Source organism: Miniopterus natalensis, chromosome 1 (assembly GCF_054644295.1).
Source record: "Miniopterus natalensis isolate mMinNat1 chromosome 1, mMinNat1.hap1, whole genome shotgun sequence".
Taxonomy (NCBI): domain Eukaryota; kingdom Metazoa; phylum Chordata; class Mammalia; order Chiroptera; family Miniopteridae; genus Miniopterus; species Miniopterus natalensis.
The window spans coordinates 171,403,368-171,530,243 of NC_142081.1; the positions used below are offsets into that span (position 1 = coordinate 171,403,368).

General features: G+C 40.3%; 2 protein-coding genes across 3 annotated transcripts; one reads left to right on the plus strand and one right to left on the minus strand.

The window, feature by feature from the left end:
- Window positions 1-12,938: 12,938 nt before the first annotated feature.
- Window positions 12,939-25,228, minus strand: EXOC1L (exocyst complex component 1 like). The gene is made up of 3 exons (XM_016207387.2): window positions 25,090-25,228; window positions 18,899-19,029; window positions 12,939-13,267 (listed from the first exon to the last, which is right to left on the minus strand). The coding sequence occupies exons 1-3, from the start codon at window positions 25,208-25,210 to the stop codon at window positions 13,001-13,003; spliced, it is 519 nt and encodes a 172-aa protein (XP_016062873.1). The 5' UTR covers window positions 25,211-25,228; the 3' UTR covers window positions 12,939-13,000.
- Window positions 25,229-42,732: 17,504 nt separating this feature from the next.
- Window positions 42,733-100,597, plus strand: LOC107532856 (cyclic nucleotide-binding domain-containing protein 2-like). 2 transcript variants are annotated; one of them, XM_016207376.2, is made up of 13 exons: window positions 42,733-42,835; window positions 45,700-45,774; window positions 51,271-51,359; window positions 55,617-55,776; window positions 57,997-58,080; window positions 72,475-72,539; window positions 83,954-84,031; window positions 87,382-87,442; window positions 87,717-87,864; window positions 88,161-88,237; window positions 95,956-96,015; window positions 98,651-98,698; window positions 100,088-100,597. In XM_016207376.2, exons 1-13 carry the CDS (start codon window positions 42,809-42,811, stop codon window positions 100,316-100,318), a joined length of 1,203 nt encoding a protein of 400 aa, XP_016062862.2. In that variant the 5' UTR covers window positions 42,733-42,808; the 3' UTR covers window positions 100,319-100,597. The 2 variants fall into 2 exon arrangements, with proteins under 2 accessions (XP_016062862.2, XP_016062866.2); XM_016207380.2 differs by lacking the exon at window positions 95,956-96,015.
- The last annotated feature ends 26,279 nt before the right edge of the window (window positions 100,598-126,876 follow it).

Below are 126,876 nucleotides of genomic sequence, written 5' to 3' on the forward strand. Positions count from 1 at the left end.
TTTTCCGCAGTTTATTTGAGAAGAAATCCGATTGAGTGTTAAGGAGATGACGCCCATGCCCAGTGAAGTTTGAGAGGCACAGCCAATGCAGCTGGTTGCGAGGCAAGTGGTTCTTTTACTCCATAGTCTTGGCACCTGTTTCCTGCCAGGCACTTGACTGGAGGTGCAGAGGTGATTCAGACACGAATCCGGCCTGAAGAAGTTCACGGTGTGGTAGGGCTAAACAAGATAGACACACAAGTGCATATAAAGTAAAACAAAATAAGTGACCAAAATGAGTTACAGGACAGGTAAGTGTGCTGGGAATTCAAAGGAGTGAGTTCTTTGCTCCTGCACAAAGCAGTTCTTTGCAGGGGTTCTGCAGAGATCCACTCATGCATGCATTCACTTATTTGACCGACAGTGCCACCTCTGTGCCAGGCACTGTGTTAGGTGCTGGAGATACAAAGACAGGGATCCCACTCAGAATAGGGCACACCCTGATTGGGGAGACAATTAAATAAGTGGATAAATTACAGTTTAGTAAGGTAAACCCAACCATAGAGGTAGAAAAAAAGAGACTAAATTCCATGGGAATGCACAAGAGGTGGTAACTCACTTTGTCAGGGATGGATTCACAGAAAAAGAGACAAATGAGCTGTGCAGTGTCTCAGTGTTTAAAGATACAATTTGGTGGAAAAATCAGCAACAATAGGGACATGTTTGCTACTGATATCAATATACTCTAGTCAGCGCTACTCGGAATGCTTTTAAATTTCATTGAGTAACTTCCCTTTTAAGAGCAGAATCTGTATCTAGTCTTATCTTTACAAAAACCCCTAGCTCCTTCCTGCTTGGTCCCAAAACAGTTACTGCGGAAACTCTCTATGTAACAATTGCATGTGCTATTGTCTCCCCTCTTTTTTTTTTTTAACCTTTATGTTTACATCCCTCCTCAGCATTGGAAAGTGAGTTCATTTCAGCAGCCTGGACTTCTTCCCTGGACTCCAGATTTGTGTATCTGTTGCCTCCGCAACATTTCCACTTGGATGTCTGTTAAGCATCTCAGACTTATGTGTCCAAAAATTAAATTCTCCTCTTTCCCCTCCCCTCCTGGATCCCCCCAAAAGTAGAGGCTGAAACAAAGGCTATGTGCAGTAGTTTACTTTGGGAAATGCATTCTAATGGTGACTCTTTAGTCTCACAGAATAAATTCATTCTCACATTCCTTCTTCCTTGAATCTTTTGCTTTCTGTCTCAGTGTTCATTCAGAATTATTTTAACATCTCATTTAGAACATGCTTTAAGGAGATACCAAGGCTGTGTATTACGACTGACTCCAAATGTTCTTGCCAAAACATTAAACCTAGAATTACAGGTAAATGATCCCACGTCATAAGTTCACCCCTGTCCAGCCTTATAGCCGGATTCCTCTGGTTAACGTTCTAAATATTCGCTCTCACACGTGTTCCCCTAGTTCCTCTGATATGTGTTAGCCAGTCCTGTAATTCCTCTTGGGTTAGACTCACTCAGCGATTCTCAGCTAGGGGTGATTTTGACCCCCAGGGGACACTTGGTAATGTCCAGAGACACTTTTTATTCTCATTACTGGGAGAGTTCTACAAGCATGTGGTTAGATGACAGGGATGCTGCTAAACAAACTATAATACACAGGACAACCCTCCACAACAAAGAATTATCCAGCCCAAAATATCACTAGTGCTGAGACTGAGGAACACGGGTCTAGTTCTTGTTAGAGCAGGGACTACAATCCCCCACGTGGGTTGTGCTGAGATCTGACCCTGCTTATAGGCTCAAGTCAGTGAGGGTAATGGGGGTGGATATTAAAGAAAATGAGGTTATATTAGGAGGCACTTGCCTCAGATATATTCTTTGCAGCATTTCCAGACAAGGAGAGGCTGCTTTTCCTTTATCAAGACAAAGGAGAAATCAAACCCTCAGTATGGGATTTTGGAAGCTGAGCCTACAAACTGATCACAAGATCATGAAGACCTCCTGTTGGCACAGAAAATGACTAGAGCCTGGGGGTTTGAGATTATCGGGCATTCAACACAAATGTCCACATTCTAGGTCTCAAGTTCCTATCATTTTGACAATGGGTGATGTTTCAAGGCGGTGCATTCAGGCTCCTTTGCAGCTCTGCCACCCTTAGGATTATATATTGGGGCTGATTTTTTGCACGGTCTTCTCAGTGGCTACACTGCCCTAGAAGTATGCTTTCACAATGTGCCATGATTTGACTGTTGGTTGAACTGAGACTCATTTTCTTTTAAGATCTCCAAAGCAGGTAACAGAAGTCAGCCTACCTAATAATTATCATTGCCTTCATAATGCTCAATATAATCCAGTGAATCATCTTCTGTCTGCACCTCATTCCAATCTGCTACAATTGAGTAATTGTGATGCTACTGTATGTCAGGGATAATCACCACTTGCAATTTACCACCAAACCAGCAGGAGGTCCTTACTGTTTTGTGATGTTTGTTGGCTCATCTTCCAAAATCCCATACTGAGGGTTTGATTTCTAGAGCCACGTTTGGTGCCCATGATTCCCTTGAAAGCAGAGCCCAAGACAAAGGTAGTTTATTTGAGAATATGAACTCAGGGAACAGAATAAGGCACTCAGGGTAAACAAAATAGACAAGAATGAAAAACCAATATAAGAATGCATTATTCAGTTGACCCCATGCCATGAACTGGTGGATTGATCCTGTGGTACCTTCTGAGAAGCCTTATGAAATGTATCTCACAAATCTGTACTGGAGTGAAGAAGAAAGAAGAGGAAAGCATTTATCCATCAGCTCTTGTCTACCATTGGTCAGGGTTGCACCATATGCTTCTAGTTGCACATGTGCTAGGAGGGCTGGTTTCTGCAGGTATCCCACGTATTAGGCAGGGAGTGAGAGAGGCAAGGTGACATTATGTGCTCTTGAGAGAAGCTGTTGATGTCTGCACAGGGCTGATCATTGCACAATACCTGGAATAAGAGGTGAGGCTGGAAGGATATAAGAAGATGCACAAAAGATTTCTAAACACTGTTTCTCCTAGTTTTCTCTGTTTGAGTTAATGGAATCTCTCTTCTCAGCTGCTCAGGTCAGTCCCTGACTCCTCTCTTTCTCTCACATTCCACATACAATCTTTCCAGAAATCTTATTGGTTCTGCCTCCAAAGTACATCCAGAATCTGATCACTTCTCACCATCGTCATTGCTACTCTTTGATTATTGCCAATATTATGTCTCTCCTGAATTACTGCGGTACAAATGGTCTCTCATAGCTTCCTATAACTGTTTTGCTACCCTTCCTACAGCCTATATATATTTTTTCACATGTCTTTATTGATTTCAGAGAGGAAGGGAGGGAGAGAGAGAGAGAAACATCAATGATGAGAGAGTCATCATTCATCGGCTGCCTCCTGCACGCCCCCCACTGGGGATCAAGCCTGCAACCCGGCATGTGCCCTGACCGGGAATTGAACTGCAATCTCCTGGATCCTAGGTTGACACTCAACCACTGAGCCAGGCTCAGCCGGGCCTACAGCCTATTTTTAACATAGCTGCCAGAGGGATGCTTTTAAAAACATGAATCTAGTCATGTTACCCTTTGCTCAAAACCATCCACTAGTTTCAGAATAAAAACTGAAGCTCTTACAATGACCTACAAGACCCTATATAATCAGCCCCTTCCCCACCCACCAGGACTTCATCTCCTATGACCCCCCTTGGTCACTCTACTCTAGTTCCTTAGACCTTTTTGTTGTCCCTTGAAAGACTAGGCAAACTGGATCTCTGCACTTGCTTTTCCCTCTGCTTGGAATGACTTTTTATTAAATATCTGCATGGTACACAACTGCATCCCTCTTAAGTCTTTGATCATGTGTTACCTCAACAAGGTCTCCCATGATGGCCCTACTTAAAATAGTGTCCCAACCTAGCATTCTTGATCTTCTGGTTGCTCTTTGATTTTCTTACATGGTTCTTACTATATCCTGACATTACTATGACTTTACATACTGACATATATTTGTTTGTTGGTTTATTTGCTCTTTCCTTTTCCCTAGAAGGAAGCTTTATGAAAGCAAGGGCGTTTTATCTCTTTTGTTCACTGATGTATTCCCATTTCTTAGAACTCATAAAAATGCACTTGTGTTCTTTCCATGTATTAACTATTTAGCCCTCACAACAACTCTATGAGCAGGAATCTTTATTATCCTCATTTTAAAGACCAGAAAATGGAGGCACAAATTAATGAACTATTTAGCTCAAGGACACCTAATAGGCACATAGTAGTGTTTCAATGAATACCCCTTTCTTTTACCACAGTCATTTGCATAAATTAGACTTGGAATGCAACATAAACTAGTGTAAAGTACATGGTCACAGGGGTCATGCAGACCTGGATTCAAGCGTGGTCTTTACTGGTTCAATGATCACAGGGCAAGTTACTTAACTCTTCTGAACCTCTATAAATTCAAAATAATAATCCCCATCTTTTGGGACCTTGTGCAATTTGCTATTCCCTGTAAAGCACTTGGAACATTGCTTAACACATAGCAAGCATTCAGTAAATGGTAAATACTGTTACATGCAGGTTAGTTTACAAGATTAAATTGGGTAGATGTCTGTTCTTAAACAATGTACAAAAGTCACTCAGACCCTGAGGTCCTGCTTCCCTTTCATAGACAGAAGGTTGCATATATTAACATAGATCATGTAAGAGGCAATCTCACATTTGGATAAGCTGAAATAATTTTCCCATCTTTAATAGGCTCTTAGGGAAAAGTCTCCTCTAAATGGTCAAAAGTAGTGAATATTGATGATTTAACAATATTGGCAAGATTACTGAAGTTAATTGTTTCCTTAGAGAAATCACTTGATCCTGTGCACTGATAAAGCAGAGGCATGAAGTTTGTAGAGACTTGATGATTCTAGAGCACTCAAGGTAACCTGTACTCATTTCATTCCTTTTGGAGATGAAGGGGAGTCCCTTTTCCTTAGCTTGGAAGCCCTGAGGGAGGAAGGACAGAAGTGTCCTACTACCTCCAGGACTCTGCCTCATGAAGCCCCAATGGGTGTGTAGTGCAACTGATATCATGGGTTTTGTTTATTGAGAAACTCCATAGAGCTCACAAAGGAAGACTTCTGTAGAGTCTACTTTACTGGGCCCCTAATTTAAGTCTGATTGATTTTAATTTGAGTATGAAGCCAAGGGGTCTTTATGTGTTTGAGAAAATTATATGAGTTCACATGATTTCATTTTTCCCTTGTTCCTAATATGGGGAACTTTTATTATGTAAGTTACTTTGATTTTTCTCTTTTTCATTTCTTAGCATTGTTTTCTTGTAATTCAGTGATGCACATTCCTATCTAAGGAATGGACAATTTTTCAGACATGTCAGACCATTAGTATGGACACAAAGAACACCAAGCAATTTTTTTGGAACAGTAAGTATCACAGTGCCCCACTTTCCAAAAACTTTCTTTGTAAATGTCTTTAACAGTCACAGAATGATAGAAGAGATTCTGCTGTTATGCACATAGAGCAATTGGTATGTGTTTTAGGCTTTATTAGAAAGGATGTAAATATCTCCACGTAATACTTTCCATCTATTTTCAGCTTTAAGAAGGAAGTCAAGGAGTCACTAAATGAGGATGATAATTACCCATGTCACTATTAATTAAATAAATATTTTCAGTAAGTATTAACTATATAATAGATAATAAATGCACATCCAACATAGAGAAGCAATACAATAAGATGTACAGATACAAGGAAGGCAAAGGTTGGTTTGCAAATAACATTGCACCTCAAAGCTTTTTATTTATTTTTATTTTTGTGCAGCTGTCTCAGTCAATGTACATATTGTGGGGGTGATATCACAACCGGTACAGTGCTAAGCTCCCTATTAACATTTGGAGAGATTCTCTCATAAGTACAGAGATCATCTCTCACCTAATTCTGAATCTCTCCTGGGAATTGGCCACTATGGACAAAAGTCTACATATTTTGGCTTGAAGTAGAGGTTAATGATTCTCAGCATGACTTTGTTCATACACTCAGGTCAAGCACTGGCCATAGGATTTTTTACTCTCTGCACTTGGGGAATTCATAAGCAATGCCACCAACAAGCCTAGACCTGAGCCCTAGAAGTGTAAACAAACCAAGATAAATATGACCACACAGGCTTGACCATTTCATTTTTGCTGAAAAATAGATCTAATGTTGAATACTCTGCTTTCAACTTATATTTTTCCTTTATCCCAAAGAGTTATAAAGTTTTTACCATTTGTATGGATAAAATTCAGTGGGAAGATACAGTTTCACATATACTAATAAGTGTTTAAATAACTGTGAGTAACTTTCTGATAAGTAGCACTTAAACTGTACAAAGATAAGGCTGTTGTTACTGCTATCATTACTTAGTGACAGGGAATGTAGGTGATTCATTTTTGCCCTTAATAAAAGCCCTTGAGGATCAGGGACTTCCTAGGAGAGGCATGGAATGAGTCCCGAGATTGTTGTTCCCTTAGAAATGTCTATAAAATCTGGTACTTCGGTAATAGATTGTTACCTCTCTTCCCACAGAATCTTTAGTCTTTCAGGCAACGTATTTAATGTCAGTAGTAAGCACAACAGGGATAGTCAAATCACAAAATAGAAAAGCACCATTGTTAGGAGAATTCAGTAAATGTGGTCTAAGTAAGTTGTCCAGCCTGGAATGGTTTATATTAGAAAGATGTACAAAAACTTGATATTAGGACTAGCCATCAATAAAAAGTTAGTTTACCTGGAAAAAATTTCCATCAACATGGTTGAAATAAAAGATTTGTTCCTGAAATCTATGAATGTCTATAAAATTTACTTTGTTCTCTTGACAGTGAAACGTAAATGGGGCTAGTCAATATCAGCATTGGTGGAAAATTACAAGTGTTTTTACCTGGCTTAATAATCTCGTCAGTGTTAATTTTCAGGACAGCTGTGGCTGTTATCCTCTGGTTATTTGTTTAAAGGTGGGAAAAAATTTGAAAGTATAATAGAGTATTCATTTTTCTTAACAATTTCAGTTATTTTTCTCATTTTTTAAATTATTGCAAAATACACAGAACAAAATTTGTCATCTTAACTATTTTCAAGCATACAACCCAGGGATATTAAGCACATTTATGCTGTGCAACCATCACCACCATCTCTCGTCATAACTCGTTTCATCTTGCAAAGCTGGAACTGGAACCATTAAACAGCAACTCCCATCCCCCCTCCTCCAGGTCCTGGCACTCACCTTTATGCTAAGTGACTTTTTTTTCTTTTAATAGGATTTTTTGGTAGAGAATTAGATGATTAAAAATATTACATAAGATAAAAAAAGTTTGTCTTTTTAAGAACCCCTATAGTATCTGGGAGATAATTATGTTAAATCACAATTTCCTGGCTCAAACTTCCCTAAGAAGGGAAGAATCGCTGCTCTCACATCAAGAATAAGCTGCTCTCGGAGGCTGGGGAAACAAGTGACTGAAGCGTCCATCAGTTCTCTTTTATCAGGACTTGGCTCCACTTACCCAAGAAATGAAAGTTTTCAAGTTTCTCCCAAAACCAATCTTCAAAGGTAATAAGTCAGTGGACTTGCAGGATTATGCACTAATTTGCTACTTGCTTTAGGATTAAAAAAAAAAAGTGTATCATTTGCAAATGGGAACTATGGCAACTATCAATCAAAGAAATATTGTTAAATTTTTGGTCTCCTTGTTACAAAAACTAAATCTAGTCTTCCAAATAAAGTCTTACTTTTGTATTTATAAAACATCTACTGGGGCAGGCATTGTTATATGTGCCACGAGGAACCCAAAGATAAACCAGCTTTCACCATGACTTTAAGGACCTTGGGATGAACACTGATGACATTGGGCATATCCACCCAGTGGGCTACCACTTCCTTGCCCATGTAATGCCTTGGTATGAGTTTGAATGAAGCATGCCTTTTAATTTTTTTTAAGTAAAATAAATAGAATTTTAGGTAGCATATTACTGCACAACCTGAATAACTCCCCCTAAGGGAGATTTCCAGAGCTCAGGCATGCAGAATGCTTTCCTTGCTACCAGCCACCCTCCCAACCCCCATCTAGAGAAGACAAGTCAGGAGGGCTCGGGCTTCTGAGAGTAGCAGGTGAGCAAGAGAAGCAACACGAGGAGTTTGTTAGGACGAGTTATTGGCCCCTCTTGCTCCTCTATATTCCTATTGTACATTCTTGACATGACCTCGTGACATAGAGAATACCTCCCTGCCCTTTGACCTCGGGCTTGGCCTAGTGACTTGCTTTGACCAATGGGTTGCTAGTGGACATGATGTGAGCAGAAGTTTGAAATGTGCTTGCAAAATTGGGCTTGCCCTTTGCTTCCTTCCCTGTCTTTGGCCATGAGAAGAAATCGTTCTGATAGTTGTTGGTCTCAGGAGGAAGAGATCTGTGAAACAGACTCGAACTCAACCTGAAGCTTAGAATCCAGCCCAGCCAGTCCCAGCCTAGTGCAGCCGTATTCTAGTAAACCTAAACATGCACGAGCGAGAGCTTAATGCCTGCTTTGAAAGCACTCAGACTTACAGTTGTTTGTTATATGGCATTATTGTGAAAACAGCTGACGTAAAGACATGCTCAGGATGTTGTTAAGAGGGAGTGTGGACAATGCTAGAGTGAGAATGTTCACAAGTATTTTCCATGAGTGCTGATGAGGGTTGTGAGGGAGGAAGCTGCCCCCACCGTCCCAGAAATCAGCTGGGTGGCCTGCACTTATAAGTTTCACCTGTAAATCATCATCTATGAAGAAATGATTCTCTTTTAGAGGTGGTCCTCGGGTGTGGTGTACAACCTGAATGCCTGTATGGGTGACTCTGACAGTTTTAGCAACTAGGCCTTAGGAATTTCAAACTGCTTGCAGTAGCTAAGGTAAAAGAGGAGTAAAAGAAAAAGAGAGCCTGGCCGGCGTGGCTCAGTGGTTGAGAATCAACCTATGATCCAGGAGATCGAGGTTCGATTCCTGGTCAGGGCACATGCCCGGGTTGTGGGCTTGATCCCCAGTAGGGGGCGAGCAGGAGGCAGCCAACCAATGACTCTCCCATCATTGATGTTTCTCTCTCTCTCTCCTTCTCATCTTCGTCTCTCAAATCAATAAAAAAAAATATTAAAAAAAAAAAAAAGAAGAAGAAGAAAATATAGCCCATCCGGTGTGGCTCAGTGGTTGAGTGTCAACCCATTCACCAGGAGGGTGCCGGTTCAATTGGTCAGGGCACGTGCCTGGGTTTTGGGCTCTGTCCCCAGTGGGGGATGCCGAACGGAGGCAGCCAATCCATGTCTCTCTCTCATCGATGTTTTTCTCTTTCCTTCTCCTTTCCTCTCTCTCTAAAAATCAATAAAAACATATTTTTTTAAAAAGAAAAAAATATATATGGAAAGAATATAGAGAAAGAAAGACATTTTGGCTTGCAGAGGAATAAAATTTAAAAAGGGGAAGAACACAGAAGGCAAAGGGAAAAAGAAAAAACATAAATTAAGGCAAATGTGACCTGGTTTTCAGTAAGTACCTAAAAAGTCAGATTTCCTTTATAAGAATTACATGTCAAGAAAATAAATACACATATCTTGTATGCCTCCTGCATATAATTCACAGGTGAGTAAGATACTGTCTTTACTCTATGAAAACACCGCTTCAGCATAGGAAGTTGTCACTTTTGTTAACCACAATCTGAACTTTTTACCTTCAACACATGAGCTAGATGGATAGGTTTTTATTAGTTGGAGAGGGCAATGCAAGACTTGGCATAAGCTTTATGAGATTTTTTTAGCCTACTATCATTTGAACTATCTGCTTTGACAAAAAGGTGCTTTTGCTTGTGCTCAAAGAGAGGGCATTTCTTTTTTTCTTTTTTTAAATGTATTTTTATTGATTTCAGAGAGAGGAAGGGGAAGGGAGAGGGAGAGAGAGAGAAACATCAATGATGAGAGTCATTGATCGGCTGCCTCCTGCACGCCTCCCTCTGGGGATCGAGCCACAACCTGGGGGATGTGCCCTGACCGGGAATCGAACCCAGATCTCCTGGATCCTAGGTCAATGCTCAACCCCTGAGCCACACCGGCCGGGCGGAGGGCATTTTCATTTTCAACACAACTAGATAACTAAATCATTAACTTGCTTTCAGGGAGTGAGATGCAGCTAACTCGTCTTCCCACGTTTTGATGTTGTGTGTATAGGATAACCTTCATCTTTTCACTACTACATAGCTACTCCTCGCCCAGCTTCCCCCAATGCTTACATCTTACATAACCATGCTACAATGATTAAAGCCAAAAAATTAACCTTAGTATAATATCATTAACTAAATTCTAGATTTTACTCAGATTTTTCCAGTTTTGGGACGAATATTTTTTTTCTGTTTCAGAATCCAGTCCAGGATCCCACATTGAGTTTAGTTGTCCTGTCTCCTTCAGCCCCTTCCAGCTTGTCCCTCAGTGTTATGGGTTGAATTGTGATCCCCAAAATTCATGTGTGGAAGACCTAACCACAACTGTTTCAGAGTGTGACTATTTGGAGTTAGGGTCTTTATAGAGGTAATCAAGTGAAAATAAGGTTAGTAGAGTGGGCTCTACTTCAATACAACCGCTGTCCTCATAAAAACAGGAAATGTGGACACAGATACATACGCAGAGGGGAGGCGATGTGAAGATACCAGGAGACGATGGCCATCTCCAAGCCAAGGAGAGATGCCTGGAACAGATTCTTCCCTCTCAGCGCTCACAGAACCAATATTGCTGACAGCTTGATCCGGGACTTCTAGCCTCCTGAACCGTGAGACCATCAATTTCTGTTGTTTAAGCCTCTCAGTTTATGGTACTTGATTGGCAGCCCTAGCAAACTAATACACTCAGTCTTTCTTTATCTTTCATGATGTTGACACTCTTTTTTAAAAATGACTTGATGGATGTCCCACTAGTTTAATGATAGAATCAAACTGCTATTACACTTAGTAACTTTAAGAACTAAACATTTATTGTGTGCTTATTGAGGTCACTCTCTTGGAGCTGCTATTGCCTTTCTCACTGTTAATATGCTCTAGACAGGACTTACTATGTGCCTAGCATTAGCCCTGGCCTTACTATTTAATTCTCTCCATATCCTTTTGAGGTAGGTACAGGAGAAATACTCTTATCTAGGCTGAGTCTCTGGCTATATAATTGAAAAAGTCAATTAAGGCAGGAAATCATATAAAATATACACACCTTAAACATTTTTCTTGTTTCCCTTCCCTTTGCCAGGCTCAGAAAACTGATCTCATTTTATTATTTTTTAATTTTTATCTCCTTTCCCCTCTGGTAACCACCAATCTGTTCTCTGTTTCTATGAGCTTGTTTTTGTTTTTTGGGTTTGTTTTTTTTTAATTCCACACATAAGAGATCATATTTATCTTTCTCTATCTGACTTATTTCACTTAGAATAATGCCTTCAAGTTCCATTCATGTTGTTTCAGATGAAAAGATTTCATTCTTTTTTATGGCTGAATAATATTTCATTATATATATGTGTATATATATATATGTAATTGTATCATTTGTTTTTCTGCTATTGAGTTGCATATATGTAATGGAACGTTATATATAATGTAATTTCATTATCCATTTTTCCATTGATGGACACTTAGGTTGTTTCCCTGTCTTTACTATTATAAATAACGCCGCAGTAGACGTGGGGATGCATAGTGTTTTTATTTTCTTCAGAAAAATGCTGAGACGTAGAATTGCTGGATCATATGGTAGTTCTATATTTAAGTTTTTGAGGAACCTCCATGTTTTCCATATTGGCTGCACCAATTTACATTCCTACCAGCAGCGCACAAGGGTCCCCTTTACTCCATACTGTTTCCAACAATTGTTATCTCTTGTCTTTTTGGTAACAGCCATTTTAACAGGTGTGAGGTAATAGCTCATTGTGGTTTTGATTTGCATTTTCCTGATGATTAATGATGTTGAGCATCTTTTCATGTACCTGTTGGCTACCTGTATGTCTTCTTTGTCTTCAGCTATTTTGCCCATTTTTAAGTAGGATTGTTTGGTTTTCTGCTACTGAGTTGCACAAGTTCTTTATATATTTTGGATATTAGCCCCTTTTTCAGATATATGATGTTTTTTCAAATGATAAAAGTAGAAATAATGAGGGTAATAGAAAATCACCATTAAAAACATCAAAGTAATAATTGCTGCAGGTGAAATCTTCTAGGAGTTTTATAGTTTCTGATCTTATATTAAAGTCTTTTAGTTTATTTTTGTGTATGGTGTAAGATAAGGGTCCAGTTTCATTCTTTTGTGCGTGGATATCTAGTTGTACTAGAACCATTGTGGAATGGATTATTCCTTCCCCCTCGTCAAAAAATCAGTTGACCATAGGTGATGGATTTATTTCTGAACTCTCAATTCTATCCCATTGGCCTATATGTCTATCCTTATGCCAGTACCACACTGTTTTGATTATTGTAGCTTGGCAGTAAGTTTAAAAATTGGAGATTTTTCAAGATTGTTTGGCCATTGGGGCCCTAACATATGAAATTGAGGATTAGCTTTTCCATTTGTGCCACACAAAAAAAAGCATTGGAATTTTGATAGGGGTTGCAATGAATCTGTGGGTGGCTTTGTGTAGCACTGACATCCTGACGATATAAAGTCTTCCTATCTATGAATACGGGATGTCTTTTCATACATTTAAGCCTTTTAAGATACTTCTTGATACTCTTTAGTAAAATACTAATTTAGGCAAAACCATCCGATTCCTTCCAAAGTTACCAAGGAACACCTAGGCAAAATCCCAAATGTTGAATGATTGCGTTAAAACACATTTCACTGCAATTCACAAAGCATCACTTTATTTTCATATAAAGAACAGTCACTGATGAAGGGGGGAAAAATCTACCAATATTTACTTAGCCATTTTCATAGAATACTGATGAAAGAAAATGGTATGCATCTTCAGAGTGGCAGGGGGCACAGGGACAGACACAGCAGATTGAAGGCATAAAAGCATATTCTCATAAGAACCAAGCAATCCTTGTTGTTGGAGGACCAAAAGGAATCGTCATCAATGTAAGTAGAGTCAAAGTTCACGATCTGTAAGTCCTTCTTAAGGTACGCATGGTTCAGCTTATTTACAGTTCGAGCAAAGGCATATTTAGAAGCACAACTATATGCTTCCAATCTGTACACTTTCTTGAAGTGCAGATCAAAAAATGGGTTGTCCTACAAGAGAAAGAGACATGATTTTGTTTGTAGTCAGGAAAGTAAATTTCCTGGATTCTCTCATATTCTTTTGTATACGCTTATTCATTATAAAGTGTTAACACCAAACATATTTCCAAAAGCTGCACATGAGCTTTCCAAAGCTATTTGCTTCAAACATACTGCTTCTAAAAGGAACCATAAGGATTATTTTTGAAGCATCTGTGATTTTTCAGTCATACGAGTAAAACATGCCTCAGAATGTACAGTTATCAACTCTTCCCGGGGTCGTGAATTTGAGAGGGTGGGTAGGGATGGAGAAAGACTCGGACTTCTGGAGCAGAGAAAAGGCTTCTCCTTTTCTCCACTAGGAGGCTGGTTCCTGTGCTAGTCCAAAGGCAGAAGGGGAGACGCAGGAGGGCCAGTTAGCTGCGGCAGACTACAGATCCCCCACCTGCTGACTTAATAGCAAAGAATTATCTTGAAAGTTAATAACAAGGGTCATTAAATCATTGGACTGAAACGGAAAATATTACTAAAGACTGTCTCTTATTGGATTGCTCTAGGCTTTTGTTACACTTCCAGTGGAGATGTTTTGAGAAGAAGCAGACATCACATGTGATATAAGAAGTCCTTTATGTTAACATAATACTTGTTACTGTTACTAATAACAGTAACAACAACGCCTTGCATTTCTAAAGCTCTTTTCAGTTTACAAAATGCTTTCACATTCATTATCTGCTGAACTCCTCACTTTCCTTGAGGGCAGAAGGTTTGAATTATTTACCTTTGTGTTCATGGCAACCACTAGGTTCTCAACAAGTGTGTGTTGAACTGATCTGAAGTAGTCCTATAAAAAAGAAGTGGCCGTAAACATTGCCCTTTAACTGACAAGGGGGCAGAGAGACCAAACAAGAGTGTGAGGAACTTGTTGCCATGTAGTGTGTAAACATTACATACAACTTAGGTATTCGCAATTTCTTTTTTAAATGGAAAGATTCTTGCACAAGGCAGGAAAAAGAAGATGGCTTTTGAAGTTAAACAACCCTTTTGAGTTTCTGATGTAACCGAGGACAAAGTATTTACATGTTCTGACCCTCTTTTTTGATAGTGTTGCTGTGAGGCTTACAAGAGATTAATCATATAATTGCACAGTATGGAGCTTAATAAATGATAGTTCCCTTTCCCAAATATGCCCCCAAAGATTGTGATGCTGGTGAAAATACCACCTTGCTTTATACCATTAACAAAATTTTAAAACAAAACAACACTTTTTAAAAAGAATGTCCAAGGGTGATGTGATTTTAAGTGCAGTGATCCCTTAGTCACACCTTGTGAATTTTTCCCTAGGTGTCATAATTGCAGCTTGAAAGACACTTGTGCAGAGAATCTTAATAAAAGGAAATCATGCCCATTCTATCACCAAACACTAATCACACGCCTTATGTAGTTTCCTCATTGAAACATTTGATTCCTATCATGTAGAAAATATCCTTCATGCTTTTGAGATACTTGGAGAGGATTTTTTCCTTTAGCCTAATAATTGAAGCCATAGCAGTCACGCCCAGAGAATGAATCCTTCCTTCCTTCCTTCCTTCCTTCCTTCCTTCCTTCCTTCCTTCCTTCCTTCCTTCCTTCCTTCCTTCCTTCCTTCCTTCCTTCCTTCCTCCCTCCCTCCCTCCCTCCCTCCCTCCCTCCCTCCCTAGGGTAATGAGTTTGAGAGGATTGGCAGGGATGAAAGAAGAGAATAAACCTACTTACAGAATTCTGCAGGGGAGAAAATGTTTCTCCTTTACTCCTTGGTGCCAAACACACCAAAATTTTAAAATAGGATTCCTCCCCCCTCCCTTACTCCCTCTCTCCCTCCCCCTCTCTCCCCCTCTTCCCCCCTCCCTCTCTCTTGGTAGAATTCTAGAACTAAAAGGGGATCTCACACAGCATTCAGCAATCTCTTGTTTATAGCTGGATAATAGTTTCCAGAGAGGTGAAGCCCAGCTCACACATGGTTATTGGCAGAGCCAGGGCAAGAACCAAGAGCTTAGTCAGCCTAACCCCATTTTCTGTTACATCGTTCTCCCCTGTTGCACCATGTCAGTCTCCAAATCCCCAAACATTTTGATTCTGCTTTATAAATTGACTTCCATTTTAATTCCTTTCCTTTTTAAAGTTGACAACTTTCTGGCTCGAATTGCTCTGTTTAAAACTGTATCACTGCGCCTGGCCGGGCGTGGCTCAGCGGTTGAGCATCGACCTAGGATCCAGGAGGTGGGGGCTCAGTTCCCGGTCAGGGTACAGGCCCGGGCTGTGGGCTCAATCCCCAGTGGGGGGCATGCAGGAGGCAGCCGATCAATGACTCTCTCATCATTGACGTTTCTCTCTCTCTCTCTCTCCCTCTCCCTTCCTCTCTCTGCAATCAATAAAGACATATTTAAAATAATAAAATTAAAATAAAACTGTATCACTCCTATTGAAAAAATATATATAAATGCTGACTTCTGAGGATTCAATTCCAAGAGGAAGGAGAGGTGGAAATTCCCAGAACAACTGGGGTATTTTTACTTTATCCATAGAAAAGAAATCTTTAAAAGAACTACTCTTTGGCTATTATAGGTTTTCTTCCGGCAATTTAATATTTTAGGCCCTAAAGTGATGAGAAAAATAGAAATAGTCAACTTTTTTGTATCTAGTTCACCATCAAAGATAATGATCTTCAAGGAGGAAAAATCAACATTGCCGGTGGAGGTAAAGGCCAGGAAGGCGAGGGCAAGGCAGAGTACAGCCGTTAGCTGTCAACAGCTCTGAACTGACAGGCTTGCTGAATACATCCTCAGACACCGAACAAACTTGTAGAAATAATTATGACATCATTAATATTTGAGAACTTGAGAAAAAAAATAAGGAAATGGTCAAAAAGAGGTGGGGATGGTTAATTCCTGAAACTACAGATAAGTGAACTAAATATTGATTTCTGATAAAATTTAATGCAGTAAAGAAAATTTGGCAAGTATATAAAAGTATAAAGAAAATAATTTTTAAAAATTTGTAATCCTATCACACAGAGATAATTGTTGTTAAAGTACTGGTTTGTTTCATACATACATAAATATATACATACATACCTATGTTATTTTAACCTTTATTAAAGTTTAAGGTTCAGATTTCAGTTTTAATAATATGACAGACTAAATATACAAAATGAGACTATTATAGAAAAATTTTATATTTAGCTGACTTTTTAAAAACGTGTTAAATGGTGAATAATTGTGTTCTGAGGTATTCTTTTGGAAACATGATTTGTGTGGGTGTGTAAAATATTCCAGCATATTGATATGCAATAATATATATTTAACTATTTCCTAAATATTTCCTAACATTTATGTAGGATGTATTGTCAGAAAAATGCTACATGAGTACCTTGGAAAGAGGGCAATGAAATCCTGCATGCTTTTATAAGAAGTGATGCTAAACACACCAAATTTTGAAAATAAGATTCCAAGGTGATAAGTCAAGATAATAGCAGGTAGCATATATTGATTTCAGTAAAGATCTTAAGGACAAAATTTAGGTATTCGGACTGAATAATTAATTAAATAGGGCAGAATTAAGGGCTTATGTGTGTCTAATTCTCCATTGCAGCCTCAGAGCCTGGCAGGGCCTTATATATACCATAAATTCTCAATAAATGAATGAATGAATATATGTGAATTTGTAGAGATGTTAAACAAGCAGTCTACACAAGGCAAATTAATAGATTTCTGGGTAAAGTCTAGCTCTACTACTTAATAGCTATGTGACCTTGGTAAGTCAACTAATCTCTTTAAGGCTCCTTTTCCTCATCTGTAATAGAATTTAACTCATGTGGGTTTTGTGATGATTATGTGGAATTCTACTGGAAGGATCTTCCTGTGGTTCCAGGAACCTAACCAGAGTTTACTAAGTATGAGATGGTAGCAGGTAGTGGAACTACTACTAGTAATAATAGTAGTAGTAATGATAACCTATCAATTACCTAGAGGTATGCACTTAGCCCTGCCTGCTTCATCATTTTTATTACTGACTGGGATGAAGTCCTAAATGTTGTGCTCATTAAATATGCATCATATTACAGTGAATATTTAAAAAACATAGTATTAGAAGATTTGATAGGTGGAAAGAATAAGCCAGACTAAGAATATGGTATTTAGTAAGATTAAGAACAAATGAGTTTAATTTCTAATTCATCCAACAATAACACAGATATTTACTGAGTGCCTAACATATGTCTGGTTGAAGGTGACAGTAAAAGATGAAAAGTCATGGTCCTAGTTTTTTAGAAGTTTTCCATTCAGAGAAGAGACAGAAAAAACCAACAATTGCAGTTTGTAGGATTATGGCTATAACACATTTGTATCCATAATTCAATGGGGGGTTGGGGGAGGGAGACATGAGTATGACTTTACCCAATGGAGAACCTGGGAATGGGGTGAGAGATAGAGGCGACTGGGCTTTCTAAGCTTGAAGAGTCAGTAGTTAAGGGCTGTGGGTATTTAAAATTTCAAATGGGATTACCAGAGATAAAGAAGCCAGATCGCCAAGGACCTTTATTTAGACTTTATTCTATGTAAGTAGAGGGGATGGCAGGTCAGAGTAAGTGGCAATTCATGCACAAAAGACTTAAATTTCAATTAAGTGTTTAATAGTATAGGGAACCCAGACCAAAGGAAATACAAACTAGTCACCTAAGTCTAAAGTATTGCATTTTATTCTGGACTAACAGGAGCATTCCAGAAGAGAGAAAATAGTGGAGGACGTTGAAGCAATGTCATGGCAACAGATAACACCCGTGCTACTATCTCTTAGTGTTTGTATTGTCCTGCATATTATCTAATGTGACCTTCATATGAGAGTTATTTAAAGAATGAAATGGCTATATTTAACCTAGAAAAGAGAAAACTTTCGGGGACATTATAATCATCCTCAAGTATAGGAAAGGCTGCTATATGAGAGGAGGATTGGATTTATTCTGAATTGGTCCAAATGGCAAAACTAGGACAGATGGGTGGAACTTTTGGTTAAGCACACATAGGAAATTTAAACATAAAGCATGGCAATTCAGAAACAGAATGGACTTCCTCATGTGGTAATGAGTTCTCCTTCAGCAGAAGAATGCAAGGAGACTAGGAAAACCACTTGTCTCATGGTCAAGTGGAGAGATTGGAGTATATATCCTTTCCCTGCCTTTCAATGTTAAGGTTGTAGGATTTCCAAGAATTATTGATCCCTCTGGAGGGCCAAGTGGTTAACTGACAGTAAAGTTTGAAGGAGAAAAGGGAAGGCATCCCCAAAACTTATGGAGGAAGTCGAGGTGGGGAGAGAGTGGCGGTGGAAGCATCATATATATTTAAAGTTTCTGAATTGACTGATTGTGTTTAACCTGTTAAGAAGCCCTTGGGAAAGATGCTTTTAAATATAATAGACAAAATTCAAATTTAAACTTATCAGAACAAAACAAAAACCCCAGTACATCATCCCAGTAGATTAAACTTTACCACTTAAGAAAAATATGTCATCTTAACACTTAATTGCATGCCAAGAATACGTGAAGTAGGATATTGAACATAAAGATCTCCAACTTATCGATCCCACATCTCCCTTACAAAGTGTAACACTCACAGTATCTGCTTCTTTTCCATCAATCATCTGCAGATCATTCAAAGACCACTTTTTTGTTACTTCGTATTTTTCATCTAAACCTGTTCTGTAGTGTTTCACCATAATTATTTTCACTTCTTCATTTTTGGTCACTGTAGGACAGAAAAACACATAGTTTACATAAACTCTTAGTAGATAATAAATTATTCATCATCATACTTTTCAGTATTTATGAACCCCTTTTTCATATAATGAGCTTGAACCTACATTATATCTGCACCCCATTTATGAACCCTGATGCATCTGAACCTTCACAAGTATGCCCCCAAATTGACTCAATGTGTTAACTTTATTTTTGCTACATTGTGGTTACCTACTGCCACAGTGCCTGCCAGGTGGAACCCTGAGCTGTGTGCTTTCAGCTGTGAGCTCCGTGGTGGGGGATGGGGTTCGACTCAGGGCAGGACTAAGAGGCTTAGCGTTAGCATGTAGCCAGTGCCAATGTTTACCAGAACAAGTTGGAATTTTAATTTATGGCAATATAAGTAAGTGAAGTCAGGAAAGTAAACAATTCTGCTTACACAGCAACACAGTGTTAAAGAGTGACCATGAAAATACTACTGTGTACACTTTCTTCTAAAGTCATTGTGAGATTTTAAAAAATTTATTGTTTTTAGGGAGGGAGGGAGACAGGGTAGTACCTGGTTTATAGTAATTGTTAAAGTGTTTCGTTTTGTTTCTTTTAAGAGACTATTGTAACCCAGGCATAGGATGTGGGTTATGGAAATAGAAGGGGCAGATCCAGGTAAGACTTCAAATGAGGCGTTGATGAAACTGGACGAAAATCATAGAAGATGGAAATCAAAATAAGAAAGCATGAAGGGGGAAATGGTTGGGTGGAATAGTGATCTATCTCAGAAGAGAAGGAGATGGAAGTTTATAGCTTAAGAATGGAGCTATGGACTTGGGATTTTTCTGTGTGGACAGGTTTGCAAGACTAGGTGTGCAGGGAAAAGAGCAGAGGAAAGAGGTGAGACAGAGTGCAGAAGAAAACCTGCCAGCAGAGTGGTCCGAGAAGGGGCCACTGGAAAAGAGACAAGCCTAGCACTGCAATGCTATGGAAATCGAGAGGATGGGAATTTCAGAGATTTGGAGACAATAGCGTGAGGTCACTTCGTTAGGTAAAGCAAAAGTTCAGTCCAGGCTCTGAGTCTGACTTGGGGAAGATCACTGATTTCTTCTCTGAGGACAGTTTCTCTAGAACAGTGAAGGCAGAAGACAGCTTGCAGAGGGCTCCTTCATGCACTAACACTGGGTGCATCCTGTCTGCCAGTTCCTGGGCTAGGTAGGATTAAAAGGAGAAATAAGAAGACACTAAAGCTATGACTTAGATCACAGATGCCAAGAGTTCGGAAGAGGAGGGATTGTATATTTGGGGGACCAAGGGAGTGATTGAGGGCCATGTCATGGAAGGGACCTAGAGCAGAAGACCTTAACCAAGCGTCAAGAAATGGCTCAGAGTTTAGAAATTGTGTGCAAAAGTTGGTGGGTGCGTACAGAAGGCTCGCCTGTGGACAAACAAGGCAGTTGTGTCTGTGGACAAACAAGGTGGTTGTGTCTGTCCAGACAAAGGCTCTACTTCAGAACCAGAGGACGAGGCTCTTGTTCTGCCTGCTGCCTCACTCACTACTTAGGGGGTGAGAGAGAATGGGGATGGGAGCAATAACAGGAGACTGTATGAAAATGTAATTTGGAGCAAATTCCACTGCCTCATCTACATGTTATGATAACCAGCTATTTAATTATAGGCCCACCGATTCATTAGTTTGATAAACGTTTGGGTGCCCTTTTGAATAAAGACTTGTGCTAAGTATTAAAATAATGATTTCCCATAAGGCGCTGTTCCTGCTCTCCCCAAGATTACAGGGAGTGGGGGCTTCACGAACAAAACACATGATCTCTGTAAATTATATAAATGTCTAACCACTATGCTGTACACCTGAAACTAATATAAAAGCTTTACAAACTTGAATAGGGCTAGTGGATTAGTTGATAGTGATGGGTCAGTGTTAACTTCCCGATTGTGATGGTTGTACTGTGATTGTATAGGACAGTGATTTTCAACCGGTGTGCTGTAAGAATTTTTAAAACATGCAGTACCTGACTATTTAATCAGGGGCACTGACCTCTTTTCCTTAGATTGTCAAATAAAAAAAATGAAAACAACCAATACAATAGCCATCCAGTGTGAATGAATAAAAATTATACCTTGTTTTTTGTCAAATCAGAAAAAAATGTATTTTTTGGTGAGCTGCAGAATTTTAGTAATTAGTTTATGTGTGCCATGAGATGAAAAAGGTTGAAAGTCACTGATGTAGGAGAATGTCCTTGCCTGTAGCAATTAAACACTAAAGTTTTAATGTGGGCATTGGGGCAACATGTTGCCAATTTGCTCTCAACTGTTTCAAGAGTAATGTTATTTGTACTATTATTGTTACAACTCTTTAGTAAGTTTGGGATTATTTCAAAAGAAAAAGAAAAAAATTACGTTTTAAAAAAAACACATGATCACAGTGCTGTGAGTGAGGCAAGGACAGGGCAATTAGGGACATGGAGAAGGGACGCCTTCCCCCACCTGGCGGTTGGGGAGAGCTTCTTGAAGGAGGTCATCTGAGTTGTAAAGGACAGTGGGAGTTAGAATGAAGGAAGGGGTAGAGGGAGTTCTGGAACAGCATGTGTAAAAGCATGAAATACTTGACACTTTTGGGTCATTATAGATATTTAGTATTGTTGGCTTGAAGTGTGAGGGTGACTAGGTGGTATGAAGGAAGGTAGGAAAGAGCGAGTTAGTCTAGAATGTTAGATGAAAAAGTTCAGATGTTATCCTGAAGGCTATGTGTAGGGGGGACTGAAGGGGGGACTGTCACCAAAGGATTTTAAGTAAATAGATAGGAGGAGCTTTAAATTTTAGGAAGTTTTTTTTTTTTTTTTATAGCAGTTTTGTAAAGGATGGGTTGGAGGGATGGAATGGAGAAAGCAATGTTAAGAAGGTAGGATCTACCAGTTACCAAGTTTTTTTTTTACATTAAAGGTCACTGTCCAGCTAACACCAAACTAAGAAAATTAGAACATGCTTTAAGTGTTAAGCTTTTGGTTCAATGATGCAGCACAGAGACAGTCCAGCCTCCTTAATTTGGCAAAATAGCCTCCTCTGGAGCCAATGAGGCTCCAAGATTGTCTTTAGCCAAGAGTCAAAGAAACCTACTCAGGCTGGACTGGGCCCAATCCCTAATTCCCACACTTGAGCTGTGCTGCCAGCCAAAATTAAATGGCCATATTCACATTAATGGAGTGGGAAAGTGGAAACTTATCACATTGTCTTAAAAAAGAAATGTGTTTAGATAGTCAAAATGTTCGAGAGCTGGTTTCAGTCATATCCGAGGTGACATTGAATAATTATTATTTAGTGCGTAATATCTACAGACCTAGGGAAATTCAGAATGAACCTGCTCCAGTTTTAATATTTTAGTTAGCATTTTCAGAATTACAATCTTAAATCATGCCCACCATTTGTTTTCACTTTTAACTTCAAAATAAACATTGTTATTAATAACTGCCTCTATTACCATGATAAAATAGTCACTGTTATTTATGAGGCTAAATGAAAAGAAGATTGGCCAATTGAACAAATGGAATTTGTCAGAATAGAGGAAAAAGTAGCTCATGAGGAAGCTGCACAGCAACACTTTAAATAAACAAATGACTTATTTTACAACCCTAGTGTTATATAATTGTTTTCATCATTGAAATTAAATGATAGGGGAAAACTACCATGAATTATCAAAGACAAGAAGCGTCCATGAAAATGTTTCAATGTATTGATGATGTCTTAGGGTCAGTGAGAATGCTATTATTGATTTCATCAAAAAAGCACTTTTTATATAATTTTTTTTTTCTAGAAATATTTTATAAAATCAATTTTGGAGCTATACTGGGTACTATAGATTGAATGTTTGTGTGTCCCCGCCAAATTCATATGCTAAAATCCTAACCCCCAGGGTGACAGTATTAAGAGGTGGGGGGTCTTTGAGAGGTGATTAGGTCAGGAGGGCAGAGCCCTCATGAATGGCATTAGCGCAGGTATAAATCTGGAGTTATTCGCCTCAACAACTGTGATCTGACCTGTTTGATTCACATCAATGGAAATTTTCTGAGTAAAGCATGGTCAAAGATTTAGGACTGTCAAGCATCGCATTGATTTTGCCTTAAATTACTCTTCTGTCTAAATGTATTTGAAATGGTCATAAAGAGATGTTGATGTTACATTTGGGGAAAGTGCTTTCAGATTGATGGATGCGATATAGAGGAGAGTTGTGAAAAGTTAGTGAACTAATATGATTTATAATCTTATCTTTTATCTGGAATATCACAATTCTGTCTTCTCTTCCTCACACCTGAGAGGATCTTGTTTTTCCTTGCTTCTTACATGACAGAATCATTGCATTTTACTAATGACAGTGATCACCTACTTTTCGTGATCATTTTCCAGATGAGAAAATTGAACCTTCAAGGGGTTACCTTCACACATGTTAATAATGCCAACCCCTTGACCTTCCAATCCTACTTAGAAGGAATCATATCATTTATGAAAAGAGGCAGCAGGTGACCCCAGCCCACAGTGTCTTTCTCAGAACTCAAGGATACTGGGGCGGGGGGCTGGATCACACCCATATCCAAAAATTTAATTCTAGGAGACTTTTTCCCTCTTAGCTAGAACAAGTTTAGTTCATTATATAGTTGGAGGGAGGCATACATTTTTGTGATTATTTTTATGTTTTTCTTTAAAAACATTTGTATATTAATGTACATGATGAGTAATTAGCTTTATAAAGTAGGATCTCAATAGGTACAAAATTATTAAATGTTAATGTTAGAATAAGCATATTCTCTAATGTATTAGGTCAAAGTAATTTAAGATTTGATGGTTATGATATAATACAGTTTCTAAAATTGTTCCATTTGACTTCTTTCTGTACTTTGAATACTTTTCCTGGGCCGGTTAAGCTTTTTACCTTGTTGAAATGCCAAGTCCTCACACTTTGTATTTATATATAGCAAAACATGCTAGGTAAAGTGTTAGATGTATATATATCACTCTTTATTATTGAGTAAATATTATACTTACTAGGATTGACAGAATTTTAGAGTTCTTAACAGTTTAAAAAAGATGTTTTACTTCCCTTGCAGTACCCCCTCTGGACACCTTTAGAAAGTGCTTCTAAGCCAATTACCAGGAAGGGAATTATAACAAGTTTGTTTTTTGAAAATGCTGAGGTAGGTGCCTTATAAGGAAAATCCACAATGAACTCTTAGAGGTTCTAAGCTCTTTCCTCCTAAGCCCATCGAAAGTATTAAAAGGCATGGACTGGGAAAGGGAATGCTGTATATTGAATTCAATAATGGCACCAAGTATTTCTGCCTAAATTCAGCACAAAAATTACCAGTTAGGCAAATCATAAATTAAGTGCAAAAGCCTGTTTCTACCTTTAGACAATTTTCATGAATTTTAAAACCACGGGAGGAAATATTTTAATAGTTTAGAGAACATTCTCTTCACCTTAAAGTTCCATCTTCATGAACTAATTTCTACCATCAAAGTATTATTTCTATGAGCATACTTCGTATAAGAGAAAAAATTTTAAAGACCATTCTCTATTTAAAATAAGCCCTCAGAGGAAAATCTAAGATCTTTTTTCTTTCCTAGCATGCAAAGAGAGAGCCCTAGTTGTCCAGACTAGTTGGAAATGGAGCTGTATAACTCAATTTTCCAATGTATTTAAAATATACAGAGAGCTCTCTGTTGCATTCTAAAAAAATGAGCTCTTCCACAGTAAAACTATGTGCCATGCAAGTGAATTACATAAAAGATTGAAGACCAAATAATCAAATCAGGAAAAGTACATACCCAGTTTCATTTCTGAACAATTGGCCAACATATTCTTAATACAATATTCTTTTCTGTCTTCCATTTTAGCACTTAAAAAATTCTGTAGCATCCAAATTCTTAAACTGAGCATAGTTAAGTCCTATCACTAAAAGATACACATGCTTTATTACATAGGAAAATAAATAAATACAAAATATGTCCCTCTATCACCCAAGCATCTTGGGGTTATTTACGTTTAGAAATGATAACAGAAAGAGCATATTACCTGACACACAGAGGTAATACCTGTCCTGGACGGAGAACTCTATTTCGATAAACTCGTACAGATTCTGCGAGAGTGGCTTAAACAGTTTCTTCTCCAAGTCCTCCTTTACCAATGATGACATTTCCTCCAGTTCCACTTGGCCTGATACCTTGGCTCAGGCTCACCCGTTCTCTCCTCTGGCTGCCTAGATTTCTTGTTTTCACTCCTTAGTGAGTCCTGCCCACCTCCCAGCTCTCACTCTCTTAACATCTTGCTCCTAGCCCGACCCAGGCTCCCCGAGCACTCCCTGCGTGGCCAGACCCCTCGCTGCGGAATCTGCTCAGCGGCAGCAGCAGCAGCAGCCAAAATACAGCAGCAGCTCCAGCCCCACCGTAACTCCTCAGCGTCCAGGCTCGAGCAGGCTGCTCTCGGGAGCTCTCCTGTGGTTTGTTGATGGGGAACATATTTATGAACACCAGCAGATGTACTTGTGGAGTCCCTGATTAGTCTTGTGTGGCAGCCTTTCCCCCCTTCCCAAGACTTTGCGGAGGAAGACCACTCCTTCAGCTTGATTCCATTCTATAAATCAGCTGCCTGGCTCTATTGATTGGGGTATCTTCCATTAAGAACTTTGTTATCATCGGCAAGAGAAAAAGCGTTTGCTCCTGACACTTCCAACAAGTCTCTTTCCCTCCTTTGTTTCCCCTCCTGCAATTCATTCAGACCTTTGCTTTTTTTGAGAGAGTCAGCACCAATTCCTGGGTCCAAATTATTTTTAAAATGGGCTCACTTTAATATCGCTTATTGCACTATTCGCAAAGAAAAATTAACTAGGTACTTACTGAGGCAAAGCACTACATTTGTTTCTTGGGAGTGTGGTTTCCTATCCTCAAGGAGAGTTTATAATCTAATAGCGATGTGTACACAATTATCATAAACATTTAAAAGTGATAAATGGCACAAAAGAGAACATAGAAAAGATATTTGTACCTGGAAAGCATCAGAGAAAGTTCTGTGGGAGAAGAGCTGGAGCTTGAAGAATGAAAGTATCGAGGTGGAGGGTAGGAGTGATCCTGTGGAAGGAACACTGTGACCCCCAAGCCCTGCACAGCGAAGCACAGGGAGGGTTTGGGAGGACAGGAAATAGCCCGTTTCCCTAAGTTGTAGCGTGTTTGAAAGAAGATAAGACCAGAAAGATGTACTGGGGTCAGACCATGAAGTTGATTAAAATAATCTGGCAAGAGGACCAGAGAACTAAAGGGTTAATCTGGAAGGCCAGATTAACCTTTTCGACTTTATTCTATAGAAGTAGAGAGCCAATGAAGATTTTGGGGCCCTCATGTATTCAACAAATATTTTTCAAGGGCCGGCTCTGGGCCAGGCCCTATTCTAGGAACTGGGAATATGAATTTTTTTTTTTTCTTTAAATAGAACAATTAGTTGCTCTTGTGGAACTAAGTGGGGTAGATGGAAGGTAAAGAAATAAGGCATTAGACCATTCAAGGTGCACTCAGCTGCAGGTAACAGAATACATGACGTGAAGTTGTAAATAGGGAAGACTTTAAACAATCTCTCCTACCAAGAGGTCTGCAAGGAGGTGGTCCCAGGTTTAGCTCATAGATGAGGGTCTCACATGCTTTCTATCTTCTGAGCCTCCTTTCTCAGACGTCGGCTTTTTGTCCTACCCTGCTGTTGCTCAGCTCCAAAGACGGGAAGGAAGTGGCTGCAGGAGGGGGTGGGTTGAGGAGTGGCTCTACTTGATTTCTCATTTTGTCAGACACAAAGTGTTTCCCAGAAACCAGGCAGCAGACTCCCCTTTACATCTTGGTGGCCATTACCTGTTCACATGACCATGCCAAGGAAAACAAGTATTTGTCATTTTTGGCTCCTATCCCAGGAAGGAGGATTTTCTAACAAGGAAAAAGGGATGGGAGTGATTGTAATAGGAAACCAATGGCGTCTTCCATGGCTGCGCTAAGGAGAGATTAATGGCATGTCTGTGGCTAGGCCGAATTGCAGAGTCCTGGGTGAGACCTTTGCCTCTCTGAGCCTCAGTTTCCTCATCTGAAGAATGCGCTCCAGGGCCTTTTCCCACTTTAATACTCTCCTATTCTGTGTGTGATTCCGGGAGTTGATTAAAATAATCTGGCAAGAGGACCAGAGAACTAGTACTATGGTTTTGGATATGGAAATGGAGAAGAGTAAGTGGATTGAACCCACAACCGAGGCATGTGCCCTGACCAGGGATCAAACCCATAACCCTATGGCGCACAGGATGATGCTCCAACCAACTGCGCCACATTGGCCAGGACACGGGGCAGGAATTTTTAATACCTACTGTTTCACTAATGAGGCCCAGCTAGTCCACCATCCTGGGTAAAGTAATGAAGCGACTGTCTATGAGATACAGCCCAGCTGCTGTACATACATGGAGGCAAAGTACTCAGAAAAAAGACCTGTTTGCATACAAGACTCATAGATTAATTAGCCTTTGTGTTAATGAGGAACTGAAGCCTGGATTCTAGCAGACCCACAACTAGAGGGGTGGACTGTAATTTCTAAGTCTATAACTAGGCCAGATCTATTTTATTCTTACTAATTTCCCGCCCCCAGAAACTGAGAAACAATTTTTCTTTCAATTTTCAGTTTTGGAATCTTGCTTTAATCACTTCCCAACCTAGTCTTTAAAAACTTTCCAGTCTCATGCTACCGTGGGACTACTTATTTGCTCAAAAAATTGGGGAGTAAGTGTCCTACTTGTCCACAAGCAACACGATATTAATGTGTGATATGAGTGCCCCTTTTGCATATTTGCAAATTATAGGACTGGTTTGTTTTACACAGAGCTCGCGGCTAAGGCACTTAGTTGGTCCTCTGAAATTACAGAGTTGGCCTAGTTGAGAGTTTGTTGAAGTCAAGTTCTGTTCTTCTTGGGGCTGCTCTGTAGGTGCATGAGTAGGCAGTGGTAGGTGCTGTGAAACAGACGGGGTGCTGACTTCTTTGTGTTCTTTCAGACCCACATTCCAAAGCCCTCCTTCTTAAGCAAAGGCTGTGGTTGTGTATGGCCCTCACATCCCTGTGTCCTTGAGTGCCCTCAAGGAGAAGAGGGAAAATATTTTTTATCAGCACTTACCAATGCCAGGCTCTATGTGTTGGCCTTTGAGATACATACTGTTTAATTAAATCTCCCATCAAAGCTAAGAGGTAGATCTACAATTGTCCCCATTTTATCCTCTGAAGAAACACAATTCTGTGGAAACAGGGTAGCCTGTCTTAAACCTCTGCAATGCACCCTGTCCCACATTTATTGCTTCTACCCTTGGTAACATGTCTTTAGTAAGAAAATATTACTGTAACTAAGTGTTTTTCATTACTAAAGTCTTGAACTTGATGTCATTTTATGTGTGATTATATAACAGATTGAAAAATGCCAGGTCTATGTTGTATTTCTTAAAATTTTATTAGTAGGAACCAGGACAATACTGGCATCAAAATATTTAATTTCTATTGCACACATACATTCTGTTACTATATCATGTCATAGTTTACTTAATCCAAGAAATACTTGTCCTTTAATCAAAGTACTTCCTTGGTAATTCTAGTTTAGGAACATTTTGTTTGCGTGTGTGCATGTGAATATGTACAATGACCTCAATATTTGTGTCTCCTCAAATTCATATGTTGAAGTCCTAACCCCCAATTTGATCTATTAGAATATGGGGCATTTGAGAGGTGCCTACGTCATGAGAGTGGAGCCCTCACGAAAGGGATTAGTGCCCTTATGAAAGAGACCACAGTGGAGAAACAAGCTGGCGGCATACGTAACAGCTGCACCCGCCGCCTCCCGCAAACACATCAAAATTACAACTAAAATACAGAACCACCATCACTCAGAGCCTCCTGAGATCTGGCTGAACAGAAGCCCCACAACCAGGGAGCTGAAGCAGCATCGAGACCGGTAGGAGGGGCGGAGACATGGGCGGGGCGGGGCTGAATCGCAGAGATGCAGCCGCGGGCCCACACCCAGTGCCACGGGTAAACCTGGGAGGACATCTCGGTGGCGGGGTTTCCTGGAGGATTGAGGGGCCCCAGGCCCACAGCAGGCCCCCAGCCCAGGGCTCCAGGGCCGGGAAGAGACGTCCCCACAACTCTGGGCTGTGAAACCATTGGGGACTGTCACTGAGGGTCGTGGAGGCTGCAGGAGCCCCAGGCTTTCCTTTTAAATGGCCCGCACACGGACTCACTCGGATGCGCTCCCTCTGAGCCCAGTGCCGAGCAGCAGCTTGAAAGGACCTGGGGAGGAACTAACCTGCCTGGAATCTGGACGAGAGCTGGAGGGCGGCTTCCTCCCAGGCAGAAGGGCTGGTGGAGGCCATGGCTCCTTTGGCTAGTCCTCCCCCCACACAGCTGGCAGGCAGGTGCCATGTTTGAATCGCCAGCACCTGACTCACACCTTTGGCCCCGCCCCGTGATTCCCGGAGGCCCCGCCCCCCCACCTGCAGCTCATCCAGGCCATTTCCAGGGGCTTTTCTATGCAAGTGGCCTCTCGAGTCCCATGCTTAGGACTTTCCTAAAATCTCTCAAATGAGCAGCAGTGTGCCCCATATGGCTTGATAAGTGGCCCCAGGCCTCGCACTAGCGGCAGCCTGCATTGGCTCATAGCTTGGCCTCTCCTGGGCATCTCTAAGCCCAGCACAAATAGCAGCCAACTACGGTTTGCTGTGTAGCTCATGCTGGGTGGTCCTGGACAAGGCACTGGCAGAGGCTGACTTTGCACCTCCCGGGAGGCCCCAGAGACAGTGCACCTGGTGGTCAGACTCAACCACACTGGGTCACAACCCTACCACATCCACGAGTGATACACTCAAGGGGCACACTTGGTGAACACCAAAGCTCCATTGAAGTAAATCTTGATCCATGGGGGTGTCTCCAGCACAGCAGCTCTTTGGCTGTAGTTGCAGCTGGTCCTCACAGCTGATTGGCCTGAGGGTCAATTCCTCCCAGTGATGCCAACAGCAACCAAGGCTCAACTACAACAGGACACAGCACAAAGCCCACACAGGGGAGCACCTAGCAGGCCCAGCTCAGGTGACTGGGAAGGCTGAGCCACTGGACCTTACAGGACACCTACTACACAAAGCCACTCTACAAATTCCAGGAGACATAGCCGCTCTACCTAATACATAGAAACAAAGACCTGGAAGCAGCCAAAATGTGGAGGCAAAGAAACATGTCACAAAGGAAAGAACAGAAGAAATCTCTAGAAAAGGAACTAAATGAAATAGATCCAAGCAAGCTAGCAGATACAGAGTTCAGAATTTTGTTTATAAGGATGTTTAAACATACTATTAGGGAAATAACTGAGAAAATAGATAACATAATAAAGTACCAATTTGAAATGAAGGCTACATGAACTGAAATGAAGAATAATTTACAGTGAGTCGACAGTAGAGTAGAGGACACTGAGAATCAAATCAGCAACTTGGAACATGAGGAAACAAAAAGCACCCAACCAGAAGAGCAAAAAGAAAAAAGAATCCAGAAATATGAGGAAAGTATAAGGAGCCTCTGGGATAACTTCAAGAGGCCCAACATTCGTATTATTGGAATGCTAGAAGGGGAAGAAAGACAGCAAGAAACTGAAAACCTATTTGAAAAAATAATTATAGAAAACTTCCCCTACCTGGGGAAAGAAATAGACTTACAAGTCCAGGAAACACAGAGAGTCCCATACAAGAGGAACCCAAAGAGGACCACACCAAGACACATCATAATTAAAATGCCAAAGGTTAAAGACAAAGAGAATTTTTTTTTTAAACTTTTTTTTTTTTTTTAATCTTTATTGATTTCAGAGAGAGGAAAGGAGAGGGAGAGAGAGAGAGAGAGAAACATCAATGATGAGAGAGTCATTGATCGAGCCCACAGCCCGGGCATGTGCCCTGACCGGGAATCGAACTGCGATCACCTGGATCCTAGGTTGATGCTCAACCGCTGAGCTATGCCCGGCCGGGCAACAAAGAGGATTTTAAAAGCAGCAAGAGAAAAGCAATCAGTTACCTATAAGGGAGCACCCATAAGACTGTCAGCTGATTTCTCAACAGAAACCTTGTAGGCCAGAAGGGAGTGGCAAGAAATATTCAAAGTGATGAAAAACATGGAACTACAACCAAGATTGCTCTACCCAGCAAAGCTATCATTTAGAATTGAAGGTCAGATAAAGGGCTTCACAGATAAGAAAAAGCTAAAGGAGTTCATCACCACCAGACCAGCACTACAGGAGAAGTTGAAGGGTTTTCTTTACGAAAAAGCTAATGAACAAAAGAATCTGACGAACTAAATAGACCCAGAGACATTGACACATGCAAGAGACAATCATATTCAGAGGAAAGAGGGAAGGGGGGTGGAGGGTGGGAAGAGATTAACCAAAGAAGTTATATGCATATATGCATAACCCATGGACACAGACAGTGATGGGGTGAAGGCCTGGGGAGGGGGTGGGAGCGAAGAGGAGGGGGTCAATTGGTGGGAAGAAATGGGACACCTGTAATACTCCCAACAATAAAGATAAATTTAAATAAAAAAAATTAAAAAGAGAGACCCCAGAGAGGGTTCTCCATGTGAGGACACAGTGAAAGAACCAGGGAGTGGGTTTTCACCAGACACTGAGTCCACTGGCACCTTGCTCTTGGGCTTCTCAGCTTCCAGAATTGTGAGAAATAAATGTTTGTTGTTTAAGTCACCCCAGTCCGTAGTATACTGTTATAGCAGCTCAAACTGACTAGGACAATGTGTGTATATGTGTGTGTGATGATTTAGGATAAATTCCACATGGATGTATTTTGCGAGGTGTTTTCTCCTGTTTTCATTTGTTTTCTCCTGGTTTTGGATACTTTGGATAGCCCCATAAGTCTGACTGTTGTAAGAATTACTGGAGAATACAGCCCTATCCCTAGGAAAAGCAGTTCCTCTCTGACATTCTAACATTCACTGATGAGGATTTGCTGAGATACTTGATATCTCAGACTCCAGTTTATCACCGATACTGCAGAATGTGTCACAATAGGAAGGCTTCAGTGGTTCACAGTTGGTGCCAGAGTCCTCATTAAGAAAGGGTTGCTCTGACTCAGCCAGACATGGAGTGTAGTTCTTGCTTGGAATGTTCTAGTACCACTTACAAACACTGGATTTACAGGGGTAGTTTCCTTTTAAAAGTGAAAACGAAAAAGGAATTCTAAAAGTACTTCATAAAAACATATTCTTTTGATGAAATATATATAAATCAATTTTCAGGGAAGATCTTGTCTTTTTATACAAATATATGTAGATACTGACGACAGAGCCCTCACGATGGGATTAGTGCCCTTATAAGAAGAGACTAGAGAGCTAGCTCACTCTCTTTCCTTTGTGTGGATACTGGAGAAGTCAGCAGTCAGCAACCAAGGAGGGGGCTATCACCAGCACCCCACCATGCTGGCACCCTGACCTCAGCCTTCAAGCCTCCAGAACTGTGAGAAATAAGCCACCCGGTTTATGGAATTTTGTTATAAAGGCCCAAACTGACAAAGACATATGTTTAAACCTCCTTTTTTTTGTCAGATTAGATACGTATCATGATCTTTATTGAAAACCAATACTTGGATGTCTCCAGTGTTGATTTAATAAGAGGGGAAGATCTAGAATGTTGTTGCTGCACACAATGAGGAATTGGAAGGGATGGGGAATTTTACATTATTTTCTTGAGAATGACACGTTGTAAATTGATCTGAACCCTCTTTGATTTCCCAGAATTTTTACTGGCTAGGTTTATTCCCTACATACCTCCCTGCCTCCACCTTGGCAGTATCTCATGAGCTATTGATAAATTATTAAGCTCTGATGCAAACACAAGTGCCAGGATTAACCATAAAATGTGGCATTCATCAGGGTCTAATCAGGAGGCAGAAAACACAACAGTTATTGTGACAGAGAAAATTTAAGGTAAAGAATTGTTGACTAGGTATAAGGAATCTTTATGTGAAAAAGCAGAAGAAGAACTCTGGATGCAGCAACTAGCATCCCTGTGGACTGAGGAAACAAAGAGGTTGAAATAATTAAAGCTTAGAAACTGAGAGGGGGGGCCCTGGGGAGCTGAAAGTTGGGTCTCTGAGGAAGGGCGCTGTTCAGAAGGTTTCTTGAAAAATGTACCTGGGATTGTTTTTAATCAAGTATGGTAAAGTACGCAGACATAGAAATGTTCATGAAGGAAGGAGTTTATACTCACAGATCTCTAAAAACAGGAGGCACAGTATTTCACGCTCTGGCACACGTAGGAGCACCAGGGTTGTCAGGAGGCAGGAGAGGAGGAAGTGTGGGCACATGCCTTTACTGGGGTCTCTTTAGGAAAGGTAAGGTAGGGGATGTTGCAGTTTAGAATTGGCTATTTTGAAAAATTTATGCAGGCTCTGGACTGTAGGGGTGGTCCCTCCTCATGCAGTACCAGGCCCTGTGCTTGAGAGTTTGATAAAGGAGGTGGTTGCAGGCATAGGCTCTGGACTGGTTGGTTTGCATATAAAGGCCTGCTCATGGGCAAGTTGTTTGCTATCTCTAGGAATTAGCTACCCTTGGGAAGGGCAGTCCTTCCTGAGTCTGCAAGGCCCCCAAGGAGGCAAAGCATCATAATGTATAGAAAATAAAAAGTATGGTTAGTACATTGGGCTGGTGTTTCTGGGTTCCCAGGGCTGCCAGCTGCTTTCCTGAGGCTTTCTTCCCATAAATTAAGCCTCTTCCCGCCTCTTGGATCAGAGGGATAATTAACATCTAACTTTCAAAGGGGAGGGAGTTTCTGGCCCTAATTACTAAACTTAAGGACAATCCAAACATTCCACACTGTGACTGCCTACGTATTCCAGGTATCCTAGAAGAATATACACATCCATCCCTCATCTCACTTGAAGACCTTCTCTTCTAGGTTCATTAATAAACATAAAATATTTTCTGATAGCACAGAAGTTAACCTGATTTTTAAATTGGAGAGAAAAGTGGAGGCCTATAATGAGCATTGCAGTTACTTTCTACCTCTTCTGTTCTCCCTACTATATGTTCCCCTCACCCCATTGCAGGACTCAGGAGATCCCAGAAAGAAGGTTCATCCAGAGCAATTGCCGGCTGAGTTTGTGGAAGAATATTTTTAATTTGTAAGAGGTTTATTCCTCCAAAATCTCATACTCTATAATATGAGTTGGGTAGAAGACAGCCCAAGACAAAGCGTTCATGGCAATGTTTTATTGGGGAGTGCAATCCCAGGACAGCAAGAATGATGGGGGAAGGAGCATGAGGCAGAGAGAGAGAAAGGGAGAGAGAGAGAGGGAGAGAGAGAGGGAGAGAGAGTAATATTACTGCACTGGCCACAGCTTCAAAAGAAAACACAGCTGGTACTTTGGTCACACAGGGTGCCTTCAGGTAGGCTATAAGGAACACTGTACCTTGAAGCAGTTCATTGTGGGAAAGAAAATGAAGTGGATTCATCTGCTGGTCTCTTCCTGCCTTGTGACTCTCATTGGTCAAAGTTTGCCCATTTTTGTTGTGTTAATTGATCCCATGCTGGGGTCAGGTGACGGGAAATCCATACCCCATGCTGCACTGCTGCACAGAGCCTCTGTGGGTCTGTAAGGTTGGATTTGGCCTTGGAGTTGCCATGGCTGCTCCCACGCTGAGCAAGGCAGAGGCCACTGGCAGCCTGTGGCCTTTCTCCTTGGAAGAGGGAAACTTCAGCAGTATTGGGAAGAGAGACAATGGTGACAGTGGCCAGAGTTTTCCACTGAGCAAGTTGAAAATGGCAACTAGCTAATGTGAGGATATACATAAATTGGATCTAATATAGATAGTAATAGGTAAGGAGTAAATAAATCGGAGACTGGGAATATTTGTAAATACAAATGAAAGTAATTGGAGAAACAGAAAGTTCCAGAAGGGTATGTCTGGAATATGGATTTATAGAGCATAGAAGACAGAGGCCTCTTTCAACACAAAGAACCAAGAGTGTTGGTGGGGGCAGGGACAGCCCTGCCCCAGGAGGCAGGAGACCTGGTCCCAGTTCCCTGTTTTTCCTTAGCTGTGGCATAGTCTGGCATTAGTCTCTTCATCTCTCTGAGCCTCTGTTGCTAAGACATGGGAGGGATTCAAAGCAGACTTTTTAAAAATTCTAAAGACAATTTTGTAGAAGTAATTTGCATGTATAGCCTTTTCAAATTTTACTGTATAAAAATGAGGATTTACTGTTAAGAGCATCATCAGACAGAAACTCATTTTTTAACTTAAAATATGTACTAATGGGTCTGACAGTGAGCTACTGAACTGGAAAGTCAGCCAACCTGAATTTAGGCCTGACTCTCAGCAACCAGCCACATGAACCCATGCAAATCAGTTAACATCTATCTCTGGACTTCACCTAAGCACAAGCTCTGATCTCCAATCACATTGTTTGGAGTCCCGTATTAACACTGACCAGCTGTGTGACCTTGGGCACATTACTTGACCTCCCTGATTCTTGTTCCATATCTGTCTAGTGGGACGGCTGTGAGCAAATGCATATGAAATGTCTGACAGAGTGTCCACATGAATGTTCTTCAGTGTTTTCTTAATTGTAAAAAGAGGTAGATAGACTCATCAATCCCTAGGACCCATTTCAGCTTTAACTTCCCAAGATTTCACACTCTGATTCATTACTTATTATAAGTGCTTCATGAGCCTTTATTACACATGCAGTCCTGTGCTACCTTACCCTCAGGAAGCACACAAACTGGAAGAGACGGTGGCATACGATCAGAAACCATACGCAGTAATCTACACTATTATGATAATATGAGTATAATAAATTTTATTTAGATTCTAAGATTGATGATTTCTCAAGCACATTATTCTGGGAAGAGGCACTTTGTCAGTGTTGGAGGATGTGCTTATGACAGGTCCTTACAGTTCTTGAAACAATTGTTTTATGGATGCCCATTAGTATGTGTTCAACTGACAACTAATGGAGTATTGTTGGAAGCAGCACTCACATAGGGTTTTATGCTAAAGCCTGAAGCATGGTGAATTATATATCTAGCTGCTCTTTATAATGATGTCGTATTTCTAATGGAAAAATTAACATTAAAATTAATATTAAACTTGTGACTGGAGTTGAATTGAAATGCAGCTGCTTAAATGGAGGTGCTTTCTGTTGCCATAATGGTCACGATGATTGTTTTTAGACTCAGAGCAAAATGCTCCACATGAGAAATAAAGGACAGAGTCTTACTCATCAGTAGCACAGGCTCTCCAACCATTTAGGGAGCAACATTAAATGACAACTCAAAAACTCTGTTTAGTTTGAATTACGAAGATAGAGAAGAAAAGCAACTTACTTCAAAAGTGTGTTTGGATTAGAAAAGTTTCATTTTTAATGAATAATACTAGGCAAAGTGGAAAATCTGTGTTATTATTAGGCATTTAATAAAACATGAAGAAAAGTAATTTAAGAAGGGTTAAGGCAGGACTCCCAGAAGTTTATTTTAGGATATTCAGGAAGATGCTCCTGGATGGTGCAATGTGTTGATGCTGAACTTTGATTTAGAACATGTTGGCTCAACCCCTTCTTCTGCCACTGACTGTTTTGAGTTATCTTGGCCAAGGGTCCTACCCTCTTTGTGATTTGGTTATCCATAACATAGAGGGGCTTAAAACTATTTCAAATGAAAATACTTTCTAATCTTAGAGGTGCTTTTTTTTTTTTTTTTCTTTTAGGATTTGCCTCTGTATGTCTAAGTTATATGCTTAAATTGCTGGGTTTTAAATTGTAGTAAAATATACATACATAACAGAAGATTTACTATTTAAACCATGTTAAGTGAACAGTTAGTGGATTTAAATATATTTGCATTGTGCAATCATCACACTATTAGCCTCTAGAAGTCTGTCATCATCCCAAACTGAAAACTGTATCCATATCTGCCTAGTGGGATGGCTATGAGCAAATGCACATGAAATGTCTGACATAGTGTCCACATGAATGTTCTTCAGTGTTCTCCCTGTTACCCCTTCCCTCTAGACCTTGGTAACCTCTATTCTGCTTTCTGCCTCTGTGAGTTTGACTACTCTAGGTACTTCATATAACTGGAATCATACAATATCTGTCCTTTTGTGTCTGGCTTATGTCACTTAATATTAATTTTTAGGTGGAATGAAACTTCTCAGTTGCTTTGGGAAAACAGTAACATGGATTGACTTCACATTAAAGGTGCCAATCGCATATGTGTACATAGAAAATTGGCTTGTAGAGTACTGAAAGGCAAATCACTTAATAAAGGCCATAGCGTATAAAACAAATTTCTACCATTAAACATTTGCAGAGCCTAGAGTGTTTGCAAAATATCTGTCATTTGCATAATTAAAATCCCCACACTTTCTAATAATCAAATTTCTTGTTGAGAGTTGATAAAATACAAAGCACTTTTAGGGGCTATGTATTTCATATATGCTTGACAATATTGTACATCCTAACCAGTCTATACTACTGTTATGGCAAAGGAATAGAATAAAAAATTTATGTTTTCATCAGGGAAAAAATTAAGTAGGTGAAAAAGTTTGCCCTTTGTCAAAGATCAGTTGATTGATTTATGGATTTCCATGGGTAAGACCATGGAAATCTTGCCTGATAAGACATACTGTTTCTAACATGTTCAGGGACTAATCTGGAACAACATAAAAGTACAAATTAAATACTTAATTCTTTACTATTGGGAATAATAAAGCACTGTAGAAATTCCTTAATAAAGGCAATGTAGTATTTAGTCAGGTGCATCATATATGGTATAGGCTAGAGTTTGTGTGTGAGATAACAGGAAATACATATGTTGGTCTCTGCCCTTGATTCCTGACACAGAGCTTCTAAAATGCTTATAAATTCCTAAGAGATAAGAGCACAAGAAGCATCTTCTGGTCTATTGAGGTGACTCTGAGGGGAGTCCTAGATGCCTCCTGGTCCCCAGAAAGGCCAAACCATAATTGGAAGCTTGGAATTCTCAGGCCTGCGCCACCACTTCTCCAGAGATTGGGCGGGGGTGGGGGGGGGGGGTGGGGGGTGGGGTGGCTGGAAATGGAGTTCATAGTTGATCAAGCCTATGTGAAGAAACTTCCATAAAACCCCACTAGCACGGGGGTTCGGAGAGCTTCCCGCTGGATACACTCCAGGCAGATAGTGTAGGAATTGAATTAAATTGTAGGACACCCAGCTGATGCTGTAGAGAACTGCTTGGCGGTGGGGGGAAACCTGCAGATGCTTGGTGGCCAGAGCGAAGCAGCGTTTTGTGCGAGTAGCAGAGGCGGCACGCAGGAGGGCTGCAGGCTTTTCACTGTTCCTCTCCCAGCGCCCTGCACGCTCGGAGGTCTTCCAAAACAACCTCACTTCACAAACCTCTACACTGGGCATCTTTTCTCGCCAATAAAACATAAAAAGGCAACCTCCTCCTACATTTGCGTTTTCTCCCAACTGCACATTGCCCTGGGCATTCCGTGTATTTCCGGCGTCCTTCCGTTTCGAAGCCTTTCCAGTGGATCGGGCCTGAGAACTGCAGGGGACCGGCTCCCTGAGCGCCGTGGCTCTGGGACGCTGCAGGCACTTAAACCTCACTCAAGCGCAGCGAACTCCGCTTCCCTGGAAACGTAAAGTGAACGTCGCCAGCACGGGTCAGCCTCGGGAGGGGGTCTTCTGAGCCATAGGCACCGTTCATTCTTTCGAGCTGCGAAGTGGCCGTCGGCACCCGGTCCCTCAAGGTCTCCTTGGGGCCGTCTATCCCTCCTCCTCTCAGTCTCCTTCCTGAGCCCCGACGCCAGCGACCCGCTCTCTGGCTAAAGGCCCTGGGGCGGGGTCCGCGGTTGTCCTCCCACCTCGAACCCGAGCGCCGCGGGGGGGGGGGGGCGGGGGTGCCGCGGCGGGAACGCGTCCCAGGGACGGAGCCTCCGCGCCCCGACGGCGACCCTGAGACCTGCCCCAAGGGCCTCCCTCACCCCCAGACCTATGTTACAGTCGGGTATTATTTTAAGAACAAGTGTAAACGCCACATCTACCTCCCGCCCTAAACTTCATGGGCTCCAAGGTGAAAGTTCAAGCCCCCGCCCCTCCCCGCGCGCGCTCTCCATCCCCGCGGCAGCGCCAAAGCGGCGCGGCGCCCCCCTGGCGGTGGCGGTGGCGGTGGGGGTGGCGGTGGCGGGAACCCCGACGGTCTTCGAGTCCAAGAGGCGGGGCCAGAGGCGTGTCCTGCCCGGGCCCCGCCCCCAGGCGGCGCGGGCGGAGCGAGCGCGGTCGGCGGCGTCCCCCCAGGACGGGCGCGGGGCCGCGGGGGCTCATGGCGCGCGTCCCCATGGCGCGCGTCCCGGGCCCCGAGGGCTCCGAGGGCCCCTCCGCGCCCGCGCGCCCGGCGGCGGCGAGGGACCGGCTGCGGCGCGCGGCCGCGCTCCTGGCGCACGTGTGCGGCCTGGCGCTGCTCGGGAAGAGGTAACCACAGCCCGGGCGCCGTCCCCAGCGGCCCGGCCGCCTCCGCCGCGGGGCCGCCCTCGGAGTGCAGGTTCCGAAAAGCGGCGGCGTCTGGCGGCTCCTCGGGCGGGACCCGCCGTGACCCCGCCGTCGGAGCGGGGCTGTTCCCTCCCGGAACCGGCCGGCGCTCGGTGCGCAGGAGCCTCGCCGCCGGCTTCCCGGGGAGCCGGGTCCGGGCGCCCCGCGCGCCCCCTCCCTCAGCTGTGAACCGTGTGCGTGCGGTTTCGAGGCCAGGAGACCGGGGGAGGAAAAGCCCGCATTTCCCACACTTGCGCCTGGAGAATGCAGAAATCACAGGGGTGGCCCCGGGACTTCGGTTTGCAGTGTCGCTCCGAGTCTGGCTGTGACGTTGTGGGAACTCTGGTGTCATGACGGGGGTCACACAGCCTGGGTGAGAGAGGGGTTTCATTTCTGGCTTTGGTTTTCCTGTCCCGGGCTAGAAGAATTCATCTCTTGGGGGTCTGTCTCCCACAGAAGTCACCACAGCTGATGCTGAGAAACACAGGGTTTGATTTTGCTTGACTGTGGACTTGAGGAAAATGCCACATGAAACAGATACGTGTACATTTCTAGGCAGTCACCAAATGGGGACTCTTCAGACGACCCCGAAGTAACGCTGGGGTAAAAATCTCGTTCCTGGGTGCCCAGCTGTGTGGAGCGCCTGCACAGCACTGGGCAGTGAGCCACCTGGTGTGGGCATCTCCGAGGACACAGTAATAGCAACAACAATAAAATCTATAGTATTTATCGAGCATTTTCAGAGTGTTTCAGGTAGGTAGGTGCCCACGGTCTCCAGCTGCTGTGAGTATAGGCTCCCAACAGCTGTCTTGCTGATGGAAGGCGTCCTGCCAGAAGATGCTCAGGAGGTTACACCCCGACTCTCAGGTGTGGTCTGTGGCTAAGGGATGACTGATATGGGGGTGCCTCCCTACCTTAGAGGGGAAGACTGCAGCTGGACCCACAGTTTTGCCTTACCCCTTCCCTTTCTCTGGCCTGCTCACCTTTCTTACAGTTTTCACCTGACAGCCTTAAATCACACAAGAATCTTCATCTCAGGCTCTGTTTCTATGAAACGCAACCTGAGATAATTACTCTGCTGTATTGGCTTGTGAAGTTTTCCAAGTTTTATTTTTTATTCACTGGAGATATTTCTTCCTATGGAAAGACAAACAACCCACTGGTTTCAAACATGTGTCAGATCACATTTTCTTCTGATTAACACAGTGAAGTATATATGGAAGCTATGCTGCTAAAATACTGCATTTTTTGTGTCAAGGGTATGATAGAATGACTTCCCTGAAGTCCTGTTTGGCCAAGAAAACTCTTATTCCTACCAGGGAGGGAGTTAGTCAGAGTGGGTGATAAATATTTGGCCATTGGTTTCTTGATTGATGAAAATGATTATGAAAATGGTTATGAGAATGATTATGCATGTTAGCACAGGCATACCTCCGAGCTATTGCAAATTTAATTCCAGACCACTGCAATAAAGCAAGTATCACAATAAAGCCAGTGGCAGGCCTCGCCTTCAGCTTGTAAAAAAACCGCACAACATCGGTGAAGTGAAATAAAGCGAAAAGCAATAAAATGAGGTATGCCTGTACTGCTTTTTAATAGCTTTATGGAGGTATAACTGACATTTTGATAAGTTGATATAAGTATATACCCATAAACCATCACCACAGTCAAAATACTGGAAATATCCACCACTCCCAAAAGTTTCCTCAGCTCCATTGGAATACCTCCCATCACAGCTCTAAGCAACCACTGGTCTCCTTTTTGTTGTAGTAACATAAGGTTGAAAAAGACTTTAGAGATCATGAGCTTCATTCACCCAGTAGCTGAGCATGCCTGAGCTCAAGGCATTCGGGGATTTCCATGCATAAGACCAGGAGGGGAGTTGAAGTAACTGGGCCCAGGCTGCCATCTGCTCGGGGGAAGGAGATGGGTACAGAGCTGGACTCTGATGACAACTTTGGCATCCAAGGCACAGATCCCAGAGCATGTGGCAAATTCAAATGAGGTTCAGGCAACTTTTGGGATTGAGGCAGTCTGAGGTTTTGTTACAGGTTAAAGGAGTCCCTGAGGGAGTGATGACATCCTTGAAATGGATAACCACAATAAAACATACAAACAAAACTCACCACCAACATCCAGAACTCCAAGGCTGGCATGGGAAAGGGAATCTCCTGGTGGGCGGGACAGCTGATTCTGTCCTTCAAGTTCATCATTCCCTTGGTTTTCTTATTGGTCACTCCTGGCTACGGGAGACACACCCTGTAGCTCAAGTTTGCTATCTTGTAGTCCAGCTCAGACATTCGAATGTTCTGAGGCATTTTTGAAGGTTTTAGCAAAAGCAACAGAGCGATAACACAGTGAAAACTATCGTTCAAGGTAATCTGGTATTTAAAACAGTTTTCTCTGATTTATGGTCCTGCTCAGCTTCTACACTGCCTTCCATGTCCCTGGAAATCCCCTTCATCGACTCCTAGTAGCCACATTAACGAAGGTTGAGGTGAAGAGAAACGTAAAATTATTTTTAACCCAATATCTCCAAAATATTTCAACAAGTAATCTATATAAAATTATTAACAATATATTTTACATTCTGTTTTCATACTAAGTCTTTGAAATCCAGTGGGTGTTTTACACTTACAACACCTCTCATTTGTACTAGCTGCATGTACATATTGGACGGTACAAGTCTAGATAGAGCGTCATGGCCTGGATCCAAAATTAACCAAGTTTTCTGCAGGGAGAAGAGGAAGAATATGAATGTTATTTCTACACAGTTAGTTTGGAGTACTAGTAGGCAATCCTGTGGACACTGATAATAGGCTTTGGGAAATGCAAGTCTAGAGCATCAAGACAAAACATTTTCCAACTTGATTTTTCAGAGCAAAATGTAACTACATCCATAGTCAGTTGCACATTTCACCTTGTGTTTTGAACCCATACCTTAGTGTTTCCCCCGGATACTAACGTGCATGTTATCCTGTGTACATTCTACTCCAGTTGATTCATCTCCACATTAGCTTGTTTTTGCACATGTTCTCTTCAAGTCAGTACTTTTATATTTCTATATGTTTTTATCATTTCTCTTTCAGGTACATTGAAAAGAGTCGAGCAAAAGAATGGGCACTATTTTACTTGAGCGTAAAGAGTCATCCAGCTAATGAACTATCATTTGGCATGAGCAATTATTCTAAATATAACTTGGTTAGTATTTTTGTCTGCATCCTAATTAATAGCTATCTAGATTTAAGACTAGCAAAATGTGTAATATCTTTAAAATTAAAAAAAAATTATAAAGTGATGAATAATAATATCGGGAATTGGTTTTAAAACCAGTGGGAAAATGGATACTTTCATCCATCCATTGGTAGTGGGAATGTAAATTTCTACAGGGATTTTGGAGGGCAATTTGACAGTATGTATTAAAATCCAGAATGTGCATGTCTTTATCTCTGTAATTCCAATTTAAAAAATTTACCCCCATGAGAATGAGTGGATAAATGCACACATTTGCATGTGCAAGAATGTTTATCTTATTGTTTATAATTTAAAGAAATGAAACAATTTATATTTCAACTATTTATTTGGTGCTGTCTCTGCTGAGCACCATAGTAGGTACAGGGATACAACAATTACTCAGATTTAGTTGGTTCCCTGCCCTCATATAGCTTAGAATCTAGGAAAGAAGACAGTCAACTAAACATTCATTGAGTGCAGTGCTGATGGTGTAGACTGTGGTTGAAGCACATATGGGGAAGCTGGGCCCAGAAATGGGGAGGCAGCGGAGGCTTCTTGGAGGAACTGATATCTAAACTGGGTGCTGAGGGATAACTGGGCTAAATAGATATTATAAAATATCATATGATGGAGTATGATCCATCTATTAAAAATGATGTACAAGTGGAAGGAAGTAAATAGTATATCACTGAAGAAAAAAATCAGGTCACAAAACAGAATAGTGTATTTTATTTTTGTAAAATTATATATGTTTCCACATGTGTGCACATAAGTGTGTATATATATGTTTTGAATATATAGATATTTATATACACCACACATAGCAACAATAGATATCTAGAATGTCTCAAAATAGAACAATGATTATGGTTGGTAGAATGTCAATGGATTTTCACTTTTAAATGTAAATATGTTATTTTCATAATCATAAAAATATATTTGTATCTATTTTTAAAAATTTGAAATAAAATAAAAGTAATACAGTTTAAGTGTAGGAAATTTGAAAATTATAGAAAGGTTATAAAGGAGAAAATAAAAATGACTAAAAATTCCATCTCCAAGAGGACAGATAATTAGTTGTAACATTTTGGTTTATTTCCCTCTATTCTTTTTTTTTTTTTAAATATATCTTTATTGATTTTAGAGGAAGGAAAAGGGAGAGAGAGAGAGAGAGAGAGAAACATTAATGATGATAGTCATTGATCAGCTGCCTCCTGCACCCCCTCTCCCCCCAAGGGGGATTGAGCCTGAAACCTGGGCATGTGCCCTGCCTAGAATTGAATCTCGATCTCCTGGATCATAGGCCAGTGCTCAACCACTGAACCACACTGGTCAAGCTCCCTCCATTCTTTATATGCATATGAATGTATTAGCTTTTTTCATAATGATATGTGGTTTGCAGATCAGTTTGAAATTTTAGTATATTTAATATTAAAAATAATTTGAGCTAATTTATAGATATTCTATCACAGAATAAAACTTAACTCTGATAATTAAAGTTTATTATGCTTAATAGAGTTAAATTTCTTTATATATTTGGGGAAGATATTGACATTAAATAAAACAATTCACTTTCCTCTGTTTTTTAAAAAATTTGACACAATTAAATTGTTACATGTTAATTGTATCAAATGACAATTTTTTCTGGTCATTCATTTGAGTAGATTGTAGGGTTAAACTGGGTAAAAGTTCATTTTTCATGAACTCTTCTGAATAACATTACTAGATCCCATTAGAACAATTCCAGCCATTATGGGAATGTTAACTTGTTTCACATTGTACAGTGTAGTTCTCAATGTAGAATAAAGTGTACTTTATGGTATACTGGAATAGTGGCATAAAGTTACTTGAATTAGGATTAGATGTTGCCTCATCTCTGCTGTGTTGCTTTGGTAAACTATGGTAGTACTGTCATTCATTCTTTTTTTAAAAAAATCCACACACCAAAAAAAACAGCTACTAAAACCCAGAAGAATAAAGTCAGCATATTCCTGTATCATCCATAGGCATTTTTAATAGCCAGGAGAGTTTCTTTGTTATATAGGAAGCCAAAAAATATAAACTGCTTTCATGAATGAATACATGTAAAGTTCTTGGAATAGTGCCTTATGCATACTAAATGCTCAATAGATTATTATTATTATCATTATTAAGATCAAACAAGTTATCAGAATAAGTCTAGGAGTGTCTTGGATCTATGTTTAGATTCTCATTATCAAGTATGGGATGTGACGAGGAAATTGATATCAAGATAGAGGATGGAAGTCATACTTTTTTATGTTAAAGCCCGAGACCTGGTATAAAAAGTTAAAGAAAAATACTGTATTGAGATAAACTCAACTGTATTTCACCTTATAGCATAGTCCTCAGTAACACTATTTTGAAACTGAATTCTGTAGATAAAAAGGAAACAACTACTGTTGACACTCTTGTATAGGCTCATGGAGCGTCTTGAATGTGATCTCTAGTCCAGCTGGGTTGACTTGAGATTGAACTACATTCATGGGGTGACTCATACCCAATGACTCACTCAATAGCCTTTCAGCACAGAAACTCTCAATCTGTTGTAATGGTCTCGTTGTCTTAGTTATAATCAAACATATCTACCTATAACATGACTGGTGAATTCCATACTTGGTGCTTCAATTGTTTTAAGTAAATCTGTTTCTTAAAGTAATTTCAACAAAGTTAATGTGTAAAGTTAAACGTCAATATTACACAAATAACACTCATTGTTCCCCAGGCTATAAATCCTGTCCAAATTTTTAGAAGAAATTGTATCCATGGGGACAGGTTGGATGCATTCAATGTAAGTACACTTTGTTTTACAGAGCAAAGATTTCGAAAAGCTGAAAACGTTGTTGTTCATTCAACCTAAGCAAAGAAGCCAAGAAAGTCTCAGAGAGGTAAATAAATAAATAAAAATTTGATATATGATTATTCCAATATATTCATTGATGCTTTTCTTCTATAATTTTAAGCAAATACAGGTTAACACTATAAAAACATCATGCCAAATTATTTTTCTTATATTTTTACTCTCCAGTCGTTGCCTTAATTTTAGGTTTTTGAAAACAAAATGGGATTAAGTAAAGACAGTTGAAATATTTTTTTGTTTGTTTTTATTAATCTTCACCCAAGGATATTTTTCCCATTGATTTTTAGAGAGAGTGAAGGAAGGGAGGGGAAGAGAGAAAGAGAGAGAGAGAGAGAGAGAGACATTGATGTGAGAGAGACATATTTGTTGGTTGCCTCCCGCACACCCCCAACAGGCGCTGGGGATCAAACCTGCAACCCAAGTATGTGCCCTTGGTCAGGAATTGAACCTGCAACCCTTTGGTGCATGGGCCAGTGCTCTAACCACTGAGCAACATAGGCCAGAGCTGTTTGGAATATTTTTATATGTTTATACATACATCTAGTGAAGCTGTTCTTTTATTTATTTCATACATTGATTGAAGAAATATTAATCATTGAGTCCCTACTGTGTGTTATATTTGTTTGATGTATGAATTTAAGATAAATAATTGATTTTGATCATAAGTTAATTTATTTAAGCCTATTAAAATGTTTTCCATGATTTTAATTTATTAATCTTTGAATGAACTTCAGCAACCCATTATGTAGATATGGATTTCTGTCCCTAAGAGATTAGGTGGACCATCTCTGCTTCTGTTAAAATTTTAATGTACTTAGGTAAGTTGGATGTACATTTCTTGTTTTTTAGCCTCTAAAGAATGTTTTGTATACCAGCTATAAAGTAAAAAGAGATATTGATTTTTAAACATTTTAAGGTATAAAGCATTTCAGAGTATCCTAAAAAATAAAGTGTTGTATTACAAGTAGTCATCATCTTTGGCATCAGGCATTTCTAAAAGTCAGTGTTTTCTGTGCTTGGGACACTATCTTGAATCTAGCTATATAATTAAAATCATAGCCATGTAAGTTCTTGTGACTGTGAGCTGAAATTCTTGTGTGGGTCCAACAGTCCTCAATTTAACAATGAATCTACAACCTGGAAAAAAAAAAAATTAAGTTAAATCTCTCTTTCTCATAGGACCTATTTTCAGGAGAGAACTGTGTTCCAGAAGGTATAAAAATAGACACTATATTTATTCAATTCTTTATGAATCATATGCATACTATGAAGTATATGGCTTTCTTGAGTATGCTTGAGGCAATCAAATGGCATTAAATTACCAAGTGCTTTTAATTTATACCAGAGAAGGTTTTCCAGGGTCAGAAGAAGTCCTGGGAGTGGAGGCTGAGGATTCTGATGGTGAGGTGGCTTTCAGAGTTAGAGCCGAGGGCAGGGCATCTTATACAGTAAGTAGCACGCTGGTTCCTAGCCATGCCACCCCATGAACCTCATGCTTTGAAAGGTCTTTGCCTCCTAACAAAAGTCACTTATTAATAGTCAATTTATCTTCCTGCTTTCTAAAATTAAAGATATATCTTATTGTCAATCAATCACTTGTTCATGCTGAGCTGACATGATTCCAGCTAAAGCAAGTATGTTATACATTATCCCAGTGACTTTATTACAGGTAAATTAATGATCTCATCAGTCTTTTCAAAATATTGAAAGTTCAAAAATCCCTTTTCACCCCCAGTTCCCCTTTTATTTCTTCCAGGAGCTCTAGAGGTGACAGATTGAAAATCCCTGTTCGGCATGTCAAAAAAAAAGACTGGCAGGAATGAATAGTTTTATATCTAATCAGATAGGAACAGTTGTCAGTTCAGGGGATAAAATTACTGTAATCCAGAGAATTTTCTCTGCATTGCCCTAAAGGAAGATGGTTATTTCAGTGCTACATGCATTTTAGGTAAAGAGAAAGCATTGGGCTGAACATATGTTCTTTAGACTTTATTAACCTTTGAATCTATAGAACGCTTGGGGTAGTAGACATTTTAACAATATTAAATCTTTCAGTCCATGAACACAAGATGTCTTCCCATTTGTTTGCATCTCCTTTAAATTCTCTCATCAGTGTTTCACAGTGTTCAGTGTACAGATCCTTCACCTCCTTGGTTGTTTACTCTTAAGTTTTTATTCTTCTTGATGCTATTGTAAATGGGATGTATTCCATGACTATATTGATCTTGGCAATTATTTCATGGATATGACACTAAAACCACAGGCAACAAAAGCAAAAATAGACCACTAAAAGTGGGACTACATCAAACTAAAAAGCTTCTGCATAACAAAGGAAACAATCATCAAAATAAAAAGACGGCCCTGGGCAGTGTGGCTCAGTTGGGTGAGCATTGTCCCATGCACCAAGGAGTTGCCAGTTCAATTGCCAGTCAGGGCACATGCCCAGGTTATGGGTTCAGTCCCCAGTCGGAGGCAACCGATTAGTGTTTCTCTCTCACATCGATGTCTCTCTCCCTCCCTCTCTCTCTAAAATCAATAAAAAATAAAGTGATAGTTTCTTTAAAAAAATAAAAAGGCAACCTGTGGAATGGGAGAAAATATTTGCAAATCATTTCTCTGATAGGAATTAATATCCAAATATATAAGAAATTTCTATAAATAGCAAAACCCAAGTAACTCAATTAAAGAAGGGACAATGGAACTGACCAGACATTTCTCCAAAGAAGGCATACAAATGGCCAAGAGATATACAAAAAGATGCTGGAGGTCACTAATCATCAGGGAACTGCAAATCACCCACGACAAGATATTGCCTTATACCTGTTAGGATGACTATTATAAAAAAAACAAGACAACAGCCTTAAACCCATGGACACAGACAACAGTGTGGTTAGGCCTGGGGTGGGGTGAGGTGGGGGCTGCATGGAGGGAGGTGTAAAGGGGCCAAATGGGGGACATCTGTAATACTGTCAACAACAAATTTTAAAACAGAATGAATTTCTGATATATAAAACAATATTGATGAACCTTGAAGACGTTATGCTAAATGAAGCAAACCAGTTCCATAATGACAAATAACTCACGATTCCATTTATGTGAGATATATAAACTAGTCAAACTCATGGAGGCCGAGAGTAGAACATTGGCTAGGATGTGCAGAATTGGAACCTTTACAAACTGTGGGTGGGAATGTTAAATGGTGTAACCGCTATGGAAAACAGTATGAAGACTCCTCAAAAATTAAAAATAGAACTGTCATATCCAATAATCTCACTTAAGCTATTTATCCAAAAGAATGGAAATTGGGATTTCGAAGAGATATTAGCATTCCCATATTCATTGCAGTGCCATTTGCAATAGCAGTATGTGGAAACAACCTAAATGTCCATTGATGGATGAATAGGTAAAGGACATGTGACGCATCCATTAAATGGTTTATTCAGTCTTCAAAAGGAACAGAGTTCTGATATGTGCAACAGTACAGATGAACCTTGAAGACATTATGCTAAATGAAGTAAGCCAGTCACATAACAACTAGTGCTTCGTGATTCCATTTGTGTTAGATGTATAAAACAGTCAAACTCATAGTGACAGAGAGTAGAATGGTGGTTGCCAGGGGCTGAGGGGAGGGAGTAGGTAGAATTATTACTTAATAGCCACAGAGTTTATAAGTGGGGTGATGGAAAAGATTTGAAAACAGATGGTGGTTATGGGTGCACAGCAGTGTGAATGTAATTAATGCCAATCTACTGTACACTTAAAAATGGTTAAAATGGCATTAAATTTTTTTGACAGGTATGGTCATATAACATGCAGAGACTGTTACTTAAGATTTTAAGCACCCTTACATTTCAGGTTTTTTAATTTAGTAGCCATTGCAGAAAACTGTTATCTAGCAGGTTAGAAAATGAGGCCTTTCTATTAGTCAAGCATTCTTATAAATAGTAAATGAAGTCTGTACATTGTAAACACCAAATTTCAAAGAATCAAAACAAAATATCAGCACGGACTATACTCATTTAGGAATTAAATAGAATTTTAATTTTTTAGCAATGAAAAGGAAAATGTAAAGATAATTCTTATAATGTTCTTCAACAGGCGAATAGACAGGAAAATTGATACATCCATACAATAAAACACAAATGGGCAATAGAAAGGAACAAACTGCTGTGTGCACAAGACAAGGATGGCCTTAAATGCATTTTGCTAAGTCATAACCAAAAAGCAGTGTATTATGTGATTATATTTATATGATGTTGTGGAGGGCAAAATGAAAGAGAAAGAAAGTGGCCACTAGAATTGGGAGTCTGGGAAAGGAATGCCTAGGATTGGGATTGCTGGGCAGTATGGTAATTCTATAGCTTTTTGAGTAACTGCCGAGCTGTCCCCACTGCAACTGCACCAGCAATGCCTGAGGGTGTGAAGTGGTATCTCATTGTGGTTTTGATTTGCATTTCCCAGGTGACTAAAAATATTAAATATCTTCTCACGTACTTATTGGCCATTTGTTTGTCTTCTTTGGAGAAATGTCTATTCAAGTCCTTTGCCTATTTTTTAATTGGCTTGTCTTTGTGTTTCTGAGTTGTAGAACTTTTTTATCTATTCTGGGTACTAAGCCTTTGTCAGATATATGATTTGCAAATATTTTCTCCCATTCTATAAGTAGTCTTTTCACTTTCCAGATACTCTCCTGTAATGCAAAAAGTTTTTAAGTTTGATAAAGTCTGATTTATTTTTTCTTTTGCCGCTTGTGCTTTTGGTGTCATATTTAAGAATCTATTACTAAATCCAAGGTCATGAAGGTTTGCTCCTTTGTGTTCTGGTGTAATAGTGTTTAGATTTTTTTTTTTAGGTCTTATATTTAGATCATTGATTCATCTTGAAGTAATCTTTGTATATGGTATGAGGTAGGGGTTGTGAGTATATCTTTGTTTTTATACCCTTTAAAAATGCAAATATTTAAAAAATTTAGTAGCCACATCACGGTTATTTTTCAAAGATACCAGGCAGATGCATATTAATGCAGAGTAAAATAAAATACTTTGGGAAAGAGGAAAAAGGCTTGTTTGAACTTCTTACCTCTAATGTTTTCCAATGAAAGGCTCCTGGACACAATCAGACTTATAGTTATGGTCCTTGGTTTTCATTAAATGTTTTGCTGGACGACCTAGGTTCCAAAGGATTCCTTACCAACTTTTTCACAGAGGTGGGGTCTTAACACCATGGAACTTCATGAATGCTGGAGAAAACCATCTCCTCATTGTATCAGTGTTCCCTTCACTTCCACAGGAGAGTTTTTGCTGTATTAAAACCATACCAAATTCTCATGAATCCAGATATGAAATATTTTCATTATCAACATCTACCCATTAGAAAGGGCTAGACTTTGGAGACCACATAAAATCTACTCTTGTTTTGGTTATCGGAAATGTTGAACAGATCTGAGCTAAAAACAGAGCTACATAATTATTTTCCTTTAGCCCTTTTCTAAGCTGTTCTTTCTGTTTGTTTTTTTCTTTTAAAGATTCAACTATATCTAAAGAAGAATAGGGCATTTCACAGTTTGCCAAATGAAGTACAGCTCCAACTTTGCCAGACTGCAATCTATCAAGAGTAAGTGACACAAAAATATTCCATTCAGTCTTGGCAGTCCCCTAAGAAAGTTTAACCAAACTTCAAAGACAAAACACGTGCTACAGATTGAATATTGACCAGATGATGTATGTAACAGTTTGGAGTTTGTGCTTTGAAATCTGTAGTGTAATCATGAATTTTCAAACCAACCTAAAGGAAACTAGAATTGAAAACAGGCTGAAGACCAAGACTTATTATAAGCAAGATACCAAAATAATAAAAAAATGATTGGAGTGCTATAAAAGTCCACTTATTTATCTAGGAAGAGGGAAACATGAAAAGTGTGTTAGGTAAAGTACCCTAAATTTCATGATAAAGGTCTGAAGTTGACATTCGCAGCTGGCGGATGCAGGAAATCTTCTGAACAATGTTTATATTTTTATAGTGCTTCTTAATGTAGACCCTTCCATCTAATGGGAAACAAAGAAAACAAAACAGCAGTACAAAAACCTACCACTTCCTACTTCCTCCTTCTTTTAGGATATAGATACATGATTTAGATTCCTACAGATATCTCTTCATGACATTTGAGGTGACGTTAATGTATTTGGGGAAAAAGGTTGGACATGGGCCATCCATTTTACTGGTACACGTATTAGCAAAGACCATGTGATTTTTTGTTTGGATGTGGTGGCCCCAGTTTCCTAACTGAGATGGAGACAGTGTGGTTCTGGGGTCTATCCGGCATCTTCACCAGAGTCATTCCTGGAAATTTGGCTTAGAAACTATTTCACTAACCTTTCCAAAGATCCCATAAGCTACCTAATACCTGTAGTAAATCCTTCCTTTCTTAGACCAATCAGAATGGATTCTGTTGTCTGAACCCAGAACAAGATCCATCATGTATACAATTCTTTCTTGGAAAAAGTTAACTTTTTAATGTATCATTAACATAAAGTCTCATTTTAAAAATCATTCATATTTATAAATTTTAATGGACAGTTACTTTCATTAAGCACCAGTTTACTCATTCAAGATTGATTGTACTATTTTTTTATATTTATCCTTTTATATGAAGAATAAAAGAGAAAAATGAATCAATGTATCTGTAGTAATGAATGTACATAGGCTCTTTTTAGAGTTCAATATACAATATACATATATAGCTCTATGTATATTTTATGTAGCCATTTTAATGTCTGAATGTGACAGTATTAAATCTTGCTTTTTCTATTCTTAACAAAAATACTCTGATTTCCGCATTTGTTCAGTTGGAGCAGTTGTATTTATAGGCCTAAAAAGACAAAATTCTTGAGGAAGATGATTTTAATCAAACTGTAAATATTCACAAGAGCTTTAAGTGCCCCGGAAGTCTAAAATTAAATGTTTAAGCAGGAGAAGTTTGGTATTGGCATTCCTTCACATCACTCAAGTAGGCTATTGAAGAACCATCCTGGAGTTGCAATTTAATACAAAAGTAGAGTACAGGCTCATGTGAATATTTCATGGTTTGTTGTATGGGTAGTATTCTTAAATTTTAATGCTGCAGAAGAAATGGGTAGCCCTGGAATCCTTGTGTCAATGAGTTATAGAAGAGGCTGGTGATCCAATTAGTATAATGGGCATCTGGCAGCCAAATGATGCACTTGAAAACCTGGCTGTGAATGGCTGGCCCTCGTCCACTTTCACAATATAGAGGAGAGAAAACAGAATGTGGAATCGTCCTGCTCTTCCTACGATGCGTTAAATCTGACTCTCGAACACCAGACTTTTCCCCTCTATAGTGCGTATCATCCATCCCTTAGCTCTGTGAGTTCTCTGTTCCCCATGCTCCTTCCTTTTCCCATCACATACTTATTATTGGCCTCATTCTCTGATTCTCTGGGGCTCCTATTGACTGTCCTATTCTTTTTTTTTTTTTTAAATATATCTTTATTGATTTCAGAGAGAGGAAGGGAGAGGGAGAGAGAGAGAAACATCAATGATGAAAAAGTGATCGAGCCTGCAACCCGGGCATGTGCCTTGACCGGGAATCAAACCCCGATCGCCTGGATCCCAGGTCGACGCTCAACCGCTGAGCCACGCCCAGCCAGGCTGTTCTTCTATTCTTAATTCATAGAAACCAATCATTATCTTGAGGATATTCCTGTGATGCGGCAGTTACTTCAGCAATTTTTAATAATTTTTTAAGTCTACAGAGTTAAAGTAGTGGTTTTGAAAAATTGGTATCTCTTAACATAAATAGTGGAAAGTCAGGAGTCATCACATTTTAATCTTGTGACCCTTTCCCAAAAGCAGTGGAGATAGTATTGTTAAATATCCTTTTAGCATATTCTTCCTTTCTAACTAGAATTATAATTCTTTAATTAGCCATAGAACCTTATTTTAAAATTCTGTTCATTTGCATTGATAAGTCCAGTATGTTGAGATGTAGTCTGTGAAGAGCCTTTTATGCTCCTACATGTCTTGCTGAATGTGCCAAAATTCCAAGGCTTTGACTGTCCCTTCCCCTGGGCCGCTCCTCAGGATTGTTCATGCAACTGGGAACCCTGAGACGATAACACGATGCAGTTCTTGCACTATACCTGGTCTCCTTCCAGACAGACAGCTTGCTTACTGCTTCCTGTGAAAACAGTGGGTTTCCTGAGTCGGGTTCCTCCCTGTGACTCACCCTGCTGTGTGTGCAGGCCCCACTGGGCCCTCCATATTGCCCTGTGGGACTTGGGGACTAGTACAACCGTACTGATGCTCTTGTTACTCCTTTTGCTGCAACTCGTAAGTCTCTAATTCAAGAGTTTTATGCCTTCTGTCATAAGAACATTCATGGAACTATGGCCCGCTTACTTATTACCTTGTATAGTTATTCTGGTGGGAGCCGTGCTGCTTCTAACTCTCCACACCGTCAAACTTCTTGAAGCAGGGCAACATCCCAGTACTTTATTTATAAAATATCTTCTATTTGAATAATGTAAATATATTCCATATTTTTTCCAGAACATTATTATGCAGTATGTAGTAGGTGCAGGTTTAATCCCATTTTATAAATAAAGAATTGGAAGTGGAAGTTATGTGATTTTCTCAAGATCATTTAATTGATTCATAACATGTCAAGTGCTGGAATTCAGGCCTTCTCACTGATAACCCAGGGATGGGAGTGTCTTTTATATTTAACACTGTCACCTTTTTCAGTAACACTCTCTCTAATGACTGCTATTCTTCCAGGAAGAAAGAGTTCTGGGTGGTACAATTATTAACTGGAACTCTAAAATTATCCAGACTTCCTAATGTTTCATAGAACATGTCCTGTTCCAATCTTCACAAAAATTACTCATATAAGAAAAAGAAAAGAAATAATGTTCCTTCTTAGCCTCAAATACACTGTTTCTCAAAGTGTAGTTCTTATAAAAATAATGAGAACATCCTTTCAAGAATACCGATTCCTGGGCCCCACCCCACATCTACCAAATCAGAATTTCCAGGGTATAAAGGAATCTTGATTTTTTATCAAATGCCCCAGGTGACTTTTATGTTCATTAAAGTTTACCATGCATTACTACCAGGGATGGGTTGTTTCTATCAACTGGGGTGGGCAAACTACCATCCTCTGGCTCAATACCGACAAATAGGGAAAAGTAGCAGATTTACAAAACTGTTCCTGAATATAATACAGCAGCTCCTCAAATAATGTTGTTTTGTACAATGTCATTAGTTATAACATTGATGAGATACCATAGGAACTTAACTCTTGTTTATATCAGCCTATGACAAAGGTGGTTTTGTTACAAGTCGTTTTGCTGCAGTTCCAAGAACCTTTTGATGACATTAAGTGAGGACGTACTGTACTTTTAAAAAGTCTTGATAAAAGGAATGCAAGTCAACACCAAATTTACGTCTCCAGAAAGCCAAAAATCTTGCCTTACATCATGAACTCAGCAGTAGTGTATGAAAAAATACCTATATTTTATGAAACAGCAGGGTTTATCTAAGTAATTCATTTGTATGGAGACCTTCTGTTCTGTGATTGTGCAACACCTCCTCTGCCTATTCGTAAATCCACTCAATATATACTCATTGAGTGCCTAGTTTCTGAGCCAAGCATCATTTCAGGTACCGATGCTATAGCAGTGGACAGATTGGCTACAGTTCTTGCCTTCAAGGTCTGTACCAGAGGAAGATAATTGCTTCTTAACAAAAAGTAATTCTTTACAGGTGAAGATGACAGGATTTTGTTTGCCACCAATGATTTCTAACTTGACATTTTGCGGAGGAAATGTTTTTAATATTCTTTCTCCCCAGATTTGAAGCTGGAAGTGTGCTTCTAAGACAAGGACATGTACCACTTGAATGCTACTTGATTCTTGCTGGACATTTAAAGGTCATGTCAAGTAATACAAGCATGAACAAAATTACCAACTCTGAAATTTTAAGTGAGTTTGAAGAAGGTGACTTCATAGGGGTAAATATTGTCTTAATTTCTCAGTCTATTATCATTTTTATTAAAAAAAATTTTAAGTTATGTGTCATTGTATTAAAATAACATAGTATGCTGTAGCATTATCCTCAAGTATTAAATATTTCAGTATTTTAAATGCTTAAAAAAATACATATTTTCCTTAACAGTGTAGAGCCAACATATAGCCTGACATATAGTTTGTCAACATACAGGACCCCCAAGATTCATAAGTGATTGTTATATGAATGATTGCCCTGTTAAATGAATGAGTTACAAACCATGTAGCTTTGGAGGCAGGCTGGTATTTTTAAAAAGTGTACCGAAACAGTTACTGATTCAAGGAGATATTTTTGATTCTTTGAAGAAAGTCTATGCTTGCGAAAGACTTCATGCAAAAGGGATAAAATTTAGGGCAAGAAAGCAGCTTGTGTGTAGGAATAAAACTTGCTTCATTTCTATATTTAGTTGGGAGCAGATGGATTTGGAGATCCTCGGATCCAAAAGTCCCTAAGGGTAGAGGTTTTGGGAGATGAGAGCAGTTTCTGGTGTTTATTTTGGAAATGTCAGCTGAGGTCAAACATGGTGTTGAAAACAATGATGAAGAGTTTGGACTTAATTCTACAAGCATTAGAGCTCATTGAGGGGTTTTAGGTCGGAGGGAGATGAGTCAGGTTAACCGTTAGATGGATGACTGGTGCAATTAGTCATCTGTCTAAATGTTAGCATAGGTGGTGCTGTGTTAGCAGAGTAAGGACAACATGGAGTTGAAGAACAGGTGGGAGATTGATGAGCACTGGCTGTGGGGATACCAAATAGGAGATGGATTCAAGATATTTCATTGGTAACAATTCCATTGAGAGGGGCAAAGGAGAAAGATATATTTCTAACAATTTGCAATAAAAAATGAACCTTATATTTCCACAGTATTCCATACCCTTGTTAATTATGTATCATCATTGGTGCATCAAAAATGTCTTGATAGATTGAGCATTGGTTAAGGTGTTGGCCAGCCTGTGACTGGTTGAATGTTCCAGTGCTGGAGGCACTTTGGAAGCCCTCTTAGAACCTGATGACTGTCTGTGGGCATCAAGATCTTCCCCAGGATCAGTGACTTAATGTTAGATGGAGCCCCAGAAGTCAGCTAAACAAACCCTTTCACTTTACACCTTAGTGAATGGAGAACCTGAATTGCTTATCTTGACACAGCTAATTAGTGGCAGAAAGGGGGGGAGAATCCTGAATTTAATGCTCTGTTTGCTCTGCTGTGCTGCCTCAACTGTGTGCAGATCAAATGGAGCCACTGATTTTTCAACTGAATGGAAGAAACTTGGAGATCATCTGAACTGATATTTGTCAACCAAAACCCATAAAGCGACCTCCAGGGAAGCAGAACCAATAGGATGTATACAGACATATATAAAAGGAGATTTATTTTAGGAATTAGCTCATGCTCTGTGGAGGCAGAGAAGTCCCACAACCTGCTGTCTGCAAGCTGGAGAACCAGAAAAGTCACTGTGTAATTCAGTCCAAGTCCAAAGGCCTGAGAACCATGGGGGAGATGGTGTAAGGCCTAGTCCAAATCTGATGGCCTAAGAACCAGGAGTGCTAATGTCCAAGGGCTGGATAAGATGGATGTCCCAGCTCAAGCAAAGAGATTTTAAAGTCATGACCCTCTCCCTTCAATAAGATAATATCATCTGTATCTTATCTTCAATAAGATAATATCATTCTATATTGCTACATTTTTAAATATTATAATAATAATAAAGTGTTATAATTTTGTATATGGTTATACTAACACCCCACCCCACCCCCGCCCTCATTGAGCATCATGGATCTAGGTCAGCATCCGCTCCAAGTTTGCCATCTTTAGGACAAAGCATCCTTTTTTCTTAGTAATAAATGTTGAATGGAGTTAGCATACAGCTTGTGTGTGTCATGCTGTTGTTTTAATATATCAAGTATTCAGAATAAGACTTACTCAACCCAGCATTCTGTTTTTATAAAGTAGTCTGTACATTTTAATGTTGTTGGTACTGAAATTACGTGAAAGACCAGGACAGTCCTTATTTATCAATTCTATAAGCGCAAGACTTATTTTAAAAAATGATTTGCTTAAAATGATGCATGTTTATAATTTCACACAGTCCCAGAGTTTCATTGTAGTAATAATGTCAGAGCTGAAATAATTCCAGAAGAAATCCATTTGTTTTTATTTTTCAGGAAACATGCCTTTTAACTAATGCCAATCGGCCTGCTTCGATTTTGTGTAAAACAGATGCAAAAGCTCTTGTAATAAGTAAAGAAGTAAGTATATGATGATATTCATGAAAATAGCTAATGCTTTAAGGAAACCTTTTTGGGGAGTCCAAATAAATTTCAAAGCCAAAGACATTTACAATGAGAATGAATACTAAGGAAAATAAATGTCTACATTTAAATAATGTTAGGTCTTAATGCTTTTGCTGATGGATCTGTAGCTTTAATTAGTTAACAAATCACAGATGTAGGGGAGGCAGAATTTTACCTCTACCCTCTTAGAGTGTTTTAGCTGTTCCTGGGAATGAAACAGGCATAAAAGAGATTAACAGGAGAAACGCTTACAAATCTAGGTAAGTTTTATATGACATGGGGGCCCTCATAAGGAAATGAAGAGAGGTGATTGTGGACAAGTAACTAAAATATATGAAGAGGCTAAATGAAGATAAGAATTATTGTAACAAGGTCTGTTTTTATAGAATTCTCTCGGCTTTGACTCTTCATGGAAGAGTGTTTCTTTCCTCCTGGTGCAGGGAGGGCATCTTTCATGTGGGCGTTTTTAATCTGTTTTCAGGAAGAAAAGGGGAGATTAAAATGCTCTCCTTGCATGTACTGCTTTTTAGGTGCCTTTAGCTCAAAATAGTCCTTATGCCAAAGTGGCATATTTTGGAGTGGTATATTCTGCCACCCTTCACAGGCCATTGGATTTTTTTTCAAGGATTAAGTTAGGTAACCCATAAAACAAGACTCAGTAAATGGTAGTTATTAGTTTCATTGCTATTAATTATAATAAAAACAAATAATGACATGCTGTTGATGACAGATACATGCCCTTCAAATAAACTTTTGAAAAAAATTGTGAGTATTATTGCTGTGTTGTTTAGGAAAACAGTTTTCTGGTTCATTGTTAGGTTTAAAATTCAGTTAAAATGCCTGCTCCCAGGGAAGCGCCGGCTGCTGCTGAAATTCCTGAAGAGGAGGCAGACGCCGTGTGTGGCTCTGTTGTTTGCCAGTTGCTGTGTATTTTGTCACACAAGCCTGCATCAAGCGGAAAGAGGAGATTTTCATTTTCATTATTTTGGGGGAGTGATTTACAAATGTTTAACAGTTCCAGTTCTTATAGCAGGCTCAGAGGTGTACTATAAGCCCCCTTTTATTTTTAAAATATTTCTTAGATAAATCTCATGAGATACATAGCCTTATTTTCAGGGCGATGGTGATATAGCAGCAGCTGCTCTAAGGTTTTTTTTATTGCTCTATATGAATGCTTTCTGAAGCTATTTAGGCCATGTGTTCCTATTCTGCCTTATAAATCTTGATGTGCCAGGTCCTGGAGCGATTGCTTAGTTGTTCCCTTGGGGAAGCCTGAAGTGAAAACATCGATTAGGCTCTTTTGGGCTGAGAGCCCTGTTCAGCTATTTAGCTGGCAGGAAAGTCTTCGTTTTCTCATTAGGGAAACTAGTGGCAGCAGAATCTTGCCTAGAAATACTTATTATCATTGGCATGGTCATAAAGGCTGTCTGCTGTCTCCTTGTAAGTACTGTTGCTAAGCCATTCTGGAAGCAGTGGAATGCGCTTGAACCTGTACGTATTTGTTTAGAATTTTTAAAATGCATACTATTGTCAACACTTCGATAACGCTCATGAGATTTTCTGTATATTTGCTAGGATAAATAATTTTGTGATTCGCTCCTTAAAGTCAGAGTAGAATATACCACAGTCTACTTTGAAAACGTCATAGGAAGTTTCTTGAACGTTTGAGTATTGACGACTATCAATTTAATGGACGTGTGCTGTGTACTTCTTGACTGAGCCAGTGCTGTAAGGAACTTGATGGACTGCGATGATTATGGCCATAGTAAGTGCCATGTACTCAAATGTCCTGTGAAAAAAGCACCAGAAATACAATAATATGCAGGATGTGGCTTTCTTTTTAAATATTATATTTGATTTATTATTTATGGGCTAAAAAAGAAAGGTGAGCTCCATTAACCCAGTGACCTTTATTTTGCCCCCAGCAGGATAATTGCATTCTAATGGACACGTAGGAACAGTAGGTATTGTAAATACAACTCCCTGAACAAGTGGAGCTGCTGGCTTTGGCCTCGGAAAGCAGCCAGTGGGTTTCAGCATAAATTTAGAAGCAACTCAAATTCTTTACCAAACAAAATAGGAAAATGCTGCCAGTGCATTAGCATCGGGAAAATCTAATAACATTCCTGGTGTTAATCTTATATTTTCTTTAAGTGTATTATGTTCTTTTAAAACATGTGGTATCAGCGCCGGCCAGTTTGGGTCAATGGTTAGAGCACCGGCCCGAGGACTGAAGGGGCCTGGGTTCGATTCCGACCAAGGGCATGTGCCTCGGTTGCAGGCTCGATCCCCGGCCCTGGTTGGGGTGCGTTCGGGAGGCAACCAATTGATGTGTCTCTCACACTGATGTTTCTTTCTCTCTCCTTTCTACTCTCTCTGAAAAAGCAGTAGAAAAAATGTCCTCAGGTGAGGATTAAAAAAACCCCCACAGCAGACACCTGTGGTGTTCGGTTTTGTTTCAGACCGAGGCTGTAGCCTGCGTGTGGCTGCCGTGTGCCCCACAGCCTGCAGCAATGCGTCGTGTCGATGAGTGCTGCGTGCACCCTGTGTGAAAATCATGACCGAGTCCTCCTACTCGGACTTTCTGTGTGTTTTGATGTGATCACATCGTCTGGTTCTTAAGAGACTTGATTTTGAGACCTTCCTGGGATCCAGCCCCGAGAAGGATGGAGTCTCAATTCTGCTTTTGGGTTCTCTGTTCTGAAGTCACAGAGACTCCAAAGGGAGGTTGTCAGTGGTTCTCAGAGGCAAGTTCATGCACCATGATATTCTCTGACGGTTCTTCACCTGTCAGAGGCAAATGAGAGAGACAAGGACTGTGCATGGTTCACAAAGCTGAGTTTATTCAAAATCGTAAAACAAGACCCTCTATGCTTAGATTGTGCTCTTTCTGTGGTTTTTTGGTGCTTATGTGTCACGTATTTCCTGAAACGATGTTGACAATCCCTGGTAGTAGTTGTTTCAGTGTTCTTACTTGGCACACACAAATGAAAAGAGGTGGTCAGCTGTACATCATATTTAAAAAAAAATTAACTGACCTGGGAAATGCCTCAATCTGGTATACTTTGTCAAACTATTTTGCTTTTCGGAGAACCTAGATCGCAGTGTTAGGAAATGCTCCCTCTGAACTGCTGGTTTTCTATTATTTGTTACATGTTGTCTATCAAAATAGCATTGCTTCGTCCTTAAGAGCGTGACCTGTGAACTGGGCAACCAGAGTTTAAATTTCAGTGCTGCCACAGTGAGCACTGGGTCGCTTATTTAACTTTTCAGAGCCTCAGTTTCCCATCTGTGAAAACAGTTCCAGTTCATAGAGGTGCTGTGACAATTGAGTTAATGCATCTGAAATGCTTAGAACAGCGGCTGGCCTAGAAGACATATTGACAGGTATGAATTTTGCAACTGATGGAGCATTTTCCTTCTTTGTTTTTGTAACGGGACAATTTTAGCCAGATTCGCCCATACCCAGCCCAAAGGTGAAGTTTATGGCTGGCCTTGCTTTTCCCCTGTCTGTACTCTCTCCTCCCTATGACTCTCTCTACTGTTCATTTCCACCATTGATTTTGTGCTTTTAAAAAAATAAAATCCCACCAAAATTTGGGATTGGGGTTAGATATAAATAAAATAACTAATTGACTTTAAAAGTTCCATTTCTTACACCAAGCCTTCACGTTCCACTCGCTTTAGGCCAGAGTGACTTCACCATACTCTGACTTCAGAGTTGCATTGATTGTACAACTCCCTTGGCCATCCATAGACTCCCAGGACATTAGAACAGGAAAGTAAATGAGATGGCTGTGATCACGAGCAACTGGGGATCCCCAGGGAGCTGGCTGCAGGTTAGAGGAACTGACACATCTGAGTCACAGTTACCAAACACTACCATTTACTGAACACCTTTAAAGGAAAAAAAACAAACAGATTTGTATATTTTACTTGCCGTATCATTTGATTCTCACAATAACTCCATTAGCTACTATTTTTATTTCTCTTTCACAGATTGAAGAAAGAAAGCTAACAGATCTTAAACAAGTTGTTCAAGGGCCCAAGACTAATAAGCAGTAGAACTCACACCCAGAGTACCTGACTCTAAAACTTCCACTTTCAGCCACAATGGTTCCCTGTCTGTTAAGTAATTCCCAGGGAGTGATGCAATGAAAGATATAGGCCTCCTGTAAAGTTCCAAAAGATAGCTGTGGCAAGCTTGGAGAGATGTTTGTGAAACTCCCTGACCTCCAGAATAATAAAATATGCCTCTTTATCCAGTTGTGCCAAGATTTACTATATAGTGGCCCATTTTATAATATGCCACCAGAACATATTCCCAGCTTTGTGGTGTGACTCACCTTCTTAATCACAGGCTTGTATACTCTGACCTTACCATCTGGTTGAATCATTTACTTACCCGAGTGTTTACTTAGTATACTTCAGATTTTCCATGATAAAAGGTGGCGTTGGGTACTGAGAAGTAAGCACTTGGCATGCCTATGCTTCCTGGCAGAAAGGGAAACCTGAGCAGTGGAAGTTTATCTCAGGACATTAGCAAGCCTCAGAAGTCCATAAGTGGCCTGTTTTTTGGGAAAGAGTCTCATGCTGGTGCATCTAGAGCTGGTGGGTACTCTGTTCTAGCCAGGCCCATCGAGTGGTCTCAGCACTGGCATGGAAAAAAAAATACTGTGGCGGAGACTGATCTGCGACAGGAAACTTGAAGCCCTCGTTTTGCATGTAAACACGTGTGTTAGAGGCTGTGCTTAAACTCGGTTGATGGTTATCAGCAGTGCTTGCTGTGGTTGTTGAAGAAGGTTGCAGTGGATGTTACAATTTCACAATTTTCTCTTACTTTATTTGTTTGTTGTTTGCTCGGAAACTTGATACATCAAAACCAATCCAAGTTTTATTGCATCTGGAGTCCTACAGAAGGGAGGTCTAATCACTGAGAAATAAATGTTCTTCTGAGAATACATTTCAAGCCTCTTTACCAGTGTGCTGCCGATTGTTCATCCGAGGTCCAGATTTTGCAAAACCTTGTCCCCAACAAGTACTTGAGTGATTTTCGGATGTGCTTTACCCAGTTATTCACGGTGTACTTATAGTTGCCAGTCTTGCCTTTATTTCAGACCTGCTTAGTACGAACAACTCATTTAATATGAATATTCTGTTCCCTTAAATTTGCATTGTCCTTAACAACAGAAAGGTAACTATTTATCCATCTTTTTTATGGGTTGTTGTTCTCTATTTTCTCTCCATCAGACATTTTGTTGAAACTTAGCACTATGGACTGTGTATACTTGAGCCATATAATGGACAAATATAGTAGACCGTCAGGTTTTTTTCCCTGAGCTGGATAGTTTTCAAAATAATCTCTGTTTATGTTAAAGCAGGAGCAGCTTTCATCTTCACGACCTTGTGCTACGATGAGTAGTCCAGTTACGTGACTGATCTGCTCCATGGTTCCTCCCTGTCCTCCAGAAACTTTTATGACTAGCTGCTCAAAAGGAGGGGACCCGCCTGGCTTAACAGTCATGCAGCAGGTCACCACATCTCATTAGCAGCCTAATCTTCTGGAATGAACCTGAGTTCCCTCTTTTTACCCCATTATCTCCCTTCATTTCTTAAATTTGTAGTTATTAAAAAAATAATTTCTTGAGTTTCTAAAATACCCCAGGCACTGCATTAGAGCCCACCACAGATAAAATAGATATGGTATATATTATATAATCTAATGGGTTTAATATTGGTTATTGATTTATACAACTGATTTCTGATTCAGATAATCACCTAGGGCTAAATTCACAGGATAGTAAGTGGATTACGTATTCCTACATGCTTCTTTTTTTGTAACATCAGGGGGTAGAAACACTTAGGGGGCGTAGCCGACTGGCAGCCCAGCTGCCGCACAGGGTAGTGGAGTTCCTGTTGTCCAGGTCTGATGTCAGATTTGCGGTTCCAGAAGCTTATATACCAATGCTTCATGAGATGCCTCCTGAGACAAGAGGAGAGGACAGACTCATGTTAATTTACAAGAGAATGGTGTAAATCTGAAGGTTGGTTTATTAATTTTGATGGTGAATATCCCTTTCCAGTCACTAAAATATTCATGTTTATCATTTAATGAATTCTTCCTCTATCAGGGTGGCCTGAGAGGCTGAATTCACAATCAGAGGGAAGCTGAGTGAAGATAAAATTGAAATAAAGTTATATAAGTGGTCTCGAGGGATCTTTTATCCAGGCCAAGGGGGTGCCTGGGATAAATCCGTAGTTGTGAGCACCTCTAGAGTGAGCCAGTCACCCCCCCCCCCCAATTCTGTGTCTCGCCACTGATGCGCACTTACTGCCAACTCTTCCCTTTCTGCATCTCCACCTCCAGCTGCTATGTTTCCAGCTGATTTCTATTCTGAGTGACCATTCTCTCATAATATATGCTAATGTTTTCAAGACTGAGTTACAGTCAGACCTCACTCTTAGCCGTTCCATCTCTTTTAAGTGGTTTTGCTTATCTCTGATCTCATCTGGAATGGGTTATAATTACTGGCCAAACTCTTAGCGTTCTAGGACTTTAGTTGTACCTCTGTCTAATTAGATTGTTCTCTTTGCTTCTACCTGTCTACCGCTGCATTTCTTAAAGTGTTGTATTTCTTTAGAACAGAAACATTATCCTTAAATAATCCATGAGTTTTCTTTAGTTAGGCCTCTCCATTCCTGCATCCATTTAATCTATTTATACTGTATTTGACTATTGACTAAATTTTAGAGAAGTGCTTTGAACTGAATTCAGACCCAAGCTTTCAGAGAAACAAAATCTTGTTCTTAATAATGACCTAGACTCAAAGGTTTATTTTGAAATAATATTAGTGACACCATTTTTTCACTCTTATCACTTTCTCAGGGATCTGCTTTGTTCTGTGACTGGACCAGTTTCCCTGCTGGATGCTAGTCCTGGTTCTTCCCCCATGGGCCCATTCTGGACAGCAGCATCTTGACTGGGTCTATTTGAGTTATAACCGTCTTGGGTTTACGTGCCCTCTTTAGGAGAGTCTTTGAAATGTGATGGGGTAAGCAGCCACCTGCTTTATCTATACTAAGTCTGGACCTTTGCCCAGATGGCTGTTTTTCATACTTTCAAAATAATGCCTAAACTCCATACTTTTATATTATTTTCATCGCTTCGCTGAATTGCATTTTTTCCTTCTTTTTATTAATCCTCACCTGAGATATTTTTTCCGTTGCTTTTTTAGAGAGAGTGGAGGGAGAGGGAGAGAGAGAAAGAGAGAAGGAGGGAGGGAAAGAGAAACATCAACGTGAAACACATTGGTTGGTTGCCCCCTGCAGGTGCCCCAACTGGGGCTGGTGATTGAACCTGCAACCCAGGTATGTGCCCTTGACTGAGAATCAAACCCGTGACCCTTCAGTGCTTGGGCCAACGCTCTCACCACTGAGCACACCAGCCAGGGCGAATTGCATTTCTCTTGTTCACGGGCTTCTAACTGTGATGTCATGCCCCCAGACCACATCATCCATTTGCCACCCTGTGTTGGTAAATGGAGACGATAGAGTTGAACACTTCCCAGGAATCCAATGTGTTGAGATCATCTTTGTCATCACTTTTGACATTGCTTACTTAAAGGAATTAATGTGCCCGTTAGTGGCATTTTCACTTTCCATTTTAGGACTTTTGGGTGTGATAATGTTTTTTAAAAACTCTATCCGGTCTATTAATGATGGCGCCATATTAGCACATGGGGCCTTGAAGATTCAGGTCCCTGGGGGTTCAGAAGAGCAAATTACAGAGTACATTTTATGCCTTGGAATGGGAGCAAATACTATAATGAATTTTTCAGTTAGCAATTTATTTAGTCTCCTGAGGCCCTGGCAGTTTGCTGAGGTTACAGGGGTAAAAAGCACCTGCAGAGAGGAATTTGTCAGTCAGAACCAACATTTAAAGTAGTGGTGTGTTAATGCTTAAAAAGAAATCCTGCATGCATCTTTTATAGCTTCTAGCTTTTGCTGCTGGATCTCACAAATGATGCTCCAAGAGGCTGAGCCAGCTTGCCATTTTCCAGGCTCCAGTTTCCATTATGTATGTCCTTTCCAATAAAGCCTATGACACATTCTTAAAGACTTAGCTTTGTTAAAAACACAGCCCAGTACCTGAATGGAGACATGTGGCAAAGGACATGGAGTCTCCATTTTTTTTTAATCCTTGCTATTATTATTTAGGAATAGCCAGTGATTTAACTTAAAATCAAATACATTTTCAAGGATTCCGAGTTCATGGGGCTGTTCTTTGAAAAAAGAACCCTTATGTGATTAGTGTTTGATTAAATGTTCACAGAGGACAGTTTTTGTCATAATGTCAAGTGAAGATGGGTCATAAAGAATTAGATCAGAACTCAAAGGTAACTGAAGAGTCTGTGAATTTTTATAATATTAGCAGAGTAATTTGAATTTAGAAAGAGAAACCAAGTATTTTGGGAGTCTTCAGCAACGGTTAAAGGAGTTCTGAGCTAAATTCAAATGTAGTCCTATAGACCATATTTTTTCTAAGAAACCAAAAATGTAGAAATGTAATAGGAATGGAATATATAATAGACCCCTAGCAGGGAAGGAAATACGGATGTTTACCCTCGGACAGTCTGACTAGCTCCTGGTGCCTTGTTTGATAGTGTCCATGTGAGCCGCACGTGACCTCTCCCAGAGCAAGTGCAGTTCTGTTGACATTATCGCCCAAATCACGGTAAATCTGTGTCCCCTCCTGGACACGTTCCCCCTTATTTCAGGCATCCCCAAGGTGGTGTGTGCTTGTTCTCAGAAGCTTATCCACTCAAATTCTTTTGTTCTTGCCCCCTCACCATGTTCCTGCTGCTGCTCTGGGGATGTCTCTGGGCACAGTGCCAGTTCTACACTTTGTGTCTGCGGTGGGATGGGGTGGGCTCCATCTCCATGCCCTTCAGTTTCATGGTTAAACCTTCTCTCCATCATGATTCAAAACCAGAGCCTTGGACTGTGAAGGGGACAGACTCTATCCCATCTCATTCATCTTCTCTCCCCTTTTTTGGGCATTCCCACCAGGAAAGAGCTGCTGCTGCTTTGGTCAAAACAATGATCTTTGATGATCAACAACCACACTGATTGATTTCTATAAGGATCACTAGGTTGCCAATTCTGCAAACCACAATCTGGTTGGGACACAGGACACCCTGCTGCAAACACAGTTTTACTTGAAAAACAGGAAATATAAGTACACTATTCAGTATAATAGTGAGTTTTCAGACAAGCTTAAATGGCAAACAGGATTCATCCAAGGAATGTCAATGCCTTTTAATTGACCTTTGAGATTCTCTGCTGGCTGTGATAAATAGAACCTTACTTGTTTATCCCTCATTTCTCTGTGCTCAGTGGAACACTGTAAAAAAGATATAAAGACTTCAGAGGCTTAAAAATAAAACATTCACCTTTTCTACTCTCAAGAAGTAACCCCTAAGAAATGATCTATCATATCTAACTTTCTTCTTTGTGTGTGTGCTTTTCCTCTGTCTGTCTCTATACACACACGCATATAGTCATTCTGTATATTATGTGACATACCTTTTTTCCACTTATACATTATTGGCATATGTAGATATACTTCATTTTTAAACAGGTATTTTATATGGTATATTACTTACATTTATTATAATATTATCAACTAGCCATGTACTCATTTTAATTATAAAGTATTAGAAACAAAGCAATATGTCACAAGATTGTCATAAATAGCTGAATCCCTGCCAATGTCACAGTGCATTTTTCAGCAGAATGAAGTCTGATACTTTTCTGTTCTGATGATGCTAATTATAGCAAGAAAGAACCCTTAAGAAGGACCTTGTTTATGCTTATTTTCATCTAAAGTAAATAATTTGTGTGTTTTCATCCTGGGTTCATTGAGACATTAATGTTCAAATGTAGTTAAGAGCATAAGTTCATTTCAAAAGCATGCTTGGAATTTGCAATTTTATAGTTTATAACAAGAACCAGACTGATTCAATACTTTCTAATTAACATCTTTAACCACTGCCCACTTAAGCAGGTAAATGATTATTTGTTGTACAACAGAAAGAGAACTGTGATGAATTTCTGTTTCTTCCTTTCTGCTCTGTGGTGCCCGCAGGGCTAGCCCCTCGCTGTCTACAGGCCGATGAAGGAGCCCTCATACCCTGGCTTCCTACTTAGGCCACCACACTGCTGAGGTCGGCAGGAGAGGACCATTGCTCAGTGGCCCCAAACTGCTCAGCTTGACCTGGATACCCAATCTCCCCAATGGCTTATCCGAATTAATCCCATTATTTTCCATATCCCACCAGAAGGCTGAACACTACCCCCAACCCCAATCAGAGCTTCCACATTGTGCCTTCTGCTGCCGTTCTCTACCTCCACTCATCTGACCCAACTTTCTACTCTTCCCTAACCTCCCAAACTCTTCTGCATGCCATTTGGAATTTGTGGTCTGTAATAGCAAAGTCCCCTAGATCCTCAGCTGCTGCTCTCAACTTCTCAAGCTGGCGTGACCTAATTGAAACCGGGGTGCTTCCCACAGACACCATCTCTCCTTGTTTATTCATTTATTTACTTTTATTATTTCTCACAGTGCCAGTACCACAGGCCTTGGAGATTGGGGTGAGTGTCCTCCTAGCACCCCATGGATGCTTCAGACCGTATCTCTTCTTCCTTTAAGCACCAGCTCCTTTAAGTTCAAGCCTTTGGACTTTACCACCCCTCTCTGTCGCTGCTGTCTACACCCCTAGCTCCTCCTCGCTCACTGCAGACCAGAACACTTCCCTGTCTTCCTATCACTAGTCCCTGTCTTCATTCTAGGAGATTTACACCCAGCACCTTGGCGTCTTTTATCCTGGATTGGTTCTCTCCACCTCAGTCACCAACTTTGACCTTTCTGTTGCCAATAACTGGACTGCTCCAGGGTCTTTACTTCAAGCATTTATCTCTTGACCAGTATCTTCCATGCTTCCAGTATTCCTTCAGATCCCAGCAGTCCTTCAAATTCATTTGAACCTTTAATTTGTTGACCCCTCCCTTCCTCCTGAACCCGAACAGCTAAATAATATGGGGAAACAACACTCAAGCATGTTAGCTAGCTTCTCTTTAAGTTCGTGGTCACTACACCATAACTCTACTTGATTTTCTTAATATATTAGTTTCCCTCTTCCCCAAAATGACTATTTTACTTCTTTCCCTCTCTCCTAATTCTTCGCCCCACTTGTGTTGGTCTGATGATCTTGCCCCCTCATCATTTTCTCACCGTTCCCTCAAACGTGTGTGTGTGTGTGTGTGTGTGAGAGAGAGAGAGAGAGAGAGAGAGAGAGGGGGAGGGAGAGAGGGAGATAGGGAGATGGGGGCTGGTAATCAAATTTACCTCACCACTCTGACGTCTCACAGCAGTTGCCTCCTTACCCTCGGTGCTCTGGCTGTATGGGGCCTTCTCTCTGTTCCTTGTACACAACACATTCCTTCCCACTGTAGGACTATTTACACTACATTATACTATGCTATAAATTTATTGGTAGCTTTAGCACTAAAGTTTGCTTTCCAGAGTATTCCAGTAACACGACAGCTATTCCTTTTCTTCATTTTTTTTTTGGCCCTTTATTTTATTTTTGATGATCATTAGAGCATTCATTGACTTTAGGATAGATCTGAAAGCATTTCAGATTCACCATCGAATCAATAAAACACTTTTATTTTCCTCTAGTACTGTGAAACCTGCCAAAAGATGACAAACAAATTAATTTGCTGTGCATTTGCTTGATAGGAATAAGGGGCAGCGGGCAGAACACTATAAGGAAAAACAAGTTTAATGGAACGTTAGAATTGGGAGTTGAGATGACTTGGTTTTTGTGAGTTTCTTAATTTAATAGATGTTATATTCTAAGCATTTGTAAGCTCAACGTGTTTTTCTTTACTCACATTACAGTGTATCAGTGGTCAGCAGTTGGGTGTTTATTTGCCTCGTGCATCCCAGGCACCCTGTGGAGTCTTCTGAGACTCCGGAGGAGCAGGGTCTGCAGAGGTGGAAAGGCAGGTGTAAGGTGTGGGCCTGGGTCTGGTCCACCCAGGAGGCACTTCAGCCCCAGGTTCATGGATGAAAGGGACCAGTGGAGGGGATTCTGGGAATTGTACTTCTTGCTTCTGAGAGAAGAAGGAAAGGAGAGGGTTTAGGATGTGGGGGAAAAGACATGCTGCTCCCTTACCCTGCTAGCTTAGGGAGAGCGCACAAGAACCACTTTCCTGGTGGAGCCAAGTGGGGACTTTCTAGCAGTGCCAGGTGGTCCCAGGCCCCAGGGAGTGTGGCCTCCTACACAGTGTGAAGCACAACTTCCTTGCTGATTGTGATTAACAAAACAATAATTACCTAACTGAGGGCTTTCGGCAGGTCATACACTGTACTAAACGCTTTATACCTGAACTCTTCTGACCCTCACAATTTACCCATGATTGTGGCAGGAACAGTGAGTGTCATTGACACCTGGGTCGGGAATATCTGTGAAGCCATCCTGGGCCCCTGTTGGAGATCAAAGGGTCCTGACCTCCCTGAGAGCCCTGGCTGAGTTTTATCAGCTAGGATGCTCATGTTATTTACTAGCATTTATCCATCCAGGATTCACCTGGAGCAGGCTCCTGCCTCTCCTTATGTGACATTTCTATCACTGTGATGGGATGCAGCTGCATCTTGCACAGTTCCATGTCGCCAGACCAGATAACCAGGCTTAGGCCTCACTACAGCCCTGTCCTGCTGGTCATCTCCTCTCTGGCCCCATTCACTCCATTCCTGGGACTCTAGAAGAGTAGAGGGAATGCGGAGCACTCTGAAGGCAGGAACTAGGGTGCACGAAGCTGGTGGGCATGAGAGCAGCTTGGAAGGGGCCTTGGTGTGGCTCGTCCCACCCTTTGCTGCCAGTCTGACTGGCTGATGTGGAAGACCAGGAATAACAGAAGCCATTAATACCGATGAGTTAGTTCTGAGATGTTCTGCAGCGTGTGCATGCGCCCACACCCGCACCCGCACCCGCACCCGCACCCGCACCCCCACCCGCACCATCTTGCACCAAGAGTTGTTAACAGGATGAAGTGAGATGATGCAGGTGAGTCTGTTTTGTAGACTGTAGTCCTAGGTGTGGGGCCCTGGAAGACTGTCCGTCCCTGTGGAAGAATTGTCCATCCCACTCTGCTGATACCAGGTTTGGGCATGTGGCTTGTTTGGCCCGTGACAGCCGAGTAGACTTGGGGGCATTCCTGGGAAGACGATGGAAGAGCCAGCGCAGGGTCCTCTCTGTCCTGTCTCCCCTGCCTCTGTTTTTGTCAGGATGGAGCCCTGTCAGCGTGGGTTCCTGGTAACTTCTGTGAGCAGGCAAAGCTCTTTGCTGACCCAGGATGGATATGCGTGTCAGTGAGAAATAAAACATTGTTTTAACGGAGTTTTCAGGTTGGTTGATACTCAGAATGGCCTCGCCTAGCCCAGCTGATACAAAGGTAAACCCTGGAAGTCTTAGGATGCTTCTGGAAATCAATACTCAGCTGTGAAGCGTAATGCTACTACCAATAATCAAGATTGGAACAGGGAAAAAATCCTCGGTTTCAGGTGAAACAGAGAGAAAGCTGCCTTTTTACTCTTTGTTGTATCTCTTCTTTTTCTCTGTATCTTGTGGTTTGGCCTTCAGTAGGAGTTCAGGTTTTAACTGGCATACAGACATCCCAGTGTGCAGAAAACGTGACACTTTATTTTTACCATTTCTTCACCTTCATTGTACACTTTTTGCTTTATGTTAGTGTTAGGGGACATGGTCAAACTGAATATTACCTTTAAAAATCACTTTATACATTTGTACTCCATTATCTTTTTATGTAGTATTATTCAATTTGCTGAAAAATATAATTTATAAAATTGAATAGCTTGTTTGAAGGACACTTAGTAATATCACCACAGTTTATATAATAAAAATCATGCAATTTAAAAATTAAGAAAAAAATCTAAAAATTTTTTTTTTTTAAAGTAAGGATTCCTGAAACTATCATGCATTTAGTTTGTTTTTAAGTGAAAATAAGAATGCTTTAAAAATACTACTGCCATTGAAATTTATTTCATGAAATAAATATTTTTAAAAAAAATCTGATTTTGTACATCAGCGATGTATAGGATTTTAAAAAAATTAATATCATGTGACTTGATCAGGGAAAAATAAAATGAATGACTTTCCAAGGTTGTTTCATATATATATGTGGGTGTATAGCCTTTCATATGTGTCTGTATTTTTTGTATGTGTGTGGAGAGAGAAATTCATTATTTTGTGTTTTTTTTAGGATTTCTACTGTATTCTTGCACAGAGAGTACAAGAACAATATCAAGAAGCATGCAGCCTTCTAAGGTATGCATTTCCTGTACATACTTTTTGCACTTTTAGAGGAAAGTCATTGCTATTTGATATTTTTTACTTAAAATTCAAGGTAATCTCCTATAAATATCTACTGTGTTGAAAGCCAGCAGGGTGTATTGAAAAGTACATGGGCCTTGAAGACATACAGACCTGGATCTGAATCCCAGTGTTATCATTTATTAGTTATGTGTTCGGCAAGTTAATATACCTAATCTAGCCTCAGATTTTCATCTATAAAATGGACACAATACTACATTTCTTTATGTTGTAGATTAAATAAGACAGATTTTTTTAAACCTTAGTTTTTATCAGGATACCTAGAACAGTGCCTGAGACTTAATACATATTCACTAATATTTGTTGAAAAAGTGAATGATTGAATGAATGATTAGTGTAGGTAAAATAGTAAAACAGTTATATAAAGCCTATGAGTTTGCATCTATTTCTGGATCCTTTATTATCTTCTCTTGCTCTGTCTCTTCCTGAAATATAACCAAATCAGGCAGTGCAGTCATCTGTCAGAAACCAGTCGCGTATTTGTGTGTGCATGTGTGTGTTTGCACATGTGCACATGTATGTACTTCAGAAGACTGTTCATTTTACGATTTCCTAACACAAATGCATCAGATAAGGCAAATACTTCTTCATGCTTTTAGTTTGCATGATTCATGTATTTACCACAACTGATACCAGACCAGTCATATATTACCTTACCGAAGAATAAGTGTGTGAATTAAACTAGACTGTAAGACAAGAGGAAATGTTTTTAAAAACAAGCATAATGATCACCGAGAAGCCGAGAGCCGACAAGCTTAAAAGCAGCTCAATTGATTTCTGTTATTTCACTTATTTTTGGTTTTGTTACAGCAGTATTCTCATAGCTTATTTATGCCTCCTGATCTGTTGGCCTCACTGTACCTCGGATCTTCTGTTAATATACTATATTTAAAACCAGCGGAGCGCTGACTCCCTCTGCGCCCGCGTACGTGCAGTGAAGGCTCAGGATGGGAGCTGGGAGCCGGGGCAAGGCCTTCAGGCGGCGCAGCCTCTTGGCTGCTCTGCTCTGCCCGCCTGCGTCACCCCTCTCGCTGGCTGAGGACTGGCTTCCTCTGCTGTCTGGGGTGCGCTTCGTCAGAGTTGCCCACAGATGGTGACCTTGGCTGACAAGACTTCCAATCCGGCTTCCACACCTTGCTGCTGGAGGCTTTCTCTGTCCCTCTTCCAAATCCTGTGAGAAAAGGAATCTGATTAGGCCCACCCAGCCGTGGGCCAGCCGTGGGCAGAGGGAAGAACAAACATGGCTTCAGGGCTCGCGGAGGGGAAGTAGGGGGAGCAGGACCACTGCCTACTGTCAGCACCTGAGGGCATGCCACGGTATTCTTTCAGAAACGAAATTAAAGGGGTTCCACTTAAAAAATCATAACATCTGAAAATAATACAAGTTATACTTTAAAGCCAGATTTGTTTAGTCAGGTACCTCATCTCCCAAAGAACGAAGGTAAAATCAGGAGATTTAGAGTGTTGTTAAGCCCAGTCTCCCAGAAGGGATTGTAAATTGAGGATGTCTCAGCGTTCTAAAGCAAATTCTGAGAAGAAGCTATACCTAGTAATGCCTTGAAGTTCATGGAAAGCTAAAACCTGGAAATTATTTAACAATAAAGGAAGAATAGTTTCAGAGACTATGTTGAAACACTGTGAAAGGCGAGCAAATATATAAAAAATAAACACCAGGTGTGCTCATTAGAGTAGAAAAGGACTGTAGGCCAGGGAAAAGGGGTTTAGAGTAATTTGACTAAGATAAAAAAATCCAATATTAAAACTTATACTTTCCCAAAAGGAGATGCTTTAATTATTTTAGTTTCAAGAGACATTCTGCAAACGATAACGAAATACAGTGGAGTTCTTTTGTTATTGGCTGAATGTTTGTGTCCTGTTGCAATTTCATATGTTGATGCCCTAAACCACCGGTGTGGCTGAATTTGGAGATGGGGGTCCCTTAGGAAGTAGTTAAAATTGAATGAGGCCATAAGGGTGTGGCCTTGGTCTGATAAAGTTAGTGTCCCTATAAGAAAAGACACCAGAGAGGTCACCAGAGCAGTCTCCGCCCACGCTCACGCACTGAGGAAAGGCCGTGTGAGGATATGGCGAGAAGGTGGCCATCTGCAAATCAGGAGGAGAGCCCTCACCAGGAACCAGATCAGTCAGCACCTTGATCTTGGATGTCTAGTCTCTATAACTGTGAAGAAATAAATTTCTGTTGTTTAAATGATATAATCTGTGGTATTTTATTATGGCAGACTGAGCACATGGTGTCCTTCAAATCATTTTTTGTCATGAAATTTGTTATCCACACAGCATTGCTGTATTCTCTCTGAGTTTTTCCCCAGGCCAAAACAAAACACCCCCTGTTTCCCAGAGAACTCTGAGTAAGGCAGCTAAAGCTAATGTAATTCTCTTTAAAATGTGTAAGTGCTGTCAACATCTTTCCTAAGTCAGAGATATGTACCTCTGGTTGCCTCAGTGGGGTGTATAGATAAGGAGACTTTACTGTAGGGTATGAAGGCCAAAATTTGAGTTAAGCTGATTTTTTTTTTTACTTAAATATATTTTAAAAGTTACATATTAATTTATCTGTTTGGAAATGGAATGCAAATCTCAAGCCCATAAGCCCCACAGCTGTTTTTCTCAGCTCTGTTAAACTTTCTTATTGGGGCCAAAATCTCAGCCTTGGGCAGTAATAGGAATAAAAGGCCATTGCCAGGACATCTCAACAATCCATGATCCTGTCATATGACTGTCAAGGAACAGGGGTATATAACATAGACTTGTGACTGAGTGGTAGAGGTCCTTAGGCATGGTGAAAGTGATTCAATCAGAGACTGGAGTGGATTTTAGCCATAGACTGTTGACTTATTCATATTCTATCATCCAGTGAACAAAGTTCAAAAGACACATCTGATAAGGGCTTAATATCCACAACTTTTAATCAGAGGCTGGCCTTTAGGCCACTCCTGGCCTACAGGTTTGTTTGTTGTTTTTCCTAACATTTAAACACTTAAAGATCTCTCATAAAAATCAAGCTTTTTTTGGCTTCTTTTTAAAAAACCCGAAGAGTTGGCTGGGTCAGAATAAGCTATACCCCTTGGGACAGGTCTGGTCCTCAGTCTCCACCACTCCCTAATGTCTTTGACCTATCCCACTCCACTCGGTCATATTACTTGTGGGTCATTTGAGATCAGGGACCTTTAAGGTGGTTGCTCTAGACCAACCTTCTTTTTCTCAGAAGCCTCTGGGGGATGTGTCAGAACAACAGGCTCAAACCCTGGAAATCGGTCACCTTTAGTCCTTATGCACAAGTAAAATGTGCAGCAGGGATTCTATTAGAATGGTGTCAGTGTGGAAAACAGACAAAGGAAAACTCTACCTGGGGAAACACAAACCCATCGCTGGGCAAAAAGCTAGTTTCTGGAAGAAAATTGAATTTTACAACTTCAAAAGTAGTATTTGCCTTTCTACTTGATGTTTAGAAACATCCTGGGTTTTGTTACATGAGGCAGGAGTAAGCGCGCTCCTTAGCCTCTCTGAGGACTGGGCAATACTGATTGGTGGTGGCATGGACAGCCTTCAGGTGTAAACAAGGGCAGGACGGGAGTGCCTGGGTAGGGAATGAAAAGGGGGGGGGGCGCGGGAGAGACTAAATGAGACCCAAAGGAGGGCGAAAGGAAAGAGAAGGGAGGAGCATCACAGGTTCCCTTACCAGCTCTGCCAAAACCGGTGCTAAGCTGCGCTTGTGCCCTGGACTGCTATTGTTCAGCAGTCCAGCAGGTGGCGCTCCGAAACACCAAATAAACCTCCCTCCTTCATTTAAAAAATTGTGCTGACGCTTCCAGTGTTGACAGTTATCAAAACTGGAAATGATACATGCCTGACTACTCTTTATTTGAATATAAATATGTATTATATAGCTATATAAAATATTTCTAGTCAAAGAATGCAATTTAGGAGGAAAATTGGAGACATTTATGCTCTCTTCGGTTTTCTTAAAATTGTCCTTATACCTTAGGAAGTATAAGTTTTTTTAAATTTTCACTCCAGGGTACGTTTTAGTGATTTTAGAGAGAGGAAGGGAGAGATGGGAGGGGGGAGAGAGAGGGAGAGAGAGAGAGATCGATGTAAGAGAGAAACATCAATTGGTTGCCTCCCTTATGTGCCCTCGCTGGGGATCAAACCTACAACCTCGGTATGTGTCCTGACTGGGAATCAAACCCTCAACCTTTTGGTTCTTGGGATGATGCTCCAACCAACTGAGCCACCCAGGCAGGGCACGAAGTATAAATTTTAGAAATCAAGAGAATGACAATGAATATTTATTCCAAAAAGATCTCTATTTTTACATATCCCTCTCCCAGTTTCTTAGGACTGAAACTGGTGCCCTGTTAGAGCCATCTGTCCCTACCGCGTGCCTGTGAGATGCTGAGAAAAGTTCACTGGAGGAGTCAGATTTTCTGCATTCATCCTGGGCTCACCAAGCACACCATGGCTCCATTCTCCACATTTTAGGCTCTGCTTTCGGTACACCTCCATCCTCTGGGCACCCCTCAGAATGAGGCCTGGCTCGAACACCCCCACGCCCTACACACACTCTTTTCCTCTTGGCTGCCTCCAAACACTATTCCCAGACAGGTCTGACTCTATGCCCAATCCCATATAGCCACTGGAAGTTAATTTAGACTCTTGAAAAAGTCTCTAATTTGTGGTACAATATAAATGAAAGGGGGAAAATAAGCGACAGGAGGAGAAATATGCACTGGGAGCTGTGTTCTCAAAGATTTGACATTTAATAACCATAATTATGATAAGCGACAGTGTGAATGTAGCACCATTGCATTTTTTAAGTCATCCTGTCCAGAGTTCAAATTCGAACTACCCCAGATATTGCTTGTTTGATGATGGCAAACAAGATAGCCCCTCTGAACCTCAGTTTTCTCTCCTGGATAATGGGGATCATAGCTACTTTGCACGGTTGGTTGTTTTGAGGATTAAATAAGATCATGTGTCTGAGGTACCTAGGTTAGTAGGCTGCCCATCAAATTCAGTGCCCCTTCCTTTCTCTTCCTTACCTTATCCCTATGCTCCAATCAACATGTATACTCCAGTGCCAGTGACAGTGACTGCTGTGCTCCCCTAACCTTACCCCTGCCATGGTAGTCTGCTCCCACTTACCGCTGACCACTGCCTGGGTCTCCACCGCCTTGCCGCTTCCAGTTCCTCGTTGCCTCGTGCCCTGTGCTCTGGGATGGCCACCTGCTGATGTGGTTGCTGTGCCTCTCTGTGGCCAGTTGTCTGTCTGCCTTCTACTGGGGCTACTGTGCCTAGCAGCATGCGCTCTGGATGCATCCTCCGCACCACTGGCCCCAGTGGGGTCCCCATTCCTGCTGCTGGGTTAGCCTGCTAAATAACTGCCCTGCTTTCCATCACTGGGCCAGGCGCTTTAGGAAAGAGCTGTCCAGCGGCACTGTGCAGAGTGTTTGCCACCTGGGCATGTGCAGAAAGGCTGTGATTTTTAAATTGGATTGGAGAGACAGCTCTCTCTCCTGACAGACAGCTGGCCTCTGCTGTTGCAGCTTGAGGATCCACAAAGCGGCCTCCGCGGGGGCTGTTGTACTGTCATAAAACCTGGGTCCTTTCAGGGCAGGAGTCCACCTCGGGGAGCAGCATTGCCAAAGTTGTAATAGGAAGTCACAAAGGTGAGGGATCGATAGAAGACAGTAAAGAGCTCAGAAGCTGTGTGTCTTCAGAGCAGGTGGATCAGGCCCCAGGCAAGAACACTGACAGTGAGTTACGGGAGCCTGTTGAACTGGAAGGCGGCTCACTGGGGGATATGTTACTATCACTATAGTGGTTTAGCAGGACATTCCTATTTAGATAGAATCAAAAACCAATTCAATAGTTTCGGGATGTAATTTTCTAAGGGGTGGGCAAAAGTAGGTTTACGGTTGTGAGTATACAAAACAGTTAATTGAGCTATTGTAACAATCACAGCCTGCATGCCTTTTTCCATACAGACAACTATGAGCCTACTTTTGCCCACGCCTCTATTTCTGAAACTGTTCTTATGTTAAAATGAGCTCTTTAGAAAGTCCATTTATCTGAATTTTTTTTTCTCCAAACTTGTGTAACCACAAATGCTTTTATTTTGCTATGGAGAGTTCACTGTTTTGTTAAAATTTAGCCTCATCAGATTTTACATTAAATGCTTAAAATCCAAGCATTTAAAATTCTAAGGGAACTAATAAACACTGTTTAATAGAAGTGTTCATGTGGCACTATATTAATGGTAGAAATGGTTGTGAACATCTGCTGCTTTTCATAGATAGTGCTCCTAATCACAGGTACAGAACTATTGCAGGAATTGGCATTTGATCAAGTTCTTAATGAAAATTTTATCTCTAAAACTTTAGTCTACTCTCCACAAAGAGCAACAACTATTTGAGCAATAAACCAAAATGCTGTGGTCCCAGAGACCCTGACATCGTAGTTTTAGTGAAGTCAAAATAAGATCCTTCAACTTGCCAAAGCCATTTCTTTATAATCTCCTCTAAGAAGTAACTCCATTAACAGCTCTACAGTTTATTCCACATCGCACATGCAAGCATTCTATTTTATAATTCTAAATGCTTTTTTTCTCTGCATGCGGAAAACAATTCGATTGGTTTTGACGCTAAGGTGTTGTTGGTTTTATTTTAGTTTGCTTAATGGGAACTTTAAAAATCAATGTAAAGGTCGAATCTTATGGGCAAGCTCATCAAACCCATCCCAAAGGGTCACACACTGAATGATAATATAACAGTCTAGAAAGGACAAAGTTAGAGTAAAAGAGAGTAGGCCAGAGGTCGCACGGCTGGTGTTGGGGCTGTAACACCCAGGAGTTTCTTTGTAGTGATGGAACCTTCTACATCCTGATTGAAGTGTTTGTTACTCAAATCTACATTGTGGTAAAACTTTCTAGAACAATAGACCAAAAAAAGAAAAGTGTTCATGTAAAAATCTGAGTAAGGTCTGTGCCTGAGTTAATAATACTGAACAGCAGTGTCCTAGTTTTGACAATGCTAAGGCGATGTAGCATATTACTGGGGGGAGCTGGGTGAAAGGTCCACAGGAACTTTGTACTTAAACAATTTCTCGTGAGACTTAAACTATTTCAAAAATTAATTTTTAAATCAATTGAAACAACTTATTAGATATATGAAGAGTTTCTCTCTTTCCTTTTTAAATGCCAGAATGTAAGTTCTTTGAGTACTGTATAAGGCAGTGACACTAAATGCTCTAGGAAAAAGGGAAGGTTTGTAATAATCCACAGGGATTTCCAATAATAGTTCCTAAATAATCTTTCCTTTTAGTGTTAGTTTCTTCTCTTTCCCTGTTCATCTAGTTTCTGCCAATTTTCTATGCTCCTTTATCATACCTGACAGCTCTCTGCTCCTCTCTTTCTTTCCAACTGCCTTCTATTACTTGTATAATATAATCTCATTATTTCCACAAAACCCAAAACCAGGTCAGTCACTTCCATTTATAGTTATGGTGTGTGTGCACTTCTGTGAATTTCTGGAAAGAGAATGGAGTGTTAGAAGAATCCTAATGAACAGGGTAGGTGAGACAGAGAAGAGAATTTGTATTTATATTTTACTGAGTTATTCCTTTGGATGGCAAAGTTACTTACAGTTGCCCCAAGTCCCTAGATAGCTTGCTTTTAGAAGTGTTCCTCAGGAGGCACCTGGGAAGGGACTGGAATTAACAAGAAATAGGATGGTAATATTTTCTGTAACACTGATCTCGGTAAAAATCAGGTCACACTCAAAATTGCGAATTTTCTCATTCCAGTGCAAGACCTCTTGGTAATACAGGGGTCAAAGTAGTTTTCCCAGAGTTGTTTTGGGGTTGATGCTTACCTGAATCTTTAGGTCAACGTGATACCAAATCTCAAGACAGTAATTCCCAGTTAATTTTTATTCTATCCTTAAAAGGAAAAAAGTTGTGGGTGCAAAAGAAGATTTCTGATTGATATTGAAGAATAATTCTACATTGCTTGATTATATAAATAAACTTTGGAGAGTCTTGGAAATGGCTTGCTAAATTCAATTTCCTTTATAATTTCAGTCACTCTGCAAAGTCCTTGGAAGTTTTGGGGTCAAGGAAAGGCCAGAATAAAAACTGTAATTGCAGCTACATGGAGTGTCTGTGTGGAATGGAGAAAATTACTTTTTAAAATTAAATATGACAAAATAAATAATGACCAAGTGAGCCCTGGAATCTACTGGTATATAATACAGTTTGATGTTGTGGAGTAGTAGTGGTGGAAGATGAATCATGAAATTAACATTTATGAGACATTAATCAGGCCCTGTCTAATATCATTCAGTGCCTGAATGTCTTCTTTGCCTTCCATTGAATTTCAAATAAAGAAAAAAATTGCCTTGGTTCTAGTGAGCCATATATAAATGAATGCAAAATACCTCTGGATGGAGTTCTTATTGAGTTAGGACTCAGATAGCATCGTCATTCCTTTCTCAGTGCCTCACCAGGCATTTTAGAGATATCTTAAGTGACCCTAAATATCCTGAGTGATGATTTGGGAATCCCAAGCATGTAGACTACTTGAAGGCATGATTTTGTGTGTTTCATGCCATGTCCTTGGAGCTTAAAACAGTGCCTGGCACAAGTGCTTAATAGCTTTTTGTTGAGTTGAATTGGAAGTTTGATGTTGGGAAAAGAACTTTGTCTCTGGGGTCAGACTGACCTTGGTTAGGAGCCTGGCCCTGCCATTGGGTGACCTGGGACAAGTCACTTCACTTCCCAGAGCTTCAGCTTTCTCACGTGTAAGGTGCTGCCTGGGTGAACTGAGATAGCATGAGTGAGGCCCTAAGTGTGGAGCTTGGGAAGTACTAAGTGCTTAGTGAATGACCGTTCCCGTATTAACTCACATCCATCCCACCCTTTTTCTGTTAGAGCTTTCTATTTTTCAAACTGCAATTGATTCAAAAGGAAGCGTTTGTAGAGAAAACCATCATGATTTCTATGAGGAGTCTCTAGAAGCAGAATTCCTGGGCAGAGGTGCTAACTCTTCCCTGTATTTATTAGCTTTACTGACCCTGAATCAACCAATCACTTCCACATAGGCTATATCCCAACATAAACATGGAAATTGCCACTTTCTAGATTTCTACCAACCTTTATTGTTTCCACCAACCTTCACATTCATTATTTTCAGGTGGGGGGGGAAGTTTGGGGTAGTTGTATTTTCGTTTGTTCTCTTTTACTTTCCACTTGTCAAGTAGGTTGATACATGGACCTCTGACATCTAAGATGACTCAGGAGCTAAAAATGCAGAGCTCTCTTCTTTGACATTTCGTGGTTGATATATTAGATTCCTCCGACAGGTGACTTCTATGCATTCAAGTCTTTGAGGTTGATTACTAGTTCTCACTATCACTCAGTTGTTGTGGTATACCTTAAGTCCTTCATTTGTTTTATTAATTTTGTAATAAATTATTGATCACTTACTGTGTTTCTGTGCTTTGTAGTGCTGTGAGAGATAAGTTAGAGTAAGAAAGAAAGTTGGAGGGTATAGACTCTGTTCTTAGGGAGAAAATAAATATAAAGTAAACTTAAAATATATTGTATTATATGTATAAAATATATTTTATATGTAAAATGGCTTGCATAAGTAAAGATATTAAATAAGAGATTATTATGATTACTAGGTTTGTTAAACTGGAGAGATAAATCTTGTATACATTAGACAACTAGGAAAAATTATTTGGGAATATTATTTGCAAAAATTGTTTGCATATGCATGGCAGTGTGGTAAATATTTTTATGTATTATTTTAAAGTGTAACAAATATCATAAATAGGCTGCTAACATTATAGACTGGAAGTTACCAACAAGGGCCAGAAGAAACTAATAGCATAAAGAGCTGGTGCCCATTCAGGAAGGCCCAGAGATGAAAATCACCGTGCCCATGGAGTGGAAAATTCCATTCCGATGCGGGCCTGCAGTACTGTACATGGAAACTGATCCAAGGGAGCGGGGTGCGGGGGTAGGAGCCCCGAGGTAGGGGTGGTTCTCTGTGAGGCGTGTGACGGAATCATAGGTCAAGGAGCTCCTTCTGGGTTAAAGGTGTCATGGTTAGGGTGACCCTGGCTCTAAGACATGCTGCGAATATGGAAGAAAGAAGGGCAGGATTGAGGCTGGCTGGAGTTGGAACTTGTGGAAATTAACTGGAAAGAAGAGTTAACTCCTCCCCTCAAGAAACGGGCTGGAAGCCTAAATCACCAGGTCTAAGAAGGCACAGAAAAGTGCAATTCTGTATTTCTCTAAATGCCAAAAAGTCCTGGGGATCATCTAGGACATTTGTTAAAAACACGTTGTCACCCCTGCCCCAGATGTCCTGACCTGGAACCTTGTCCTGACCTGGAACCTGACCTGGAGAAGGGCTTGGGATTCTGTACTTTTAACAAGTGCACTTGATGACTTTTTAGGAAACACTGCTCTAGTCTAACCCTGTCTGGTGCCAGAATTCAAGTTCTCTTCCACAAAGGGTCCGCAGGACAGGGCTAGGAAGCAGGGCTTTGGATTCAGAGGGGCTGTGTAAATAGTGTGTCAGGATCCCCTCACCTTCTTCTGTTCCTCAGGGTCATGGGCCTGTGCCAGGTCTCCCTAAGGCAAAGGAGAATCTCAGAGGACTTGAATAGTGTTACTAAGCACAGGGGACCCTTCTGACAAGGAGCCTTAGTCCCCTGCATGCTTGGAAGATGCCCCAAGGTAGACAGCACTCTCAGGTGAGGCTAGAGCAGGCAGGTGGAAGGGGGCGTGAGACGTAAGGAGACTATTCCTGTGCCAAGAGTAGGAACTACCGAACTGAGAAGTAATGCATTTTGACTTTGATCATTCTTGTAGACTGAATGCTTGTGTCTTCCCCAAATTCATGTGTTGAAACCTAATCCCCAATGCGATGGTGTTGAGAGGCCTTTGGGAAGTGATTAGGTCATGAGGTGAAGCCCTCATAATGGGATTGGTGCCCTTAGAAGGGGCTGAAGAGATCAGAGTTCTCGCTTTCCACCATGTGAGGACACAGTGAAAACACAGCCTCTGTGAACCAGGACGAGGCCCTCACCAGGCACCGAGTCTGCTGGCACCTTGACTTCGGCCTTTTCCAGCCTCCAGAACTTTGAGAAAGAAGTTGCTGTTGTTTATAAGCCACCCAGTCTATGGTATTCTGTTATAGCAGCCTGAACAGACTAAGACAGTCATAGAATGAATAATAGAAATTATAGCTGCTTTTAAAAATTCAAATGGCTTGGAGTGTCCTAAATTCTGATCAATTTGTTTTCCTCTCTCAACAGGAATCTCTCATTATTCCGTTCATGGCCAAAAGAAAAGATAGACTTTCTGCTTCACTGTTCTTTACGTCGACACTACAGGTTCTCTATTTACATTTGTATCCTAAGCTTCTCATTTAGAATCAATAAATCAATATTTGAGTAAAATTTATTAAGTGAATTAGAAGACTCGACTCTCTTCATCTTTAAGAATCCTCTCTGCCAGTCACACTCCTACCTGTTGCTTATAATCATGTCAAAATCCCCTCTTTCGTGAAACCCTGCCTGGCCCCTCTGTCCCTACGGGACTCCTCCATCCTTTGAAACCCCATAGCATGCCGGTGTATGAGTTCTCTGCGGCACTCACTTATTCTCTTTACTCTTCAACGACATTTAATTTACCTTTATGTCGAATTTATTTATAACTCTTTTGTTCCAAAAAGGGAATAGAATATTCCATGAAGGGAATAGAAGAAAATATAAAAGACACGAGAAGATGGTAATGAAAGGAAACTAAATGAGGTCTGTAAGATGAAGCCAACTGTCACAGACATTTATTGGGTACTTGCCATGTCCCACATGCCAGACAGTCCCTCCCTGCTCTCCTGGGTGCAGAGCAGAGCTGGGACACAGCTGTGGCTTATGGACCAGTTCAAACTTAGGAAGAAGCTTCAAACCCTCACTAGAGGTTTGATATTAATCATTTTGCCCCCTACCCACCCATTTTCTTAATCTACCCACTTGTTACTGTTGTTTGTTGACAGAAAGTAGGCAGCCGTGTATTATCAATTGTGCTGATACTAACGGGCTTTCTAACTTCAGAGGTATCTTGGTAGGTCTTCTTCTAGCCTCTTCAAGGTTTTAGGGCTTCCACGCCAAAACTGTAAAACTAGTCATATAATTATGCGGGACACAGGGTATCCCTCAGTTTTCCAGGGAATTTCTATTCCCCTTGTGTGTACTTAATATATACTGTCTAGTAAAATGAATCCTGGCAGTTTTCTGTCAAGTTATAGCTGCCTCTGCAAAAGAAACCTCATTTATATGTTCTTTTCTCCACATTGGCTAAAGCGCAGCAAATAAGATAAGCAAATGAGCTTCATTTTCTAAATGTTGTAAGAGCAACTGATGGCATCAACAGCCATTTGTGGCTCCCGGGCAAAGTGCAGATGGAATGTTACGCCTGTACCAGAATGTAAAAGTGTAGATTATTACCATGGTAATGTAAAAGGTACAGTTCCCAATTTCTATCTTTTGACCAAAATAATCATAGAGGAAAATCCCTTCTAAACCATTTTTGAAGCAAAGCATTTGTATTAGGAACATTTTTTAAATTATAAGAATATTGGCTCTACCTTTGATTTATATCTTTATGTATAAAGCAAGAATAAGAAAAACTATAACTGAAATATAATTTTCATTATAACTGATCTTTTAAATAGTCTTTGTTATAACAACTATCACATCAGGTAATAACTAGTAATTAGAATTTTTCTCACAGGACTTATTTCTTCAAAACGCTGAATATTTGCTGCTCTATTTTTAAAATTCAACTGAATTGCTCATTTAAGATCATGGGTCTTAGTGCTCCTTCACAAATTAGAGTTTTACTCCCAGGTAGCTCTAAGAAATGTTAATTTCCTGAGCCTTTTTCCTCCCATTATATAATAAAGTCAGTTACTTTAACCTAGAAAGAGGATATTAAACTCTACTCCCCTAAAGAACCAGGTGTATACATTTATATATACCAGGAGCTTTGCCACCATCATGTCTGGGCTTTTTTTTTGGCAGGAGGGGCAAGGTGCATCTGATACAACATGGGCGGAGAGCATGCAGGGTCAGTGTGGATAGTGGCACACAGAGGTCAGCCTGTGATCCGAGGGGCAGGCAGGGTCTAATCTAGAGTCATTAGGTGATACTTAGAGCCAACAGGGGTGCCATTAAAAGCCAAAGGGAAATAAGTCAGGAATCCAAGAGCAACTGCTAGGGGATCTAAATAAATTTGCAAAGACAACTTTCTTACATAGGACAAATATTTAGTAAATCCCTGACCATGTTTCTCAAAGTTTTCTGGTCACAACGTAGAAGTATATTTTAAATCATAGCCTAACACATGCTCGCGGCCCTCATTGTGTCAGAGTTTTAGAAAGATCCTTGCCCTCACCATGGGTGAGGCACTCTGATGTTTCCAGTTCTCTTAGGTTCTATTCAGTTTCATTTGAAGATGTTAGGAGGAGACTTATAAAGCTGATTTCATGATCTGCTAATTGATAGAAGCCCGTAGTTTAAAGTGTACTGTTCTGGAGAATGGAGAGATGGGATGAAGAGAGTAGGGGGAAAAAAAAGACTGGAGGTTGTGGTTCCTGATTTTAAGGGGATTGAAAAGTACTTAGGGAATGTAACACATGAAACAACAAGATAGTACATTTAGAGGAGGGTCAATCAAAACAAGCAAATTAACAGCCACATCAATATTAATACAAATTAGTTATAGAAGTGTCTAATCAACTGGGGTGATTAACAGTTTCCTGGGAAAAATAAGTGTAAAGCCAGCTTTTGAGTGACACACACTGATGGAGAGCCCAGAAATGGAAATAGCCCAGGCGGCACCACAGGGAGCCCTGAGAGTGCGGCTGTCGGTGAGAGTGGGCAGGTGTGCAGTGTAGACGGGTAAAGAAGTGAGATCAGGAGAGGGAGGCAGGTGGGCGCATCCAGCACTTTCGACAGCCTCAGAGACATTAGGAGAAAATACCTTTGCCTAGAGAAAGGTAACTGGCACTGATGTTTATAAAGAAATTAATAGCACATGAGAACATAAAGCATTGTTGCTATTCTACATGTCTCTACAAGGCTGAAGTTAAAATTTATTATCTCTTATTTAGGAGAATGACTAAATCAGTTATTAGAAATTAGTTTACCATATTAGTAGAAATCAGTTCTTTGGCCTTGGACTATCTCTGAGGCTGTGCATGGTGAATATAAACGAGTAGACCTTAGGAAGATGCCAGGGAACCTCAGAGGCACCCAATGAAAGGAAATTCTGCATATAAACAGCTGCAGAGCACCGAAGTCAAGCTTCATCTGCTTAATAATCTTACCTCAAATGATCCTGCCTACATCACTGCACATGTACCTGAATACTATTGCTTCCCACTTTTGTTTATGGTGCATTTCTTTAATATCTCCAAGGAGAGCTCAAATAGAACATATTCTTGCTTTTCCAGACTAGGCGCTATAGGCCGCCCCCACCCCCCAAATCTGTGGTGTTGGCACATTGATGCTCAAGAATTGCTTGTGCCTGGAAAAATACATCAGACTCCATACAGTGAGGGGCTGTCTCGGTTTTGCTCATTTTATCTCTAGCCTAGCACATAATAATCTCAATGAGTATTTTTGTTTGAATAAATATTCTTAGTGGTCTCTGAATGCCACCCCCACCCCCTTTCTTTCAGGGCTGGAACAACCATTATCTCTGACAACTTGAACTCCCACTTTCTTGTATTCATCATATCTGTAAGTACACAATGAAGCATTAACTTTTGCACTTAAAATTCTGGCAGGGAGCGACAGCCAGTGATTATACCCTCTAAATGGCTTTCGTATGTGTGATCAGCTCTCGAGCTAGGGGGCTAGTTGAACCTGACCACAGATTGCCCAGTGACAGACGGTTCAATAGTGTCAACTCCTTTTTGAAGCTGCAAGTTAAATCATCTTTATATTCAATGTAGAAGGTGATGCACTTACGAACTCCAAGGTTCTTTCTCACTCATTCACTGTCTTTTTTCAGGGTCGTTGTCGGATAATTGCTAAGATGAAGTGTGAGGAAATATCTGTATGTTCCTGTGTAATGAAGACAGGTTCTTCCACCCTGAAAAATGTCCACACTGTTCTTCCACCAAAAGGAACTCTTGATGTAACTGAAAGAAGTTTAGAAAGTAAGAATATATCTGCCTAATAAGGTTGCACAAACACTGGAATTTATTTCTGAGTTGCAATCTACCAATTCTGGGTCCCTATCTGCCACATTGTATTTATTTGTTAATGATATGAAGTACTTTTCAAGATATCATAAAAAAGAAGGAAACTTTAAAACAAGTTATTTCATTTTTCATTAAATATTCTTCTACAACACCATTTTAAAGAACTGCCTAGTATACACCTAATGAATGGATCATAACGTGAATAAGTTAAAACAGAATTTACAACAACAAAATGTCTGTTCTTATTTAAGCATCCACAGTTTCTCCCAAGACTTCATTCTCGGCTGCTAGGAAAAAGAAGCTAGATACAAAGAAACCTCCCCTCCAGGTAAGGTAAATGCTTTCAATTTGATGTGTCTTTGAAGATCTGAATCTTAGGTTCTTTTCTTCCCAAAATAATCAAAGATTGTTTTGTTCTAGGGGTTCCAGAGTAAAGACATAGGGAGATCCCTGTTGTCTTGGTACTAACCATGGGAGCACCCCAAGTCCCTGTGTTCATTAAGTCAAAGATGTCAAACTGATCACTTACTCATTCAGGAGGTTTTGGGGATGAGAAATCCACTCTTTCTCTGTTATACAGGGTAGGCTAGTGAGCTAGACAAGGTAAATAGCAAGATTTTGTGGAATCTGCCTAGATTATACTTAATAATGCTCTTGATTATACCTAATTTATAAGTATACATTCACAGTCATTTGTTAAGCAGTTACTTTTTCCTGGGATTGGGACACAAGTATGAGTAAGACCCACCCTTGTGAGGAAGGGAGCTTTTAATATCCATTGGCAAAGTAAATTATTTGTAAATGCTTCTGAAGAGTGAAAATTACTTGTAAATAACATTTGTGGGGGTTTTAAAACTTAATTCATTATTATATACATGTACGGCACGAACGGCCTGGCCTGCTTCTTGCAGAATATCATCCTTCTTTTGTCCCGAGACCCCATTTGCAAGACCTTAGTAACAAATTACCAAAAAGAAATGATTGATAACTAGAGACAGACAATTGCATTTGATATCTGTGTTGATAATCATCAGCTTGGTGCCATTCCCTAATGTCTCACAAAAACATATTCTTTTTCAGATGATTAATTACATCACCCTCCACTGATGGATGTCCTATCAGCTGTTCTAAGGTTGATGGCGTCCTGCTCAAAGAGGGTTTTCTGTCTTCCTAGCATTAGTAGCTACTTCTTTTTTCTTTCACTAATTCATCATGTATTTCTTTTTTTTTTTTTAAATATATCTTTATTGACTTCAGAGAGAGGAAGGGAGAGCGAGAGAGCGAGATAGTAACTTTTATTGGTTAAATGTGTGGCAAACTTTACTTCCTAGTTATGGCTTTTTCTTTACTGTGTGTCTATTACTGTGTATATTACTGAGTGTACGCCCTGCACGCCCCCGACTGGGGATGGGGCCCGCAACCTGGGCATGTGCCCTGACCGGGAATCGAACCCCAATCGCCTGGATCCTAGGCTGACGCTCAGCCGCTGAGCCTCCCCGGTCGGGCACCACGTATTTCTCGAGCACCTACTCTGTGGTGCTGCTGCTCTCTGCTTGTAAATCCACACACCTTGGGCTCAGGCATTCCCCTGCTTTTCTGAAAGTCACAGTCTCGATCACTGCTCCAGTGCACATCCTCGATACACTAGAGGTTTTCCCTGGTGCTTGGAGCAATAGGAAAGCAAGGTAACTCAGGTGTAATTGAATATAGTATCTCTTACTTGATGGAACTAAGGAAAATGACAAGCATTAAAACATTTAAATTACTTTAATAAGGACAAAGTAATTTCCTAAACTAATTAATATATCATTTTTAACTGCCATTAAACCCTTGTTAATTAAATAGAATGGTAAAGTTAAATACAAAGATGGATGATTTCCTAAAGGAGACGAAATTGTGATTTAAACATCCTTCTTAATTGGTTTAATAGACACACACAGCATTGTATAATTCAACCAGGGCTTGGATCTAGAGGTTGATGAAAAACTGCAGACAGAGCATTATGGGAGCAGGTAACAGGATTACTTTCCAGAGAATAACTATTCTATTTTACTTTATTTCAGTGGTTATTAACTTTTCTTGGTTAAGAATTCACTATACATAAATCAACTAATGTTTACTAAGTATCTTTTATATGCCAGACATTTAGGCATAAGAACTTAGGATTTATGTGAGCAAAAATAGTTCCCTTTGAGGATTTGGTGAAAACTAGAGACTCCTTCTAACAAAAAAGAAATAAAATATATACATGCATATTCATGCCAGTTTTCGTACACAAACTCTCAGGAGGTCTATAGACCCCTAAAGTTCATCCATGGCAGCCCCTAGGTCTGTGAAGTTAATTTCAGGACTCTTTCCATATTTAGTTATTCAAGCAAGGAATGACATATGTGTTAGGACTAGTCACTTTGCCTCCCTAAGCCTCCATTTTTGTGTGTGTTAAATAAGGGTAGTAAATGAAAATTTTCCATTTCTAAAAATCTCTGAGTCTATGAGCACGTGTTATAAATATCCTTGTCTATTTGTGTCATCTATCTCTCTGTTGCTCATGTATTTGTGTGTGAATAGAAAAAGAACAGCACAAAACAGAGCATGGCAAAATAGGATAGGAATGAAAGAATCCTTAAGAATATAGAGATTATATTAGCTCCTCCATAAGAAGCAGCAGTGGCTGTCCCGATGTTCCTATGGTGAGTGTCAGAGCTAGGACTTGGCTCCGAATTTCCTGACCTCCAGCCCACAGCCCTTTCCTCAGTACCATGGCGTGTACGAAGATTTATCCCCCACTAATGCCCACAATGTGGTTGGTTACTTTAGATTAATAACTACCTTTTTAAGTTGGTGTCTAACCTCAGTTGGTTGCTTGTTGAATTAAGATATTTATCTTTAACTGGAGATGTTAGTAATGATAATATTTTATAAATTTGGCTCCATGGTGTAAAAGACACTTATGAAATTCAAGGATATTTGGGAACTCCAGAAAGTTTCACTAGTGGCAGTAATCCTAGTGTTAGGGTTGAATTGTGTTCCCCCCAGATTTGTACATTGAAGTCCTAACCCCCAGTACCTCAGAATGTGACCTTATTTGAAAATAGGGTCATTGCAGATGTAATTAGTGTGGGTCTAATGACTGTTGTCATTAGAAAAGGGAAATTTGGACACAACTACATGCACTCTGGGAGAATGCCAAGTGAAGAAGCCAACCAGTGAATGCATAAATAAGTGGAACAGCAAATTGATGTTTCTCCCTCTCTCTCTCTCCCCGCCCCTCTTCATCTCTCTCCAATCAATCAATCAATAAAAAATCTCTAAGATGTGTCAGATATGCCAAGATGCAATCTGATGTGCTGAGATACATAGATATGCAGGTTTGCTCTCAGAGGCACTCACTGTTTGTGTGTTGCTGTAAATTTGTACTTATTAGTCACAGAAATATGAATAATTGTGAAATTTTTTGTTTTATAAGAGTCCCATAAAAAATACATGTGACACATTTATAGTTGTATACACTGTCATATAGAGCTTATTTTAGACAAAATAGAAATTCCATTTTGATTAGAAGACAATGAGGTCAAATCTCCAACTTACAATTTTCGTGTCTAATAGTTGGATGAATTCTCCACAGAGCACTTATGGCTCTGGCTCTCTCCATGTTCATAACATAATATAGCCAATATCCCTCATCTTCATATTATGATGCTTGGTGAGTCACAGAGTAGGCACTTGGACTATTCATGGAAGAAAGTGTATCCTGGAAGAGACTACCAGTAACCTAATTATACAGAGAAGTGACTGATAACTACATCAGTATATCCTGCTAAATCCAAGCTAAATGTGTCTACACCTCAACCTTCCCTCACCTGGATCTTTGAAATACTTCTGGCCACTCCAGTGCCACCCAACAAGCTGGAAAATTGGATGAAGGGAAAGTAGTAGTGGAAAGAAAAAGCCATCTTAAGCAATTGTAATTAGGATATGTAACTTTTGCAAAATTTACAAAAACATAACTGCATATGGATATGTTGCTACAGCCTCTCCTAGGCCTTGGAAGGGGCCTGTGCACCAGGGGGGCTTTAAAGCTTAAGATCCATTGTTTCATGGTAAATCTGCTTCTGCAGATTATTACTCAGTCCATGGCATAATTCAAATGTAGAAAGTAAAAAAATTTTAGAACAATTATAATTTTTGTAAGCATATTTTGGAAAACATGAGTATTGCTGCCCTGCCAGGTGGCTCGGTTGGCTGGAGCATCATGCCATGCACCGAAAAGATTGCACGTTCAGGCCTGGCCTGTGCTGCTCTGTGGTTAGATCATTGGCCCAAGCAGTGGTCCGGGTGCATGCAGGAGGCAACCAATCAATGTGTCTCCCACATCGATGTTTCTCTCTCTCTCTCTCTCTCTCTCTGTCTCTCTCTCTCTTCCCCCACCCCTTTCCACTCTGTCTGAAAATCAATGGAAAAAAAGTCCTCAGGTGAGGATTAACAATAAAAATAAAATAAAATATAAAGACTGCGGGTTTGATTCCCAGTCAGGGTGCATACACATACCTAGATTGCAGGTTGGAGCCCTGGTTGGGGCACATATGGGAGACAACCAATCGATGTTTCTTTCTCACATCGATGTTTCCCTCTCTCTTTCTCCCTTCCTCTCTCTCTAAAAAAAAGATCAATAAAACATTTCCTCAGGTGAGGATTAAAAAACAAACAAAAACATGAGTGTTGCTATAAATTATTGGAGAACATGCTTAGCAGTGTTGTGAAGTGTACTGAATATTTAGGTTTGGTAGATGCATGGTGATGGGGCGAGTCAAGGCAGAAATTTGGGATTCTGAGGAATGAGCTCTTAAGTAGCTGAATTAGTTTAACCAGCATTTTTAAGCTGATAAAAATAATACATTTGATTTGTACACCCTAAATACATAATAATGTTTACATGTGACTTTTGCTTTCTCCATTTAATTAAATAAAATTATTTATTCACCAAGATCATTGCCAGCCATAAAAAAAAGTTAAGTATATTAGTTGCATCCCCTTATCTTCTAATTAAATTTAACAAAGATGTCAGTTGCATACTTTTGTGCCCAAAGTTATGCTAGACTGTCTAATTAAGAAAATATATCTTTATTTATTTAAGATATAAACATGTATAGCTCATAGTTTAAAAAAAAACTGTAAGGGGTAGCATTCGATCCAACAAATGCAGATTTAAGTATCAAGCTATAACAGGCAGGAATTTTAAAAATATATAACATTGTCTCTATCCTTGAGGAGTTTACAGCTTTGCTGCCACAGTTTGAGAGTAAAACCTATGTAAATAAGTGCTCTCGTCTTACACATGTGGTAGGTAGGTCACTGTTTAGGGAAGGACCGTAACGTGACCTGGAGCGGTCAGATAGAACCTGAGCTGAATCTAATGGATGGAAAAGGTTTGGATAGGCAGTGAAAAAGAGCTTCCTGGGAGAGTAAATGCTTTCTCATTCATAAGCAGAGCATGTAGTTTTTTGAAAGTATTTTGAAATTTACCATACAGACTGTGGCGCTTGCTGATGCCCTTAGGTGGGCGATGAAACCCTTCCTTGAAAGGCGTTTTGCTTAGGTCATGTTCCAGATCTCCTTTAGAAATTCAGAGGACCCGGAATAAGGAAAACACTCTTGAAAAAGAGGAACAAAGTTGGTCAAGGTTGTGCTTAAGCCTCCGTCGCCAATTAGATCCTTAACTTCTGCCACTGAACGTGTGCATGGCTGGAGGTGGCTGTGCACTTCAGAGAGTTTACTTCGTTGTTGCACCTTTTCAGGCAGGAGCTAGTAGCTTGGAGGTTCCTTCTCTGATTGCTCCTCAGAGGTGTTGGGAAATATAGTTAAAAACAAAATCTCGCCCTCGCCAATGTTTCTCAGTGGTTAGAGCATCGGCCCACGCACCAAAGGGTTGCCGGTTCGACTCCTGGTCAAGGGCATGTACCTGGGTTTCAGGTTTGATCCCCGGATGAAATGAAAACAACAACAACAACAACAACAACACACACACACACACACACACACAAAACCAAAGTCTTCTCCAACCCAGAGAACTCCACACAGGTAGTAAAGACAATAATTGTATTACTAAATAAACATTAAACCAGAAGGAGACGTGCATCAGAAGCAATCCATCAAGAGAGTGTACAGGTGGAAAGAAATCCTCACCTTTTATATTGCCAAGCAGAGGCAAACATTACATGGGTTTCCAGGGTCAGTGACAGGCCTGCCTTCTTTCTCCCATCTACTTTGTTTATGTTTCAGAAGACACCAATAGGCATCCTCAAACTAATTTAAATTCCCTAAAATGATCAATTGTGGGTTTGGGGAGATCAGAGAAGTTTCCAGCGGAAGAGGTGATGGGCAGCACTCCTGCCTGCTGGGAATTTCTGCACGTTCATGTCACACAGCCATCCTGGGCTTCAAGTCTGGCTTGTGCATCGTGGTCAACTTGTTGGAGATCCTGTTCCAGGGACAAACATCACATGATATGAACTTACCTTTTGATATTAAAAAGAGTCTTCCAATTAGAATTAATTATTTATCAGCTGTGTCTGGACATGCAAGCTGCATGTGGGACAGGTTCTTTTTACTTGATCATTTGCAATGCAGTTTATCTGTGAACCTCAAGCATCAGAATCCCACTCCTTCCGTATGTGAGGCTAAAATGCAAATTCCTTCACCTCACCCCAGTCCTACTGAGTCAGAATTTGGTGGAAAGAGATGGTGCCCAGGGGTCTGTAAGTTTCATAAACTCTCCAGATGATTCTTAGAACTCAGGTTTCAAAACCACCATGCTAATGAGTTGGAAATAATTCCTCTCTAATTATCCTGCTGAAAGCCTAGAGTCAAAATAGGTCAATGCAACTTAGTAGGGCAAGTCTGACATCGTTATGCTGAAAACAAAATGCACTTCACCAAATCATTTTCCTTACAGTAGAGAATACTTACAGTAACTTCATTTGAATATCTTCCTCCTTAATTTCTGATCTTGAATTTATTTTTGAGTTATTGTGAAAACACAAACAATATGTGGTATTTCTGCTTATTTTAAGCTGCTATTTAATTAAAAGTAATAAAGTAATTTGATTCCCTTCATAATGTTCCAAAAGGGTATAGTAGTTTAGTTTAATTTAGTGTCAAATGGAGACACAATGTATAATTTCTCTGACTATAAACTACTACCTCTCCCACCAAAAAACAAAAAAAGAAAGAAAAAAAGCCCCAACACTATAAATATTTTTAAAGTCTTTTATTTGATGATCATTATTTATACATCCCTTCAATGAATTTTAATCTATTAAATTATCAATCTATTTTTAATTGTAGTAAATACACATAACATAAAACCACCGTCTAAATCATTTTTAAGGGTAGAGTTCAGTAGTTTCAAATATATTCACATTATTGAGCAACCAATCTCCAGAACTTTTTCACCTTCCCAAACTGAAACTTTGTCCCCATTAAACAACAACACTCCATTTCTCCCTCCCACAGGCACTGGCAACCACCGTTCTACTTTCTGTTTCTATGAATTTGACCCCTTTAGCGACCTCATATAAGTGGATTCACAGAGCACTTGTCATTTGGTGACTGGCTTATTTCACTTAGCATGTTGTCCTCAAGGTTTTTCCATGCAGCAGCATGGTCGGAATTTCCTTTTCTTTCCCGAAGTGAGTGATATTCCATTATATGTACATAGACCGCATTTTGTTTATCCATCTGTCTACCAGTGGATCCTTTGACTGCTTCTACTTTTTTGCTATTGTGAATGGTGCTGCTATGAACCTGGCTATACAAATATCACCACGAGACCCTGCATTCCCACTTTTCGGATGTATACTCAGAAGTGGAATTGTTGGATCATATGGCAATTCTATTTTAAAAATTTTGAGGACCCACCATTCCATTTTCCATAGTGGCTGCATCCACTTACGTCCCCACCAACGCTGCAAAGGGTCCCCGCATCTCCACATCCTTGCCAACACTTGTTATTTTCAAAGCTCACCAAGCTTTTGACATTCTTTTTAGGGGTCTTCACCAGCAGCGTGTTTTGTTGAGATAAGAGTTCTGGAGCAAGGTGAAGTTTTTGTAAGTTTTCTTAGTTTATTATTACAGTTCATTTATATTTTAAGTTTCATAGGTTTATTTATTTAAATAAGTTCATAGAATTACATAGAATTCATATTTTCTCTGTCACACATGGTCTAGAATATAGCCAACAATGGCTTATATTGAACTAAAAAGAAAAGCAAGCATTTATATATCAATCTATGCAGTGATTTGTAGTTTACAATGGGTCTTCATATGTTTTCTTATAATAATCTCATACTGAGTCTCTACAGCTATAGCCTTTCTCAAATGCAAATCTGATCCTTTTACTCTAATTTAAGGCATTTTAATAATTCCCAATGCCCACAGAATAAAATTAAACCTCCTCATAATGGCAAACCGTCCACTCTAGCCTCATCTCTTGCTTTATCTCCCTCCCACCCTACATCTCAGCCCTCAAACTGCATGTGGTGTGCTGACTGCCACACCGTATCATACCTTCGGCTATTTATTTATGTGGTTGCCTCTGGCTGGAGCACCCTTCCCAGCATCACACCCCAGAGTCACTGGGAAAAATTACTCATGCTTTACCAAGGCTTAGCTCAAGTGTCACCCTTTCCGTGACGCCTGTCCTCTTTCTCCCATGGTGTCTGTGAGATGTCCTTCCCCGCCACCTCTCGCCAAGTAGAAGTGACCTTTCCTTTCTGCCCACTGCAGCTGGAACAGGTTTTCTTTACAATACCCACCACATTTTACTACATTGCTTTATGTTCATGTCTGTCTTTCTTTCTAGACAGTGGGCTTCTTAAGGGCAGGGCCTGAGTCTAGTGTAAAATGTCTCCAGTGACTGGCACTTAGGTGCTTAATAAATGTATATTGAATGGGCAATTGAATAAGTGGATGGTTGTGTGGGTGGGTGGATGAATGGATGGGTGAATGGGTAGGTGGGTGAGTAGATGGCTGGGTGGAGTAGGATAGGTATTAATATTCCTACAAGATTAAAACTGATTAAATGAACTGCCCAAGAGTATACCACAATAATTTGGGGGCTAAAAACCAAATTCAGATCTTCTAATCTAATGCTTTTTTCTTCTACACGGTGTTGCCTTCTAAATTTAAAATTGTAACATTAAAAACATTACATAAGAGAATAATAATATATTTATTTAAATGATTGAGCCTTTTCAAATAGGTGGATAAACCTAATCTGATTCCTTCAACACATTTAATTGGGTTTCTGTTTCCTATGTTCCTGCTTTACCTCATTTATGAAAAATTTCATTAATATTCAATCAAGGCTCCATATAATTTTGTTAATAAAGTCATGATATTAATATCAATATCCAAGAAGTTAAAAACATTTGCAAATTTTCCTTTAAAGTGTATCTCACAATGATTTTTTTCCCTCCCACTTTTCCTCTGGGTATCCCAGTAGTAATGAAAATATCATGGACGTTGGACCCAGAGACATTGGCTTGCATTGGCTTCTTGGGACTGTCACTCCCTAGTTATGTGACCTTATCCAAGCCACCTCACCTGTATGAGCCTCAGTTTCCTCACCTAAAAAATGAAAAGAATTATATCCACTTCATAGCATTGCTGTGAGGATTAAGTGAGAAAATATATGCCCAGTGCCTGGCACATATTAGGTATGCAAAACATGTAATTTCCGTCCTTACATGAGTTCAGTTTATTTTTAAAAATAGATTATTGGTTTTGTTTTGTTTTTTTTTAGAATGTAATTAGATCAATTCAAAGATTGTTGATTAGTCTTATGTTCCAAAGGAGACTAAGATTTCTTAAAGGCCCAAATCTCATTTAGCTTTCTCACAGTCTCTCACACATTTTAAAAAAAGTATTTCCCCATTGCTAGTCATTTCCAACAGGCAGGTATATGATACCTTTCAGGAACTTTTATGGATTATCATTTACTATATACCTCAAAAGAAGAAATGCCTTCATTTCTAGAACTTTGGGTGGTCACCAATGGAGGAAGGTTAATGATTATGGCCTTTGCGTGTTGTCACCGCTCAGTGTCTTTAAGGATGGGGTTCAGGTGGAGAATCAGAAACAAAGCTCATTTGGCCTCACATTATCTGGCTTTTTTACACCCAGGAGTAATGAGTCTTAAGATTAAATTACAGTCTTCTCAGAACTTGCTATTAGAAGTCTCATATATATTTTATTTATTTACAAATATATAATGGAAACAATAAACAATAATTTTAAATGAATATTTACATGTTCCTTGATAGTCTAACAACTATTACTTTGCTCTCTTGAGCAAAAACTATTCTGTCTTACAAGTGCCAGCTCAAGTCCCACTACCCCCAAAAGTACTAATAATTCATTTTTGCCATTAGGAAAATTTCTTAAAACTTAACAAAAACAGATTATGTGCCTTGCGTCTGTTAAGTTTTAATTGGTGGTATGGCTCATTCCTTATGAATATATGATTCTCAGCTTCATATTTATTTTAGAATCCTGTAAACACAGTTTAGATTCCCATTTTTTTTGACTCCTGGAAAACCATGTATAGGTCCATTGATTCAGTAGAATTAATTAAAAAACAAACAAGCATGTTTCTGACTTGACTTTTCTTGTCTCTTGCTTAATTTAATTGATAAAGAAGTACTTTTTATTTTTAGTGACTGAGGTTCTCTTACAATTTTAGGGCTTAGAAGAAACATTGGACAATTCATGTGATCTTCACTTGTACCTGGTAAGAACGTGGCCTTTTTTCAAAATGGTCCCTGAATCAGTCTTAGCAAAGTCATATGCTTTGTTCACTCAGTCAGCACACAGGAGCTCACAGACAAAAAGGTTTCTAGCTGCATTCCACAAGGTAAAAATCCAAAGAGGAGGTTGACCTCATGAGAATAGAAAACTGCAGGTTCAGAATTATTAAAATAATGTAAATATAATTAAATTTTTAAAATTTGCCTTGTAATTGTATTTGGTCTCATTGGTGGTGGTTTGTTTTTTTCCAGAGTAAATACCTTTTTTCATGTGCTATGTTTCATGTCAGGATTTATGCCATTTTAACTGAAACCTTAAAAAGACTCGGGCTTTTCTCTCACTTTTTGAGAATCACAAAAGCTTTGAAATAATATAAAGTAACAGTACTTATTCAAGGAAAGTTTGACCCTCACATAACCAGAGCCTTGCCTGTAGAATCCACACTGAACTAGCCTGCAGAGCTGTTTGCTCTGAGGCCCGCCTCTGCCTTCCTGAGCAGGCACTTGCAATAGAGGCATTTGTGTCGGAGCAGTGGAGCAACTCTAGAAAAAAAGGCGCTTAAAAAATAAGAGACTGCATTTCAGGCATATCCAACCCAGAATATCCTGTTTTCCTCCTTTAAAATCTTAGAGGCTTCTAATTCACTCCCACGCTGCTACAGAAAGTATTTAAGAGGCCCTAATGTGTGAGCATTGGCATTGGGCAGTAACAATTTTAAAAAGACCCAAACTGCAAAACCAAAAGAAACACCCCTGCTGAACCTTGGGGGAGAGGCAGAAATTTTGACTAACTGAATCGAGGATGAAGTCTATTATGAGAAAGGGACAAGTCCCTTGTTCACACCTCTGACCCTGGCACGTAGGGACCCATCTAAAACAAGTGCACCGCAGAGGTCAGAGGCGGGAACCGACCCGCAGAGGAAGAGGCAGATCCGGACTAGGAGCAGGCCGGGGCACAGAGCCTATCGCTGAGGGAGGTGAGCAGGTAACTTCAGACACACGCTCCGTGCTACCTGCAAGCCGCTGTGTAACTACCTAGCTTACATAAAAACTGGGCGTAGCTTATCCCACTGAGGGTTCATATTTTCTTAACTAGTCCTCTTATAGTCCTTATGCGGAATCCCTTAAGGCTTTGGTAGGAGAACTGTCAGGACTGCATGGACCCAAATGCCCTTCCCAGCGGCCACCCTGGTTCCCGGGCTGGGTAGAGCAGTCAGCAGCTCCCGTGTGCACAGCACATCCCTGCTGATTGATTAGGCCCTCGGGCGGGGTTGAGGGGCACATTAACTCTTCCAAATCCGTGTTTGACCCTCAACTACCTTTCCCTTGTGAATGAAACAACTGAAAATAAATATGTTTATTCTCTCTTCTAGATTAGTCAAGGAGCGGAGTGCATTTTTATTCCCAAGAACTTGTTTCTGGCAGAAGCCAGCCCTGAGTCCAGGAGCGCTGCTTTGGAGCTGGTGTGCGCCCACCCCGCCGAGGAGGCCGTTCGGGGGTACCTGGCCCAGCAGCAAGTGTGGCACGAGTACAAGGCCAGGCTCCTGGCTCAGCAGCTGAAGACAGGAAGCCGGCCCACTGGCTCAGCTCATTTCGATTTTTAATGGAAAATCTTAAAAGAGATTGAAAAACACAATTGGAAGATTATTTTGATATGCACTTAGAAGTGCCTCCATGGAGGTCAGGGCATGGGCTGTATTTATGGCCTAAATAAACGATGCCACACCCTGCCTTGCTCAAAGCTCCAGCTGGCAACTTCCTCATACTGGAAAACATAACCGAAACTTGATAAGATATACTGTTGCTCGTCACTGAATGGCGTGTTTGAGATTTAGCTAGTAAAGTGGTATCATTTCACACTGGACATTTTTCTCAGTTATTTGTTAGCGATAAAAGCAGTCCAGCCCCGCAGGAGTGGCTCAGTTGGTTGAGTGTTATCCTGTGAACTGAAAGGTTGCCAGTGCGATTCCTGGTCAGGGCACATACCTGGGTTTTGGGTTCAAACCCTGTTCAGGGCACTTACGGAAGGCAATCAATCAATATTTTTCTCTCTCACGTCGATGTTTCTCTCTCTTTCCCTTCTTCTCTCTAAGCCTTGGGTGAGGATTTTAAAAAGAAAAAAGCAGTCCATAAAACTATGACTAACATAATTTCAATAAAATTTATATGCATTTTTACAGCATAGTCAAAGACAGTTTTATCAATGGTGATCTGTGAATACAGTGTTTTGTGTTTTAAACTTTTCTTCTTTGGGTATTTTTTAATTACAAAAGTCTTTAAAATTCCAGTTCTGCCTAGGTAATGTTTCTGTGAAATAAACTTTGCAGACTTTGAAAGACTAACACAGAAGATAAAGAGGGGGAAGCTCCTAAGGAGAGCTTCACATGATGTGAAACCGGTATCTTGTCTTGGCAAAGTTAAAATGTGCTATCATGAGATACTCTAGCAGAAGCTTACTGATGCCCCCAACTCACATACCCCCAGCCCACATCTTATTTCAGCTCGGTTAGCTCTGACATGTTGACAGTATTCTTCCTCAGGTTTGGAGGTTTTGGGGGTAAATGCCTTGGCCTCCCAATCTTTGGTGGACGGTTTTTGAAGTATATTCAACACAGTTCCTCAGAGGGGCCTGTATTAGTTACCTGTTGCTTTGTAACAAATTACCTCAAACTTGGTGGCTTAAAATAACACATTTCTTGTTTCACAGTTTCTGTAGGTCAGGGATCAGGGAGCAGCTTAGCTGGGTTGTTCTGGCCCGGAATCTCTCACAAGGCTGCAATCAGTGTGTTAGCCAAGGCTGCTGTCACCTGAGGCGTGACTGCGTCTAAACCATCCACTTCCAGCTCACTCATGTGGCTGTGGCGAGGCTTCACCTCACCATGCGGAGCCCTTTCTGGGCCTCCTCATGTATGGCTTCCCCGGAGTGAGTGGTCTAAAAGAGGGCCAGTGCCTGAAATGGAAGTCAGAGTCTTCTTTTATGACCTAATCTCAAAAGTGACATACCATCACTTCTGCTGTTTTAGTCACATAGACCAACCCTGGTAGAGTGCAGGAGGACACTTCACACAGGTGTGACCACAGGAGGCAGGGATCATTGGGGGCGTCTTGGAGGCTGCCAACCACTGGCCCAGCAGAATTAGTCCCAGGTGCCTACAATAAGAGATCAACTGACAATGCGTTCCTGTGTTGTCTCTCTTCTTTCCTGTCATTCTTCCCATTTCCTCACTTCTGCTTCCTGAGATCGTCTACCCCCCCTCCCACTCCCAAACTGATCTAAACCTAAACCTGACTCAGGTTCTCATTTCATAGGGACCAAAATGATAGGAACCCTTGCCTATTATGAAAAATGTCACTCAGAGTCTTCCTTGAACTTTGTTAGTTGAGAAAAAAAGTGGCCCTACTTCAAATTTTTAACTTTTTATTTAGAAATAATTAAAACACAAAGTTGCAATAATAGTATAAAGAGCTCCCATATATCTTTACTCAGATTCACCAATTTTTAATGTTTTGCCACATTTACTTTCATTCTCAAAGACCTAAATTCTGAACCTTATTAAAATATTCAGTGTTGTCCTGGATGGGGTGCGGATTTGAGTTGTTATAAGGATTAAGTGAATTGTGCACACAAGGTACAGAGTACAGGGCCTGGCACACAGTAAGTGCTCAATAAATATCAGGCTTTTGTTCATTCATTCTTTCAACAAATATTTATTGAGAAACTTGTTGCTGTTGTTCTTATTACATGTCTGTGATGACTGATAAATAATTTAATCCCAGGAGCTAAGCACTGGAAATAATAGTAAAAATTGTAATACATAGACATAGATGAAATAAAGTAGATGAAATAAAGTGATTTCCGAGCTTCACTTCAAAATAATTTGTAGGGGAAATAAGTAGGGGTGTAGAAGAAACAAGATTGTTGAAGCTGAGTGATGGGTACATGAAGTTTCATTATACTCTCCTCTTTTTTTATGTATGCTTGAAGCTTTCCATAATACAGAATTTAAAAAAGAACGAAGACACACATCCCAAATTAACTACTCTCAAATGCCTAGGAAATGTTACATTTCCTCAGAGGTGGGTTATTTAATTGGTTCTAAAAATAGTAGAATGAGGCAATGAATCTTAGTATTCTGATGGTCACAGAAGTCAGCTTCCTGTACCTTTACCACTAATTTGACAGCCACTTTCCACATTTTTTTTTTTTTTACTAATGAGCCTTGACACAAAATGTATCCGGGTATTTACCCACTGGTTATGACTAAATAGTAAATTATTTATATCATGCTCATTCTATTGTATAGGCATTTATAAAACTACATTTATAAATGTGATTCTTAAATCCACTGATCCGCTTAGGCCTTAAGTAATGGGAACCCAAACATTTTCAATGCAATGAAGTCAGCTGAGTTTAAATTTGTATTATGAATGGCTACATGCTGAGAGCTAAACAGCAAACTTTTCTTGAATTATTATCATTTTATTGTATTACTTTGATATGAAGGAACAAGTATAAACAATAGAGAAGTTGTAAAGTTGAATAGTTTCCAAGTTAGAGAACCCTGACCTCTGGAGGTCAGTCTTCAAATGACTTTTCAGGCGAGCAGGCATTTATTTGCTCCACCCCACACCTCCTCCAAAATCTTCCTCCATGAATTATCTTCTCCCCCAACTGCATCTTCAGTCTCTCTCCATGTTCTTTCTTTTTATGGTTTTGTGGACTGGTGTGACCTGATGATATTCCTTATCTTAAAATACCACATCGCTCCTTCCGGGCACAAAACGCTTGCAGGCACACCAGAAGGTGACACGAGTACGCGCCTAGGTGCTAAGACACCTTGGACGGAGAAAGCAGTGGCTGCCAAGCGTCCCGGGACAGAGCCCATGAACTGTGGCACTAATGTGCCTTCAGGCTGCTTCTTACAAGGCCAGCTCTGGGCAGCATGCTTCAGATTAAATGAGAGCAGAAATATATCTAATAATGATAGGTGAGTCTCCCAAGCAACTTTAAGTAGGCCAGCGAGTAAAGAATAAAAGCAGAAATCATATAGAAATATCGGCAAAGAGTTTGTGTTGTCCTCTTAAAACCCAGAATTAGCTCTGGCCTCTTCCATCACGATCCTCTGTCCCTTCCATTCCTCGTGGTCCCTCTGGCTTCCTCTCCTGACAGAAGATGCTGTAAGTCTGACTTCATGCTTTCACCGGAGCTCCGTGGTTTTAGAGCGCAAAAGTTAAGTTCTTAAAAGCAGGGGATTCTGAGCGGAGGCTTTTATGACTGGCTACGTCTTGGAAAAGGGGAATTAGAATTTTTCTCATTTCTGTCCTCCTATATTGGAACTCTTTGGAAGGTCTTAGTGGAAACAAACTCAGTTGGGCTTTGATTAATGTGCACTCAGTGATTATTGAGAAATGGTCATCTGAATCACTGGACTGGTTCCTTATTTTATACACACACGTGTGTGTGTGTGTGTGTGTGTGTGTGTGTGTGCGTATATATATTTTTATAATCCTCACCTGAGGGTATTTTTCCATTGCTTTTCAGAGAGAGTGGAAGGGAGGGAGAGAGAGAGAGAAACATCGATGTGAGAGAGGCACATAGATTGGTTGCCTTCCGCGCTGGTCAGGCCAAACCTGGAACCGAGGTACGTGCCCTTGGTTGGAATCAAACCCGGGACCCTTCAGTCCATGGGCCAACACTCTAACCACTGAGCCAAATTGACTAGGGCTGGTTCCTTATTTTTGTTCTCACTGTTGCTTTCCACAGATATTAACTTAATTCTCCCTCTTCCATTCTCTGTTTATTATACTGTGGCTCACCAAAAATAAGAAATTCTAATACTCAACATCAATAATGTGTATTTAGTGAAATTAGATATGGCCTCGGTTTGGGGTGGCAACTTGGTCCAGAATGCCATACGTTTTCATTTTTTGTTGCTTTCTCTGTCTTATGGTGCTAAATGGATTTGCCACATTTAATCACTAGCTGTTAGAATGGAAAGGGACCTGCATCAGTGCAGGGGCTGATTCGGTACTTGTCCTCTGCACCCAGCCCCTGGAACATAGTGTGTGCTTAGCAAGCACTTGCTGAATAGCTTCACCTGGTCCAGTCTTCCGCCCAGCGCAGGGATATTTTCAGTCCTTTCCCGGAAGATGGTTCCTCATATCTTCTGCTTGAACCTTCCCAGTTCCTTCCTCTTCCCCTCCCCTGCTCACTTCAGTAGGTATATGTTGAGTTCTTACTATGTGCAGGCTCTGCAGTATTTTGAGTAAAATTACATTCCCTGCCTTCAGAGAATTTACAGATTAGTAGGGGAGACTAACATTGCTCCAAGTGTGAAAAAAGTAACGTGAAGGCAGGACTCTGATAAGGGCACAGAGGGCAAACCCGGGACCCTTCAGTCCATGGGCCAACACTCTAACTACCCTCTTCTAGGGCTCAGGAAAGATTCCATGAGGATGGGAAAACTGGCATGAAAAGGAGTGGGTTTGGTATAGAAAAGAAAAAGACCATCCAGGCAGGAGGACCTGCATGGTCAAGACCAGGAGGGGCAGTGAAGCCTACTGTGCGCCAGGGACTGAAAGGTCGGTATGGCTGCGGCCAGCTGAGTAAGGGAGGAGTGGGCACAAGCTGGGGCTGGACACCCGCAAAAGGCCAGGCCACACAGGGCCTGCAAACCCTGCTCAGGAACTTGGACTTCGTCCTAAGAGCACTGGAAACTATCCAGCGGTTTTTTTAAGGGGGTGACATGATCAAATTTCTACCCCACTCACTGCTGGGGTGTGTGTGTGTGTGTGTGTGTGTGTGTGTGTGTGTGTGTGTGTGTGTGTGTGTGTGTGTGTGTAAAAGTTCTTCCTTCTATTGACCTAAAACTGCCTCCATATGGCAGGTCTCACTCGCAGGTCTTCTTTCACTGGTCTTGCTCTTCGGGAGCTCTGCAGAAACAAGTCTCCTTCTCAGTGAGGGCTTTGCAAACTCCAGTTCTGTTTCAGCTTTTTATTATTGTGATCCTACCTTTCTGTACTTTATATCTATCTATCTCTCTTCCTTAAAAAATGTGGCTCATAGAGCTGAGTACAATGCTCCAGAACGCTTTGGAGAGCAAATATATGATTTTCTGTAATCTGGACACTATTCTGGAACACAGTGAAGCATCACCAAGTGTTTCATGAAAAGTTTGTAGTCTACTGAACAATCCAGCCCCAAATTTCTCAGGCCCTATGCTAATAAATTAGGAGGTCTCTCTCATTATGTTTTTGCTCCATTATTTGTATATTTTTTTTAACATGGATAAATAAAAAAGTTCTGGGCATTATCCCTGCCACTGCCACCAACTTAGCTACATCACCTGGAAAGGTCACATAGTCTTTACAGGGGACACTTCTTTCCCCACTCCCGATGTTTCCTTCTCTGTGCTGGGAACCCCATTCCTGAACCGGTCTTGGGCTCTCTGTTCCTCTCACTCAGTTTTCCCAGAGAAGGAGTGATTTAATCTGATGGGTGAGTTTGGAAGGAGAAAATGGGCATCCCTAGCTCCATGCCCTTTCCCCTCTTTCTCGGGGAGCAAGCGGCACACACAAAGCAGGTGCCCTGACCTGCTCTCCCTGTGCTGTAGGTTTTGCAAGGCTTTGAGCCCCAGGGTGCCTGCATTAGTGCAGTGGGCTCTGTACTGGGAGGCCCACTTGCCTGCAATTTAAGCCAGTTTCTTCCTTATTAACTTTATCAGTAATAAGGTGATAGCTCTGTCGTATGTCATTGTCTTATTTCTGAATTGGTTCAGCACACAGCTATTTCTTGGGCTTTCCCAAATAATAACCAATTATTCATTTTCTAAAATTTCTTGTTCCTAGGAATATGACTTTACATTTATCCCATTAAATGTCTTTAGGTTTGTTTCAGGCCATTCTTCATTACAGCCAAAATTAACATTAATTGGTACCCAGTGGTCTAGATGAGTTAATTTATGTCCTTAACCAATTAGCTAACTCCAAGGAAGTGGAGTTAGTCCTGGAGTCCATTCTAGAAAAGGAACGCAGTATGCTGGAATGTTGCCTTATTATTATTCTCAATGTTATTCTCTTATTATGCTGTTCTCAATGCCATATTACAATGATATGGAAGCTCCCATTAGTAAAATACCATTTCTCAGAGAGGCTCAAAATCAGATCTGCTCTGTATTCAATTCTACTCTATCATAACTAATATCACAGCAAGGTTACATGCTACACATGTGACTTATCCTTTGAAAAGCATGTCCATGGTCCCTGTCATGTAACAAATGCAGAAGTAAATTATGCACATCAATGATGGTGATGTGCTAACCTGTTAGTGGTTTTATTTGCCAAATGCTTTATATGATTCAAAGAACTTTTTAACTATTTAGGAATAATTACTTCTGACCTATCTACCAAAAAAGAGTTAGAAATATCAAACTAAATGACTGCTCAAATGCTCATTTTAGTTAAAATAATATAATTACAGTTCATTTTTTAACTGTTTCAAATATAAAATTCAACTCTGATGTTGCTCATGGATATACTAAATATTTATTTTACTCAAATGCAATACTGAGGTGCTTTGATACAGCATCTATTATTATTGTAATTACTATCAATAGTGATAGTAAAGCAACACCTAAGTAATTCAGTCCAATGGAGAAAAGATCATCTTAATTTAACTGAAAATGCTTTCAAGTGCTCAGGATGATAGGAGTTAGGTAAAAGGCTCTGGAAACCTTTCGTGAGTGGAAGGAAATTAATGAGAAACTCCAAACAGTGAGTTGTAGTTCAAAAGTGTATTCATAAGTCAACTCTGTGCAACGTGGTCACTTTTCCCCAAATCAGTGGTTTCAGACGTGGAATTTAAGATGCAGTTCATGATTCTGGATTATGACAGCAATTTAAATCACCTGTGACGTGCCCAAATTGGTGTCAATAGGACTCGTTCCAGTTTTAATTCTGGGAACAATAGAGAGATGTGGGAATGAAGAGAGACAAAGTGTTTTCTCTCTTTTATCTGAGCAATGAATTGCAAAGTTCTGGCTCCTCTACGCCTTTCTATTTCCGAATGTGTGTCTTCTCTGGTCCTACTATGTTCTACTTCCACCCTGTTAAAGGGTCTGAGCTGAAATGCCTGCCTTTCATAGTAATCTGAGAACAACTAACCTGACTTTAAAAATCCCTCCAGTATTTGGATTTCTTTTACAGGATATTTGTGAACCCAAAGCAGCTGCTGTTTCATAGGATTTCTGGCTAGATAACAAGGCAAATGTCAAAGATGCAGGCAGTGAAGGAGCGAGAGTTTGAGATTTTGCAGACCGCCTCCTTGGCAGCTCCTCACCTTGTCGCCACTTGTTGCTGCTGCTTGCCCTCCCCCTCTAACCCTACAGTTTTGCTAGTACCTCTAGGATCACCCCCAGTGGCTCTTTGGCAACCACAGAAGAGATGTTTGGGTGAGGAGTGGAGGGTGGAGCTTAGAGATGTGGACTGGAAGTCAGCTGTGCCATAGTTCTGTGGACTCTGGTGCTTTTTAAAGGCTCGAAACTGCTACCTTCAGAAGAAAATTGCTTTTTTGCAATCCAGCTTATAATTTTAATTTACTTAGCAAGTTTTCCTTCCTTTTTCTTTTTGGCTTTAAACATGGATTTATTATCTCATAGTTTCTGTGGGTCTTTCCTTCCTTTTTTTAAATTTATCTTTATTGTTGAAAGTACTACAGGTGTCCCATTTTTCCCCCCAATTGACTCCCTTCACCTTGCTCCCACCCCCTCCCCAGGCCTTCACCCCATTATTGATTGTGTCCATGGGTTATGCATATATGCATATAACTTCTTTGGTTAATCTCTTCCCACCCTCCACCCCCCTTCCCTCTTCCCTCTGAAATATGATCGTCTGAGGTATGCATCACTGTCTCTGGATCTATCTAGTTCGTCAGACTCTTTTGTTCATTAGCTTCTTCTTAAAGAAGACCCTTCAACATTTTCTGTAGTGCTGGTCTGGTGGTGATGAACTCCTTTAGCTTTTTCTTATCTGTGAAGCTGTTTATCTGACCTTCAGTTCTAAATGATAGCTTTGCTGGGTAGAGCAATCCTGGTTGTAGTCCCATGTTTTTCATCACTTTGAATATTTCTTGCCACTCCCTTCTGGCCTGCAAGGTTTCTGTTGAGAAATCAGCTGACAGCCGTATGGGTGCTCCCTTGTAGGTAACTATTTTTCTCTTGCTGCTTTTAAGATTCTCTCTTTGTCTTTAACCTTTGGCATTTTAATTATGATGTGTCTTGCTGTGGGCCTCTTGGGGTTCCTCTTGTTTGGGACCCTCTGTGCTTCCTGGACTTGTAAGTCTATTTCTTTCTCCAGGTAGGGGAAATTTTCTGAAATTATTTTTTCAAATAGGTTTTCAATTTCTTGCTGTCTTTCTTCTCCTTCTGGCACCCCAATAATACAAATGCTGGGCCTCTGGAAGTTGTCCCAGAGGCTCCTTATACTGTCTTCGTATTTCTGGATTCTTTTTTCTTTCTGCTTTTCTGGTTGGGTGTTTTTTGTTTCCTCATGTTCCAAATTGCTGATTTGATTCTCAGGGTCCTCTACTCTACTGTTGTAAATTATTCTTCATTTCAGTTCATGTAGCCTTCATTTCAAATTGGTCCTTTATTATGTCATCGATTTTCTCAATTATTTTTGTCATACTCTTACTAATATCCTTGAGCATCCTTATAACCATTATTCTGAACTCTGTATCTGTTAGCTTGCTTGGTTCTATTTCATTTAGTCCCTTTTCTAGAGATTTCTTCTGTTCTTTCCTTTGTGACATGTTTCTTTGCCTCCACATTTTGGCTGCTTCCAGATGTTTGTTTCTATGTATTAGGTAGAGCTGCTATGTCTCCTGGAATTGGTAGAGTGGCTTTGTGTAGTAGGTGTCCTGTAGGGTCCAGTGGCTCAGCCTCCCCAGTCCCCTGAGCTGGGCCTTCTAGGTGCTCCCCTGTGTGGGCTGTGTGCACTGTCCTGTTGTAGTTGAGCCTTGGTTGCTGTTGGCATCCCTGGGAGGAATTGACCCCCAGGCCAATCGGTTGTGAGGACCAGCTGCAACTACAGCCAGAGAGCTGCTGTGCTGGAGACACCCCTATGGGGCAGGATTTACTTCAATGGAGCTTTGGTGTTCACCAAGTGCGCCCCTTGAGTGTCACTCGTGGATGTGGCAGGGTTGTAATCCAGTGTGGTTGAGTCTGACCACCAGGTGCACTGTCTCTGGGGCCTCCGGGGAGGTGCAGAGTCAGCCTGTGCCAGTGCCTTGTCTGAAGCCACCCAGCATGAGCTACACAGCAAACCGTAGTTGGCTGCTCCTTGTGCTGGGCTTGGAGGTGCCCAGGAGAGGCCAAGCTATGAGCCAGTGCAGCTGCCGCTAGTGCCAGGCCTGGGGCCGCTTATCAAGCCCTATGGGGCAGCTGCTGCTTGTTTGAGAGATTTTAGAAAAGTCCTAAGCATGAGGCTCGAGAGGCCACTTGCACAGAAAAGCCCCTGGAAATGGCTTGGATGAGCTGCAGGTGGGGGGGGCGGGGCCTCCGGGAATCACGGGGCGGGGCCAAGGGTGAGTCAGGTGCTGGCGACTCAAACCTGTGTGCGGGGAGGACTCGCCACAGGAGCCATGGCCTCCGCCAGCCCTTCTGCCTGGGAGGAAGCCGCCCTCCGCCTCTCGCCCGGATCTCAGGCAGGTTAGTTCCCCCCGAGTGTCCCGGGTCCTTTCAGGCTGCTGCCCGGCGCTGGGCTCAGAGGGAGCGTCCGAGTGAGTCCGCGCCGGGCCCTTTAGAGGAGCTGCTGGGGCTCCCGCAGCCTCCGAGACCCTCAGGGACAGTCCCCGCTGGTTTCACAGCCCGGGGTTGTGGGGACGTCTCTTCCCGGCCCTGGAGCCCTGGGCTGGGGGCCTGCTGTGGGGCTGGGACCACCCCTCCTCCAGGAAACCTTCGCCACTGAGATTCCCTCCGGGTTTAACCCGCGGCACCGGGTGTGGGCCCGCGGCCCGTCTCCAGGATCCAGCCCCGCCCCGCCCGCGTCTCCGCCCCTCCTACCGGTCTCAGTGCTGCTTCAGCTCCCGGGCTGTGGGGCTTCTGTTCCGCTGGATCTCAGGAGGTTCTGAGTGACGGTGGTTCTGTATTTAGTTGTCATTGTGATGTGGTTGCGAGAGGCTGTGGGTGCAGCTGTTACCTAGGCCGCCAGCTTGTTTCCTCTTGTTCCTTTTTTAATAGAGGGGCCAAGTTAAATTATACCCAGCAAGTACCTTCATCACAAATTCTGAACCAGCTAGAATAATGAGTAATCACAAAACACAGGCAAGTAAAATATAATTCATAACCTGCAGCTTCTGAGGTGCTGTGCTTGAGGAGATAAGTAAGAAGCCGCGTGTGACGGCAGCGATGGCCGATGCGTGCTCCTGCGTGCTGTTCTATTTCTCTTCCTTTGCGTCACCATCATCTCTCTGAGTCGTAAGCCTGCGAGGTTCTGTTGAAATGTCTTTTAATCCAACTCCTCTTCACACCCACTGCTTGAATCAGCCCTGAATGTGCACAATAGCCCCTATCTTCTGGCCACTCTTTTCCCATCCAGCCTCCCACGTTGCATTAGAGTGATCTTCCTAAAACACAGATCTTCTAAAACACAGATCTTACCAGGGCATCTACCCACTTGAAATTCTTGATGGCTTATTATCACCCTATAAATACATTTTAGCACAATAAACAAAGCCCCTTTACAACCTTGCTGAGCCCATTTCTCCAGATTTGCCTCCATTCATTTCCCCTCACAGATTTCTCACTGTGCACCATCCTTCCTCCATCCCATCTGTCCTGCTTTTCCCTCTGCCTGGAATTCCTCTTTTACTTCACCACCTGAGCTGCCCCCTCTGAAGCAGAAATAACCATTTCCGCATACTTTATATAATACTAAACATTGCAATTTTTATAACGTCAAACTTATTATTGTAGCTATTTTTGTTCGCCTCTCTATATTCCAACCTAAGCAACAAGCTCTACCAAGTTAGAGACTTCATTGTTTCTGGAACATAAAAGACGCACAAAATGTCAAGATCAAACATTGAGAAATGTTGAGATTGAGCCGAGTCAATTTAAATAAAACAGGACAAGCAGAAGTAGCCATCTAGAAATAATTTACTAAAATCTTAATTAAACTGCTTACAGCACACACATAAAATGTCTTCTCCTAATCCCATGTCTTTCAATTAGAGCCTTAAAAAAAAAAATTAAATAAAACAATTAGAAATTCAGGAAATTGGAGAACATGGCAACTTATGCATAAACCTCCATTATAGAAAATAACATTTTATAATATTTTACACCAATGAAAATGATAAATAAAGCTATTACTTGTATGATGCCTATTCCCCATGGCATTTCCTACATGACATAGTATTAGTTTATATAGTCTATGGTTGAGCATCCATTATGCAGTAAGACTTGTATTCACGTTGTCATGCGAAAGAGAATGAATGACCTGTCTTTGCCCTTCAGGAGCCTTCACTAGGCCTTGACATGGACAATGCCCACAATATTGGAAACCGCTGTGCACCCAAAAATATTGTTGCTAGTGAAAAAGTCCTGTTATGACACAACCCTTTATCCTTTTAGTCACTGTGTCTCTTTTTGAAAGGAACATCTGAATGATCTAATGTACAGGCTACTGATCCCCTTCTACAGGAGTAGCAGGTCCAGATCCCAGCAAGGATGCTAAGTAGTTGCTATTTTCTAGTTGGTGGTACTAAGAGTCTAAAACATTTTTTAGTCTATTTGCAGAAAGTTTCCTATGTAAAGGCTTGTATATCATACTCTTCTGTCTAACAGACCTCCACTGAGCACCCATTTTGCCCAAGGCAGAATATTGGGAGCTCTAGCAAAGAGTGGACCTAGTGCTTGCCCGGCAGAAGATAATATGTGGGGCTGTTAGGTGTAATTGCTGTAAGAAGGCACTAACACATGCTGTGGGGGGGAAAGGCCATTGGTGATGAGTTAAATCTTCAGAGTACCAGTAAGGTTTATTTATGCTTGCCTGGAAAAGTCTGGGCTCTTCATACGATACTGGCGCTCTCTACCTGTGTTTTGAGAAAGTTTTCTTTTGTATATGTTTTTCCACATTTATGACTAATGTGGGTAATATTGTCCAGTATGAAGGTGCAGAGGCCATCTAGGTAGGGGTTGCTTGGCTGGTTTTCCAGGCAAGGCCTCATAGATTGGTCTTACCTTGGTGAAATCACCAGACTCCCTAATCTGGTTCTTAGCTTTGTGACCCAGGCACTTCACTTGCTCAGCCTGCCAAAAAAGTTGTCTGACCTGAGTGATCTGACTCACACTAACAACACTGATACAAATTATCCATGTATGATGGGGGCTGTTCTTTTATGGTGGCCTGTTTGCATCTGCCCTCCTGGAAGCTCTTCCTGGTTTCAAAGTATGTGAAAGGCATTGTGGACATAATCAGTTGGCTGCTCTTTAAGCTTGAAGTCAGAGCAAAGAGGTTTATAGATAGCCAGATACCTCAGGAAGTTAAGTGAGTCATTTCTAACTCAGAGCAGGGCACTGCCAACTTTAGTTGTCCTGATCGCCATTTCCATATATTCATGTAGACCACCCTCTCATATTGCAGCATTATTAAGAGATGTTATAGCACACAGATAAATTTGCTCTTCCTCTTTGGGGGTGAGAATCTTTATTTTCTTTTTTCCAGTTTGGCTACCTTTGCATATGTATAGATTTTTTTTTTCAGTCAAGCTATTTTCTTACCCCTTTTCCCTACATACACTGCATGGCCCGCACAGGCATGGCTTGCTCTGACTGGAGTAAATCAGCTCCATGCAAGAAGTTATTTTTAAAACTTACATTTTGCTTACTGAGATATTGTAAAAACACTGCTGGGGAAAATTAAAGAAATAACATAGCACTGTTCTGTGTAAGCCTTTATCTAGATTCCAGCATTTATTTTGCTTTTATATTGGTTCGTTCTCCATAAAACTCCCTTATGAAAACCCAGAAGAGATCTTTAGACCACAAACACAGTTGTGTTAGATGGCTATTCAAGTTCTTAATACCTTTTTTCCTTTGGGGTGTACTCTCTCAGATCCTATCCTCTGACTTCCTTATTAACTTGATCTTTAAATGTTCTTATATTTATTTGGCTTCTATATATGACTAAAGGCCACACTTTCCATTTGCAATCTGTGCTCATTTATTTTGATTAAAACTTTCTAAAAATTGTCCGTGGTTTATACTAGATAGTCACCTATTCCTTGAAGTTATAAACTCATCTATAATGCAAACATAATACCAGTACCAATTCATATTAGATGTTGTCCAATCAATATCCAGAAGTTGATGAACTATAATACAGGACACAGTGCCTGGAATATAATAATTGTTTTATGAATGCTTTAAAAAATATTTTCACACGCGTTCTCCCTCTCAAGGAGTGAGAATCTAGTAGGAGAGGCTGACATATAAACCGTGAGACTTTAATACACTGTAGTTAGTGCTGTAAGGGAGCAGTGGGGAATTTCCAGTGGGAGCATAGAGGTGAGCCAACAGTTCATCAGAATGGGATTGGGGAACATTTTATTGGTGGGGTGACATTAGATAGGGAAGTTAGAAAAGAGCATTTCAAAAGGAAGAGCATGGAGAGAGAGGTAAACAAGCTGTGAATACCACCATGGCAGGGGAACAGTGAGCGGGAGTCTGGGTGTTTGGGAGCAGTGACGGATGAGATGGGGAGAGGCCTCAAATGCCATGCTAATGGATGCTGGCCTCTTCCTGCAAGTGGTAGGGAGACATCAAAGGTTATTCGGTAAAGGAGTATCACAATCAGCTCTCTGTATTAGAAAATCTTGTTTCCAGATGTATACGGAGCAACTATGAGATACTTCAGACTACTTTTGGAGCTCAGTTTACACAGATGGGGCAGGAGAAGGTAAGTGGTTAAGCATGCAGATGCCTTTATTTGAATCCCAGCCCTGTCTCTTTCTCATCGTGTGATAAAAATAACTAACATTTATTGAGCCTACTAAGTGCCTGACACTGTTCTCAGTGCTTTGTATGTACTAAATTATGAAGTCCTTTGTCCTTCAGACTTCTCATGTACACAATGGAGATAACATTATTTCATAGTAAGAAAAAATCATTTTATGTAACTGTCTTGCAGAGTAATTACATAAATGAGTTTACTTGTGTAAACTTCTTAGAACAGTGTCTTAGGACATGGGCAGCAGGTGTGAAATAAATGCTGTTATTATATTCCCCTCTGCTCTCAGAAGAGCTCATATAAAGGGGGATCTATGGCTTTGCTAAGTTCCCCTACATCTGAGTTCAGAAGTTACTGATCAGCATTCCTGGCAGGCACCTGCCTGAGTTGGAGGATGGGTAGGAGGCTAATATGGTGCAATATTACGTAGCCTTTCTTCCCTTATGCACCTCTAAGAATTCTGTCCACTGAGAAAGCTCTGTCCAACCTGGACCAGAGCCTGTGCAGAGCTGTCCTTTAGTGGAGGTGCTGAAGGAGTCAGGATAAGTTCTTCAACAGCCAAGGCACCTGAGCAGTGTCGAGGTGTTAGAACCTAGGAGAAAAAAGAAGCATAAAACTGGCAGTGAGTTATAGGATCAGAATTTGGAGCAGTGTCTGTCTGGTGTGTTTGACTCCAAGGAACTTCTGCTTTACTGTCTGTGGAGCCGTCTGTGGGGCCTCCAGTGAGCACCCAGGAAGTGGCCCAGCAGAGGGAGAAGATTCACATGGCTTTGATTGTCTGTAAAAAGGGCTGCTGGGTTTCCTTCTGGAAGGACCTTATCCCTGAAGCTTCAGGTTCTGGTTATGAATGTCCCATTTGAATCAAATATGACATCTTGAGGAACAATGGAGATTGTGGAGTAAAAAGTCATTAAGCTTCTTACCCAGATGGCTTATGGAATTGCAGATACAGAACTATGAATGTGGGCTCTAGGCACCCATGACAATTTCAGATTAGAACTCGACTTTCAGATTTCTGGAAACAAATGAGGTATGGAAAGGGAGAGGTGCACTGATACTTTGATTTTGTTTTTATATTCATAGTTTGAAGTAATTGTAACTTTTTCAGAAAAGCCCTACATGACCACACTGCTTGCTTCTCTGTACCCTTCCTGACTTCTGTCCTTGTCACTGACTCGTCCACCCTGAGGCAAGCAGAAGAGGTGGAACTCAACTTTCTCAGTAAAATATGATGAACTTGAGTCTTAAGATGTTTCATGTTCAGAAGGAGTGGCTGGGTCATTTTCTGGTTTCTTTAAAACAATGGTAGAATCTACCATCATCGATTGTGCCCATCTAACTATTGATAATCTCAGCACATACCCTTGTCTCGTGTGTTTGTGTACTATTGACATCCTATGTATGCTGGCCTGAAAATACCTTTGATATTTGCCTAATCTTTAAATTTAAAAAGCAAAGTCTAAGATATAATTTTGCAATTTGTGCTCCCTTGTGTCGTGTAGGCAATAAATGGTATTTTTAATCTACATGCTTTAGCCCTACTTTTAAAAATTCAAACTTAAGCATCTTTTAAAAAGAATATGTATACAACTTTTTATTGTTTGCTTTCCTTATGACAAAGTGCAGTAAAAGAGAATTCACTTGTGTGAATAGCCCAGAAATTACTGTTTTTTACTACCCATATGGTTAACATTTTTATTATTTTAGGTAAAATCTGAAACATTAAGCAGGTTAAGTATCAACTTAGGAAATAATATTATCAACGATTGTCAGCAAAGTAAGAAGCATACTTTAGAATCCTTCATGCTAATTATATCAGTGATACCAAATTACAAAAATTAAAATGATGCAAATTCTCACCACACAGATTCAGCAACCACCTGACTCTCCCTTTTGTCCATCTGGGGAGCATTCCTAAGTCCTACAAACAATTAGGTAGGAAGGAACAGCCTTACAGACTTCTAGAATAAAATGCTTGTTACAAAATCTATTTCAAAAGAGGTGAGTCTATGAGTTTGTGTATTTAAAAACATACATTTATGCATCCTATGGCCTAGGTACTGAAAGTATGGGCCCTGAACCAGCAATATCCACATTATCTGGGAGCTTGTTAGAAATGCAGAATCTTGGCCCTACTCTAGATCTTCTGAGTTTGAATCTGCGTTTTAACAGCATCTTTCCCTCACTCGCACATTAAAGTTTGAGAGGGATGGCACTGGGGTGATAAAATATATACTGAAAGAAGATTTTTTTCAAGGCTACTCCCATCTACTTGTTTCTAGGACTTAGAAATTCTCCAAGCTGGGCAAAAGAGAGAATCAGGCGGTCTCTTTCCTTTTTACCATATTTTACTATCCTCTGTACACTGAAGTCTACTGTCTCATGTGGAGGTATCAGATCTCCTTTGTTTGATTCCTGTCTTTACTATTGGTATAATCTCTCTATAATCCCAGTTTCCCTACCTGTATAAAAAGAAAGATAGTATCTCACACAGTTGTGAAGATTAAACAAATTAATATTTATAAAGCTCCTAGAACTTTAGTAGGTGCTCAAAAATAATTCATGACATCATTATCAAGGTCTGAGTTTTATAAGCCCTTATCTTAAATCTCAAGTGCTCCTCTAAGGCTGTTGGTGGTGGCAGAATGTTCCAGAGGCAAGGCTGGTCAGCTCAGAGAGCCTGGGATGGATGGATTTTTCTGTATCCTGTTTAGGGCATGTCCACACCTGTCATAGGACTGTCATTTAGTAGTTTAGTGCCCAAGGGTAATGATCATGGGATATTAATTACTGACCTATTTTCCTCAATTCCATTTATTAAAAGTGACAAGATTTTTAGCTAATTCCCTGAAACCTTATTTTCTCTATTTTGTAAGAAAACGAGCTTCTTGAGTATAGTGAAAAGCCACTATTAATTTATCTTCTTCTTACATAAGTTGATGTCATTGATGGAATAAATTCTGGCACCTCTCCATTTCCTCTTTACTTCCTGCAAATAACTGTATGTAGAGTTAAAATGATAGACTGAGTGAAATGTAAATAGCAGGAACCAGATTTCACCCTTCACCAACCATTTATAAGAGAGAAATATGCCCAGTCAAGGAACACTTAGCAGCTGGAGATTTGGTCTCTAACCCCAATGTGGAGTTCTGGAGTACAAGGAGGAATCCTGTTGCCTAAGTCACCACTTCTGAAATCTTAATACACAAATAAATCACCTAAATATCTTGTTAAAATACGATTCTGAGTCAACATGTCTGGGTAATGCCTGAGAGTCTGTGTTTCTAAGAAGTTCCCAGGTGAAGTCAATGCTGCTGGTCCATAGACTGCACTTTGAGTGAAGCCTAAGCTATAACCAGTCTAAGGAGGTCAAAAGGATGCTTCTGTATCTGCTGACCTAAGCTCTCACCTGAATCTTGGCCCTCTTCATTAGTGGTTCTCTGCCCTAATTGCACATTACAATCACCTAGGGTTCTGGTACCTACCTCCAGGTGTTCTGATTTCATTGGTTTGGGATTCAAGGGTGGAAGAGAGCCCAAAAGGAAGGACCAAGAACAGATGATTCTGGGAGAACTTGGACTTTTCAACCCTTTGTGTTAACAAAGAAATTCCTCTTCAGCACTGCGATCCAATAAAATAACCTGGCCCTTGACCCTGGTCCAGGTTTGGAGTAGAGAGTCAACAACAGGTGAAATCCTTGAGCTTTCCGTAGAGATGAATAATATTTGCATGTAGTCAACATGGATGTCAAAGCACTTTTATAGGCAGTCGCAGAGTACTTTTCAAAATGTATTACTGAAAAACATGTTCTTGGGAGAAAATTAGGTTCAGAAGTTTAGGAATGCTCACTTCCTCTGACTCAGGCAAAGGGACAAACAAGGACATGTTCAATTGGTGGAAACTGTAAAAATATATGGCCCTTTTCTTTGAGGTCCTTTTGCTCTAGTTAGGGAAATAAGACCAATACACGTGTGCGGTATATGGTCAACTCAGCAGGCCTGGGTTACTCAAACCCTGTACGTTCCAAAGAAAGCCTTGGCTAGCTCCTGGGAGGTAACTTTTTTTTTTTTTTTTAGTGTTTATAATCAACAATACTGTATTATAAGCTTCAAAGTAGCTAAGTAGCTAGATCTTAATTGTTTTCATCACAGGAAAAATGATAATTATGTGACATGATAGAGGTGTTAGGTAACTCTATGGTGGTAATCATACTACAATTTATAAATGTATCAAACTAACATAATGTACTCCTTAAAGTAGCAAAATGTTATGCCACTTATGGGAGGTAACTTTTGAGCCCTTGGAGGATCCTGTCTGATAAAAGTGTTTTTCCTGTGCCCAAGGTCCTGAACTGTATAGTATCAGTTTGACTCCCGGGGACCTGGAGTCTGAGTAGCTAAGGTAGTCATGTGGGCACTGTATGCCTCTGTGACTGACTTGCAATGATAATCCTGGAAACCAAGACTCTACCCAGTGAGCTTCCCTAGCTGGCAATACTTGACATGTGTTGTCACATATCAGTACATGGAGAATTAAGTGCATCCCCCTTGCAATGCCATTGGGAGGGAACACCTAAAAGCTGTGCCTTATTTCTCCTGGACTTTGAACAAAGCACCTCTCCCATTTGTTACTTTTAATCTGTATCCTTTCACTGTAATAAACCATAACCATGAAAAGAACAGTTTTTCTGAGATCTGTGAGTCCTTTCAAATCATCAAGCCTGAGTGTGGCCTTAGAAACCCCTGATAAAACATATAATAGGCAAGATTAATCCTAGGTCTCCCCATGAGGAAGCTTATTCAGGAGGTGATCCAGGAAACAGAAGAGAAAGAAGGAAATAAAATCATTATTGCAAGTGCCTATGGCTTGATGCCTTGGGACATTCTGAGGAGCTATAATATATCCCTGTCTTCCTGAAGGGAGGTACGTAAGGTGTCTTCAGAGCTGTGCAAAGCTGGTTGCCATGGTAACGGCTGGAGTAAAAGATGGGCTGAGGCTGAGCATAAAGATGTTCATTACAGTCCCTTTCTTGCACCACAAGATCCACGTGTGTCTTAAATCCAATCCAGAGCCCTCAAGATGGTGGCTGGCCATAATCTTTACAAAAGACTGAATTAAGGAAGGTTAATGGAACAAGGTACAGTCACTATCGCTGCAAAAGTTCTCAAGGCTGTAGTTGATATATATGATAGTAGAGTTACTATCTACTGGAATCCTGTTTCATAGAACTGGTCACTAAGGCCCTTAATTTATTATAGTGGTCTAATTATATTAAGACAACTAAATAAAAAATTTAATACCATTCCTTTTTAAATAAATTCGCCAGAGAGACTTAGATTTAAGGAAAGATCAGGGGGGAAAATGGCATATACACACACACACAGAACAGCATTTTCTATTTCTGGTTTGAATTAATTTTCTATTTAAGAAGTTAAAACTGAGGTTGATAGTTTGATATCAGGTCTACATTTGACCAAGAGACTTCATGAATTCAAGAGTTTAGTCATGTTTTTCTTCCCTCTAAATAATCAGGGCAAACCTATTCAAAGCAGTTAATAAGTATTCACATTATGATGACGAATACAATAAAAATATGTATGAAATCATTTTGTAAAAAAACATAAAGATGAGATAAAACTATAGAACTAAACTTTTTTTAAAAAAATATATCTTTATTGATTTCAGAGAGAGAAGAAGGGAGAGGGAGAGAGAGAGATAGAAACATCAGTGATGAGAGAGTCATTGATCGGCTGCCTCCTGCACGCCCCCAACTGGGGATCGAGCCCAAAACCCAGGCCTGTGCCCTGACCGGGAATCGAACCCCTATCACCTGGATCCTAGGTCAATGCTCAACTGCTGAGCCACTCCCGGCCAGGCTAAATTTTTTTTTAAGCCTTACCTGAGGATATTTTTTCCATTCTTTTCAGAGAGAGTGGAAGGGGGAGGGAGAGAGAGAGAGAGGGAGGGAGGGGGAGAGAGAAACATCAATCCCACGTTGACTAGTTGCCTTCTGCACGTACCCCATTGACCGGAATCAAACCTGAGACCCTTCAGTCCTCAGGCCAATGTTCTAACCACTGAGAAAACAGGTTAGGGCTAGAACTAAACTTTTACTATCATTGTTATTGTTATGGTTGTTATTATTATTCAGGTCTAGAATTCCTCATCTAAAATCCTTGGAGCTAGATTAGATGTGTGTCAGAGTTCAGAATTTTTGGAACAAAATGTTGATTTGTGTTGTTGCCTCAAACTCAGCATCTCTTAGTCACTCATTGGAGACATACTTTGTTCTTTACATGCAGCTAAATCTTGCCTCGGGCATGACATATCCATGAGAAACATCCAAGTATGAAAATAAAATATGAGACTTAGCTTGGATTTTGGAATCATGAAATAAGGTGCTTTTGAAGGCCTCTACTTGGCAAAAAAAAAAGTACGTGGAAGACGTTGAAAAGAGTAGTTATTTATATATAGTAGCTCAATAATTTGAACTTGACTTTTCCCCAAGAGTTTGAGGAAAAAATAATACACAATTTTTAGATAATTGCTGCCAAACAATGGGAACTTTAAATACTGAAATTTTGAGAAAGCTCATTCATAAAACAAACTTTTATAATATAGCTTTAGCCCAGCCGGGCATGGCTCAGCGGTTGAGCGTCGACCTGGGATCCAGGCGATCAGGGTTCGATTCCCCGTCAGGGCACATGCCTGGTTGTGGGCTCAATCAATGACTCTCTCATCATTGATGTTTCTATCTCCCTCTCCTCTCCCTTCCTCTCTCTGAAATCAATAAAGATATATTTTTATAATATAGCTTTAAATTTTCACTTTTAAATTACTTGTACTCCCGTACAAAAAAAAAAAAAAAAAAGTCATTTGTAAATAGGCATTTCACTGATCTTATTATTAACATAAATTATGATAGGTGTATAATTTTCAGGTACTTTTGTAATGTTTAAGAATCCTTGACTTGGGGAGATACAGGATTTGAGGACTGTCTAGGGCCATTTACATTTACTGTAACCATTGATAATCCAACTGAGCTTAAGTATAGTTCATGAATCTAGAGTTGTTCAAGATAAAGTTAAATAATTCAGGATGCCTGCAGAATGTCACTTTTTGGTGTGTAAGATTTAAAAGTGAGTCAAATGAATTTCAAGGTTTTATAGTTAATAACCAAGAAAAGTAACACTTCAATTCTATCTCAGGCTTAGAGATTTAAAAGGACTCTCATGAAATCATATCCTCACAGAGTAGAAAGTCACAGAATTAAATCATCAATCAAACCTTGGGAAGAAAAGAGATATTATCCACTTGATATCTTTCTAAGTTTTAAATGAGTACTGTGTGTGCTTGTAAATGAAAGTCTGGCTGTCAGAGCTACTGATGGACAATGAGACTCATCTCATCTCTGTCTCAAGAGAATGTTAATAATTCTTAGGGATGATGTATAGAATGAGCTGTTTTCGCTGAACTGTCCTTTGACATCAGAATGATCAGTTATCTTGTGCGACTGGGTCTAGACGGTGTCCTTTTTGGGGTTTCCTTATTGTCGTTTAAAAAAATTGCAACCATTACAGATGAGAATGCTAATGTTTGGCAGTTTTAATATCATTAATAAATATAAAAACTATATTTGTAACAAGAACAAAATAATGCATTTCTATATCAAAAGATAATGTTTCTCATTTATTCACCTATCATGTGGGCAAGTTATTTAGTCTCAAGATATTGAAAATAATGCTAATGATTTAATAAAATTTGATCACAATGACTTTAAGTAATTTTCCATGTTCCGGGGGTAATCAAAGTGCTCTGAGAAAAAAAAGTTCAGTTAGTTATAAATTCTTCTATTTTCCCTCCAATAGAGTCTCCATTTCTCTTAGATGGTATGGCTGATACCATCAGGATTTCACAAGAAATTAGTCTGTCAGAATCAGCCATGTTAGTCAGAAAAGCTCTAAATGGTAACATTTCTTTATTATTAAGACTTGTTTCTCTCTTATATGATCAAATCATGTGACAATAAGGCTCTTATATTACTGAGTGTAACAATGATTTTTTCTTCTACAAGAAGGGTAGTTTTTGAGGAGAAATTGTGTGGAAGGCACTGATACTTTACTACCTTCTAGCACTCTGAGGCAGTTATTTGCTAAGTAATACCTAGGGAACAGATTATAGGTGATCCAGAATGAAATATTATGTCTGGTTCAATAGTTTAAATACTTGGTTCACTTAAAAATATTCTAGTATATGGTGACAGGGGAAGATTTGACTTTGGGTGGTGGTCACAATGTGCAATACAGAGATCTTGTAATATATATAGAAAAGAAACCTACACCTGAAGCCTATATGATCGTATTAACCAATGTCACCCCAATACATTTAGTAAAAAAAGTATACATATATTTTAAAAAACATTTTATTATGAAAATTTCAAACACAGGATTAGAGAGAAAGGTTTAGTGAACATCCAGGTATTCATTTTCCAGCTACAAAATCATCAACTAATGGCCTCTTGTTTCATCTAATTCAAGTTCACTCCCTGCCCCTTCCCCTCATTGAATTATTATGAATCAAATTCCAGATAGCATTTAATTTCAGTTGTATAAATGCTAGTGCTATCTCTAAAATATAAGAACACTTTAAAAAACATGTAACTCCTATGCCATCATTATCTTAAAGAGTAATGATATTAGGAAAGCTAAATTAAAAAAAAAGATGGATACCAAACTGGTAGGCATGTGGCGCAGCTGGAACTCTCACACATTGCTGTTGGGAGTGTAAAACAGCACAACTACTTTGCAGCTTCTTATAGAGTTAAATATACATCTAAACTGTCACATAGCAATTTTATTCCGAGGAATTTATCCCCAAAGAAACAAAAGCATACATGCATAAAAAGACTTGTGCAAGAATGTTTATAATTTTTATTCATAAGATCCCAAACTGGAAACCACCCAAGTGTCCATGAACAGGAGAATGGATTTTTTAAAAAGTGGTATATTCATACAATTGAGTGCTACTGAGCAATAAGTAGGAATGAGCTTCTAACATATACAACAACATGACTAGATCTCAAAAACATTGTCTTGGTATATACCCATTAGAATGGCTGTCATGAAGAAGACAATAGCAGATGTTGGCAAGGATGTGGAAAGACTAAAACCCTCATACATTGCTGATGAGAGTGTAAAATGATGTAGCCACTTTAGAAAATAATTTTGACTGTTTCTTAAAATGTTAAACATAAATGTGCCATATGACCCAGAAATTCATCTCCTACTTATCTGCCCAAGATAAATGAAAACATATGTGAGAACAAAGACTCACATGAGTGTTCATAGCAGCATTTTTCATAGAAGCCAAAAACCAGAAACAATCCAAAATGCTCATCAAAAGATGAATAGATGAACAAAATATGGTATATTCATACAATGAAATAGCTAATAAAAGGGAATGAAGTACAGATTTATGCTACAACATCATGATCCTAAAAAATATGCCAAGTGAAAGAAGACAGACACAAAGGCCATATATTGTATGACTCCATTTACATGAATTGTCCAGAAAATAGATTAGTAGCTGCCTGGGTTGGGTATGGGAATGGGGATTACTTGAAAATGAGTATGAAGGATCTGATTGGGGTGATGAAAATATTCTGAAACTGGATTATATGATGGTTTCACATCTTGACAAACTAAAGGTCATTCAATTGTACACTTAGAATGTGTGAATTTAATGAGTACATTTGTGTATGATTCCTTTGGTATGAAGTCCAAGAACAGGCAAAATTGATCTAAGGCATTAAAAGCCAGGAATTAGTTGTCCTGCATTAAGAGTGAGGGGTTAGTGACTGGAAAGGAACAGGAGGGAACTTTCTGGGGTGAAGGAAATATTCTGTATCTACAGCTACATCTGTATTTATATCTTGTTTTGGGTGATTGTTACCCAGATTGTTAAAGGGGATACAATTGTTAAAACCCATCGTATGAATCTGTACATTTTATTGTGTGCAAATTATAGTCATTAAAAATATAACAGTAATTTCTTAATACTATCTAATATCTAGTTCTGAATTACCTGTTTATTTCTATGTCATTGATTTGTTTGATTTCGTATCTAAACAAATTCTACACATTGACCTTAATTGATATCTCTCTCAAGTCTTTTTTTCTTAATAAAAATAACAAAATTGATTTATAGGTAGTGTGTGTTTTGCATATGCATTTTGCTTACCCTATCTTTCAGTACTTTATTGAGAAATATATATTTTACACATAATAAAATGCAAGCACTCAGTGCTGTAGCTCAATGATCTTTTAAATATGTACATGTATTTCTAATTAGAAAACTAATTTAACCACATTGTAAAACATGCGAAGAAAAGATAAAATGAAACAAAAACAACCACAATTACCATTTTGGTGTGTTTCTTTTTATCTTTATTTTTTTGACAATTTCCTCTTCTTCAATAAAATAATATATGTAAAGTACGATTGTTATTATTATTATCCCACAGGCATATATATTGCTGAGGAAAAGGTCAGATTTGTAGCTGTAAATCTTAGTAATACAACCTTATTGAATTTTGAAGCCCCAGGCGTGCTATCCGAGGTTCCCCTTCTGTCAGGCCCCTGTCTGAGTGGTGATTAGGAAAAGGGTCCTTGTGTGCAGCAGCACTGGGTACATTTCCCGTACTCCGAGGGGTTGATTTCTTTTCTAAGGTATACACAAGCCTGTTCAAATTTCCCTGAGAACTGTAAAGCTCTTTGTATTGGATTCAGGGGAAGAGATGCTGTATATCCCGTCCACTGAGCCTACTCGCTTTCCAGTATAGACTCCCAGTTGACAGAAGGATCGCACAGGTCTTTCCTTCGACGTTTTCAAGTTCTAAACTGAGTACGTTTTCTTTAAAATGAAGTCATGTCCCAGAAGGTTTTGACCTACGCTCGTTGTAAACTGACTTACCCCGTACGCCGGCTTTTGGAAAGTTTCTGTGTAGCACTCGAGGCGTTGATCTCATTAGCTCCCATGTAAATGCCAGGATTTGTGGAGGAAGAGGAAACTGTTAAGTGACTGGGACCTTGGGGTTTGAGCATGAATTTTACAAGCAGCACTTTTGTCTGGTCTGGAAAAGGTCACACCATTTCTAAGAGCGTGCTCTTTGGGGGGGGCCGATGCCCTTTTTCCTGAGAGGTGATGAGATGCAATTGATCTGTCAACAAAGATGGCTTTCAGAGGCTGCAAATACAGTAAAATTAAATCACCGCAAACAAGATTATCCTAAAGTGACTTTTGAATAAAAAGTGGTTCTCCTACTTTCTAAACAGCTTTGAAAATAATGCTGAAAGGAGGAAAATACAAGCAAAGGCAACCTAACGTTTTTAAAAGTTTGTGTATACGTTTTCGAATAATGGTGTGGGCGCAATTAAACGTCCACAGGCAAAATCTTGACTTCGTACCTTATGTCAAATTTAACTTAAAATTAATCACATATTTAAATATAAAACATAAAATTTTTAGGGGGAAAAAAAAAACACAGAAGAAAATCTTCAGAACCTAGGGCTAGGTGAAAAACTTTCAGACATGACACTGAACACGTGGCCCATAGAAGGAAACATTTGGCAAACTGGACCTCAGCAGAGTGAAAAGCTTTGCTCCGTGAAGGGCCTTGTGCAGAGGATGGAAAGCCAGGCCACGAACTGGAAGAAAATACTCGTGGTCACTATTCAACAAGGCCTTGTACTCAGAACATACAGAGGACTCTCAAGACCCCACAGTAAACAATCTTTTAATTAGAAAATGGGCAAAAGACATGACCATACATTTCACTGAGAGGACACACAGATGGCAGCTAAGCAAACGAGGAGGTTCCCAGCATCAACAGCTGCTAGAGAAATGCACATTCAAACCACAATAAGATACCACTGTACATGCCCCCGTCAGAATGGCTAAAGTAGAACATAATGATAGCACCACGTGCTGGGAACTCTTTGCTGGTGGGAAAGTAATATGGTACAGCCACTTTAAAATAGTTTTTCAATTTTTTATGAAATTAAATAAGCATTAATCAAATGAGCTAGCAATTGCACTCTTGGGCATTTATCCCAGAGAAGTGAAAATTTATGTCAACACAAAAACCTGTACATAA

What these genes read in the sequence shown, in the direction of transcription:
- EXOC1L (XM_016207387.2), bottom strand. Translation starts at nt 25,210, where the DNA reads ATGTCATCATTGGTAAAGGAGGACTTGGAGAAGAAACTGTTTAAGCCA. An exon ending in GTATTACCTCTGTGTGTCAG is followed by an intron (nt 19,030 to 25,089) that starts GTAATATGCTCT and finishes TCTGTCCTACAG; the next exon opens with TGACCAAAAATGAAGAAGTG. An exon ending in ATGGAAAAGAAGCAGATACT is followed by an intron (nt 13,268 to 18,898) that starts GTGAGTGTTACA and finishes TTTCTCTTGTAG; the next exon opens with GACAACCCATTTTTTGATCT.
- LOC107532856 (XM_016207376.2), top strand. Translation starts at nt 42,809, where the DNA reads ATGAGCAATTATTCTAAATATAACTTG. An exon ending in AAGAAGGTGACTTCATAGGG is followed by an intron (nt 55,777 to 57,996) that starts GTAAATATTGTC and finishes TTTATTTTTCAG; the next exon opens with GAAACATGCCTTTTAACTAA. An exon ending in TCTTTACGTCGACACTACAG is followed by an intron (nt 84,032 to 87,381) that starts GTTCTCTATTTA and finishes CCTTTCTTTCAG; the next exon opens with GGCTGGAACAACCATTATCT.